Below are 144,179 nucleotides of genomic sequence, written 5' to 3'. Positions count from 1 at the left end.
ACCTGTAATGATTAAGGGCCCATTTAGATCAGGCGTATTGTATACAGAAGTGGAAGAGAGCACCACTAAATTCTACAATCCGTATGCATTGCATACACACACAAATTGCTGTTACAGTGTACTTATGAACCCCAGTGACTGAATTGCGAATTTTCCGGTGAGAAAGAGCACTGGCAAACAGTCTTCGCTACATTAGGATACTTAAACTGGTGTCACTCTGAGCTAGAATTTATGGTCAGCGACCAAGTGTAAGGTCAATGAGTCGGATGCGAGTCATGCAGCTGTGAAATACTTCCCTACATTATAGAAGCGAATATTAAATTTGAACTAATATTGCGAAAATTTGGACTTGGATAGCTCAGAATGAAAATCTTTCTGTTTATTGCAAAGGAAAACAATTGATTTTCTAAAACAGTCTCTGTCATACACAACTTCAAACAGGTCACGTCGACCAAATTGTATGGAAGAACTGACAGCGCCGTATATCGGAATGCAGTAAGATTCCTTGGCTTTTGGTTTGGCAGTATTCGACAGCCATTTCTAGGCACAAGTAAATGAAGAAAAGCAGCGTGTTTTTGTTATAAAATAACGTCTTCATCAATTACTTTAGTTTCAATGTAATCTACGAGTAATTGCTGATGTTTGATATTAACATGAAAAGGTTTCCGTAGATAGGGAAAGAACCTGTTCTTGGGCAACTACTTCTGTAATGACCAAAAGGCATTAAATGATCTTCAAGCACATGTGTTCGAGCAGCGGTATGAAGAAAACGACAGTAATGATGACGGTACTAATCGAACTATCCGGTAACTTCACACTTCAGAGTGCATTTTCTCGAAGTAAGAAATTTGTTGAACTAGTGAAAATTTCAAAATGGATTCACCTCGAGGCTATAATGCCTAGAAGAGTCTTTCTATCCTGATGTCATGAGAATAGTATAATATCCGCGTCAGAAGCTTGCTTCTACTTAACCACTTAATAGACTCGCATTTTTGCCACCGTCACTAATATTGTAAGCTAGGCACATCATCCGTTACAGCACACTCCCGGGGCTCGTAAATGTAGCCACAATGGCCTGGTGGAATGAAGTATCACAGATACGATGCGTGGGTTCAGATATTTACTTTTAAGAGGCACAAACGTATTTACTTTCAAATGATTCAAATGGCTCTGAGCACGATCGGACTTAAAATCTGAGGTCATCAGTACCCTAGAACTTAGAACTACTTAAGCCTAACTAACCTAGGGACATCACACACATCCATGCCCGAGGCAGGATTCGAGCCTGCGACCGTAACAGTCGCTCAGTTCCGGACTGAAGCGCCTAGAACCGATCGGCCACCGCGGCCGGCACGTATTTACTTTACCTCTGAGAACCTCGAGAGAAAGACGTTATAATCCAGAATCCGCGTTAATCATCAAGTTCCTTCATTACCAACTGGGCAGAGCCGGTTTACGTACGGAAATTACACAGGCAAAAGTCATGGTAAATAGAAATACTGTCGTTAGTGAACTTACTTACATTAGAAAATTTTATTTTATTTGATGAACCGGTAGCTTTTAAAGGAATAGGGCTCGAATTTTATCTGTACTTGATTAAACTAGAGTCGTTGAAAAATATGGTGCTGAACTGTGATTCGAATTCGTACCTCCCCATTAAAGGATCTCAATCTCTTGGAACAGTACAATAATTTCTTTCCTTTTCCCAAAACTGCAATCTTCTCTAGGTATCCTCCAATTGTAAGTATGTGGGTCCGAATCGTCATCCAGTACAAAAATATTCATAATTTCATTTCAAGCCCTAACACGTGCACACCAGCCTGCTAGTAAAAATTAACGTGCTTTTTTAATGTCTGTTCATGTGTTGCCAACAATACCAATAGGTGTCGTTACTTCTGCTAGAACACGCACACATCTTACTGTTGGTGAGAAAGCAATTGATACTTAAGCTATATTCGTGGATGATAAAGAAGGACGGTAGGAGTACGGTTTGATTGTCGCTCAGGCACAAATATTTGTATCCTTACATTACATTCAAGCACCTAGCTGCTGGTAAGAAAAACCGATAAGTAACATTCGATGTTACTTAATTAATAATCTGATTACGTGTTGCGTTCGTATCATCATCACAGAACTTCACATTATGCGCTTCATCTTTAAATGAATGCACACCTTGTTACTTCTGAATGAAGCTATATCAGACATCTTTCGTGGTTAGTTAACAGGGATGGAAGGGTCTTGATAGGAATCCCAGTTTATTACAAAATCTGTCGTCTTTATTTTCAAGATTAGATTTGGTTTCTGACATCGTCGAAAATTTCGGTAATTCATGACTCTTCATGGCTAGTTATCAATATGAAACATTTAGATTGAATTGAGTAATACTTGTTCCATAGATAATGAACACGACATTTTGTAATGACTGGAACGTATCATTTTAATGAAAGATTTCTTTACATACCACGAGTCAGATCCTTTACAACAATTTTTCACTCTCTCATTCATATTTCTCTCTCTCTCTCTCTCACTCACTCACTCACTCACACACGCACACACACACACACACACACACACACACACACACACACACACACATTCTTTTTTATTTTTATTTGTTTATCATGCAAGACTATTGGTGAGGCACGAAAACGTCCGTGAGCGAGTTTCTTAGTTTTGAGTACACGTACGAAAGAAATATAAAAACAACTATGAGAGTTACTGATTTATGATGCTTAGTTTGCAGTCAGTTCTGAGTATTATTAGTAACCACACTCCAGTCCCTAAACCTGGTTACAGAAATGCGAATTAGACGCATTATGTATTCCAGGCCATAGCAGCTGCGTCTTTAAGACACCAGCTATGGTCACTTCCCAGTCCGCTGTAGGCTCACATCGGATCGTCTTCTTCCTGCTGGTACTGTAACTGAGATATGGCAACACGGTAAGGTATGTTTGGCAACTCTGTGATCGACGAGTTACTTCCTGATGTGCACGGAATTAAGCCTCAAAGTCCCACTTGATGTTTCCTGTCAATTCCATTGAATAATCTGGTTTATTATCACTTGAGGTGTAGCAAAAGGTTGTAAATTTACGATTTTCAGCCCAGGAAAGCCGTTGCACGTGGAAATCGAACTAATCTCGTCATTTACATAGCTGTTTATGAGATCTAGGCATTATTCGCAATTTAAGAGGACACCAAAACACATACCTCTTCGTTGGCTCTGCAGTTACGTGCTGACCTGTGAAAAAGCGTTGTTCTGGTTCGCGGTCCCAGTCTCGCTGGCAATAACGTTTTTATCCCTTCGGTGAAAGAGCTACAAGCAGTCAGATCAAACATCGATAACGAAATCGCAAGAAAATACTTTCGGCTCATAGTGCAATGGTGAAAAACTTACAATGCTACACTACAGGTAACGCCTCTTTCCGTTGCTGACAAACAGAATTTGGGTTTGTAGGAATACATAAATTTATTTATGAGAAGCCACATTTGCATACCTCTTGAATATGACACAGCCTACTAATTAAACACAGCCCCAATCGAAATCTAAGTGAGTTGTGTTTTACTAATTCGTGCCGATAGAGGCACGCTTGTGTACAGATACTCAGTTTCGTTAAAACAGACTTTCGTCATAAGGTTATCGTGGGTAGTTTTATTTCATTTCTTATAAGGCAGTGAACAATTTTCATAAGGTTTCTTTTAGTATTGTTAAAACAATAGTAAACATGAGAGTAAAGAAATTAATCATCAATGATATATGCGAATTCTCTGATGTTCTTTATAACAGTCTGACAAGCACGTGCAGTTTATTGATTACATGCATGTAGAAAACTTATTCTTAGTTAAAGCTGTCAAAGAAGGTTTGACGAAGAATAAAATGCCACTACCACACGACAGCTAATGTAGAAAATACTTTTCTTGCGTATTTTGGCACGATGCGCCCTCTCCATACATAATAAAAAAGTTTCGATATGCATCTGTTGCCTGGTCGTCTATTAAACCTGAAAAGAACAAAATGTCGCCGAAGTTAGCTCTTTATCCACATGCTACTAATTTGGGTTGAGAAGTGAAGGGAATTATGTTCAAACTTCCATTAGATCGATAACTTCAGCAAACAGCAGAATTGCGTTTTAAAAAATGTAGTAATGATTGTATTCAAACTCATGACATCTTACCTACTGTGCGCGATGCTTACCATTACACTACTAGCTGCACATAGCTCTTGCACCTCCAGATGTCAATAACAATTCCTCTAGAACTTCCGCTTTCCACAGTGCTGTGAGATAATGCATATGGCTGGATCTAGACTTCTGAGGGACAGACAATTACAATTTTTCTTTTGCACTGCACGATGTTTTCAACAAACAGATAGCGCAATAGAGTAGCTCAAGTGGAACGGAACACTACCTATTTAAATTTCTGCATCCTACACTGTTGGCAGTTCTGTGTAGGTGGCTGTTACGTGATTTCATTTCGGCGAGTACAAAATAGAGTCGAATGTATGCACTGGGTAACTGCGGCAGCTAGTTCATGGCGATTCGGTCAACCAAGTAAATTAATGTACTGAACATGCTGCAAACAACTACAGAGAGCCTCTGTGTCAGAATTCCGACGTAGTGTGGCAATCTGAGCAGAGGATTCGGTGGTCTGTTGGATTGATAATAGGTTCATATAGTTATGGTCCGGGTTAGATTCCTGCTTCTGCTGATGATTTTTGATAGGGAGAGACAGATTCTATTCTCTTCTGGCTACGCCAAGTAAAGAAGATGTAATGCCATTGTGGTCTGAAATTGACATTAATCGTGATATTCCTTCTCTACCAAGTAAACGTTAGGTTGTACCACAATAAAGTCAGGAGTGGCGACATGTAGAAACTCTTAACACCAGTAACCTTTATTATACTAGTTGTTTATTTCTAGTGACGAAACAAACGCTATGTAGGGTCATAGGACGCTTATTCCATCTTCTATTTGAGCTTCTGTATGTCGATAAAATTGGTTCTGAACTGGGAGTGCAACTCAGACAGCCCATAACGCGGAATTTGATCCCTTCGTGACAAACAGCTCGACTACCATTTGTTGTTTGTTCAAAACTATAGACTCTTCAACATCTCCACATATTGCGCGTGAATGGGTTCGAATCCTGGCCAGCACATAAGGTTTTCATTATGTATAATCAATCTCTGGGATGAGAACACGTATCTGCTGGTGGATAATAATTTTGATTTTTAATGTATTTTCGTTCGTTGTCAACACTAACGATAGCTGACGTTTTTGACTCTCAGTGAGACACAGAAATATTTGGGATATAACTCTAAGTTCAAGGATGCTGGTGGAGAAAAGTTCGGTAGCTGACGTCTCTTTGGGTGTAGTCAACAACGAAATGTGTGTGGTTCGGTTTCCAGTCAGCACTGAACTCTTCGTCACATTATTTCTAGTTCAAACATGCTCACATTCCGCTGCTGGTGTAACAATCCGATATTTAACGTTAGTTTTCTCTAGCGATAGGTGTCGGTTTGGAGTCCTGGGAAGGAAAAAATTAATGTTTCGTCTCGTCATTTCAGTTACAACATCCAGGTACTGCCGAGAAAATCCGATATGCACAGTTGATTGTGTTTCGATAACAATCTGATTAGGTTCTGGGTTCGAATCCCTGTCCAACACAAAGCTTTACCTCAAGGCATTTCCTGTAGCTTACTTGTGAAGAAGTAATATTTAATATCTCTCGTAGTTCGTTAACAGGGACAATAGATGCTGCGTAGGAATTACTACCTGTTAAAAATGTTAACGTTATGTAATTTAAAGTTGATATTTGCCAACTGCTACTGTCTGAAATCGAGGTGTATCACTATCTGTATGCATAGTCAGGAATGCCGGCCGAAGTGGCCGTACGGTTCTGGGCGCTACAGTCTGGATCCGAGCAACCGCTACGTTCGCAGGTTCGAATCCTGCCTCGGGCATGGATGTGTGTAATATCCTTAAGTTAGTTAGGTTTAATTAGTTCTAAGTTCTAGGCGACTGATGACCTCAGAAGTTAAGTCGCATAGTGATCAGAGCCATTCGAACCATTTGAACCATAGTCAGGAATGACTGTTAGTTTCCGTCAGTCACGAAATCTTTGCTTAGTCTGCATGACCTGGGTTTGAATCCATATGCAGAACGAGACGGTTCGTCGTGTCAGTTGAAGTTATTACATATTCTGAATTAGCTGCTCGTGAATAATTAATTTTTTAATGTCATTTTGTGTTAAGAAATAAGTACGGTATGTTACGTTGAAGAGGAAATCATGAATACGATGAACTTACTACGTGCATTACCTATCTGACGTAATAATGAGAGTGGTAACATTTCAGGTATGTCATTTATTGCAATAAATGTGAGCTTTTAAGCCTTAAGGACAGTCTTATCTGTGATAAGGTGTTCCCTGGTATTTGTAGTATCGTGGAATATCTTTAAATCTTGAGATAATGCGATACAGAGCAGTATTTTCTAGTGGTGACTTGTTGGAACCATTTTCAATAGTCAAACGACTGTACCGAGGAGCGATTAGAGGACCTGCTAGACAGCTGAGTTATGTGGGCTGCATGCGAATCAGGCGAAATGCAATTCGGGTCGTTCGGATACTTTTGAGCATGACTGTACATATACAAAAGGTTAAGCATAAAAATTTTAAAGAAATACTTATTAACTGCCAGTTATGTGGTTAACGGTTTTCGTAAGTTATAGTGATGAGATAAATAAAAGATACCAAAATTTCGTCAAATGAATGGTGCATTTTTTCTATCCGTTATAAACGGTCACAGAGTTCTGCAGTTGTTATGGATAAGGACTGCAGATCGTTTCTAATAGCCCCGAGATATTTTGAGCCACTCATGTAACTTGACATGGTCTTGCCGAAAGCGTAGTCAACTAGCCATACCATATTACTGTTCGTAGGAGTTGTCAGATGCAGCTGAAGTAGGTTGCTACCATTTGCACGAGGCGTTAAGTAGCTCCTGCAGACCACTGGACATTTTTTCAGTAGATAATTAATGACTGAAGAGCTTCGAAGTCGAGGTTCCACACCTATTTTTCTGTCTTTGTGATCCTCCATAAGTTCTCAAACATTGTTCCATCATAAACAGATCGAATTTTCTGTAAACGGTTCAAGACATACAAAAAAGACCGTGTACGAACATGCAACCACGCATAGAAGTTTATATTTAGCTCCTCACAAATGTCCACAGCTGTCCTTATTAGAGCGTCAATAGCTCTTTTATCTATTCCAAGTCATTGTAGAAGTCGTTACGCCCCTCGATTTATTTACAAATTCAGTAATAATGTTATTTTTCTGACTGCCGGTGATGATAAAATTGAGCAAAAATTTACAGATGCAACTTTAGCACTACTTCTTTTTTGATCTTAGAGCTGTAATGATAGTTTTCCGCTCTGTATGTATGTCGACATAATCACAACGTAAACGTTTGTGACGCGAGTGGCGGTGGGTGGTTTGTGACGCGCTGCCTCCTCAGGCTCTTACTATTCAACTCGCGGCTTTAGCCATGAGCTGATGCTTTAACATCATTGAACAAAATTGCTAACTATGCTCAGTGAGGGCGTGGAGAGATCGTTGACACAAACTCAGAGGAAACAAAAATAAAGTAAGCACTTTTATTTAAGAATAAATTATAAATAAACCTGTAAGTTACAACAAATATGCCGCATCATTACAACAAATTTAATTGACAATGGTGTTGCTTTCACAATTAAATGGCGTCTACATCCTTCGAGCCAGCCGGCCGGTGTGGCCGTGCGGTTAAAGGCGCTGCAGTATGGAACCGCGTGACCGCTACGGTCGCAGGTTCGAATCCTGCCTCGGGCATGGAAGTGTGTGATGTCCTTAGGTTAGTTAGGTTTAATTAGTTCTAAGTTCTAGGCGACTGATGACCTCAGAAGTTAAGTCGCATAGTGCTCAGAGCCATCTTTCGAGCCAGCAGCTTTCACGTATACAACGCCAAATAAAAGGCTCAGGAGAAATTTAAAACACACATATAAAATCATTTTAGAACTTAGCACTAACAGATGAAGCAGTCAATAAAGCCGCTAATCAAAAAATTCAGGCCATCTTACCATAATAAAAGAATGTACAGTTAATAAGATTTAGCAGTCAGTAAGTGACCCTATAATGTTTACTAAAAGAACTGCCTGCAAGAGTGCTGGCGCTTTCTAAAGAAAGTTAAATTTCTTTTAACAGGAAAGTGATAACGATATTTTCTTTGGACAGATCTTAAAAAACTAAACTAATTAAAAAGCTGTTAATTCTTACCGTCAGCTAACAATAATTTTCAGAGCCTAACCAATTTAAAGGGTAATTTCCAGCCCAGCTACGCTCATTCAGTAAGCCTTACTCCAAAAGATGATCACGAAGATACAAATTACGTGTCACTGCTCTGAAGGTTGGTTACAGGAAAGTTAACGCTACTAGATTACGTGAGCCAGCAAATCAACGACTTAAAACATTACACTGAACAAGCCACTTAATGTAATACGAAACGGATTTAATGCAGATTTTAAAATGTAGGCAGCTTTCCTAAGCATGCTGGCGTGTATTTAATATACGATATTAAAAGCAAAGTCATGCACCGCGTCCACAGCTCGTGGTCGTGCGGTAGCGTTCTCGCTTCCCACGCCCGGGTTCCCTGGTTCGATTCCCGGTGCGGTCAGGAATTTTCTCTGCCTCGTGATGACTGGGTGTTGTGTGATGTCCTTAGGTTAGTTAGGTTTAAGTAGTTCTAAGTTCTAGGGGACTGATGACCATAGATGGTAAGTCCCATAGTGCTCAGAACCATTTGAACCAATCATGCACCGCAACACCAAGCAAATAAGTGAGTCACTTGTCCCCCTGCAAGCCAAAACTGTTTTCATGCAAACGTAATGCCCACTATGTCATGCGCTGAAGTGTGTCATGTTTATGGAAGGACGCAGAACCCGCGACTAGTGGAGGTAGTGCCTGCCAGCTCCGTCTGATCCGCGCGATCGCACTGTACAAACGGATAATATCAGGTGTACGCTGCGACCACCACGGCCAGTCCGCTCCAAGATTCACTGTGCCAACCGCAAACGACACCCTCTTGTTCGTCGGTTGTAGTGACGCAGCACTGCCAAATCGAAGTCTTCTGCCGAACGGAGTGATCAACTGGACAGCCAAGGAATGCACTGCTAGCCAAGCCCTTTGTAGACGAGACGCTGGCGAATGGGATACAGAGACTCGTCATTCACAGGGAACCATTGAGTGCGAGGTCGCAAGTCAGTCTTTAGTAAACCTCATTTTAAAACGTGTTGTGTTAACAATTATGGCAGGAAAAATGTTAACTGCTAAGGACTCACTATGTGCATCAGGAGGGTGACAGAGCCGGCCACTGTGGCCTAGCGGCTCTAGGCGCTTCAGTCCCGAACCACGCGTCTGCTACGGTCGCAGGTTCGATTCTTGCCTCTGGCAAGGATGTGTGTGATGTCCTTATATTAGTTAGGTTTAAGTAGTACTAAGACTAGGGGACTAATTACCACAGATGTTAAGTTCAAAAAATGGTTCAAATGGCTCTGAGCACTATGGGACTTAAATTCTGAGGTCATCAGTACCCTAGAACTTAGAGCTGCTTAAACCTAAGTAACCTAAGGACATCACACACATCCATGCCCGAGGCAGGATTCGAACCTGCGACCGTAGCGATCCCACAGTTCCAGACTGTAGCGCCTAGAACCGCTCGGCCACTCCGGCCGGCGGCACAATGTATTAATTTGCCAGGAAGTTTCATATCAACGCACACTCCGCTGCAGAGTGAAAATCTCATTCTGGGAACTACACTACAAGCCATTAAAATTGCTACACCAAAAAGAAATGCAGATGATAAACGGGTATTCATTGGACAAATATATTATACTAGAACTCACATGTGATTACATTTTCTCGCAATTTGGGTGCATAGATCCTGAGATATCAGTACCCAGAACAACCGCCTCTGGCCGTAATAACGGCCTTGATACGCCTCGGCATTGAGTCAAACAGATTGGAAGGCGTGTACAGGTACAGCTGCCCATGAAGCTTCAACACGATACCACAGTTCATCAAGAGTAGTGACTGGCGTATTGTGACGAGCCAGTTGCTCGGCCACCATTGACCAAACCTTTTCAGTTGGTGAGAGATCTGGAGAATGTGCTGGCCAGGGTAGCAGTCAAACATTTTCTCTATCCACAATGGCCCGTACAAGACCTGCAACATGTGGTCGTGCATTATCCTGCTGAAATGTGGTGTTTCGCAGGGAGCGTATCAAGGGTAGAGCCATGGGTCGTAACACATCTGAAACGTAACGTCCACTGTTCAAAGTGCCGTCATTGCGAACAAGAGGTGACCGAGACGTGTAACCAATGGCACCCCATACCATCACTCCGGGTGATACGCCAGTAAGACGATGACAGATACACGCTTCCAATGTGCGTTCACCGCGATGTCGCCAAACACAGATGCGACCATCATGATGCCGTAAACAGAACCTAGATTCATCCGAAAAAATGACGTTTTGCCATTCGTGCACCCAGGTTCGTTGTTGAGCACACCATCGCAGGCGCTCCTGTCTGTGATGCAGCGTCAAGGGTAACCGCAGCCATGGTCTCCGAGCTGATAGTCCATGCTGCTGCAAACATCGTCGAACTGTTCGTGCTGATGGTTGTTGTCTTGCAAACGTCCCCATCTATTGACTCAGGGATTGAGACGTGGCTGCACGATCCGTTACAGCCATCCGGATAAGATGCCTGTCATCTCGACTGCTAGTGATACGGGGCCGTTGGGATCCAGCACGGCGTTCCGTATTACCCTCCTGAACCCACCGATTCCGTATTCTGCTAACAGTCATTGTATCTCGACCAACGCGAGCAGCAATGTCGCGATACGATTAACCGCAATCGCGATAGGCTACAAACGACCTTTATTAAAGTCGAAAACGTGATGGCATTTCTCCTCCTTACACGAGGGATCACAACAATGTTTCACCAGGCAACGCCGGTCAGCTGCTCTTTGTATATGAGAAATCGGTTGGAAACTTCCCTCATGTCAGCACGTTGTAGCTGTCGCCACCGGTGTCAACCTTTTGTGAATGCTTTGGAAAGCTACTCATTTGCATATCACAGCATCTTCTTTCTGTCGCTTAAATTTCGCGTCTGTAGCACTTCGTCTTTGTGGTGTAGCAATTTTAATGGCCAGTAGTGTACTTTCATTGTCTTTCCAGAGTATTCCATGTATACACCATGGAGGCCACGGAATGGCCGTTAATGAGTACATGTTGCTCATTTTACGTGACAAATCCGCAGAACTTTTTCTGCTAACTATGTTAACATTGACCTGAAAACTGAACTTTGTTGTGAAAAAAATAAATTTCTGGTAATTTGCAGCAAATCTCTAAGCGGATCTCTGCGGCAGAATACGTTAAGGAAGAAACGTTACGTGGCAAGCGAGACTCACTTTGCGTTAAGAGAGAGCTGGTGGATTGTGATCGCGTTTCGCTCTTTGTTTAGGGAATGATTGAGAGATTGATCTGAGCCGACGCTGTTCACGACTTACTGACCCAGTGATCACAGGGCCACCACACTGGGCGCACAGGCTGTAACGGGTGCGCCGCCGCTGGCCATCGCGTTCTGCCTGGAGTGCCACAAACGCTTCCAGTGGAAGACCATGTTTCCACCTTGGACAGTAGATACAGCATGAGGATTCGTGCCTCTTGGCCGCACTATGTTGAATCTTGTTATTCCCTGGGTAAAGGGCGCATGCCACAAAGATCTGCGTAGAAAAATCAACGAGAGTTGAGCAAAAAGGTATTTTAAGATATTTAATGATATCCGATACGGGACTGGCTGACCAAACAAATCCTCATAGCATGTTGTGAGCGTTAAGATCACTCAAAAGAGGAAGGGCGAGGTGTGTAACAAGGTGAGCATTGTACCCTAAACTTTCATAGACAGTCAGGAGAAGAGAAATAGGGCTAACACGAGTGGCAATGTATATTAAGAGTGACTGTTTGAAAGATGGCTCTAAGTAGCAGAGGTGAAGAGTTTTACTCATTACTGACAGTTGTGACCACTCCACCTCGTGTGGCTGGATATGTCAGCAGTATTGGTAGGTTAAAATACTGGTGGACTGTCCGTGTTGACCAGTTAAGACTTACCAGGAAACTCTTGACTTCCTAATCCTGAGCCAGACACAACTAAACGTTTTCATCGAGATGTAAGTCATTTAGTATGAGCCAGTGTTCACATGTAAGCTTGTTGAATTTCCGTAGACGCAGCCAGTAATAACACAGGATTACGTTGAGACAGTGTCACTGTTCACGACCGCAATGAACATGTTACAGTGAGCAACAACATTCACGTTTTCGATCTGCTATCCTGTAGCAAAAGTCAGTTTTGCCCGCCACAGTTTCATATAACTCACATGCTCCATTTTACACTCAGACAATGGTCTTATCCTCGTATGCTTCTTTAGAAGTTCTCTACAACCCAGCTGAAGCACTAAAAACATTAAAAACAACATATTTTCTTTAATATCTCGGTAAAAAGAAACTACGAGAAAACATCATGTAGCAAAATTTTCGTGCTTTTTGAATTTTGAAAATTCGAAAACATTGTTTACGCTTTCAAGAGTTCCATAAACTGCACGTAAAATGTGTGACAAAATCTATCATAATTGGTATTTTCGGGGGAAAAATCTCGTTATTCCAGATGTACGTATGTATGTTAACCGAGGACCTAGAAACGACGGAGAGGCTCTACCCCCGCCGCAGCCGCAGTGGTCCACAACCCCACGACGCCGGCCGGTGTGGCCGAGCGGTTCTAGGCACTTCAGTCTGGAACCGCGCGAACGCTACGGTCACAGGTTCGAATCCTGCCTCTGTCATGGATATGTGTGGTGTCCTTAGGTTAGTTAGTTTTAAGTAGTTCTAAGTTCAAGGGGACTGATGACCTCAGCGGTTAAGTCCCATAGTGCTCAGAGCCGTTTGAACCATTTTGAGCCCCACGACGACTACCGCAGTCCACTTCACGCCTCCGCCGCCCCACACCGAACCCAGGGTTATTGTGCGGTTCGGCCCCCGGTGGACCCCTCAGGGAGCGTCTCACACCAGACGAGTGTAACCCCTATGTTTGCGTGGTAGAGTAGAGTAATGGTGGTGTACGCGTACGTGGAGAACTTGTTTGCGCAGCAATCGCCGACATAGTGTAACTGAGGCGGAATAAGGGGAACCAGCCCGCATTCGCCGAGGCAGATGGAAAACTGCCTACAAACCATCCACAGACTGGCCGGTTCACCGGATCTCGACACAAATCCGCCAGGCGGAGTCGTGCCGGGGACCAGGTGCTCCTTCCCGCCCGCAAAGCCGTGCGTTAGATCGGATGGCCAACCGGACGAGCTTACTCCAGATGTAGTTCATGATCCGCCATTTCAACATTGTCCAGTAGAAAAAGGCTTCCCGGCGATGTTGGTTGCTGCTGATGTGTTCTCCTTCGGATGGCATCTGACAGCAGATGCTGCGCAATAGCTAAGTTTACACTCCTCTGTTTCTGGTGAAATACTGTTCTCGTGTGTCACCTTTCCTTTTTTCCCACATCTGCGTTATAGCATTTGCTTCAGAAATACTGCCGCCTAATTCAATCTGTGTTTTACAGATTTCTTATATTAGTCACACCAAAGTATATTCTCAGAGCTTACAAACTAAAATGAAATACAGAACAGATATTCCACTCTGCAACGAACCGCACAACGTCACTAAACTTTCTGGCAGATTAAAACCGTACGTCAGACGTGGACTCAACACGTGGAGAGTTGCCTTTCCCACGTTATGTTTGTACCGATTGACATATTCAGGCATGAGTAAATAAATAAAAAATTAGTTCTAGTTATAAAACTGAAAACTGTATTTTCAAAAATTTTGTTTCGTTCGGATTTTACGAGGTTTGCTCCGCGCCACTTTTGTATTTGAAACTTGTGGGAATCTGTTAAAATTTTGTAAGAAGGTAGGCAAATACATGTAATTAATAGTTGTCATGTTATTTTCTGAAATCTTCGTCCGTTACCACGATAGAAGCAACGTGACTCGAAAGACAATCGAAATATTTATACGAAATCAGTCAATGCCGAATCAACCAGAACCTACATCGGTTGTCAAGCTAAGGTGATCTAATGTCAAAATTATGGTAGAGTAAAAGTTAGGAATCAGAATGAAAAATGCTCCTATCATATCACAAAACAGGAGAAAATGTCCTGGGCAGATATGCGTGTGTAGGAAAGGAAATAGCTCTTCGTCTTCTCTGGCAGCTTCAGGAGCATTTAAATCGAAACATCTTCACTTATTTAACACCGTTTCCTCAGGACAGTGACCTCTCTTAAGCCCAACCTCCGTTACAAGTTTGGTGAGGTGTGTAAGAACACACAAATTTATGTGCTTCTAGGGAGAGGGATGCATATACAATAGGAAGCATCCGAGTGTGGGAGAGCATCTGTAATAGGAAACATCCGAATGTGGGGAAGCATGCATCCTAAATTTCATTGACATGTTGCCTCATATTGCATGATATAACAAAGGCCATGTTCGATGACATGATGGAATGTGTCACATTAAACGACATGACATCCTGTATGATACTACTTTACTTGACACGATCAGTTATATGACATGGTAGTAACACCTGCAAGTCAAAAAGCACAAATATGTCAAGATATTTTGACTTAAATATCTCTGAGGCTGCCAGATAAGTCGAAAAGCTAGTTCCGCCCTTTTAAATCTCTAATTCTGCCTTGGGCTACGATAGGATCATTTTTCATTGAGATCATTATTCTTAACAGCATTCCTAATAACCTCAATACTTTGATTTTATGTAAATAAGTTATACAGAACTGCAACCAGTCACTTTTTTGATAATTATGTTTTATTCCATTAATCGGTTTTCGAAACTTTTCAGAATCATCTTCCGATGGTTTCAGGAAATTATATCATTGCTGGTAGTAGCATAATACTGGGTTCTGGCTCTATGCCAGGAAGATGGGTCACACTTTAATGCATCGTCTTGACTATAGCTTATCTGTCGATATGGATGTAAAATTTAGTTTTTACTTACTGCGACAATATAGGCGGCTTTTTTCGGTTAGTGTCCATCTGTATGCCTCCATTTTGATGTCCAGTAGTTATATAAGGACACACACTTCCACACAAATTATATTAATTTACACTTTGACAGCGAGACTTTTCCAGCATCCAGCATGCTCTTTACAACTGTTGCTTGTAACAAAGATCTTGACAGAAAGATATGGCATAGGCCTACTTTGTACAGAGATGTAATTTGTTGTTCTTTACATGTATTAAAGTCGATTTAAGGGCAAGTATTTTAATCAGAATGGCGATAATCCAGCATTATGCTACTACCAGCAATGATCTAACTTCCTGAAACCATCTGAAGATGAACCTGAAAAGGTTCGAAAACCGGTTAATGGAATAAAACATAATTATTCCAAAAAGTGACTGGTTGCAGTTCTGTATATTTTATTTACATTCAATATACAGTTACGGTTCTAAAATATCCGTAATGGATAAGCATAACTTTGATTTTATCCATACAGGATGAGAGGTCGTGGTTGTGAATGCCAATGTTAAAAAGTATATCGGCTCAACCACTTGTTTATAGTGTAAAACACTAAGATTGACGCGTTTCGGAAGTCATGCTTCCGTCATCAGAATAATAAAAAGTAAAAGAATCTGTTAAAAGTCGTTAAAATGGAACATGCACCAGGGACAATAAAATTGATAATAAAATTATTGAGCCTGGTGCATGTTCCATTTTAGCGAGTTTTAATAGGTTCTTTTACTTTTTATTATTCTGATGGTGGAAGCTTGACTTCCGAAACGCGTCAATCTTAGTGTTTTACGCTATAAACAAGTGGTTGAGCCGATATATTTTTTAACATTAACCTCAATACTGTCTTTCTGTGTCATTGTCGTATGTATCACTGATATTGCTAATAATTGTTGTCGTATTTCACGTTAGACGAATTTGTGAAGGGTACTAAGTGAGAGAGGACTTCATTTCCCTAGCGTTACTGGGTAACAGAAATGCATACATGAATAAGTGATTGAAAATGAGTTACTTTTTTGACTTACCGATCACTAGGAATTCATGGTTCTCACGATTCCAGTGCATTTGATTTTCTACTCATTACAATCACCAGTCTTGCTACTGTTAGCTGAGCAGATGCACTCATATAATATGTATGTGAAGCATGAGCTACCACAACGAGTAAAAAAAAGGTTTTGAACGTTAGTCCCTTGAAACCAGACAAAAGACAGCAACCAGTGCTGGGGTAGCTCTTGATATGAACAGATAAGAGCAAATAAACTACTCGCTCATCCTAAGAATGGAGCCGACAGGATCGACCTGCCCAGACGTAAATCAGCTGGCAGTTAAGTTAGGCTGGCGCATGCGACATGAACGGAAGTCATTGGTTAGGCGGACTTCAGCTGGTGAGACGGGCTAATGGTGGCTCGTGCCCCGCCGGGCCGTATTTGATATGGCACGAGGCTCGGTAGTGGAACAGCAGATGGAGGCTCCAGTCGCGTGCGGACCGAGGACCGGTTCCAGCGGAAGTGCGCGAAGCGTGCCAATAGCTGGACGATGTCCGTTCCGTCTCAGCCGACACCTTTTAAGAGGACCCATTTCTTGAGCTGTCCTACGAATGCAGCAAACGTCGTACGCATCTCCGACTAAATTGTGCGCTCGGGAATCACGCATGCTCCGAGGTAGACCTTGTAGTGTCCGAGGGACTGGGATCAGATCTACTTCCTGCGATTGTCAAAACAGTTTATGCCGCTATTCAGCAGTATTAAAAGAGAGATGACAGCTGACAAATTACTTAATCTCACTTCTGCACGAGGGGACAGTCCTGATTTTGCGCTAAGTGACCTAATTAAAACCGAGCGAGGTGGCGCAGTGGTTAGCACACTGGACTCGCATTCGGGAGGACGACGGTTCAATCCCGCGTCCGGCCATCCTGATTTAGATTTTCCGTGATTTCCCTGGATCACTTCAGGCAAATGCCGGGATGGTTCCTTCGAAAGGGCACGGCCGATTTCCTTCCCCATCCTTACCTAATCCGAGCTTGTGCTCCGTCTCCAATGACAGGACGTTAAACACTAATCTCCTCCTCCTCCACCACCTAATTAAATTAAATAACCAACATCATCAAGTATGTCACATTCAAATGGTTCAAATGGCACTGAGCACTATGCGGCTTAACTTCTGAGATCATCAGTCGCCCAGAACTTAGAACTAATTAAACCTAACTAACCTAAGGACATCACACACATCCATGCCCGAGGCAGGATTCGAACCTGCAACCATAGCGGTCGCTCGGTTCCAGACTGCAGCGCCTAGAATTCCGGCCGGCCATTTCACATTCAGTAGTGGATGATAACACGTCTAGACTTACTCCTGTAATAATAAATTTATCTGACCTTTGGAATGTGAAGTGTAACTGTCTCAGCGAGGCTAAAGTGTAGTACATGATTATACGTTTAACGAAGAAGCAGATTATGATGATTTCTCGAAACTATAGCACCTGCTTCCGGGTCTTTGACCTTGTTATATAGTTTTACACCAGATATTTAAATTTCTGGTTAATAATAGGAAGATTTGGTGTATTTAAATAACAACATTAAATAATTGATGAAACTGATAAAGTTGAATACGAATACTCGAGTATTTCATTGTTTGTGTCGTAACCTACAACTTTTATCTGGAAACTGAAACTGGTTATGAAGTCAGCTTTCTGTGTCCTCCTTGATCCATCTGTCATGGGTTATTTTGCAGCCTAGGCTGCAAAATTCTTTAACTTCGTTTACTTCGTAATGCGCTATCCTGATGTTGACTTTCTCGCTGTTCTCATTTCTGCTACTTCTCATTACTTTCGTATTTCTTCGATTTCCGATCATCTCATACTCTGTACTCATTAAACTCTTCATTGCATTCAACAAAACCAGTAGTTCTTCTTCGCTTTCACTGAGGATAGAAATTCATCAGCCGATCTGATCGTTGATATCCTCTTACCTTGAATTTTAATCCAACTCCTGTATTTTTCTTTTATTTCGTCAGTGCTTCTTCGATGTGTAATTGAACAATTGGGACGAAAGACTACACCGTCAGCTTACACCCTTCTTCATCAGAGCACTTCGTTCGTGGTCTTCCGATCATGTTGTTCCCTCTTGGTTCTTGTACATATTGTATATTACTCGTCTTTGCCAATAGCATATCCCTATTTTTCTCAGTATTCCGGACATCTGAAACCATTTTACATTGTCGATCGTATTTTCAGATCTACAAATCTATGAATGTGTCTTGATTTTTCTTCAACCTTGCTTCCATTATCAACCGTAACGTCATAACTGCCTCTCTGTCAGCTTTACCATTCCTAAAACCAAACTGATCGTCATGTAACAGATCCGCAATTTTCTTTTTGTCCTCCTGTATATTATTCTTGTCAGCAACTTGGGTGCATGAGCTGCTAATCTCATAGCGCCGTAATTATCGCTCTTGTCGTTTCTTACTATCTTCGGAATGCTAAGGATGATGTTTTTCCGAAAGTCAACAGGTATATCGACATTCTAATACATATTAAATATGAACGTGAATAATCATTTCTTTACGACATGTTTCTGCCTAACGGCAGAAATTACCTTGAGCATCCGTCTGATCCGAGAAATTATAAAATATCTGATGTTCCTGAACATTACATTTTGCAAGGCATGTTATCTCCATAACACTCCAGGACCTACCAAAATTCGAGAGGGCAGAATCTGGCTACTCATTTCATGTTACTGTTAGGAAGCCAGAAGCCAAATCTCAAAACATTAAGGTACGCGCCACTTTTGTATTAGATACTTCAACTCTCTTACCAAGAGGAAGTATCTTGGAAAGCACGTCACTGACTGACCGGTCCAGGAAACGGCATGAGTAGAAATACCTACTCCGGATAAAAATTCCTTTAAGAACGCCCACCACCGGGTGTGTGATATCCCTTCGTCGTAAGCGCTGCCTTCTAGTGCCGCCTAGCTCCTGTGGCGCACTGTTACGACGACACCACTGATTTCCATATTATCTTAACAGAAGGAAACGTACCGTCTGTGGTGGTGTATCATTTTCTTTACTCATACGTCTACAATGGCAACATTCGGATCACACGTTGGGGATAATTTTGCGAGATGGTTGATCGGTAAGTTCGAAACACGTTATGGGAAGTTGGTGGAATTTATCGCAACAATTACCCCATGACAAACTCGATGCATAATAATGGCTTATATGAGCAGGGAGTTGATTGTCTTGTTTGTGGACTGCCATTCGATACAGAAGTGGGAACTCCATGTAGACACCATTGTCATTTAAAGCAGGAAGCTCCACGGTGCAGGTTGAAGTAACTACTGCCACAGCACAGACCCATCTCCTTTCGCAGTTTGAGCAGTTGTGATGCCCACGACCCAGGTCAGCAAGTGGACAATTTCGGTTTGAAGGGTAATATGATCAGTGTCATTCCTGATACCACTGAAAAGTATATGTTTTGTCAAGGAACTGCGCCAAGAATATTGCTCCCCTTCCTGAAATTGCTTCCCATCACGCACGTGTCCCTTTAGAAATTTGTTGCGACGATACATGACGAGGACGTGCGTATCATGGGAGTCATATACCTCAGTGACGCAAAGCTTGTCGTGAAGATGTTTCCATACGAATTCCTGCATTCGTTGGAGTCTCCATGAAACCAGAATGCCAGACATATAACCATATTCTCCAGTAAACTAAAAGGCACTGCCATAACTGATGGGGGGTGTGACGTCTTGGTGAATAAACTGTCGTTTACCTGGTAATAAATATGCAAGGAGTCGCTTTTTTTTGATACATTCAACCATGAACATGCTTTCGAGACACTGTAGGCTCATCTTTATAGAAACTTTATCTTGTTGACCAAGTGTAGTTAGATACAGTGCTGATGTTTCTGGTGGAAATTACGGAAATTTAGTAATCGGAAACGAAACATTTACGAATCCGAAAGTTTTTATGTTTTAGGCACTTCAGTGCACTGCTTTCTGGTATTCACATCATATTGCTTCTTATAACGTGCATTATTACGCTATGTACACGAATAAACACAGTATGTAGTCACACTTGGTTTTACACTGGCTCACAGGATGTAAACATTCGATGATTTTACAAAGAATACGGATATGACAGATACGACACTATACTACATAACAGTCTTTGGCAAGAGATGCTTTATATTATGATACAAATATTACTAGTACGGGTTTTACATTTCACGAAATGTTGCTAGCTGCCTACAAAAGGTAACACTGAACACTATGGGACTTAATTTATGAGGTCATCAGTCCCCTATAACTTAGAACTACTTAAACCTAACTAACCCAAGGACATCACACACGTCCATGCCCGAGGCAGGATTGGAACCTGCGACCGTAGCGGTCACGCGGTTCCAGACTGTAACGCCTAGAACCGCTTGGCCACCCCGGCCGGCAAAGGGTAAACAGCTAGAGGTGATTATTTAATATCCTGAAAATTCTGGAAGAAAGGTGAATATTTGACAGGAGCTCGGTATCACTAATTTAGGGGAATGTGCCAGGTCTTACAATGAATGTTATAAGGTGAATGTTTGACGGGAGTTCGGCATCAGTAATTTAGCAGAATATTCCAGATTTGACAAGGATACCGGTTTACACCTACTCGCAGCCATTTTCGAGAAATTCCGGAGTGTGTGCCAGTGCACATACTGTCTAGATCCAACCATTCATTTAATCGCGCCAGGACTTCTGAGGAGCTCAATATTACGAAGAAAACTTTTCAGTACAGAAATGTTCACTGAAGTTGGCATCTGTTCTTCTTCGAATGTGTTCACAGCGGATTCAAGGCAAGTCCCTCAGCAATGAGTGAGGAGCACAGGCCATTTTATGATTTAAGTTACATCATCTACCTGGACCAAAATACAGTTTGGAGGGTTCCGATGGCTGCCAGAGAAGGAAATCGTCACAATGATGCGAAAGTTCATTGATGTGGCTGCAGCTGCTGGAGGTGGAACTGGAATATCCCACCAATCAGCAGGACGGGCACAACGAATTGCCACTGTGTCCAGAGTGCCTAGTCCCGCAAAATGGTTCTATCCCAAATCTCTTGACAATGCTGGGGAATGAGCAGTGATATATTGTGCACTACATAAACGTCCACCTGCATTCATGCTTTGATGCTGGTTTAAGGGGTACACTGATGTGAACACCCGAAAAAAGAGCTCTCGCGACGTCTGACTTCAAAAAAGATTTTTTAGACGTTGTTGAGTAATTCAGTTTTCAAAAGAAACACTAGATAACATTACAGAATATCGTGAAATTCATTTGGTTTACTGATGGAATGAGTATTATGGCGCAGCAGATAACGTTGCCTGGTCAAATTTAAGTGGGCTATCATCCTCAATGAAGAACTAGTGGCTGTGGTGATGACCAAAGTTTCAGTGCAGTTCACAAAGTCTGCCTACGAGGGCTATCCACAAAGTACATTACGTTTTGGAATTATAAATAAATAAAGTATTGGAAAATTTTTTTATTATATACAGATGAAAGCCACACTTAAATACTACTTTTATACATAGTTGCCATGTAAATTAAGGCACTTATCGTAGCGATGGACGAGCTTGGAAATTCCTTCGTCGTAAAATTCGGCCGCCTGCTCCTTCAACCACGTGGTTATCTCTTCTTGAAGCTTTGCGTAGTCATCAAAACGCTGCATAGCCAACTACTTCTTCATTGCTGGGAATAAGTGGAAGTCGCTCGGTGCCAGGTCGGGACTGTACGGCGGATGAGGAAACAACTCCCACTTAAATGATTCGAAAACTTCACGAGTGGCATTTGCTGTGTGGACCCGGGCGTTGTCGTGAATCAGCAAGATCTTTGAGCCCAACTTTCCCCTGTGCTTGTTTTGTATTGCTCTTCTAAGTTTGTGCAGAGTTTGGCAATACCTTTGAGAGTTTATTGTAGTGCCTCTTTCCAGGAAATCCACAACAATCACACCTTTTCTGTCCCAAAAAACAGTCGCCATCACCTTCTTTGCCGACATTGTCTGCATGCATTTCTTGGGTTTTTGGGGGGAATTTGTGTGCCCCCACTGCACTGACTGCAATTTTGTCTCGCAGTTCACATGCTTAACCCATGTTTCGTCACCAGTAACGATGCGATCGAGTAATGAGTCGCCATCTTTCTCGTAAGCGTCCAAAAACGTTAACGCTGCAGCCATTCGCTGATTTTTGTGAATCTCTGTCAAGATTTTTGGTATCCATCTTGCACAAAACTTGTGGTAACCAAGCTTTCCGGTAATGATTTCGTGCAACAAACTTCGTGAAATTTGGGGAAAACTCATAGAGAGTTCCGTTATTGTGAAATTACGGTTTTCAGTGACCGCGGCATCGACTTTTTCGACAAGTTCGGCGGTCACTATGCTGGGTCTTCCACTTCGCTCTTCGTCGTGAACGTTAGTTCGGCCATTTCTAAATTTTATGACCCATTGACGCACTCTATCTTCAGTGATTATGTTGTCCCCATACAGTTCACAAAGCTGCCGATAGATTTCTATCGGTGTACAGCTTTTTGAAGTCAGAAACCTTATTACAGCACGCACTTCACACTTCGCGGCATTTTCAATTAACGCTGACATTTAAAACTGTCACAGTAACTCAACGGTGTACAGCACGAACCTCTCACTAGCACGGCAGGATGCCAACTGAGCGGCAGAATGCCATGACACCAAGATGGCCGCAATAGCCCCGCCCCTAACGGACACAAACGAAAACGTAATGTACTTTGTGGATAGCCCTCGTATATTGGTATGTGTGCACCGTAGCGCTCCAGACTCCACATATACCGATTCCACTACAAGTTTGGGAAGCCAAATTTCACCTATCCCAATATGTATACAGACAATTTCATCTACCAGATCAAATGCTGTGATCCGTATGATGTAATTAGGAACAGTCACGAAGAATTCGACGATGTGCATATGAGTCCGATAATCCTTTTTGAATGATAGCACGAGACATAAATGTTATTGGCCAGGTGAAAGACGGGGAGAATGGTTCACAGATTGTGGTGTTTATAGGCCCACATTGAAAATGTATACATACCACATAGATGCGAGTGCCATCCAGAGGCGAGCTAAGGGTATGCATCGTGCAGTCTCAAAAGCTCTCACAAGCGGAGAATACAAGAGGTAACTGCTCGAGACCGTTTGAGCACCAGCTGATGTGCCAGGTAATCATTTGACTGTGAGGCCAAGAGCTACATACTGCTCTGAAGGTGAAAGTAAGGTTGTTTCATCTTAGTGACAATTGGTTCATGTATGGAGATGGCATCGCCACTCTCTTGTATTCACACCATTCATTCAGTGATTGGTATGTGGTTGTGCATTTATGTATTTGTAAATAGTGGATGTGTGAATAAACGAGTGTGGAATAGTTGGATAATCCGATTGTCAGAGTTTTATGTACGTGTGTGTATGCATGCCTGAGCGGATTATGTGTGCATGTACACTCCTGGAAATTGAAATAAGAACACCGTGAATTCATTGTCCCGGGAAGGGGAAACATTATTGACACATTCCTGGGGTCAGATACATCACATGATCACACTGACAGAACCACAGGCACATAGACACAGGCAACAGAGCATGCACAATGTCGGCACTAGTACAGTGTATATCCACCTTTCGCAGCAATGCAGGCTGCTATTCTCCCATGGAGACGATCGTAGAGATGCTGGATGTAGTCCTGTGGAACGGCTTGTCATGCCATTTCCACCTGGCGCCTCAGTTGGACCAGCGTTCGTGCTGGACGTGCAGACCGCGTGAGACGACGCTTCATCCAGTCCCAAACATGCTCAATGGGGGACAGATCCGGAGATCTTGCTGGCCAGGGTAGTTGACTTACACCTTCTAGAGCACGTTGGGTGGCACGGGATACATGCGGAAGTGCATTGTCCTGTTGGAACAGCAAGTTCCCTTGCCGGTCTAGGAATGGTAGAACGATGGGTTCGATGACGGTTTGGATGTACCGTGCACTATTCAGTGTCCCCTCGACGATCACCAGTGGTGTACGGCCAGTGTAGGAGATCGCTCCCCACACCATGATGTCGGGTGTTGGCCCTGTGTGCCTCGGTCGTATGCAGTCCTGATTGTGGCGCTCACCTGCACGGCGCCAAACACGCATACGACCATCATTGGCACCAAGGCAGAAGCGACTCTCATCGCTGAAGACGATACGTCTCCATTCGTCCCTCCATTCACGCCTGTCGCGACACCACTGGAGGCGGGCTGCACGATGTTGGGGCGTGAGCGGAAGACGGCCTAACGGTGTGCGGGACCGTAGCCCAGCTTCATGGAGACGGTTGCGAATGGTCCTCGCCGATACCCCAGGAGCAACAGTGTCCCTAATTTGCTGGGAAGTGGCGGTGCGGTCCCCTACGGCACTGCGTAGGATCCTACGGTCTTGGCGTGCATCCGTGCGTCCCTGCGGTCCGGTCCCAGGTCGACGGGCACGTGCGCCTTCCGCCGACCACTGGCGACAACATCGATGTACTGTGGAGACCTCACGCCCCACGTGTTGAGCAATCCGGCGGTACGTCCACCCGGCCTCCCGCATGCCCACTATACGCCCTCGCTCAAAGTCCGTCAACTGCACATACGGTTCACGTCCACGCTGTCGCGGCATGCTACCAGTGTTAAAGACTGCGATGGAGCTCCGTATGCCACGGCAAACTGGCTGACACTGACGGCGGTGGTGCACAAATGCTGCGCAGCTAGCGCCATTCGACGGCCAACACCGCGGTTCCTGGTGTGTCCGCTGTGCCGTACGTGTGATCATTGCTTGTACAGCCCTCTCGCAGTGTCCGGAGCAAGTATGGTGGGTCTGACACACCGGTGTCAATGTGTTCTTTTTTTCATTTCCAGGAGTGTATATTATGTACACACTATGAGTGGGTGTAAATATTGTATACGTGTATTGCGGTGTAGGTGTTTGTGTGCTTGGTTTTCCTTCATCTGCTGCTACTAGTTCTTGCAATGTAAATAACGAATATAAAATGATTACAATGCAAATATTGTGTTTTGAAAAAAGTGGAAGTACTCTATATAGACACAAACTGGAAATCATGATATTTTATCTAGTGTAATGTACCAGATAGTCTTAAGACATTACAAAACTAAATTTGTGGGCAAAACCAATGTGTGTGTGTAAAAAGAAATGGCTGTGTAAAAACAAATAAAAAAATTATAAACGGTTTCACTTTCTAAATTAATGTACATCAGATAAAAATAACTGTAAATAAAGACACAAAAGAAAATAATTTTTAATCGACAAAAACAAATATTATATAACAAAATGTATTCTAAAGGAAAAGAAATTCTTAATACAAAAGTGTCACATTTTTTCATTATTTCCAAACCATGTCACTTTGGAATTATTGTTAATTTGTTTGTAACAAACATGAAACTCTCCCCATGATGCACAGACCCGAAATAAAGACGATGATGCAAGTGAAGTAATAAATGCTGGTAAGTGGGAGCAATGGATGCAATTTTATTGGTCAAAAAGCAAGGGGGCAGTTTCCTCCCAATTTAATATGCAACGCATGGCCAAGGGTGTTTTACAGGTTTAATATCCCATGACCGGTATTGAGTTACATCATGACCTGTGATATAGCTAGGCCACTTGTCTAACATGCGTGAGTAGGAGTGGATTTCACTTGGAGGACCTTGATCCATACCACAGGAGAGGGGTTGGTGTGACCTCGAATATATGTAGTAGAAGCGTGTAACCTGATGCCGGAAGTCCTTTACAGTGACTCCAAGATATGATCATACTTTCAACCCACAGCATAGACTGGATAATTACTAATAATTACTAACGTTTTCATGTTACACTGCAAGATGATAACATAGTCAATGTGATGCCGGTGTTTGGAGAGTGAATGCATCCATGTTCTCTTATAATGGTTAAGAAAATGGAACTGCCTGTCGGTGGTAAAAAGATCATGCTCAGCGTAGAGACCAATAAGTAGCAGCTTATTTGCATTACAATTTCCAGCTCCTTGGTTACCCATGACGTTTTCCCCTAAAACGTTTTATCTTACCACTTTGCTGTCGAAGTCACCAAACAACAATAGTTTATCTATAGATGGTGTCTTAGAGAACACTACTTAGTTTATGGTTACTCTTACTACAAATACTACGCTATGGCTGCTCGATTCTCCTGCACCCTTTCCACTCCAGATGTGTACCCTGAATTAGCCTCAGTGATGTGTCCAGTTCCTGATAGTCTGATTTCATTTCAGGCGCCAATTCCCACATCCTATCTAGCTTAGTCGTGAATGATGAAAATTCTTTTTCTTTCTTTTCTGTTAGCATTTGAGGTCAGAAGAGTCCTGAACTTCGAAGTTCCAGTAATCATAATCATATAGATCTTTCTTGGCTTTCGTCCGCAGAATAGGCGTGCAGATTCCCAGCCAGGCATGAACATGACTACTAAAGTTCTCAGGAAAGCCATCATCGCACATCTGCCGCCAATGTGCAGGTCCAGATAAGCAGCTTGTAGCCTCACTAAGGCCTCCTACCACCATCTTTTTTTCCATTGCCACTGGACAGTACGAAAAATGGTAGGAAAATTTGTAATCATTTAAGGTGCATTTGAAACTGTGAGGAAGTAAATCATTCACTATGATTATGGAACCATTCGACATAGCACATGGCTATGAGATATGTGGTTTCAGAAACTATAACTGCCCCGAGCTTGCAGTGCGACTTCTGGGAATCATAGTTGTGAATGTTCAAAAAAGTGGTTCAAATGGCTCTGAGTACTATGGGACTTAACATCTGAGGTCATCAGTACCCTAGAACTCAGAACTATTCAAACCTAACTAAGAACATCTCACGCAAAATCTTGCCAGAGGCAGGATTCGAACTTGCGACTGTAGCAGTCGCTCGGTTCTGGACTTAAGTGCTTAGAACTGCTCGGCCACTGCAGCAGGCTTCAGAATGTTCTTCTGCCGTTCACTTCGCCGTTCGACCCTAGGGTCTTGGGGGAAAGAAATGTGAAAACTGATGTGGGAAGAGGTGGGACGTTATTGGACACAGCGTGTCAGGTTCATCTGCTGAGACCTGTGTGGTTCGGGAAGCCCTGCAGTAGCTTCACAAACACTGGCATAACCCTCAACTACAACAGCAGCACAGACTCTAATCTTGCAAAGGTAGCTTCCGCTCAGTGAATGAGTGCACCCAGGTGGCCAACGCAAGCAGCTTGAGGGATGGTCACTGCATTATTGAGGGTGCAGGGCCTAGGGTGTGACCTACTGCTTTCCAGTTGGAGTGCTACTGCTGCTGGTGTGGATCCGAAGACCTTTTGGTCTGTGACAGACAGTGTAGGAACAGGTATCCCAGATGGGACTCGAACCTGTGACTGCAGCTGGTGGCTTCATATCATCCCACAATCTGGTGGTAGTGGTGGACTGCGAATGAATCTGCTGTAAAATCAATAGTTATTTATACCATTGAGTAACACACTTTTTATGCCAACTCGATGTTCTTGGTCATGTACTCGGCAGAATCGGAGAAACCACAATGATGGAGATACGACCTTTTTTTAATAATTTGTATTTATTCATTTATTTTATTTTTGCAACATTATATTCATGTTCACGCACTAGCAATCCAATATACCTCGATCTGCATTACTGGTGGACGGATCTGCTGGGTAGCCCTATGCATGCAATGGATGAAAGCTATGCAAATTAGTCTCCATGTAGGTAGGTATCACAACACTCAATGCCATAGTTACGTCTTTGACCTTCCCAATATTGTCTAACATTCTGCATTAATTGCTCTGCAGAGATTTCACCGCCCTTTAGTATTACCTGTTTTGGGTAATGGGTAAGGTTGGGTTCCCATGCATGGTTCAGAAAGGCTCGTCTGGCCAGTACAGCTGTGGCTGTGTGGTGTTTGATTTAGTAACTATGGTCACCATGGCTAGTAGATTGAAACTTGTTCTATTATGTCGCATGGTGTCCTGTTTGTCGGCAACCGTTTATATTTCAGTTTTAACTGTCTTACCCCTGTGAGTCTTCCCAGCTTATAGCAACTCGCTACGTATATCACGTTGTCATATATATGGTGGAGTTAATCCAATACAGACCTGCTTTTTGGAAACATGGCCTAGGTTCCACGATATCCTTCAGAGAATGCTGATCTCTACATTGCCCGTAAATAACTGCAATCTGCTGACTTTCGCACTCATCAGAATCACTCGAGCTGGGCAGATTGAGTTTCCCCCTCTGGAGTTGTCGTAGCTCTTCCTCTGTTATCGCTGCATGACTGTCTCTCTCCAAACGATGCCACCATTTCGTCACAGGTGAAGAGTTACTGCATAGCCGTGATAAGCATGTTTACAACCCTCTTCCTTGGTGTATAGCAGCTTAAGGATAGTGTACACAATCGTTCACCCTCCCCCTGAGAAGTCTGCTGTCACCAGCCAGCATGGAACTTCTGCTCTTACTACCCCTAAGATCGGCTGTGGAGCACCTCTGAACAGTCATAGGCGTCAAACATGCGCTGTTGTCGGTCTTGTTGGCTACTGTCGCTTACCATGGGCTGCTGATGCGGTTTCTAATATCTGATAAGCACCTAGGTATTTCATCAAAGACTTCAGTCTCTCCCCTTTTGGTGTTCAAGGAACAGACAACATACCCACTGGCCCACCCTATACTGCAGTAAACTTCTCATGCAATGTCTTGGTGTTCGTTATCCGTACTCGCTGCCATACTTCTCCCATTGGTGTCGTGAACTCACTGACGAACTCCCGCCATCCTTGCTTCTTTTGGCCTTATCATGTCAAATGCTGATGGCGTTTTTCTCCCATATACCACCTTGAGTGGAGACAACACTGTAGTAGTGTGGACATTTGAATTGTATGCACACGCTACAGTCGAAATGTATGTGTTCCAATCATTGTGGTGCGAGTTCACGTAGTAACTTAGCATCCTTTCAGTTGTCTGAAGCACCTGTTCTCTCCGTGCATTCCGCTGAGAGAGAAGAGGACTGGCTCTCAGTTTTTTTCACATGTAACAAACAGCGTAATTCCTTCATCAAGTCTGATGTGAAGTTCGAACTCTGATCCATAATAATCGTTTCTGGCACTTCAGACTGCGGTATCAACCTATTGACTAATGCCTAAGTGACTGTAACCAGTCTCTGGTTTGGCATAGGTATCATCTTTACATAATGAGACAAATGATCCATCATCATCAGGACAACATGATTCCCCACTGGAGACTGATTAAATCGTCCCAACACATCAACCTCATTCATCTCATATGGCAGTCACTGTAATGACACTCTTATACAGCTCAAGACTGCATGCTGTCCCACTGCACTATTCTTGCTATGCTGGAGAACGTCTCTTTTTCTTACTTTTCACCAGTATTTCTCTACTACCCTTTGGTACATTGCACTGCATCCTCCGTGACTACAAAGCACATGATCATGCATTTCCATTAGAAATTCTTGATTCAACTTAGCCAGTACCATCATTCATGGACATGAACCTGCTACCTTGCACGACAGACCAACACAATTCCTGCAGTCCAATTGAATTCTATATTGTTTTCAACCATTGTCAGCATTCTGAGTCGCTTTCCATTCAGTAACGTCCTTACTTCCACTACCTTCCTGCATATTGGGTTTGCTTTTCCATATTTCTCTCCTGGATTTGGAACTACTTTGTAGTCACACTTACTGAGTCTTAACACCCATGTTATTATTCTGCTGGATGGGTCCTTCAACCATAATAACCTTTACAGAGCAGCATGATCAGTCACCACTTTAAACTTCACCCTGTAAAGGTAACGCCGGCCGAAGTGGCCGTGCGGTTCTAGGCGCTACAGTCTGGAGCCGTACGACCGCTACGGTCGCCGGTTCGAATCCTGCATGGGGCATGGATGTGTGTGATGTCCTTAGGTTAGTTTACATAGTTCTAAGTTCTAGGCGACTGATGACCTCAGAAGTTAAGTCCCATAGTGCTCAGAGCCATTTGAACCATTTTTTTAAAGGTAAAATCTAGAAACTGTCACTCCTTGTAAGAAGCTAACCATTCCTCTTTCCATAGTGGAAGGATTTCTCTCAGCTCTGTTAAGTTATGCAGTGACAAAAGCAGTGAATGTGTTCGCCACTATTTATCATAAAACATATTTGAGAGCATGTTTGGGTGCATCAAGGACAATGTAAACTATCTAAACACCCTCTGGAAATATGACGTCCACAAAACTTTCGAACCATTTCTCAGTATCTGTGTGAGTGATCGTGTCATCTCAGCAAACCCCGTTATGGACTTCCTATATTACAGTGTTAAGGCATAAATGAACAACTCAGCAAGAAGGAATTATCCGAATTTGACGAAATCTGTACATGTGTTGTACATGACGTACAAACAAACATGATTTCAGTTTCAGAAAAATGGGATGATTTAGTAAAGACGACAAGCAAGTGAATAACATGTTCGTCCACCTTTGGTCCTTATGCGAGCAGTTATTGAACTTGGTATTGTTTGAAAGAATTGTTGGATGCTCTCCTGAGGGATATCGTGCCAAAATCTGCCCACTTGGAGCATAAAAGCTCCAAAATCCCCAGATGGCGGGATGATCCTGCCATAATGCGCCAATCGTTCTCAGTTTATGAGAGATTTAAAGACCTTGTTTGCTATGACGGGATTTGGCAAGCACAAAGACAAGCAGTAGAAATTCTTGAAGCATGTGGTGGGCATTATCTTGCTGAAATGTGCGCCTAGGATGGCTTTCAGTGAAGAGCAATAAAAGTGGACGTAGAATATCCTTGACATACCGCTGTGCCCTAAGGGTGCTGCTGATGACACCCGAATAGGTGCTGCTGTATAAAGAAATGGAACACCAGATCATTGCTCTTATTTGGCAGGCTGTCTGGTGGATGACAGTTACATTGGTATCCCACCACTCTCTGGGACATCTCCAGTGGTGCGTCCTCCTTCGAACTGAGTCCATAGACGTCTCACAGTACTGCATTGAACAGATATTTGAATCTTGTGCTGGAGCAGTTGAATTTAGTGAAACTAAATTTCTAATTTTTGTTGTTTGTAGTTCCTCAAGCTAGAGAGGGTTCTTGATTCACTTTTTATTGAGCACCAGAAATTAATTATATGTGGTGACTTCAATATAAATTTTCTGTATGTTGGTGCCAGAAAAAGGATGTTGAAAGACCTCCTAAATTCATATGATCTGATGCAGACTGTGTTTTCTCCAACTAGGGAAAAGGGGAACAGTAGCACAGCAGTAGACAATATTTTTATTCATTCTTCATTTCTGGATGGGCATTCTGTTAGTAAAAGTGGGAATGGTCTTTCAGACCATGATGCACAAATTTTAACTCTAAAAGGCATTTGTAGGCAAACAAATGTCACATATAATTACAAACTACGTATGGAAGTTAATCCAACAGCAATAGAGCGTTTTTTAAACATTGTCAAGGAACAAGACTGGCAGGGTGTTTATAGTGCCAATAACATAGATAATAAATATAATTCTTTCATTAACACATTTCTCATGATCTTTGAGAGTTACTTTCTATTAGAACATTCTAAACGGGGTACTAGAGGTAATGGGCACCCCGGGTGGCTGACTGGTGGGTTAAGGATATCACGCAGAACATAGTGGGAATTATATGAAAATATTAGAAGAAGTCACAATCAAACTGCAGCAGCCCATTGAAAACAGTATTGAAGGGTGCTTAAAATGTTATGAGGGAGGCAAAGAGTATATGGTATGCAAACAGAATAGATAATTCATAGGACAACATCAAAACCATATGGTCAGTTGTGATGGAAGTGCCTGTTTAGCACCACAAGGTCGACGATATAAAGTCTGTTCGTAGTAAAAATATTTCTGTTACTAATAAATCAGATATATGTACAATATTTAACAATCGTTTTCTGAGTGTTGCTGGTGAAATTAATGAAAATTTAGCTTCTACAGGGGACCATGTAACTTTTTGGGCAAATTCCTTTCCGAGATAGGTATCTGAAATACTCCTCTGTGATACTGACAAGGGGGAGATTGAGTCAATAATGAAATCGCTGAAGACTAAGGACTCTCATGGACATGATGGAGTGCCTAGCAGAATATTAAAGTACTGTGCTGCACATTTTAGCCCTGTATTTAGTCATTTTTGTAATTTTTCTTTTAGGAATGGTCAGTTTCCTGATCGATTAAAGTACTCAGTAGTAGAGCCGCTTCATAAAAAGGGAGAAAGGAATAATTTAGACAATTATAGACGTATTTCTATGCCATCAGTGTTTGTTAAAGTTATTGAAAAGGCTGTGTATGTGAGGATAATTGATCATTTTATATCACACAGTTTGCTATCAAATGTACAGTTGGACTTCAGAAGTCGCTTAACAACTGGAAAAGCTATGTTCTCTTTTCTCTGTGAGGTTCTGAATGGGTTAAACAAAAGGTTTTGAACGTTAGGCGTATTTTTTCATTTAACTAAGGCATTTGATGGTGTTGATCACAAAATATTGCTCCATAAATTGCACCATTACGGAATGTGGGGAGTAGCTCACAACTGGTTCACCTCTTACCAGTCAGCTACCGGTGGCGGACATGGCTGGGATGTGGGGCCTGAGTGGGGTACGGTCAAGTGGGGTGACCCAGGGATCAGTGTTGGGGCCACATTTTTTCCTTATTTGTGTAAATGATGTGCCCTCTAGTATTACGGGTAACTCTAAAATATTTCTGTTTGCTGATGACAATAGCTTGGTAGTAGAGGATGTTGTGTGCAACACTGGCTCGGTTTCATATAGTGTAGTTCATGGCCCAACTTCATGGCTTGTAGAAAATAAACTTACGCTAAATGACAGTAAGACTCAGTTTCTACAGTTTCTAACACAATTCAACAAAACCTGACGTTTTAATTTCACAGAATGGGCATATGATTAGTGAAACTAGACAGTTATAATTTTTAGGTATTCAGATAGACAGTAAACTGTCGTGGAAAGCCCACATTCAGGATTTTGTTCAGAGACTTACTGCTGCCATTTTTACTATTCGAACGGTATCTGAAGTGAGTGATCGTTCGACATGAAAATTAGTGTAGTTTGCTTATTTCCATTCACGAATGTCGTACGGTACTATATTCTAGTTTTAACAAAAACATCCTTCGGTGGATTTCACTCATTTGTCCTTCCTGTCCCCCTTTACTACTACTACTGAATTAATGCTGTTGATGACTCACAGCACCCTTATTTCTATAAGGCTGGTGGCACTATTTCATTGAATGGCCTGCACTCCCATAATTGTAACTTAACATTTGTAGAGATCACACAATTATTAATCGTCAGACCAATCGTCTACTTACATCATAATGGTTTTACATTTGTGTTAACTGTATGAATGTGTGGCGTCTGTTCTTTCAGACATGTCCGAAAGAACAGACACCATGAATTTGTATAACTGATTAACATCGATGGGCAACGAATCCACCTTCGCAATGTCGTTGCACAGTAACGTCTGAGCTCCTGTGAGAGTCTGTAAGTAGTGGGCATGTAGGACACGGACAGGGACCGCCGACAGGTGGTGCTAGATGGGTATGAGGGTTGGCTGAGAGGCGTGCAGAGACAGTCTGTGTAGTTGCGATAAATATTGTGTCTGGGCGGCGCACTGCTTAATGCAACTGCCTCGTAAGCAGGAGATTCCAGGTTCGACTCATTGTCCAGAACACATTTTCAGTCTTCGCCGCTGATTCCGCATAGGTCCTGATACAGCTGACATCAATAATCCCATCCCATGCCTTTCTCTTCCCTCCAACTCCGAATTACATATAATGTACCACAGGTGCAGGTTGCACGTGGAGTCTATTCTGATGTCCGCTTTTTTTGGACATGTCATAAAGGACAGAGACTACACGTTCGTATAACTGATTCGCCTTGATGGGCAACGAATGCATCCTTCTTCAGTTCAGATGCTAGATTACATCTGACCTAGTGCGATAAATCTCTAAGTAACTAGCGTGTGGCGCAGTTGGAATCAAGGTCCTGCTCACATTTTCACTCAGCGCTGCTGATTCCACTTAATTCATAATGCATCAGACAATAATAATCCCTTTCCTTTCCATTCTCCTCCCTCCGCTTCTGATTTTACATGTGATGTATCACAGCTGCGGATTCAGCATATTGTCTGCTCTTTCGGACATGTCCGAAACTACAGAGATCATACATTCATTTAACTGATTCGTCTTGATCGGCAACAAATCCACTTTTTTCATTGTCGATGTAAGATGATGCCTGACGCCCTATGGGAATCTCTAAGTAGCGAGCATGGAGTACATGGACAGGAGCTGCAGATAGGTGGCCCTTGTGGGAATGTGAGTCAGCTCAGAGGCATGCCAAGATTGCGTAGTTTGATAATCACTGTGTCCAGGTGGCGGAGTGGTTAACACAACTACCTGATAAGCAGGAGATCTTGGGTTCCTATAACAGACTGGCAGACATTATCACTCGTCGCAACTGATTCCATATACACTCCTGGAAATGGAAAAAAGAACACATTGACACCGGTGTGTCAGACCCACCATACTTGCTCCGGACACTGCGAGAGGGCTGTACAAGCAATGATCACACGCACGGCACAGCGGACACACCAGGAACCGCGGTGTTGGCCGTCGAATGGCGCTAGCTGCGCAGCATTTGTGCACCGCCGCCGTCAGTGTCAGCCAGTTTGCCGTGGCATATGGAGCTCCATCGCAGTCTTTAACACTGGTAGCATGCCGCGACAGCGTGGATGTGAACCGTATGTGCAGTTGATGGACTTTGAGCGAGGGCGTATAGTGGGCATGCGGGAGGCCGGGTGGACGTACCGCCGAATTGCTCAACACGTGGGGCGTGAGGTCTCCACAGTACATCGATGTTGTCGCCAGTGGTCGGCGGAAGGTGCACGTGCCCGTCGACCTGGGACCGGACCGCAGCGACGCACGGATGCACGCCAAGACCGTAGGATCCTAAGCAGTGCCATAGGGGACCGCACCGCCACTTCCCAGCAAATTAGGGACACTGTTGCTCCTGGGGTATCGGCGAGGACCATTCGCAACCGTCTCCATGAAGCTGGGCTACGGTCCCGCACACCGTTAGGCCGTCTTCCGCTCACGCCCCAACATCGTGCAGCCCGGCTCCAGTGGTGTCGCGACAGGCGTGAATGGAGGGACGAATGGAGACGTGTCGTCTTCAGCGATGAGAGTCGCTTCTGCCTTGGTGCCAATGATGGTCGTATGCGTGTTTGGCACTGTGCAGGTGAGCGCCACAATCAGGACTGCATACGACCGAGGCACACAGGGCCAACACCCGGCATCATGGTGTGGGGAGCGATCTCCTACACTGGCCGTACACCACTGGTGACCGTCGAGGGGACACTGAATAGTGCACGGTACATCCAAACCGTCATCGAACCCATCGTTCTACCATTCCTAGACCGGCAAGGGAACTTGCTGTTCCAACAGGACAATGCACGTCCGCATGTATCCCGTGCCACCCAACGTGCTCTAGAAGGTGTAAGTCAACTACCCTGGCCAGCAAGATCTCCGGATCTGTCCCCCATTGAGCATGTTTGGGACTGGATGAAGCGTCGTCTCACGCGGTCTGCACGTCCAGTACGAACGCTGGTCCAGCTGAGGCGCCAGGTGGAAATGGCATGGCAAGCCGTTCCACAGGACTACATCCAGCATCTCTACGATCGTCTCCATGGGAGAATAGCAGCCTGCATTGCTGCGAAAGGTGGATATACACTGTACTAGTGCCGACATTGTGCATGCTCTGTTGCCTGTGTCTATGTGCCTGTGGTTCTGTCAGTGTGATCATGTGATGTATCTGACCCCAGGAATGTGTCAATAAAGTTTCCCCTTCCTGGGACAATGAATTCACAGTGTTCTTATTTCAATTTCCAGGAGTGTAAGTCCTGACACAGCTGACATCAATGATCACTTCCGTCTCATTTCCTTTCTCCTCCCTCCACTTCCAATTTACATATAATGTATCACAGGTGCAGGTTCCGCGTGGAGTCTATTCTTTCTGACACGTCTGAAGGAACACACACTACACATACATTTAATTGATTCACCTCAGTGGGCAAGAATCCATCTATACGCAAGATTACGTCTGACCTCCTGTAGGGATCTCTAAGTAGCGAGCTTGGAGGATGTGAACGGGGAACATGCATAGATAGCTTTTAATGGGAATGTGGGTCGGCCAAGAGACGTGCATAGATAGTCCGCGTAATCGTAATAAACAATGTCCAGGTGGCGCGGAGGTTAACACAAGTGCCTAGTAAGTAGTTATGACACAATAGATTGCTTTTAACAGTCGACTGGCCAGTCGACTTTTCTTTTCGTTTAGCCAGTTTTTTGAGTCGAATGAAACAGCTGAATGAAACTAGTCTCTGCTACGAAGTCAGCTAAATGAATGTTTTCATTCCTTCACTGGGTTTGAATGAATGCACTCAATGTGAGACAACCGACTGATGAAATAAGTCTATATACGAATGTTTCCATTCACTGACCACGTTTGGGTAGTTTTATTCATTGAGAGAAAACCGATTGACTCAAGTCTGTCTGCTGTGGGTGTTATAACTGTTGTGTTGGCAGAAGAGCCAACACCGTGTTACTAGAGGAGGCCGAAATCCACGCAGGCTGGCGTGAGATCCGAAACATGACAAGGAATTAGAATTTAGAAAGCGGACTTAATTAGTTGATACTTAACTTTAATCCATTAATGATGAATGTCGCCCTTGACGATACATGATTCACAATATTCTCTGTTCAGAATAGTAACTGAATATGGCGCCTTGCTAGGTCGTAGCAACTGATGTAGCTGAAGGCTATGCTAAACTGTCGTCTCAGCAAATCAGAATGTATGTAGACAGTGAACCACCGCTAGTAAAGTTGGCTGTACAACTGGGGCGAGTGCTATGGAGTCTCTCTAGACCTGCCGTAAGGCGGCGCTCGGTCTGCAATCAGTGGCGACACGCGGGTCCGACGTATACTAACGGACCGCGGCCGATTTAAAGGCTATCACATAGCAAGTGTGGTGTCTGGCGGTGACACCACATTCCTCCCCCGCAAATCGGCGGACGGTTGTGGTATAAGGCCTCCGCCCGCCGTGGGGAGGACCCCATGTTGACGTATGCGACGAGGTGGGGAGCCTAACAACAGGCCAGGCTGTGCCACCTGCACCCTGCCATTCGGACCGCGAGGAGCTAGGGAACGCCTGAAAACCTTCTCCACGGTGCACGCCATCATGAGGTGTAGGCGCCGGTAGAGAGACAGGAGGGGTCGAAGGGTCGACCTCCATCGGGCCGGGGCACCCGACGGGTGAAGACGACATATGGTCTGGAGCGGGCAAGAGTTCCATGTCGGAGGACAACTGGTCACGGGAAGCGATCGGCGGCGCGTGACCCAGGGAGGCGCCACACGGCTGCAACGATGCGTCCACTGCGGGCGTCGCCGGCGAAAGAACAGGCGGCAGCGGCGGCGCGTCGCCATGGGGCAAAATGGAAGGCAGCGTCGGTAACACCTGGAGCTGAGGCGAGCCAGTCGATGGGTCCCCGGGGCGCTGACCGGACGGCACCGTCGCTGAAAGCAGACGGCGAGCGGCACATCCCGTGAAACGACAGAGGTGCATCTGATTCAGATGCCGGCGCACCTCACCAGAGGCCCCCAAAACCAGATACACAGCGCGTCCGAGGCAGCGAAGAATGCGCCCTTCGAGCCAACGCCGTGAACCTAGATAGTGGCGGTAATAGACAACGTCGCCTGGGGCAAAGCAGGTGTCTGCCGCTGCACAGGAACCTGATGCGGCGGATGTAGCAAACACATCAAGGTTCGATGATGGCGACTGTGGAGCAACTCGGCCGGCGAGCCACCATCTCGGGGCTGAAAGCGATACGAGACAAAAAGAGCATTAACGCGTCCTCCCGAGAATGCGACTCTTTCAACTTCAACATCTGTGACTTGAAAGATCTGACCAATTGTTTAGCGGCACCGTTTGACTGTGGCGAAAACGGCGCGGACGTCAGATGTTGAATGCCATTGGTCCTGCAGAATGACTGAAATTCTGCGGACGTGAATTGTGGGCCATTGTCGGAAACAGTTGTCTTTAGAAGACCTTCAATGCAAAAGATAGCAGATAACGCTTGGATGGTGGCAGATGATGTCGGAGAAGACATCCGGACAACAAAAGGAAAGTTACTGAATGAATCTATCACAACCAACCATCGAGCATTCCAGGATGGACCAGCATAATCAATGTGTAAGCGTTGCCAAGGGAAAGTGGCTTTTGGCCATGCAAAGAATTTCCGTGGTGGTGCTGATTGTTGTTCGGCACACACCATGCACGAAGAGCACATAGTCGTAATTGCGGCATCGATTCCGAACCAAGTACAGTGCTGACAAGCAAGTTGTTTCGTTCTCACTATACCCCAATGTCCTTGGTGGAGAAGCTTTAAGACAGAGGACTGTAATGAACGTGGTACCACGACCCTGGACTGAACAAAAAGTCTCTCCTTGTGAGCAAAAAATCGGCGAACCATCGGGTACCCGATCCGCGACTTTGACAAGGACCATTCTATAGCAACAAAACGCAGAATGGTAGCAAGGACAGGGTCGGTCGTTGTGGCTGTAGCTACACGACGAAAATCAATCGAAAACGAATCGACCACGTCATCGGTTTCCGAATCAATGAACAAGCAAGCAAGTTCGGAGAAATCGAATGAACTATCCCCAGCAACAGGCAAACCGGACAATGCATCGGCGTTTCCGTGCTAAGCAGTGGACCGATACAAGATATCGTAGCTGTACTACGAGAGGAATATAGACCAGCGAATGAATTTCTGCACTGTACGTGGAGGTACAGGCTTGTTCCGATGAAAAAGCGATGTCAAAGGTTTGTGGTCTGTGACTATGGTAAAGTGACGAACATACAAGAAGTCATGAAACTTTGTAACACCAAATACGAGAGCCAATGCTTCTTTCTCGATCTGTGAATAATTTCTTTGCGCAGACGAGAGCAATTTGGACGCAAAGGCAATAGAGAGATCGTGCAATCCATCTTTGTGCGCAAGCACAGCACCGATCCCGAATTCCGATGCATCTACCATCAACAAAAGGGGCTTCTGGGGCTCGAATGGCGTAAGGCAAGTATTGGAAAGCAACGCCGATTTCAACTGGCGAAAGGCGCGTTCGCATTCCGTCGTCCAGACGAATGGAACACCTTTACGGCGTAAGCGATGAAGCGGAGCTGAAATGGAAGAGGCATGCGGCACATATTTACGATAATAGTTAATTTTTCCCAGCACACTCTGTAGCTGCTTCAAATTCTGCGGCGAAGGCAAGTCTTGTATGGCACGGAGATGCTCGGGACTAGGATGTATGCCTTGAGCATTGAGTACATGGCCCAGGTATGGCAAGTCACGAGCAAAAAACACATTTGTCCTTCCATAATCGAAGACCATTTTGTAGCAAGACCTGAAATAATGTTCTGAGTTTGGCTAAATGTTCTTCTTCCGTCTTTCCGGAGATCACAATATCGTCCATTCAGTTTGCTGCAGTAGGGACCGCCGCACAAACAGTTTGTAGATATTGCTGAAACAATGCAGGGGCGGATGCACATCCGAATGGCAGTCGTTTGGATTGATACAAACCAAGATGCGTGTTAACCGCCAAAACGCGCTGGGATTCTTCGTCCACCGGTATTTGCAAGTGCGCATCTTCTGTGCCCGGGCACAGTTTGTCAAAAAGATCTTCTGGGCAGAGTAAAGGAAAAGTTGCAATCACTAGTTGTGGATTCACTGTTGCCTTGAAGTTCATGCAAAGTCTCCATTTTGCCAAAGATTTTGGCAAAATTACTAAGGGTGATGCCCAGAGAGAAGCCTGCACACGTTCAATTACACCTTGTGATTCCAAATCGTGTAATGTTTTTGCGACTTCATCACGCAATGTGTGGGGAACATTGCGTGCTCTGAAAAATTTCGGTTGCTCGTTTACTTTCAGTTCCAAATGTGCTTTATAGTTCTTAGCGCAACTGAGGTCCGGTGCAAAAATGTCTGCAAATTCTTCACATAGACGAGAAACATTGAAGGTACAGTCTGGTTCACTGATAGGACCTGATTTGCTATAGACAAGCTAAACAACTGAAATGAATCGAAACCAAAGAAGTTCACTGCAGAAGAAGAACGAAGGACGTAAAATGACACAAGTTTTGTTTGTCCTTTGTATGTTGCAAGAAGGCTGCACTGTCCAAACACAGGGACCTCTTGACCTGAATAGCTAGTTAACATTTGCGGCACGCAACGGAGGTGTGCCCAGCAGTTTGTAAGTGTCTTGATTGATCAGTGAAACTGCAGCACCGGTATCGAGCTGGAATGGTATCACTTTGCCGTTAATGTCCAAGTCTACAAGAAGTTTATTGTCCTGCTGATGACAAGAGCGACTGTCTCGTGCAACCTGAACTGACACTGGTACAAAATCACTTGCGACTTGACGGGAGTTCCGGCGACGTCCACGCACACTATTTGTGGGACGAACACAGTCACTGTCAGAGTGGCACTGGGCGGAGTGGAATGAATGACATGAATGTCCATGGGCGAAGTATCGTGAGCCTGATTAACCTTGGTCCGATTACGATTCCGGCGCGAAGCAAAGGGCCTAGAATGGTTTTGAGTTTCCGATCTGAGCTTTTTCTGGCAAACACTCTGAACATGTCCTTTTTTATTACAATAAAAGCAAATAGCTTGGCGGGACAGGCAATTCTCACGCGAATGTTTAGTAGCGCACCGCGGGCAGGATTTGAGCACTGCATTTGCTTGCCGGCGCAGCACACGTGGCTGAGAGCCTGGCGGCAGCGGCGCGGTCGGGCGCGAGGCCTGTCTTCTGCTCCGTGCATCTCGCCCGGCGGGCCGGTTAACCTGACACACGGCTGGCGAAGTTTCAAATGATTCCTGAGCAAAGTCAAGTGTTTCGTGTCGATCCAATATGTCCATCACTTGTTGAAGGGAGGGATTGACTAGTTTCAAAATCTGTTCCCTTATACAAACATCAGAAACGTTCTGCGCAATTGCATCATGTAACATAGTATCTGAATATGAGAGTCCACATTCACACTCAAATGCACAATCCCTAGTAAGGCCTTGCAAGGTTGCAACCCACTCCCGATTAGTCTCACCTGCCGTACGTTTTGTACGAAAGAAAGTATACCGTTCCGCAACTACATTGATGGATTGTTTGAAAAATGCATCTAATGCAGACAAAATTTCTTCGTAGGACAGAGTTGCTACGTCACGTCGGCGAAATAATTTGACTATCAAACGGTAGGTTTGCACACCGATGGACGACAAAAGAAAAGGCTGCCGCTCGTTACCTTGAATTCTGTAGGCGGCGAGATGGAATCAAAATTGGCGTGACAACTCTGTCCAGCTTTCCAGTGCAGCATCGAAAGGTCGGAAGGGCGGTGCAACTGCGTGTTGTGGCTGCGTTAGCGGTGGAGCGACGGCTGCCGCATGGTTTTGCACTGCACGTTGACCCTGGACGAGCTGTCCAAGGGCATCCAGTAAGGCCTGCGACTGCTGATTCTGTAAGCGATAAAATTCGGACAGTACATCTGGAGATTGTGGCGAAGCCATTACACAAGTAAATCAGGGCAGTACAGATAAGAACATCTTTTTGAGACTCGTCACCAATGTTGTGTTGGCAAAAGAGCCAACACCGTGTTACTAGAGGAGGCCAAAATGCACGCGTTTTAGCTCACGCAGGCTGGCGTGAGGAGGGAAGGACGATACTGACGTGAGGTCTGGAACATGACAAGGAATTAGAATTTAGAAAGCGGACTTAATTAGTTGATACTTAACTTTAATCCATTAGTGATGAATGACGCTCTTGACGGTACATGATTCACAATATTGTCTGTTCAGAATAGTAACTGATTATGGCGCCTTTCTAGGTCGTAGCAATTGACGTAGCTGAAGGCTATGCTAAACTGTGTTCTCGGCAAATGAGAGCGTATGTAGACAGTGAACCATCGCTAGAGAAGTCGGCTGTACAACTGGGGCGAGTGCTAGAGAGTCTCTACAGACTAGACCTGCCGTGTGGCGGCGCTCTGTCTGCAATCACTGATAGTGGCGACACGCGGGTCCACCGTATACTAACGGACCGCAGCCGATTTAAAGGCTGCAATTGTGGTGTCTGGCGGTGACACCACAATAACAATATTTTCACTCAGTCTCTGGGTCTGAGTGATTTTTAGTAACAAACTTTTTCACGTTTTTCCGTGGGACCGTTGGAGATGGCGTGAGCACACCACTGCCGAGCCCTGCGCTAGCTGCGACTGACCACTAGCCACCTCCTCAGGCCGGCTGCAGCCCTAGCGCTGGCAGCTGACATGGAGCGTACCAAATTGTAATTTTATTTGTGGACATTATCTCTTTTAAGTAAACCATAACACGATCTGTCAGTGTTCCTTTCTTCTTCATATACCGCTAAGAGAACCCTATGTTTACTCAGTATTGCACTCCCAATGAAGATTTATTAGTTACGGATTAATTCCATCTACAACAATTTAATGCTCATCATTCTATATATCAGTTTTAAACGGTGAAAAGAAGAATTAATCTATCAGTTCATTATGAAACGAAAGGATTTATTGCTTGTTTTCGTGTACATCTGACGGTATGTGCTCCCCAGGTATGTTCTCCCACTGTTTTATTTCACCTAATGAAAGTACTGAAGACTGGTTTCACTCAGAAGGCTAACTGGACATCTCGGTCAGCTAAACCACAAATATTGTGTTGTGTCTAGACAAGACAGCCTAGACACAATGAGAGGAAGCCCAAAGGCACGCGCTAAGCTAAAGCAGGATGGCGTGATGTCTGAAACAGGATACGTAATGAATGCTATAAAGAAAAGTACGTAGCTGCTGGAATACTTAACTTTAATCCTTCCTTGTGGTACATCTGGAGATTGTGGCGATACAAGTGAGACTCTTTAGATACATGCAATGTTACTAATGGCGCCTTGCTAGGTCGTAGCAGTGGACTTAGCTGAAGGCTATTCTATCTGCTCGGCAAAGGAGCGAGGCTTCGTCAGTGTAGTCGCTAGCTACGTCGTCCGTACAACTGGGGCGAGTGCTAGTCCGTATCTCGAGACCTGCCTTGTGGTGGCGCTCGGTCTGCGATCACACAGTGGCGACACGCGGGTCCGACATGTACTAATGGACCGCGGCCGATTTGAAACTACCACCTAGCAAGTGTGGTGTCTGGCGGTGACACCACACATTGCTTTCAGTTGTATGAAAGAATGAATACAAGCTTCAACCGACAGAAAAACTAAAGACCTTTTTCACATTGAAAGGAAATAATGAATAACTCAGTCAGTAGTACGCAAAACTGGACTGTGTCGACTGTTTTCACTCGGCTGCTCCCACAGACTGGTTTCACGTGGAAAAAATGAATGAATAAAAAATCCCACCGACATGTAAAACTACAACCGAATGAATCGATTGTTTTCATTCAGCTGTTCTCGTCACTACTAGTAAGCAGGAGATGCTGGGTTCGAATCGCAGTCCGGCATACGTTTTCACTCATCTCCGCTGATTCCGCGTAAGTCCCGTTGCAGCTGACATCAATGATCCAGTCGCTTCACTTTCCTTTCTTTTCCTTTCTCCTCCTACCACTTCCGATTTACATATAATTTCTTTTAACCTTGTCCATTGCTTAATGTATACGGTTTCCTCTAGAAAACATATTTTCGTTTACAAAACTGGAAAAGTATTCAGTACAATTTAGAATTGCTACATTGCTTCTATCTTCTAGAATGTCACTACTTATTTCTATAGTACTAGGCTTCAACATCCGCCCACAAGAGTAGAGTGATTCCTCGCCAAGCGAAGTCTGCTAGTATTAAACATAGGTCTTAATTTGAGGAGGATATTTATGTGAGTGTACGTTTGGAGCACAGCATCATATTGTAGTGAGACATTGACTGTGGGTAAACTGTGGGACAGAAGAGAGTCGATGCCTTTGAAATGTGGTGCTACAGAAGAATGTTGAAAATTAGATGGGCTGATAAGGTGAGGAACGTGGAGCTTCTCCGTAGAATCGATGAGGAAAGAAACATATGGAAAGCAGTGAAAAGAAGAAAGGAAACTATAATACGTCATCTTTTACGACATCGGGGAATAGCCTCCGTGCTTCTAGAGGGGGCTGTGCAGGGTAAAAACGGCAGAGGAAGACAAAGATTGGAATACATCCAGCAGACAATTGAGAAAGTAGATTGCAGTTGCTACTCTGAGATAAAAAGTTTGGCACAGGTGAGGAATTCATAGTGGACTGCATCAAACCATTGATCAAACTTAGTTCCCCACTAAGCGGATCAGAGTCATACTAGTGCACTCGTACGTCGAGGTGGAATACGTGGCTAACCGCCTTACGGCGTCACATCAGATGCAATAATTATCTAAATTGTGAAACAATGCTTACCATTGCAATTCGAGATTGACAAATCAAGAAAATTTATACTTCAATTACTTTCATGTTCGATCGTAAACACTAATACTATAAGGGTTGGAACATTAATAGTGGCAACTATTTATTTACAGCTCGTACAAAATAGATACTTCTGTTTCTATGCTGTTCATTTTATGAACACAACCTATGACCAATTTAGAGACAGAAGTGGTGACACTTTCTGCAGGACCTGACCATCATTTTGCAGGCCAATGATCAAGTACGTACAATGCAAGGTGTTACTGATTTGTTTGACTGATGGGGCTGCTAAGTGCTACACCACCTACTACACACCCCTGACTTAAACCATCGTGAGTTCAACTGGATTTCTAAACTGATGGAAACACTTCACGGCATTCGCTTCAGAACTGCCACAAATTCGTCGGGCGAAGGACCGCGCCGCTCGAACTGTCAACACAACTGGCACTGGTAAGATTACCCTTCGACTTCCACAATGCTGGTGACAACTTTGAATATCAGTAAAACTTTGAAACACGTATCAATTTTGTACGAGCTGTAAATAAACAGTTGCCACTATTAAAGTTCAAACCCTCGTAGTTAAAATATTAGAGACAGCAGCTAATTCTTCTTTGAGGACATTATATAAAATTATCGAATCATACACATAGTTTTTATAGTTCAGGATAATAACTGCAATTTTCCGATTAAATTTAAAAACTTAAATTGAATAAAATCTACAAAAATATCATCCATAGTGAAGGATAAAAGACTGCTATTGCTAGGCCGTCTTTCGATTATACATTTTATCACTAAACAAAAAAATAACTGGAACTGGACACATTTCAGCTGAGTCCATATCTTTATACTGCCATAAATTCTCTATAATAATATTAGATTATGATAAAGAAATCAATACCTCCTTCATTATCACTTACTATTGGAACCACAATACTATTTACGAACATTATTGTTGTACGTATTATCATACCATAGTTGTATCCCTAGATAGCCACTTATCTTCTCTCTTTTTGAACTAAATCTTTTAAGATTTTAATATTTTAATATCAATATTGCAGGGTTGACACACTGATCTCTACAACATTCATTCTTTTTTTTATGTAACTTACGAATATTCTACGTATACTGAATGGGCTTCGTTTACTGCACGATTTTCTGTCGCCAGTAAACATGGTGACCATTTTACATTTCGTCTTTATTCGTAAATATCTGGAGGACCTTACTTTCATTTTAGCTCACACAGAATTTATCTGTAAGGCCGTAGTACCATTATACAGTATTATAGGAAACATTTCGACTACTTCTAAACAGTACGTAATGATTTTTAAGTTAGAACTTGTCAAAGATTTGTAGCTAGGTTATTTGACAGTAATGTACTGTCCTTGCGAGTGATCGCTTTAATTGTTACTTCTGACCACTGGAGGCTGCATTGTGGCAGTCGGTTTATTCACCACTAACGTCTGCCTAAGGTGAAACACGACCATCGACTTCCAAGCCATTGGGCCTTTCAAGCCGACGCCTCCACAATGTTCCGTCTTTTACCACTGTGTCTGTGGTGAGCCTCGCTGGAGGATAACAATCAGTATCGGCAATCCATTGCCGTGGCAACCAATACAGGCACCTCTGCTTCGACTTCTTTCGACGATTTCATACAATTTCCCACAGAGGGCAGTCTACACACAACGCCGATAAGATCATTCCCTTAGTTTAAAAGATTACGAAAGGATTTGATGTGACTTTTATGAATGTAAAGTTTTCAATCTACTGTTTCTGTAAATTCGAAATACACCATGAAATGTAAATACCTCGCGTAATGAATACTAAATTCGTTGTCAACGATGAAATGCCGTATGCGACAGGCAAGGCTTATGGAATAAGGTCTGGAGCAATGCCGCCGTATTCAGCAGTTGACTTTCGTGTTATTACGGATCTTACTCCGTTTCACCGCCTCTTGCCACCATCATGGATATAAAATTTTATACTTATATTATTCTATCATTCGTTCTAGATTTTTTAGCCAGGTTGCCATGTCTTTGTAGAGGAATGTCTCTGAATATGTGTTACCATTGCACTGCAGTGCTTACAGCTTGAAGATGGTCTGAATTGTAGACGTAAAACGACTGCCAAACAAAATAAACATCTGTTGCTATCGATATTTTTATACTGTATTTTAACAATTGACACCGGTCGCTGTTCACTCTGCATTGAAGGCATACTTCCTAAAATATCTATGGGTAGTGTGAAACGTCCCCTTTGAAAAATTAATGAATTACTGTGCTGATAAACCTCTTACATAATTTGATTTTCAAACAGCTGAGCAGAACTGAACGTACTCAGACATTTCGCTCTTTACCTATTCTGATCAACACTAAACTGACACACAATATTTTTAGCGCAACGCAATCTGACTTTCAATAATCCCTCCAAAATATGGCCCTGACTAACATTAACCTATACCTTTCACAAATCACGTAGCTCACAAAAATCTTCGTTACTCGAACTACTGCAATACAGCGAGCGCCACTAGTGCCAGCTAAATAAAAGATTCAAACTACTGAAGGCACTAACTACTGATAGGCATAGTTAGCAAATGAAAGATTTTGAAAGAGAACAAACAATGTATTTACTTTAATAGTGTTCAAAAGTCATAATATATAGCAGTTCATGACATCCAGTCTTACAAATTTACTGCCTCTGATGGACACACGTCCAGATCATCCGCTCTCTAAACTCTGCCATCTCTCTCCTCACATCCACCACTGCTGGCGGCTCACCACCAACTGCGCAATGCTACGCGCTGTTGACTGTCAACTGCCCAACACTACAATAGCAAATTCGAACAATGCAAACCAGCCACAGACTGCACACAGCACAGTCAGTGATTTTCATACAGAGCGCTACATGGCGTTACCGACATAAAAACCTAAACAGCCTACTTACAAATGGTTTTTTTCAAAAATACTTATATCTCCAACACATTTCGAAAATAATTACGTCTACCACAGTGAAATTTTCATCTCCAGAAACCGACACAGAACATCAAGTAGACAGCAATTAACAAAGCCGCTCCACCTTCAAACTGTTGGCCATATTGGAAATTTAAGCGTAATACGACGAGTATCCATAACTAACGGTTTCACATAGGCAGCCTTAAGAAAACGTCTTAAAACAGGCCAAGGTGGTGATCACTTTGACTGATTCAGAAAAACATCATTCGAGGAAGAACAGCACTAGTTCAAATGTTCTGATGTGTGTGAAATCTTATGGGACTTAACTGCTGAGGTCATCAGTCCCTAAGCTTACACACTACTTAACCTAAATTATCCTAAGGAGAAACACACACACCCATGCCCGAGGGAGGACTCGAACCTCCGCAGGGATTAGCCGCACAGTTCATGACTGCAGCGCCCAAGACCGCTCGGCTAATCCCACGCGGCACAAGCACTAGTGATGCATTGCCTTTCCCTCGATAAAAGTAGGGATTCCTGATTTGTCTTTCCATATATTGATTTGCAAGCCATTTTTCTTCCTTCAGTTGGATGTACAAGTACGCACTGTGTACTCTTGCGCCAGTCCCGCGTACTCTTACCTTACAGCGTGCGGTAAGAACACGGAAAATTAATTTGTAGAAAAACTTCTGTTACTCCTTTAATGATGACTGAATGACAGCAAAAATTTTACGCCATGTTACCAAGATGTCAGACTAGGTGCTTCATATGTAACATACACTGAAGTGACGAAAGTCATGGGATGTCTCCGCCCGGGGTAGTGCTGCAACACGACGTGGCGTGGACTCAACAAAAAGTAGGAACTCACCTGCAGCAATATTGAGCCATATTCACTCTGTAGTCGTTTGTATTTGCGAAAATGTTGCTGGTGTAGAATGTAGTGCACGAACTGACCTCTCGATTACGTACCATTAACGTTCTATGGGATTGATATTGGGTGACCTGGATGGCCAGATCAGTCGCTCGAATTGTCCAGAAAGTTCTTCAAACCAATCGTGAACAATTGTGGCCCGGCGATATAACACTTTATCATCCATAAAAATTCCATCCTTATCTGGGAACATGATGACGATGAATGGCTGAAAATGGTCTCCAAGTAAACGAACGTAACCATTTGCCGTCAATGATCAGTTCACTTGGACCAGAGGACACAGTCTGCCCGTGTAATCACAGCCCACAACATCATGAAGCCACCATCAGCTTGCACAGTGCCTTGTTGACAACTTGGGTCCATGACTTGAGGTCTGCGCCACATTCGAACCCTACCATCAGCTCTTACCAGCTAAAATCTGGCGTCATCTGACCAGAGCACCGGTTTACAGTCGTCCAGCGTCCAAGCGATATGGTCACGAGCCCAGGGGAGGTGCTGCAGGCGATGTCGTGCTGTTAGCAAAGGCACTCGCGTCGGCCATCAGTAACGCAAAATTTCACCGCACTGTCCTAAAGGATACGTTCGTCGTACAGACCACATTGATTTCTGCGATTATTTCACGCAGTGTGGCTTATCTGTTAGCACTAACAACTCTATTAACGCCGCTGCCGTGGGTCGTTACGTGAAAGCTTTCGGCCACTGCGTTGACTGTGGTCAGAGATAATGCCTCACATTTGGTAATCTTGGCACACTTCTCACACTGTGGATCTAGGAATATAGAGTTTCCTAACGATTTTCGAAATGGAATGTCCCACACGTCTATCTCCAAATACCATTCTGTGTTCAAAGTCTATAAATTCCCATCATACGTTAACAATTACGTTGGACACATTTTTACAGGAATCACCTGAGTGCATAAGACAGCTCCACCAATGCACTGCCCTTTTATACCTCGTGTATGAGATACTACCACCATCTGAATATGTGCATATTGTTATCCCATTACTTTTATCATCTCTGGGCGATAGTGCCGTAACTTCTTTCTAAACAATAAATTCATGCTTTTACCCCCATCTACTGTATGAGTGACATGGAGACATGTGCTAGGGATTATATGGGTATATCGGATAACTACTGAGGAGATGCTGAATCGTACTGGCAAAGAAGGAATTGATGGCACTATGTGACTAACAGAAGGGATCGGTTGATAGGAGATATCCAGGGGCATCAGTGAATCTTAGTTTTCGAGATGTTGGGTAAAAACTGTGATCGGAGGCAAAGGTTTTGCTGTCATAAGGAGGCTCAAATGGATGGAGGTTGCTGTAGCTACACAAGGACAAATGGGCTTTCAGAGGATGTACTAGCGTGTAGAGTTGCATAAAACCATTCTTCGAAGTGAAAGCCACAGCAGCAACAACAACAGCAGAAACTGTGGGGGACTGATGGAGAATTCACTGATTCACCTCTGTTTGCACCATGTAACACGTATTCCCAGTGTCACCACTGACACGTAAAGTGACATTTCCAACGAGATACTTGATAGTCCTTGTATTCCACTGCCTCTGGTAACAGCGTTGTTTCTTTGTTTTCTTCGTGAACGAAAATTTTCCATTTCGTAGTGTCACTGAGCACCTTCAGGTTTATTTTCCATATATTCTGCTCTGCACGAACTCCATTCAACTAAGCACGTTGCTATGCCTATGATTTATTGCCACTCCTTATGTATCAGTTGTACACGGAACCTGTGATCGGTATCTTCAGCGAACAGCAACTAGCGTGCCTTTCGTTGGACGCTTCACTGAACCCACCTGGTTGTGGTGGCGGTTAGTCACAACTCTTAGTCGTCTGTGAGGCTTAGTAGGACCTTGGTTTTCAGCGCCTCTTCGACAGTAAGAAAAAGGAACAAAAATAGCGACGGCTAAAGAGCTATTTACAGGCCGGCACGGTAGTACCGCGAGTAATAATCCCTCGTGACCTTGACTGGCGTGCTGCCGCCCCTGGCAACGAGCCACGGCATTATACGAGTATGAATCTCGAACGCCCTCCAGGCAACGTAGCACCGTTCCCTCGGCGGGCAGCTTCACACTTCGCACGCCTCCGACAGGTGCGCTCGTTTCGTTAATAACACGTGAACCGGTTTCGGCCACTGTCTTTGATCTACAGGATTACGTGACTACCATGAGCCGTCCTCACACTTTACCCACTCTGGGTAAAATTGCTGCCACATTTGGAGGTCAACAACATTCTCCTCATTAGCTCATTTCAGGTCCCTTTCCCAACGCCAGATACTTTCGATCGTTTAGGAAAGCTATTTATTCAAATACTGTTGGAATGTAAATGAGAGTGTCACGTTTTTAAACACGCTCTTCGCATCTTCATGCATCAATGACTCAGTGGGGTGACAGCGAGTTGCTACGCTGAGTAACAGCCAGAGTGCGGCTGTGTCCAAAGCAAGTTGGTGGGCACTAATGTAGCGCAAATCTTTCGGTTCATGACACTTCTCGCGCTGCATGTCCATGTCGCTGATGTTTTACTTAAGTACGGCGTAGGGCAAATAAAAGTGGCCCGGACGAATGGACACGGTGGGACATGATGAGCGGACCCCGTGATGGGCAGACCACATGCACACCCACCACGTACCCCACATCGGTACGGAGTCCTATCTGTGTCAGTGTGACTCGAGTTGTGCAAAGGAGACGATGGCACTCACTGTGGAGCGTTGGGTGTTCGTTGTGGAAAGGTACGTGACAGCGAAATCGTGGGAATGTTGCAGTCAGTTGTTTGCTGAGACGTGTAATGGTGTCAAAGTGCTGCAAAGAGTGTCATGCAACGCTTAGTCCAAAAATCCCGCCAGACAGGATCTGTTCTGAAAAGTCAAACAATATTTCCGAAACGTGTCCGCACATCACAAAATGCGGCTACAGTTCACCAGAAACTGCTTCAGAGTCGTACCAAATCAACTCGACGCGTATCGCAACAGACCGACATACCGACATATCACGTCGATCATGGGTACAAATACTCCACCTGGACCTGCACATGCATCCCTACAGAATGTCTGTTGTTCATGCATTAAAGCTAGCAGATGCTCCTCTGCGCCTCCAGTTTTGTGATTGGCAGTTCACTGAGATAACTACGAATAGCTTGAACGTGGATCTGTTCTTCATGTCTGATGAAGCCTGGTTACACCTGAGTGGTTTTGTCAACTCCCAGAATCACAGGTTCTGGGCTGTGGAGAATCCACATAACTTCCACGAAACATCACTACATTCTCAGAAGATTGGGGTTTGGTAGTGCAGTATCTGAAAAAAAAAATTGTTCAAATGGCTCTGAGCACTATGGGATTTAACTTCTGAGGTCATCAGTCCCCTGCCCTAGAACTTAGAACTACTTAAACCTAACTAACCTAAGGACATCACACACATCCATGCCCGAGGCAGGATTCGAACCTGCGACCGTAGCGGTCGCGCGGTTCCAGACTGTAGCGCCTATAGCAGTATCGCTGGTCTCTGTGTACCAGCTCATAATTCATTTCCATATCGTATCTTTATATCATTGAATTAGTCACAAAATCCCGTTTCATTTGACACCTTTTGCGTTCCTGTGCTGAATAAAGTTTGCGCTGCACATGCACAATTAAGTTCAACGCCAGTCGAAAGATTTAACATGTATTGGACTCTGACGTCACGATCGGCCACAAGAAAACTATGTGAAGCCACGCTGCCCCCCCCCCCCCCGCCCCCCCAATGGGAGACAGCAGCTGGCCATCGTCGCCCACTCACTGCTGAACTGCGATCAGGCTAGTGGCACGAATTCTGCTCCCACTTCCTGGGCAAACACGACATAAACACTGCGCTAGTGCCACATAAACACTACACTCAAGCAAAGACTTGGTGGTTTACAGATATTAGGAGAACATGCACGAAAATTTTAATACGTAATGGTATATATCTGCTCGACAAACAGTGCCTTCTTTATATGTCAGAAAGGCATAATTTGTCCTAAACCATCATCAGCAAGACAGCCAGGACTCACTTTTGCATTATCGGAATAACTGTCACTGAATTTTTTCCATACTCTTACTAGAGTAACAAAAAAAGGAGGACTGTAATTTTACCAGCCATTGTAACTGCAAATAACAAACACATTTTCCACTCTTGATCCTGTACCATGTATCTGACACCACCACTTTGGCTGATGTAATGGCTATAAGAATAGGTAGCCACATCATTCCACAATTAACAAATGCTCCGTTAAAACAACGTTCTTTTTATGCACATGCATAATTTACTGATATTCTTGTGACAAACAGTCATCCCGCTGAACGACATTGTATTCTAACTAGAGATAGTCCCTAAAAACGAATATCAGTGGCCGGCCTTGGTGGCCGAGTGGTTCTAGGCTATACAGTCTGGAACCGCGCGACCGCTACGGTCGCAGGTTCGAATCCTGCCTCGGGTATGGATGTGTGTGATGTCCTTAGGTTAGTTAGGTTTAAGTAGTTCTAAGTTCTAGGGGACTGATGACATCAGATGTTAAGTCCCGTAGTTCTCAGAGCCATTTGTACGATTTTGAATATCAGTGTCAGCGTTTATATTATCGATTTCCACAATAAGACTATAAGGATACAGAGCATAGTTTTATAAAGCATTTCAAGTCCTGACTGTCTTTTTTAACTAGAGTATTGAGGTATGCTATTCCATCCTTCCATAACCGAATAATGTGTCGGAAGTTCCATGCGGCTTTTCGCGGATGATGCTGTAGTATACAGAGAAGTTGCAGCATTAGAAAATTGCAGCGAAATGCAGGAAGATCTGGAGCCGATAGGCACTTGGTGCAGAGAGTGGCAACTGACCCTTGACGTAGACAAATGTAATGTATTGCGAATACATAGAAAGAAGGATCCTTTATTGTATGATTATATGATAGCGGAACAAACACTGATAGCACTTACTTCTGTAAAATATCTGGCAGTATGCCTACGGAATGATTTGAAGTGGAATAATCATATAAAATTAATTGTTGGTAAGGCGGGTGCCAGGTTGAGATTCATTGGCAGAGTCCTTAGAAAATGTAGTCCATCAACAAAGGAGGTGGCTTACAAAACACTCGTTTGACCTATACTTGAGTATTGCTCATCAGTGTGGGATCCGTACCAGGTCGGGTTGACAGAGGAGATAGAGAAGGTTCAAAGAAGAGCGGCGCGTTTCGTCACAGGGTTATTTGGTAAGCGTTATAGCGTTACGGAGATGTTTAGCAAACACAAGTGGCAGAGTCTGCAAGAAAGGCGCTCTGCAAAGCGGTGTAGCTTGCTGTCCAGGTTTCGAGAGGGTGCGTTTCTGGACGAGGTATCGAATATATTGCTTCCCCCTACTTATACCTCTAGAGGAGATCATGAATGTAAAATTAGACAGATTGGAGCGCTCACGGAGGCTTTCCGGTAGTCGTTCTTCCCGCGAACCATACGCGACTGGAACAGAAAATGAAGGTAATGACAGTCGCACGTAAAGTGCCCTCCGCCACACACCGTTGGGTGGCTTGCGGAGTATAAATGTAGATATATATAATCCATTAAAAGTACAAACTTCCACAACACGCACATATCCAGCAAAAAATATAGCACTTACGTAGTCTTCTTTTAGTACTTATGAAAAGAAAAGATGCCAAGATCAACAATATCGGAACTAGCGTTACACACCGGTAGACGAAATTGCAGAACGACCTTAGGACTACATAAACAAAAATATTGGTTGTCCATGCCTGCTCGATGAACAACACATCTTTTAGTTATTAGGGAGGTATAATTTGCTATTTATCTTGGCCAGCGAGACAGTAAGGTCCTCTAAAGATGCCTAGTTTTTTTATAATCTCATATGTACTGTTACTATAAATTTCCATATCCTCAACATTAGGAAAAATACATCAGGGAATGTATTGCATCCCATACTGATTTCCTTATGACGAACAGACAACGATCTACCCAGAGATAGAGCACAGTAGAAATTTTCAGCATTCTTGCAATCGATTTCTGGGTAGAATAATAATAACTATAGACATACAGGGCTCAGCTTTATAACCTATTATTGATCCAGATTACATGGAATCTATGCACACCCATACAGGTCAACAGTTTTTGCTTTATTTACCAGGAAGATGCTTGCTTAGAACCCATGTAACCCTATCGCAATATGTGTAAAATTGGGGGAGAAGCATTGGAAATAAATCTTAGCAAAACAATACAACCAACAATGGCAAACGCAAAAAAGTGTCAGCTAAAAGCCATGGTTGAAACGCGAGCTAAACCTGCTGGGCAGATCAAGTAATAAAATTGTGGAAAGGGCCAAGGGTTGAAGTCAGTTTCTGCTTCTAATTGTCATTTATTGTAATTTAGCAGCTCTTTCATGGCTGAAGGCCTCCAACAAGAAATCTTAACAAAAAAATCCAATTAAGATAGCAATAAAATAATTCAAAAACAACATACGCAATGTGCAATACAAATAGCTGAGGGCCACAATTAATTTCCAAAATTTTAGAATATATTACCATACACCTTTAAAGACAGAAGGCCAACAATAAAAAAAATATAAAAAATTTAATTAAGATAGCAATAAAATAATTTAAAATCCAAAAGGCAACATATACAAGGTCTGCCCTCGTTCACTTCGGTTAGACAGGTGGTGAGCCCTACTATACTTGATACGTCGGAATCCATCCAGGGGACAGGCACGGACTGACCGACACAACAACTTGTTTCCCATCAATCAGTACATGAGAACTCAAATCGGCATTGCACATAGCGGACACATGAACGACCGGCGAGCCCAAACGCGCCGTCCGGTAGGACGACCGAGCGACGATCCACCAAGACCGTGGCCCGGCTCAGGTGATGCGTGGCGCTAGCGGTCTGGCGAGCCATGTCGACGCAGACCTCGCTGCTACTCCAACCCGACTGCACTAGTGCCGCATTGCCCATAGCCGACTCATGAACGATCGGCGAGCCCAAACGCGTCGTCCTGTAGGACGACCGACCGACGATCCACCAAGACTGTGGACATTAAATGAATCTGACAATAATTTCACAGGTCAAAGTTCGTCTCCCATAGCACAAATTATCGCCTAAAATTTAGTTTCTGTGTACACCATCCAGTCACCTTCTACAATCCCCCCGCTCTTGATCAAATAAACAACTGTGGTCCTATTCATCCACTGTCTTTGCTACTGATCCACCCACTCACATTTCTTGGATTTAAGCCTGTACAACTCTTGTTCTACTTAAATCTTGATTTCTTCTTTCTTGATGTTCGTTTTCATTGACTTAGAACAGTAAAGCCATCTTCTGTTCTTTTCCTCTTCTAGCATTTGAGGGCCTTTTCTCTTTCAAGAACTTTAAAACCTGACTGTTTCACCGTGTCATCGATTCTGACAACATCCTAGTGCCGCTCTTTGCTAACTTTCAAAATCTGCTTCCCACTCGCTCAATACTTGGAATTTTATGTTCCCACTATGTCATCTCTCCGTTGCTATAAAATACTTCCGTCCCCCCCTCCCCCCCCCCCCCCAAAAAAAAGTCTTCTCCATCCACTAGCTAACTTCCAAGTTTCTACATCGAACTGTCTCTGTCAAGTGTTTCTTTCCGCGATGTTAACTGCAAAGAATTTTTTCACCTATTTAGTCATACAACTTCTTTTTTGCATCAATAGTACATAGAATTTACCCTAAGCGACATAAAACACAACAACAAAAATATTTACAGGAAAAATTTTTAGAATTTGGTGTATAAAATGTCTATAAGGTATGTATTGATTCAATCAGGGTTGAATCATTATCCATAACTGAAAAATACTGCACTAATTTGCAACGAGAAATAGCTTCATGGTAATATCTGAGCCAGAAATGTTGGCTCCACGGTTATTCCACACTTTTGATAATTTTCGAGTCTTGGTTAACCTTTATCATCTGAAAGCTGAATGGAATAGAATGACCGCAAGACTTAGCTGACGTGAAGGACATTAAACAGCAATATTTCTATCATCCTCTTGAAATCCCACACTGCCCACAGTAATTTAATTTCTCCCATACTTCCATTACTATTGAAGTCTAATTGCCATCACGATCCAAACAATTGTAGCTCTCTGCCCGAATGACAGAATCCGGAAAACCCTAACAGGGAAGAGGCTTTTGTGGAGCAAGGCACATGGCATGAAAGCGGTATAAAAAGATAACAGACCTCTGGGATGGGATCATGTCATCTCATACACAATGTGAGACTGGTGTCTTAACATGAGAAGTATACATCACCAGCGTCACGAAGCACATACCGTTTTGTAGCAACAACACTCTCATACAACAACAGCTAATTTCGCACTTCTAGTGGCGAAACACTCAAGAGAATACAATGCAAATCGTCGACAAAGTTACGTTAGGCACATTAACTTAGCACTGAAGACTGTTATAGGATGGGAACTTGGGAAGTGACAGTTTGTTATGTAAACAGTCCTACTTGACTTAACAGCTGTATTCAGTGTAATTTACAGCAATATTAAGGCACTTACTCTAGCGTAGGCAAGCTTTTATGTGCGAGTCTGTCACTAGCTCAAGTACAGATTTAGAAATAGCTCCTAATAAAATTGTCACTGACATTAATAAGTGGTTTAAAGCTAATTCACTGTTATTATACTTTGGGAAGACCCATAATATGCAGTTCAGAACCTATAAGGGATTTCCTTTCAGCATGTGTGTAACGTATGAAGACATGCAGATCGAAGAGGTTGACAGTGTTAAATTTCTGGGATTACAACTCGATAATAAATTCAGTTGGGAAGGGTATACCACAGAGTGGCTTAAGCGTCTAAACGAGTCTGTATTTGCAATGAGAATGATGTCAGATGTAGGAGATATAAACATAAAAACTGGCAGACTTTTCTACTTTCATTCTGTTATGTCATATAGGATCATATTCTGGGGCAATTCATCAAACCGAGCGATAGTTTTTAGGATGGAAAAGCGTGTGATAAGAATCATTTGTGGTGTAAATTCAAGAACACCATGTAGAAACCTGTTCAAGGAACTACGTATTCCAACCATTGCTTCTCAGTGTATTTATTCCGTAATGAATATTGTTGCAAGTAATACATCTCTATTCCAAACCAATAGCGCAATACATAGTATCAATATTAGGAATAAGAACTGTAGTGTCGGTAGCTGGACCGACACCGTGATGTTGATTGCTGAAAAGGAATGCTAAACTAACGCTGTGGCCGATAGTGCACGAACGGCAATAAGCAGACGGGCGTGAAGTCTGGAACATAAAAACTTATGAATGAATAAGAAGAAAAGTATGTAGATGCTTTTTACTTAACTTTTAATAATTCCTTGGAATACATCTCTCTTGATTACTCGTAAGCTATAGGCACTGATACAAATGGCTCCTTGCTAGTTCTTAGCCATTAACTTAGCTGATGGCTATTATGTCTCTCGGCTAATGAGAGAGAAAGGCTTCGTACAACTGGGCGATAGCTAGGTTCGCGTACAACTGGGCGGTAGCTTGGTTCTCGTACAACTGGGGTCGAGTCCACTCTCGTATCACGAGACCTGCCTAGGTGGTGGCGCTAGGTCTGCGATCACAGTGGCGACACGCGGGTCCGACATGTACTACATGGACCGCGGCCGATTTAAGCTACCACCTAGCAAGTGTGGTGTCTGGCGGTGACACCACATTCCTCCCCCGCAAATCGGCGAACGGTCGTGAGATAAGGCTTCCGCCCGCCGTGGGGAGGACCACATGTTGACGTATGCGATGAGGTGGGGAGCCTAACAACAGGCGAGGCTGTGCCACCCGCACCCGGCCATCCGGTCCGAGGGGAGCTAGGAAACGCCTGCAAAACTAGTCCAGGGTGCACGTCAACATGCGGTGTATGCGCCCGTAAAGAAACATGAGGGGCCGAAGTGTCGACCTCCATTGCGTCGGGGTAGCCGACGCGCGATGACGTCATGTGGTCCGGAGCGGGCGGGAGTTCCATGGCGGAGGACAGCTGGTCACGGGAAGCGATCGGCGGCGCGTGACCCTGGGAGGCGCTTGGCGGCTGCAGCGAAGCGTCGAACGCGGGCGCCGGCGGCGGGAGAACAAGCGGCGGCGGCGGCGGCTGCTGCTGCTGCTGCGGTGGCGGCGGCGGCGCGTCGCCATGGGGCAAAATGGAAGGCATCGTCGGTAACACCTGGGGATGAGGCGAGCCAGTAGATGGGTCCCCAGGGCGCTGACCGGACGGCACCGTCGCTGAAAGCAGACGGGGAGCGGCAGAACCCGAGCGACGACAGAGGCGCAGCTGATTGAGATGCCGACGCACCTCACCAGAGGCCCCCAAAACCAAATACATCGCGCGGCCGAGGCAGCGAAGAATGCGCCCTGCGAGCCAACGCCGTGAACCGCGATAGTTGCGATAAAATACCACGTCGCCTGGAGCAAAAGCAGGAGTCTGCCGCTGCACAGGAACCTGATGCGGCGGATGCAGCAAAGACATCAAGGTGCGATGAGGACGACCGTGGAGCAACTCAGCCGGCGAGCGACCATCTCGGGGCTGAGAGCGATACGAAGACAAAAAGAGCAACAATGCGTCCTCCCGAGAATGCGACTCTTTCAATTTCAACATCTGTGACTTGAAAGTCCGGACCAATCGTTCAGCGGCACCGTTGGACTGAGGCGAAAACGGCGCGGATGTCAGATGTTGAATACCATTGGCCTGGCAGAATGACTGAAATTCTGCGGACATGAATTGTGGGCCATTGTCGGAAACAATAGTCTGCGGAAGACCTTCAATGCAAAAGATAGCAGACAACGCTTGGATGGTGGCGGAGGACGTCGTGGAAGACATCCGGACAACAAAAGGAAAATTACTGAAGGCGTCGACCAGAACCAACCATCGAGCATTCCAGAATGGACCAGCAAAATCAATGTGCAAGCGTTGCCAAGGGGAAGTGGCTTTTGGCCACGCAAAAACTTTCCGCGGCGGTGCGGACTGTTGTTCGGCACACGCCGGGCACGAAGAACACATATTCGTAATCGCAGCATCGATTCCGAACCAAGTACAGTGCTGACGAGCAAGTTGTTTCGTTCGCACTATACCCCAATGTCCTTGATGAAGAAGCCGTAAAACAGAGGACTGTAACGAACGTGGGACCACGACTCTGGACTGATCATTATCAGAACGCAACAACAAAACACCACGTCGAACAAAAAGTCTCTCCTTGTGAGCAAAAAATCGGCGAACCAACGGATCCTCGATCCGAGACTTTGACAAAGGCCATTGCGTAGCAACAAAACGTAAAACAGTAGCAAGGACAGGGTCAGCAGCTGTGGCTGTAGCGACACGACGAAAATCAATCGGAAACGATTCGACCACGTCATCGGTTTCCGAATCAATGAACATGCAAGCAAGTTCGGAAGAATCGAATGCTTTATCCTCAGCAACAGGCAAACGGGACAACGCATCGGCGTTTCCGTGCTTAGCAGTGGACCGATACAAGATATCGTAGCGGTACTGCGAGAGGAAAATAGACCAGCGAATGAATTTCTGCGCTGTACGTGGAGGTACAGGCTTGGACGGATGAAAAAGCGATGTCAAAGGTTTGTGGTCTGTGATGATGGTAAAGTGACGACCATACAAGAAATCATGGAACTTAGTAACACCAAACACGAGAGCCAAAGCTTCTTTCTCGATCTGTGAATAATTTCTTTGCGCAGACGAGAGCAATTTGGACGCAAAGGCAATAGGGCGATCATGGGAGCCAACTTTGTGCGCAAGCACAGCACCGATCCCGAAATCAGATGCATCTACCATCAACAAAAGGGGTTTCTGGGGATCGAATGGCGTAAGGCAAGTATTAGAAAGCAACGCCGATTTCAACTGGCGAAAGGCGCGTTCACATTCCGTCGTCCAGACGAACGGAACACCTTTACGGCGTAAGCGATGATGCGGAGCTGAAATGAAAGAGGCAGTGCGCGCATTCACTCACACCTTGTGATTCTACATTGTTCAATGTTCTTGCGACCCCATCACGCAATGCGTGGGGAACATTGCGCGCTCTGAAAAATTTCGGTTGCGCGTTGACCTTCAATTCCAATTGTGCTGCATAGTTTTGAGCGCAACCTAAGCCCGGTGCAAAAATGTCTGCAAATTCGTCACACAGCCGGGAAACACTGTCTGGAGGCACAGTCTGATTCACAGATAGGACCTGATTTACAATAGACATGTTAAACAACTTAAATAAATCTAGACCAAATAAGTTCACCGCAGAAGAAGAACGAAGAACGTAAAATGACACAAGTTTTGGTTGTCCCTTGAATGTTGCAAGAAGGCTGCACTGTCCTAACACAGGAATTGTCTGTCCGGAATATGTAGTTAGCTTAATATTTGCGGCACGCAACGGAGGTGCGCCCAGTTGTTTGTATGTGTCGTGATTGAGCAATGAAACTGCAGCTCCGGTATCGAGCTGGAATGGTATCACTTTGCCTTCAAAGTCTAAGTCCACAAAAAGTTTATTGTCCTGCTGACGACAAGAGCGACTGTTTTGTGCAATTGGAACAGACACTGGTACAGAATCACTTGCTAATAGACGTGATTTCCGGCGACGTCTACGCACAGTTTTTGTGGGACGATCACAGTTTTTGTTAGAGAAAGTGTCACTGGACGAAGTGGAATTAACGACATGAATGTCCATAGGCGAAGGTCCACGAGCCTGAGTGTCCTTGGTTCGATTCCGGCGCAAAGCAAAGGGCCTGGAATGATTGTGATTGTCTGATCTGAGCTTTTTCTGGCAAACACTTTGAACATGTCCTTTCTTATTGCAGAAAAAGCAAATAGCTTGGCGTGACGGGCAATGTTCACGCGAATGTCTAGTAGCACACCGCGGGCATGATTTCACTACATGTGTGTGCTGGCGCGGCACACCTGGCTTAGCGCGCGGCGTCAGCTGTGCGGACGGCCGCGAGGGCAGTTGACCGGGCCGCGTTGCGCGAGCGCGCCCGGCGGGCCGGTTAATGTTACACACAGCTGGCGAAGTTCCAAAAGATTCCTGAGCACAGTCCAGTGTGTCCTGTCTATGCAATATGTCTATCACTTGTTGAAGGGAGGGATTAACTAGTTTCAAAATTTGCTCCCGTATGCGAACATCAGAAACGTTCTGTGCAATTGCATCACGCACCATTGTATCTGAATAAGAAAGACCACAGTCACATTCAAAGGCACAGTCCCTAGTAAGTCCTTGCAATGTTGCTCCCCACTCCCTATTAGTTTGACCGGCCGTACGTTTTGTACGAAAAAAACGTATACCGTTTTGCAACCACATTAACTGTTTCTTTGAAATAGGCATCTAATGCAGACAAAATTTCCTCGTATGACAAAGTTGCTACGTCGCGGCGGGGAAACAATTTCACTATCACACGGTATGTGGACACACCGACACAAGAAAGCAAAAACGGCTGCCGCTCATTACCTTGAATTCTGTAGGCAGCAAGGTGAAAGGCGAACTGACGAGACCACTCTTGCCAGGTCTCGTGGTTCGGGTCGTAGGGCCTAAAAGGCGGTGCAACGGCAGGTTGTGGCTGCGGTAGCGGTGAAGCGGCTGCGGCCGCATCGGTGTGCAGCGCACGTTGACCCTGGACGAGCTGTCCAAGGGCATCCAGTAACGCCTGCGTCTGCTGATTCTGCAAGCGATAAAATTCGGACAGTACATCTGGAGAATGTGGCGAAGCCATGACACAATTAAATGTAAGCAATCAGAAAGAAATGTAAGCAAGCAGAAAAAGGTCACTTTTCCCTCGTCGCCAATAATTGTAGTGTCGGTAGCTGGACCGACACCGTGATGTTGATTGCTGAAAAGGAATGCTAAACTAACGCTGTGGCCGATAGTGCACGAACGGCAATAAGCAGACGGGCGTGAAGTCTGGAACATAAAAACTTATGAATGAATAAGAAGAAAAGTATGTAGATGCTTTTTACTTAACTTTTAATAATTCCTTGGAATACATCTCTCTTGATTACTCGTAAGCTATAGGCACTGATACAAATGGCTCCTTGCTAGTTCTTAGCCATTAACTTAGCTGATGGCTATTATGTCTCTCGGCTAATGAGAGAGAAAGGCTTCGTACAACTGGGCGATAGCTAGGTTCGCGTACAACTGGGCGGTAGCTTGGTTCTCGTACAACTGGGGTCGAGTCCACTCTCGTATCACGAGACCTGCCTAGGTGGTGGCGCTAGGTCTGCGATCACAGTGGCGACACGCGGGTCCGACATGTACTACATGGACCGCGGCCGATTTAAGCTACCACCTAGCAAGTGTGGTGTCTGGCGGTGACACCACAAGAACAATCTACATAAAGACCTAAAATCACTTACCTTGGTCCAAAAAGGGGTCCAATATTCAAGAAAACTCATTTTCAGTAAATTACCAGCAAGCATTAAAAACTTGGTTTCAGATAAAACACGGTTTAAACAGAGTTTGAAAGAGTCTTTGACAGGCAACACCATCTACTCTATAGGTGAATATCTTAACAGTGACTGCTGAGCCAGTTTAAGTAAAAATGTCTGCTAGATTTCAGTTTTAGCAGCACTTGGTGACAACAGTCAAGATTAGGTATTTTGTGTGTGATAAATTTATTAATAGTGCATAACAGTGTTTCATCCTGACAGCGTGTTAATTCTGTAGATATTAGCTGTTCCAGTTTATCGCATTGTATTGACCTGTTTCGACAATCTCCTGACAATTGACCAGGGTACTAAGTATTATATTCAAATATTTTATCATTTTATCTTGTACTTTCTGACATGTTCTACACCCACTAGAACCATCTCATTTTTTGGGTCTGTGGAACGAAAACTGAATCTAATCCAATCTATTTTAATCTATTCATGATACGACGGTGCGTGACGCTCCTTGTCGTTTGATAACCATGCGATGATAATAAACTGTCCACTTTGTTGAAGAGCTGCCAATTGAGGTGGCATATTTGGAATGTATGGGTGATTGTCAAGCAATTTCTCTTTGAGACATGTGAAGAGTTCTCGGTTACTAATAGCAGTGTTCGAATGAGCATTGTGCTTCAAGAGTGTTCGTGAAATTTAAGGAAAACAGTCCAATAATTCAGTGACTGTGTCGTCACTTTCCTCATTTATTGTTAAAATCTTTTTCAAAAGTAGATTATACATTCACATACAGTCCTTATCATATCATGCAAAACTCTCCGCAACTCATTATATTTCATCGTAAACGAAGATTACTAGCCGGTCGCTGTGGCCGAGCGGTTCTAGGCGCTTCAGTCCGGAACCGCTCGGCTGCTACGGTCGCAGGTTCGAATCCTGCATCGGGCCTGGATGTGTGTGATGTACTTAGGTTAGTAAGGTTTAAGTAGTTTTAAGTGTAGGGGACTGATGACCTCAGATGTTAAGTCACTTAGTGCTTAGAGCCATTTGAACCATTTTTGAAGATTATTATGAATTTCACAATTTATTTTTGTTGAGAATTTTCTTCGTCATTCACATAATCCAAATGATTGCTCGTACTACCCAGTTGAAGGAATTCGACAAATTACAACTATGTCGTGAAAGACGCAACGAGGCAGCAAAACTCTCTGGTGGTATTCCGTATGTGTTCTAACCCAAGATACGTACTGGAGCACAGTAAGTGTTTCCAGTGCTGTGAGCAAACGTTTCTTTCTATATTCCCACTGCATCATAATTTCGTTTGCTAAGTGCTACAGAATTTGTCACCTCCGCAGATGTAGCCTGAAGAGCACCAACGGCCTTGCCGCAGTGGTAACATCGGTTCCCGTCAGATCACAGAAGTTAAGAGCTGTCGGGCTGGGCTAGTACTTGGATGGGTGACCATCCCGTCTGCCGAGCGCTGCTGGCAGGCAGGGTGCACTCAGCCCGTGTGAGGCAAAGTGAGCAGCTACTCGACTGTGATTTAGCGGCTCCGATCTCGGAAACTGACGTAACCGCATCCAGTGATGCCTATGAGCTACAGATGAAACGGTTGGACGGTCAGTACTGTTGGGCCTTCATGGCCTGTTTAGGAGAAGTTTAGAGTTTCTATACTGAAGAGCAGGTGACTGGTCGCCTGCATAGCTAGGAGAATGTAATTCACAAAAAAAAAGAGTAAAACTTAGATATTGCTTAAGAGCATAGAGTGGCTGTAGAAGGGTGATGTTTAGAACCATACTGAGGAGACAGCACATACAGTATTAAGGTTCCTCAAAGATCATTCTCTGTGGTGTATGATGTATGATGTCAACATCGTGTTAACAATGTGCACTAACAGGACTATTGATATGTCTGCGTAAGCAGAAGAAACTAACGATCAAAGTCCGAAAACAATTTATTGGACTGTTCAATTAACAAAAACAAATTCTCCAAGTATAACACCGACACAAAACAGTGATCCGTCTTCGAATCAGAACTACATACAAGAATAATATAGAATAAAACTGAAATAATTTCCTACTAGTCTCCGCCAGAGACTTCTCCGATATACCAAGCCTAATCCAGAGATCAGCGAGAAGATCCTAGCCGGGCTGCCGGGGCGGCAGCTATCCACGTCTGCTGGCGGTCGATGATGTGCCGATGTGCGGCCGAGCGCCGGCCTTTATAGCGCTTCGGCGAATGAGTACCTCGGAACTATTTTCCTTCACGTGATTTGAAGTGTGAAAATAGTTCCAGGATCTGCAGCGACCTCTTCCTTATGATTATGTGGGCCGGTAGTGGCCCCTGGTGGCTGCTGGTGTCTTTGCTGTGGTGTTGTAGTAGTTTTTGTTGTTGTTGAGGCCGTTCATAAATATTGCCTGTCGGTTGTGTAGTGCTTCGGTGTGCCTCCGAAGCGGGCAACCCGCGGCTGCAGGCTGTCAGTTTGGTTGCTGATACAGTTCCCCACGGTCGTTTAATGAACAAAGTAAGAGCATATGGACTATCAGACCAATTGTGTGATTGGATTGAAGAGTTCCTAGATAACAGAACGCAGCATTTCATTCTCAATGGAGAGAAGTCTTCCGAAGTAAGAGTGATTTCAGGTGTGCCGCAGGGGAGTGTCGTAGGACCGTTGATATTCACAATATACATAAATGACCTTGTGGATGACATCGGAAGTTCACTGAGGCTTTTTTCGGATGATGCTGTGGTATATCGAGAGGTTGTAACAACGCAAAATTGTACTGAAATGCAGGAGGGTCTGCAGCGAATTGACGCATGGTGCAGGGAATGGCAATTGAATCTCAATGTAGAGAAGTGTAATGTGCTGCGAATACATATAAAGAAAGATCCCTTATCATTTAGCTACAATATAGCAGGTCAGCAACTGGAAGCAGTTAATGCCATAAATTATCTGGGAGTACGTGTTAAGAGTGATTTAAAATGGTATGATCATATGCCTCGTGATGACTGGATGTTTGTGATGTCCTTAGGTTAATTAGCTTTAAGTAGTTCTAAGTTCTAGGGGACTGATGACCATAGATGTTAAGTCCCATAGTGCTCAGAGCCATTTGAACCATTTTTGGTATGATCATATAAAGTTGATCGTTGGTAAAGCAGATTCCACACTGAGACACATTGGCGGAATCCAAAAGAAATCCAATCCGAAAGCAAAGGAAGTAGGTTACAGTACGCTTGTTCACCCGCTGCTTGAATACTGCTCAGTAGTGTGAGATCCGTACCAGATAGGGTTGATAGAAGAGATAGAGAAGATCCAACGGAGAGCAGCGCGCTGCGTTACAGGATCACTTAGTAATCGCGAAAGCGTTACGGAGTTGATAGATAAACTCCAGTGGAAGACTCTGCAGGAGAGACGATCAGTAGCTCGGTACGGGCTTTTGTTGAAGTTTCGAGAACATACCTTCACCGAAGAGTCAAGCAGTGTATTGCTCCCTCCTACGTATATCTCGCGAAGAGACCATGAGGATAAAATCAGAGAGATTAGAGTCCACACAGAGGCATACCGACAATCCTTCTTTCCACGAACAATACGAGACTGGAATAGAAGGGAGAACCGATAGAGGTACTCAAGATACCCTCCGCCACACACCGTCAGGAGGCTTGCGAAGTATGGATGTAGATGTAGATGTAGATGCTCTAAGCGCCGTGATGTCTGGTGGAGAAGGCCACAGCAACTATGAACAAGAATAAGAAGGAAAAAAATATAAAAAAATACATAAAGCGTCATTTTACTTGCACATTTATTCAGTTTATGTCTGTTGCACGTTTACATAGTAAATTGCTTGGTAAGTTGGATAATTCGGTGCTTGAAAGCAAAATGTCTCATTCACAACATACATCTATGTTTTAGGGACACTACAGTTACCACATATGTGCTGAATGGCTTTGATGTACAGTTTTGTATGTACATGTTTCTGTTGCAACCTACTGGTGATGTAGAACGTTGCCCCTGTGTGCCGAAGATGGGTGGCAACTAGGTGCTGGTGATGTGGAGTGTTGTGATGCGGAGTGTTGTGCTCGTGTGCTGCAGATGGGTGGTAACCGGCTGCTGGTGCGGTGGGAGCGGCACGCTTCGGGCGTGCTGGCGAACCTGCGGCGCCTGCTGGCCGCCGAGGCGTTCGTCGACGTCACCCTCTGCTGCCAGGGCCGCCGCCTGCGCGCGCACCGCGTGCTGCTCTCTGCTTGCAGCCCCTACCTGCAGGTCAGCACTCTCTCTCTCTCTCCCGCTTCTACTGTCTACTGTCTAGTCCGTTACTGGACAGTGTCACTGCGTGATTTTGTGTAGCTGACTAGAAAGTAAAAACGATGTGGAACTACCTCCACAACAAATCTTATCATTGAACGTACCACTGTCTGCGCCCTCTCTCTACTGACACATTAAGGAAGAGTGAAAAATTATCGACATTCTGACGACCTGCGCGGTTCCAGAAGTACTCGCATTGCACATTAGAATACTTTATAACCACAAACAAGCCCATTTCCTGATGCGACTTAACTGTACGGTCCTGTACAACTAAGTGCACCATATATCCATCCTCCCGAGCGCTTGTCGCTTGGAATCGTTAAGTTCCTGCACGGCCTTCAGTACGATCCTGCTGAAACCATCGAATCCATATTCACGTGACCAAAGTAAGCAGCACTATCGCAGAATAATTAACTACATTCTCAATGGCGACGGTCCTGTTGCTATGAAATTCTGATACTACTGCCAACATCAAATGCGAGTTCTTAATCCTAAACCCCCTATGTTATCTTTCTTTACATAAAGAATGTAGATGGTGTCACTCCTACATTTTGCGACTTCTACGAAATGCTAATCGTTTACATATCGAGCCATACATTACTCTTGATGACAATATTTGTCTCTTTCATGCCACTGAAAGCTAGCTGTGTATTTGAAATGGTAGATAGCAGGGGTCTGTAAGCGCTTATCATAAAAGACTCTCACATTTATTACTTTTATCATTCTTCTCTTTCATTTTCAATGGGAATGGTAAGATGCTGGGCATACAACACCCAAACACTTCATATTTTTGTTATTATATTTTCATATTTTCGATTTTTAACAAATGTGAGTGTGGTGTCACCGCCAGACACCACACTTGCTAGGTGGTAGCCTTTAAATCGGCCGCGGTCCGTTAGTATACGTCGGACCCGCGTGTCGCCACTATCAGTGATTGCAGACCGAGCGCCGCCACACGGCAGGTCTAGAGAGACTTCCTAGCACTCGCCCCAGTTGTACAGCCGACTTTGCTAGCGATGTTTCACTGACAAATTACGCTCTCAATTTCCGAGACGATAGTTAGCATAGCCTTCAGCTACGTCATTTGCTACGACCTAGCAAGGCGCCATTATCATTTGCTATTTATCTTGTGATGCATGTACCGTCAGACCGATGTTCACCAATTATGGATTAAAGTTAAGTATTCCAGAAGCTACGTACCTATTTTGCTAGTCTCTATTCCTTTAACTGTTCCAGACCTCACGCCAGCCTGCGTGAGCTTAAACGCGTGCCTTTCGGCTTACTCTTATAGTGGCTTGGCTGTCTTGCCAAGTCACAACAGTGAGTCTCCAAATCTAGCAACCATTTAAGAACATGTCCCTGAGGCACTTAAGACTATTAGCAATGATTTAGAAAACAATTCTTTGAATAATAGTTCAACATCAGAAATCTTTAAGAAAATAAAAATTAAAAGTACAGTCCGCCAAAGAGGCAAAGTCATTGGCATCTACTTCCAGTTTTTGAAGATACTTTAATACAGGCATTAGAATTACCACTATTGAAATTTAAAGAAAATTCTTTTAGATTACGAAAGTATTTAAATCAATCTATCTTTTAAATTCTCTAAGACAACAAATTTTGTTAAAGTATTAAATATTCTAAAATGATTAAATCGCCTCAAACCAAAAGATAAACACTGGGATTAACAGATTGACAGCATAGTTAAAAGGGACATGAAATCTAGTGAAGTGTAAAAACCTGGATTATTCGGGACCTTTACGCATCAGGATGTGTGAGAGAAATGTAGAGGGCAAATTTACGCCGGGGTATGCAGTCAAATAGCAGTAGTAGTGACGGGTGTTTATTCAGTCAGTCCCATACAGCACTACAACCGTCGTGATGGACACACTGCGTGCTTGCAAACGTAGCTGATCGTGGAATGCGCTGAAGCCCTTATCGTCCAGGGTCACGAGCGGTAGCGACCGTGTGGCCAGCAGTAAAGGACGAGTTTGGCCTACCTAGGTCCTCCAGGGTCTTGCCAGCCATACACGGCCGCGCTAACTCATGGTCCCCATGTCATGCGCTCGGGTGCAGTAACCCCCAGGATGGTGGGCGGTGACGTCTAGGAGGCCACGACGGTGCACTTGCGTCAACTGGATCGTAGTCAGCTTTGCCTTCTGTTGGCCGAAGTGCCTCAGAGAGCTGATGTTGGCCGCGTATCAGCTCCGCCCATCGGTGAAGATTCCGAAGTCCTGCAACCGCAAAGCCATAGGTTGGCGCTCCTCAGTGAATCAATCAGAAAATCTTTATCTCCAAGGGTGGGTCGTTGTTTGTGTGAAAAAAGTCAGACATTTTCTTTGGTTAAGGAAGGAGACAGAATGATGGCATGACTGAATGCCTTTATGCCCTTATACCTACACTTCTGACATAGTCCTAAAAGGGGGGGGGGGGGGGGACGACGACGACGACGACGACGATGACGAGATGTTTGATTCACATTATTTGTCGTGTCACTTGTTCTTAGCTTGCTCTGCAGAGAACACAGATTCCAGTTAAATGTGCAAGGTGTGAGTTTCTCAGTACCACACAAGTGCTCGAGTTACAAAATGTTACTTAACTCTTGCTTAGATTGTATTCGCTGTTCCATGCGCTCAACTGTCGACCAGTGTTGCAAACGCCTGTCTGCCGAGAGCGTTTTCTAGTAATGTCTAAAATACCGTCTAGTGGCCCACTTGATGAAGCACATCTACATCTACATCTACATTTATACTTCGAAAGCCACCCAACGGTTTGTGGCGGAGGGTACTTCACGTGCCACTGTCATTTCCTCCCTTTCCTGTTCCAGTCTCATATGGTTCTCGGGAAGAACGACTGCCGGAAAGCCTCCGTGCACACTCGAATCTCTCTAATTTTACATTCGTGATCTCCTCGGGAGGTATAAGTAGTGGGAAGCAATATATTCGATACCTCATCCAGAAACGCACCCTCTCGAAACTTGGACAGCAAGCTACAGCGCGATGCAGAGCGCCTCTCTTGCAGAGTCTGCCACTTGAGTTTGCTAAACATCCCCGTAACGCTACCACGCTTACCAAATAACCCTGCGACGAAACGCGCCGCTCTTCTTTGGATCTTCTGTATCTGTCAACCCGACCTGGTACAGATCCCACACTGATGAGCAATACTCAAGTATAGGTCGAACGAGTGTTTTGAAAGACACCTCCTTTGTTGATGGACTACATTTTCTAAGGACTCTCCCAATGAATCTCGACCTGGCACCCGCCTTACAAACAATTAATTTTATATGATCAATCCACTTCAAATCGTTCCGTACGCATACTCGCAGATATTTTACAGAAGTAACTGCTACCAGTGTTTGTTCCGCTATCGTATAATCATACAATAAATGATCCTTCTTTCTATGTATTCGCAATACATTACATTTGTCTATGTTAAGGGTCAGTTGACACTCCCTGCACCAAGTGCTAGGATGACTTCTCCTGCATGGCCACAGTAAGAATAAAACTTCAAAAATTCAGAATTCACATCCCGAACTTTTCTGGGGAAGGCACGCCTACTTCGTTCGAAACACTAGTCCCAGGCCTTCCAAAACGAGTTCTTATTTAAAATTGCTCCTAGCCCTACAAAAAGTACATATCGTGCTAATGGCAACAGCAGCTATAACCATGAGCTGTCCTACATGTATTTCTCCCTTCTCCAACACTAACATGAGCTTGGTTTCTAAATTGGTCTCCAAGACCTTATTACAATACAATGCTTAGTCTAATGTTCATACGACTTAATACAGAGGTTTTACTTCCACCAACTGTTCCCTCAGTTTTTCCAGAAAATCATTCGACTGACAACTGATGCGGCAGTATATCTGTAGGTTGTGCATTACCTAGAAGAAATGCCCAGCAACTGGCTGAAATGCTTATCGACATTATCGTGTGCTGATGATTTTCTTGAAAATCCTAAACATCTCGTAACATGTACTCTATTTAAATTTTCCCTTTCTGTGATTCGATGTATTCGTCTAATAAACAGAGTGCAGCACTGAGGATGGCATGAAGGTAATTTAAATTCTGGGCGCATATTTCCCTTTGTGGCTGTTCCAGCCTATACAACACATTCTGCATCAGTGTCGTGATAGTTTTACTAGTGAGTGTAGCCGGAATGTGGAAATCTCTCCCCACTGTCTCACAAGACGTACCACCAGTAATAAAATTAGAATTTCAGGGAAGTGGTATTCTCAGCCCCTCATGTTTCGCTTTTGCATAGTCATTTGTCAACATAGTTTCTGCCTACCTTCTGGAAGTTAGATCAAGTGGGCGAGATTTCCCTTTCGCAACTTCTATCGTTCGCTTTCCGTAAAGGCATACTCATCTCACATGTCCCCATATCAGAGTGTACCGGTAGGCAGGGACATACAACAGTACTCCCTTGAGTGCACCACATGAGTTCCCCTACTATCCGAAATTATCAATGCCTCCTAGTTCTGCTTTGTATGCATTTTCCTATTACCCCCATTTAATCAGATGTGAGTGAAAGAGGCAACACTGAGATTTTGTGTGAACCCTCGCCATATGACACTCAACCGCTATAATATACATTTACTCCATCCTAGCCACATGAAAAAATAACGCTAAATTACTTTCTGTCACTTCTACTATATGTCTTAATGCTGCTGGGAACTGCTTCTCTCCTGGACAAAATAAAACCATAAACTGCCGTGATGAAGTGAACATCAAACTGAGCGGTCTGTTTACCACATGCTACATTGGTTTCTTCAGTTTGGTCATGCCACTCTGTGCATCTTTTTTCCAGAGCACAGCAGCATCAAGCACATGGCTTGAGCTCAGATCATGCCTCAAAAGGTTGGTTCAGCTCAAAAGCTGAAACATTAGAGGTTACTTATTAAAATTATATGAGAGATACAAATTGCAGATCGCATGCAGGTGCATGCCCTCAGAACAAAAGAAGATGTACCCATTCAGCATGCAGAAGCTGTGCTGGCGTAAGCTGTCGCCAATACAACGGTCGACAAACATGTAGCAAGAAGATCGATAGCAGGCGCCAGAGCAAGTGCTCTTGTCATGAAAGAGGCCAAAGACAAACCACCGAGCGAGGTGGCGCAGTGGTAGCACACTGGACTCGCATTCGGAAGGACGACGGTTCAATCCCGCGTCCGGCCATCCTGATTTAGGTTTTCCGTGATTTCCCTAAATCACTCCAGGCAAATGCCGGGATGGTTCCTCTGAAAGGGCACGGCCGACTTCCTTCCCCATCCTTCCCTAATCCGATGAGACCGATGACCACGCTGTCTGATCTCCTTCCCCAAACCAACCAACCAACCAAAGACAAGCTCGCAAGCAACAGGCCGCAAACGCCCTCTCGACAGCAAGTATTTAGATCGCTGCCGTTGACTGGAAAGACTCAGTCTCAGTCACTCGCGTAATCACTCAGTCACAGGCTGAGCCACTGACGAACCAATGTGCACTCCGGTTTCACATCTGTCTTTCATCGCATAGTGGGACTTGTACTTCTCAAGCAGTGAGGCTAATGTGAATTATTACGGAAGAACTTGTACCATAACACACGTACTCTGTTAAAGAAAGTATCTTGCCGGCCGAAGTGGCCGTGCGGTTAAAGGCGCTGCAGTCTGGAACCGCAAGACCGCTACGGTCGCAGGTTCGAATCCTGCCTCGGGCATGGATGTTTGTGATGTCCTTAGGTTAGTTAGGTTTAACTACACTCCTGGAAATTGAAATAAGAACACCGTGAATTCATTGTCCCAGGAAGGGGAAACTTTATTGACACATTCCTGGGGTCAGATACATCACATGATCTCACTGACAGAACCACAGGCACATAGACACAGGCATCAGAGCATGCACAATGTCGGCACTAGTACAGTGTATATCCACCTTTCGCAGCAATGCAGGCTGCTATTCTCCCATGGAGACGATCGTAGAGATGCTGGATGTAGTCCAGTGGAACGGCTTGCCATGCCATTTCCACCTGGCGCCTCAGTTGGACCAGCGTTCGTGCTGGACGTGCAGACCGCGTGAGACGACGCTTCATCCAGTCCCAAACATGCTCAATGGGGGACAGATCCGGAGATCTTGCTGGCCAGGGTAGTTGACTTACACCTCCTAGAGCACGTTGGGTGGCACGGGATACATGCGGACGTGCATTGTCCTGTTGGAACAGCAAGTTCCCTTGCCGGTCTAGGAATGGTAGAACGATGGGTTCGATGACGGTTTGGATGTACTGTGCACTATTCAGTGTCCCCTCGACGATCACCAGTGGTGTACGGCCAGTGTAGGAGATCGCTCCCCACACCATGATGCCGGGTGTTGGCCCTGTGTGCCTCGGTCGTATGCAGTCCTGATTGTGGCGCTCACCTGCACGGCGCCAAACACGCATACGACCATCATTGACACCAAGGCAGAAGCGACTCTCATCGCTGAAGACGACACGTCTCCATTCGTCCCTCCATTCACGCCTGTCGCGACACCACTGGAGGCGGGCTGCACGATGTTGGGGCGTGAGCGGAAGACGGCCTAACGGTGTGCGGGACCGTAGCCCAGCTTCATGGAGACGGTTGCGAATGGTCCTCGCCGATACCCCAGGAGCAACAGTGTCCCTAATATGCTGGGAAGTGGCGGTGCGGTCCCCTACGGCACTGCGTAGGATCCTACGGTCTTGGCGTGCATCCGTGCGTCGCTGCGGTCCGGTCCCAGGTCGACGGGCACGTGCACCTTCCGCCGACCACTGGCGACAACATCGATGTACTGTGGAGACCTCACGCCCCACGTGTTGAGCAATTCGGCGGTACGTCCACCCGGCCTCCCGCATGCCCACTATACGCCCTCGCTCAAAGTCCGTCAACTGCACATACGGTTCACGTCCACGCTGTCGCGGCATGCTACCAGTGTTAAAGACTGCGATGGAGCTCCGTATGCCACGGCAAACTGGCTGACACTGACGGCGGCGGTGCACAAATGCTGCGCAGCTAGCGCCATTCGACGGCCAACACCGCGGTTCCTGGTGTGTCCGCTGTGCCGTGCGTGTGATCATTGCTTGTACAGCCCTCTCGCAGTGTCCGGAGCAAGTATGGTGGGTCTGACACACCGGTGTCAATGTGTTCTTTTTTCCATTTCCAGGAGTGTAGTTCTAAGTTCTAGGGGACTAATGACCTCAGCAGTTGAGTCCCATAGTGCTCAGAGCCATTTGAACCATTCAATCTATCTTTTAAATGCTCTAAGACAACAAATTTTGTTAAAGTATTAAATATTCTAAAATGATTAAATCGCCTCAAACCAAAAGATAAACACTGGGATTAACAGATTGACAGCATAGTTAAAAGGGACATGAAATCTAGTGAAGTGTAAAAACCTGGATTATTCGGGACCTTTACGCATCAGGGTGTGTGAGAGAAATGTAGAGGGCAAATTTACGCCGGGGTATGCAGTCAAATAGCAGTAGTAGTGACGGGTGTTTATTCAGTCAGTCCCATACAGCACTACAACCGTCGTGATGGACACACTGCGTGCTTGCAAACGTAGCTGATCGTGGAATGCGCTGAAGCCCTTATCGTCCAGGGTCACGAGCGGTAGCGACCGTGTGGCCAGCAGTAAAGGACGAGTTTGGCCTACCTAGGTCCTCCAGGGTCTTGCCAGCCATACACGGCCGCGCTAACTCATGGTCCCCATGTCATGCGCTCGGGTGCAGTAACCCCCAGGATGGTGGGCGGTGACGTCTAGGAGGCCACGACGGTGCACTTGCGTCAGCTGGATCGTAGTCAGCTTTGCCTTCTGTTGGCCGAAGTGCCTCAGGGAGCTGATGTTGGCCGCGTATCAGCTCCGCCCATCGGTGAAGATTCCGAAGTCCTGCAACCGCAAAGCCATAGGTTGGCGCTCCTCAGTGAATCAATCAGAAAATCTTTATCTCCAAGGGTGGGTCGTTGTTTGTGTGAAAAAAGTCAGACATTTTCTTTGGTTAAGGAAGGAGACAGAATGATGGTATGACTGAATGCCTTTATGCCCTTATACCTACACTTCTGACATAGTCCTAAAAGGGGGGGGGGGGGGGGACGACGACGACGATGACGAGATGTTTGATTCACATTATTTGTCGTGTCACTTGTTCTTAGCTTGCTCTGCAGAGAGCACAGATTCCAGTTAAATGTGCAAGATGTGAGTTTCTCAGTACCACACAAGTGCTCGAGTTACAAAATGTTACTTAACTCTTGCTTAGATTGTATTCGCTGTTCCATGCGCTCAACTGTCGACCAGTGTTGCAAACGCCTGTCTGCCGAGAGCGTTTTCTAGTAATGTCTAAAATACCGTCTAGTGGCCCACTTGATGAAGCACATCTACATCTACATTTATACTTCGAAAGCCACCCAACGGTGTGTGGCGGAGGGTACTTCACGTGCCACTGTCATTTCCTCCCTTTCCTGTTCCAGTCGCATATGGTTCTCGGGAAGAACGACTGCCGGAAAGCCTCCGTGCACGCTCGAATCTCTCTAATTTTACATTCGTGATCTCCCCGGGAGGTATAAGTAGTGGGAAGCAATATATTCGATACCTCATCCAGAAACGCACCATCTCGAAACCTGGACAGCAAGCTACACCGCGATGCAGAGCGCCTCTCTTGCAGAGTCTGCCACTTGAGTTTGCTAAACATCTCCGTAACGCTACCACGCTTACCAAATAACTCTGCGACGAAACGCGCCGCTCTTCTTTTGATCTTCTGTATCTGTCAACCCGACCTGGTACAGATCCCACACTGATGAGCGATACTCAAGTATAGGTCGAACGAGTGTTTTGAAAGACACCTCCTTTGTTGATGGACTACATTTTCTAAGGACTCTCCCAATGAATCTTGACCTGGCACCCGCCTTACAAACAATTAATTTTATATGATCAATCCACTTCAAATCGTTCCGTACGCATACTCGCAGATATTTTACAGAAGTAACTGCTACCAGTGTTTGTTCCGCTATCATATAATCATACAATAAATGATCCTTCTTTCTATGTAATCGCAATACATTACATTTGTCTATGTTAAGTCAGTTGCCACTCCCTGCATCAAGTGCTAGGATGACTTCTCCTGCATGGCCACAGTAAGAATAAAACTTCAAAAATTCAGAATTCACATCCCGAACTTTTCTGGGGAAGGCACGCCTACTTCGTTCGAAACACTAGTCAGAGGCCTTCCAAAACGAGTTCTTATTTAAAATTGCTCCTAGCCCTAGAAAAAGTACATATCGTGTTAATGGCAACACCAGCTATAACCATGAGCTGTCCTACATGTATTTCTCCCTTCTCCAACACTAACATGAGCTTGCTTTCTAAATTGGTCTCCAAGACCTAATTACAATACAATGCTTAGTCTAATGTTCATACGACTTAATACAGAGGTTTTACTTCCACCAACTGTTCCCTCAGTTTTTCCAGAAAATCATTCGACTGACAACTGATGCGGCAGTATATCTGTAGGTTGTGCATTACCTAGAAGAAATGCCCAGCAACTGGCTGAAATGCTTATCGACATTATCTTGTGCTGACGATTTTCTTGAAAATCCTAAACATCTCGTAACATGTACTCTATTTAAATTTTCCCTTTCTGTGATTCGATATATTCGTCTAATAAACAGAGTGCAGCACTGAGGATGGCATGAAGGTAATTTAAATTCTGGGCGCATATTTCCCTTTGTGGCTGTTCCAGCCTATACAACACATTCTGCATCAGTGTCCTGATAGTTTTACCAGTGAGTGTAACCGGAATGTGGAAATCTCTCCCCACTGTCTCACAAGACGTACCACCAGTAATAAAATTAGAATTTCAGGGAAGTGGTATTCTCAGCCCCTCATGTTTCGCTTTTGCATAGTCATTTGTCAACATAGTTTCTGCCTACCTTCTGGAAGTTAGATCAAGTGGGCGAGATTTCCCTTTCGCAACTTCTATCGTTCGCTTTCCGTAAAGGCATACTCATCTCACATGTCCCCATATCAGAGTGTACCGGTAGGCAGGGACATACAACAGTACTCCCTTGAGTGCACTACATGAGTTCCCCTACTATCCGAAATTATCAATGCCTCCTAGTTCTGCTTTGTATGCATTTTCCTATTACCCCCATTTAATCAGATGTGAGTGAAAGAGGTAACACTGAGATTTTGTGTGAACCCTCGCCATATGACACTCAACCGCTATAATATACATTTACTCCATCCTAGCCACATGAAAAAATAACGCTAAATTACTTTCTGTCACTTCTACTATATGTCTTAATGCTGCTGGGAACTGCTTCTCTCCTGGACAAAATAAAACCATAAACTGCCGAGATGAAGTGAACATCAAACTGAGCGGTCTGTTTACCACATGCTACATTGGTTTCTTCAGTTTGGTCATGCCACTCTGTGCATCACTTTTCCAGAGCACAGCAGCATCAAGCACATGGCTTGAGCTCAGATCATGCCTCAAAAGGTTGGTTCAGCTCAAAAGCTGAAACATCAGAGGTTACTTATTAAAATTATATGTGAGGTACAAATTACAGATCGCATGCAGGTGCATGCCCTCAGAACAAAAGGAGATGTACCCATTCAGCATGCAGAAGCTGTGCTGGCGTAAGCTGTCGCCAATATAACGGTCGACAAAGATGTAGCAAGAAGATCGATAGCAGGCGCCAGAGCAAGTGCTCTTGTCATGAAAGAGGCCAAAGACAAACTCGCAAGCAACAGGCCGCAAACGCCCTCTCGACAGCAAGTATTTAGATCGCTGCCGTTGACTGGAAAGTCTCAGTCTCAGTCACTCGCGTAATCACTCAGTCACAGGCTGAGCCACTGACGAACCAATGTGCACTCCGGTTTTACATCTGTCTTACATCGCATAGTGGGACTTGTACTTCTCAAGCAGTGAGGCTAATGTGAATTATTACGGAAGAACTTGTACCATAACACACGTACTCTGTTAAAGAAAGTATCTTCTGCTCTCGTAAATGTAGAACCCTCTTAATATATGTGTTGTAGAAAGAGGTTACTAGCCACCAAACAACATCCTCTCTCTTGATTCCTATGGTACAAAACGCAACAGTGGCAACAAGGCCCCTAAAGGAGCTAATGGGTAACTAAGCGTCTGATGATTAAGAGTGAAACGCATATATAGGCGCTTACGCGCTTGAAATAGAAAAAATAACAGAATTTATGAACCTCTGAGCGTTCAAAATAAGGCACTGGTTGATATTTTATGGAAATTCAAAATAAGTCATCGGTGGAGTCTTTATGGAAATTATCTCCCGTCCTTAACCAGTTAATAATAGAACCTGATCCGCACAAAACGTGAATGCCTTTACAGCTTTCTTAAAAATAACTCAGGCTTGACCCAGTTACCAAGGATGGTGATCCACTTTAAAAACTTGGACCAAATAACGGCCACCAACGAAAGCTGCACGCACCACACGCTTGAACTCAGCGTAAGTCTGAGTTACCAGGGCTAAACAGAGAGCAGACGCTTCCACGAATCGCATCCAACACTTAATCACACGCAAACGATATGCTCGCGAAGTATTTCTATCGATGTACATGGAATGCTGGCAGGACCACATCCATCAGTCATGGTACCAAAAACGGGAACTGGCCGTCTCTGAAGACGAAATCCGCGACTGCGAAGGCAGCGGAATGCAGAGGTAGTTCAGATGGATTCAGCACACTTTCCACGGTGAAAAGCCATCAACCAAATTACAGCGGCCACACTTCTGTTCTTGGCCTCGCAGACAGCCATACTAACCACTGGAGTTCGTTTAAGCCCCAAGGTTGCTCGCTGGTGAGACACTGGGACGGCCTTCGCTAGGGAGCGAAACCAGAGACGTTCATTCAGCGGCCTTAATCGATAGGAGTGCACGCACAGCACAGTAGTCACAAAGATAATAATTTAAAATATATGATCATGAGTAGTGCAATTACAGGTATATGCAGTGTTTAATACAAAATACACTGCCATCACAGACAATATAAGAGCTTGATATATCAGCGCTGGTTCGTGCCAGATGTTGTTGGTGCTTTTGTTACGGTCTTCAGTACTAAGACTGGTTTGATGCAGCTCCCCATGCTACTCTGTCCTGTGCAAGCTTCTTCATCTCCCAGTACCTACTGCAACCTACATCCTTCTGTATCTGTTTAGTGTATTCATCTCTTGGTCTCCCTCTACGATTTTTACACTGCACGCTGCCCTCCAAGACTAAATTGGTGATCCCTTGATGCCTCAGAACATGTCCTACCACCCGATCCCTTCTTCTAGTCAAGTCGTACCACAAACTTCTCTTCTCCCCAATCCTATTCAATACCTCTTCATTAGTTATATGATCTACCCATATAATCTTCAGCATTCTTCTGTAGCACCACATTTCGAAAGCTTCTATTCTCTTCTTGTCCAAACTATTCATCGTCCATGTTTCATTTCCATACATGGCTACACTCCATACAAATACTTTCAGAAACGACTTCCTGACACTTAAATCTATACTTGATGTTAACAAATTTCTCTTCTTCTCTCCTTCACTGCTTGCTCAATATACAGATTGAATAACATCGGGGAGAGGCTACAACCCTGTCTCACTCCCTTCCCAACCACTGCTTCCCTTTGATGTCACTCGACTCTTACAACTGCCATCTGGTTTCTGTACAAACTGTAAATAGCATTTCGCTCCCTGTATTTTACCCCTGCCATCTTCAGAATTTGAAAGAGAGTATTCCAGTCAACATTGTCAAAAGCTTTCTCTAAGTCTACAAATGCTAGAAACGTAGGTTTGCCTTTCCTTAATCTAGCTTCTAAGATAAGTCGTAGGGTCAATATTGCCTCACGAGTTCCAATAGTTCTACGGAATCCAAACTGATCTTCCCCGAGATCGGCTTCTACCAGGTTTTTCCATTCCTCTGTAAATAATTCGCGTTAGTATTTTGCAGCCGTGACTTACTAAACTGATAGTTTGGTAATTTTCACATCTGTCAACACCTGCTTTCTTTGGGATTGGACTTCTTCTTGAAGTCTGAGGGTATTTCGCCTATCTCATACATCTTGCTCACCAGAAGATAGAGTGTTGTCAGGACTGGCTCTTCCAAGACCGTCAGTAGTTCTAATGGAATGTTGTCTACTCCCGGGGCCTTGTTTCGACTCAGGACTTTCAGTGCCCTGTCAAACTCTTCCCGCAGTATCGTATCTCCAATTTATCTTCATCTACATCCTCTTCCATTTCCATACTATTGCCCTCAAGTACATCGTTCTTGTATAGACCCTCTATATACTCCTTCCACCTTTCTGCTCTCCCTTCTTTGCTTAGAACTGGGTTTCCATCTGAGCTCTTGATATTCGTACAAGTGGTTCTCTTTTCTCGAAAGGTCTCTTTAATTTTCCTGTAGGCGGTATCTATCTTACTCCTAGTGAGATAAGCATCTACATCCTTACATTTGTTCTCTTTCCATCCCTGCTTAGCCATTTTGCACTTCCTGTCGATCTCATTTTTGAGACGTTTGTATTCCTTTTTGCCTGCTTCATTTACTGCATTTTTATATTTTCTTCTTTCATCAATTAATTTCAATATTTCTTCTGTTACCCAAGATTTTCCACTGCCTTCACTACTTCATCCCTCAAAGCTACCCATCCATCTTCTACTGTATTTCTTTCCCCCATCCCTGTCAGTTGTTCCCTTATGCTCTCCATGAAACTCTGTCCAACCTCTGGTTTAGTCAGTTTATCCAGGTCCCATCTCCTTAAATTCCCACCTTTTTGCAGTTTCTTCAGTTTTAATCTACAGTTCATAACCAATCGATTGTGGTCAGAGTCCACATCTGTCCCTGAAAATGTCTTACAATTTAAAACCTGGTTCCTAAATCTCTGTCTTAGCATTATGTAATCTATCGGAAACCTGTCAGTATCTCCAGGCTTCTTCCATGTATACAACCTTCTTTTATGATTCATGAACCAAGTGTTAATTATGATTAAGTTATTCTCTGAGCAAAATTCTACCAGACGGCTTCCTCTTTCATTTCTTAGCCGCAATCCATATTCACCTACTACATTTCCTTCTCTCCCTTTTCCTACTACCGAATTCCAATCTCTCATGACTATTAAATTTTCGTCTCTCTTCACTATCTGAATCATTTCTTTTATTTCATCTTACATTTCTTCGATTTCTTCCTCATCTGCAGAGCTAGTTGGCATATAAACTTGTACTACTGTAGTAGGCGTGGGCTTCGTGTCTATCTTGGCCACAATAAGGCGTTCACTATGCGGTTGGTAGTAGCTTACCCGCACTCCTATTTTTTTATGCACTATTAAACCAACTCCTGCATTACCCCTATTTGATTTTGTATTTATAACCCTGTATTCGCCTGACCAAATGTCTTTGTTCCTCCTGCCACCGAACTTCACTAATTCCTACTATATCTAATTTTAACCTATCCACTTCCCTTTTTAAATTTTCTAGCCTACCTGCTCGATTAAGGGATCTGATATTCCACTCGCCGATCCGTAGAACGCCAGTTTTCTTTCTCCTGATAACGACGTCCTCCTGAGTAGTCCCCGCCAGGAGATCCGAATGGGGGACTATTTTACCTCTGGAATATTTTACCCAAGAGGACGCCATCATTAACCATACAGTAAAGCTGCATACCCTCGGGAAAAATTACGGCTGTGGTTTCCCCTTGCTTTCAGCCGTTCACAGTACCAGCACAGCAAGGCCGTTTTGGTTAGTGTTACAAGGTCAGATCAGTCAAACATCCAGACTGTTACCACTGCAACTACTGAAAAGGCTGCTGCCCCTCTTCAGGAACCACACGTTTGTCTGGCCTCTCAACAGATACCCCTCCGTTGTTGTTGCACCTACGGTACGGCTGTCTGTATCGCTGAAGCACGCAAACCTCCCCACCGACGTCAAGGTCCATGGTTCTTGGGGGAAGTGCCAGACGTTATACACATTAACAGCGAGTGCCAGACGTTATACTCGCTGTTAATGTGTAAGTCTATTAGAGAATTGGCAATATGCGCAAAACCGGCTCGTTTGATCTAGACCTGACACATTAGGTATTCTGCCACCAAGGCCTTTACCGAGCGAGGTGGCGCAGTGGTTAGACACTGGACTCGCATTCGGGAGGACGACGTTTCAATCCCGCGTCCGGCCATCTTGATTTAGGTTTTCCGTGATTTCCCTAAATCGCTCCACGCAAATGCCGGGATGGTTCCTTTGAAAGGGCACGGCCGACTTCCTTCCCCATCCTTCCCTAATCCGATGAGACCGATGCCTCGCTGTCTGATCTCCTTCCCCAAAACCAACCGAACCCACCAAGGCCTTATAGCTTGTATGAAGTGCACCTATGTCAAGAGGGCGTTATGAAAACCTGAAAATGTGGAAAAATGACGGTCTCATTTCAACAGTTTCCTCACAGTTCTAATATTTCGTAGGAATGTTTTTAAGTTGTATTTTTTTCCTTAATTTCGTTCGATGACGTTATGTTCATGGACATGTAAGGTAATTGTTGTTTTCGTTGTACTATTGTTTTTGAGTATAATTATGGGTAACATCAGTGTACTTTGTACCAGGAGTAAAAATCTGTGAGTGCTGAAATGACGAGGGGTTCGCGGAAGCACTTGAAAGTTGAGTGCGAGTGCGGAATAGATTTGTGGGGAAATAAGTAATTAATGGACAGAGGAATGGTCAAAGGAGAAGGTTTGATTAGCTCATATAGAGTGTACTGAGACTGAGAACACTGCAATTTAGCGGGAGAGATGAGTGGAACTCATTTTTCTAGTAAACGATTGCTTCACAACGTTTTAATAATTTACAAACTTTTGACAAGTAGATATTAATCTGACGATCGACACGGATGAGGAAGACCAAAGAAGAAGAGCTGCAAAAGGAAAAACGTATTTCAGGATCATCTTGAAAAGCACCGGGGTGAAGGAGGAATTGAAAATTCATCGAAAAATCTAGAACCAGAATCCGTCACTTTAATAAAGCGTAACTACGCGACGATTTCTTCGAGCATCAAATTGAACTATTTTCCGTAATATTTAGGATATAAAGTGACTTTAACCCTTTCACACCAGATTTTTGTCTGGGAGGAAAGAAAATTTTTCTTATTGTGACAATGCTCGTAGGTGATCTTTTTAATGACTTTAAATGAAAAATTTATACAAAAATATGTACCCATTTTGAAAACAAATTTTGGACACCTGGCTTTATTTTGTGGAGTAAAATAACCAACTACGAAATGTTCACTGTTGTAATAAACAGTAAAATGATAATTCAGTAACTACCATGTAAAATAACAATAACTATGTTCAACTATGGAATATAGTGAAACAACTACACTCCTGGAAATGGAAAAAAGAACACATTGACACCGGTGTGTCAGAGCCCGCATCTCGTGGTCGTGCGGTAGCGTTCTTGCTTCCCACGCCCGGGTTCCCGGGTTCGATTCCCGGCGGGGTCAGGGATTTTCTCTGCCTCGTGATGGCTGGGTGTTGTGTGCTGTCCTTAGGTTAGTTAGGTTTACGTAGTTCTAAGTTCTAGGGGACTTATGACCACAGCAGTTGAGTCCCATAGTGCTCAGAGCCATTTGAACCATTTGGTGTGTCAGACCCACCATACTTGCTCCGGACACTGCGAGAGGGCTGTACAAGCAATGATCACACGCACGGCACAGCGGACACACCAGGAACCGCGGTGTTGGCCGTCGAATGGCGCTAGCTGCGCAGCATTTGTGCACCGCCGCCGTCGGTGTCAGCCAGTTCGCCGTGGCATACGGAGCTCCATCGCAGTCTTTAACACTGGTAGCATGCCGCGACAGCGTGGACGTGAACCGTATGTGCAGTTGACGGACTTTGAGCGAGGGCGTATAGTGGGCATGCGGGAGGCCGGGTGGACGTACCGCCGAATTGCTCAACACGTGGGGCGTGAGGTCTCCACAGTACATCGATGTTGTCGCCAGTGGTCGGCGGAAGGTGCACGTGCCCGTCGACCTGGGACCGGACCGCAGCGACGCACGGATGCACGCCAAGACCGTAGGATCCTACGCAGTGCCGTAGGGGACCGCACAGCCACTTCCCAGCAAATTAGGGACACTGTCGCTCCTGGGGTATCGGCGAGGACCATTCGCAACCGTCTCCATGAAGCTGGGCTACGGTCCCGCACACCGTTAGGCCGTCTTCCGCTCACGCCCCAACATCGTGCAGCCCGCCTCCAGTGGTGTCGCGACAGGCGTGAATGGAGGGACGAATGGAGACGTGTCGTCTTCAGCGATGAGAGTCGCTTCTGCCTTGGTGCCAATGATGGTCGTATGCGTGTTTGACGCCGTGCAGGTGAGCGCCACAATCAGGACTGCATACGACCGAGGCACACAGGGCCAACACCCGGCATCATGGTGTGGGGAGCAATCTCCTACACTGGCCGTACACCACTGGTGATCGTCGAGGGGACACTGAATAGTGCACGGTACATCCAAACCGTCATCGAACCCATCGTTCTACCATTCCTAGACTGGCAAGGGAACTTGCTGTTCCAACAGGACAATGCACGTCCGCATGTATCCCGTGCCACCCAACGTGCTCTAGAAGGTGTAAGTCAACTACCCTGGCCAGCAAGATCTCCGGATCTGTCCCCCATTGAGCATGTTTGGGACTGGATGATGCGTCGTCTCACGCGGTCTGCACTTCCAGCACGAACGCTGGTCCAACTGAGGCGCCAGGTGGAAATGGCATGGCAAGCCGTTCCACAGGACTACATCCAGCATCTCTACGATCGTCTCCATGGGAGAATAGCAGCCTGCATTGCTGCGAAAGGTGGATATACACTGTACTAGTGCCGACATTGTGCATGCTCTGTTGCCTGTGTCTATGTGCCTGTGGTTCTGTCAGTGTGATCATGTGATGTATCTGGCCCCAGGAATGTGTCAATAAAGTTTCCCCTTCCTTGGACAATGAATTCACGGTGTTCTTATTTCAATTTCCAGGAGTGTATGTTCATTTACTCTGGTCTTCACGAGATGCTGCGCAGTGCTACACTGACTTGCTGATATTTTCATAGTGATGCCCAACAGCTGGCATGAGTAGGTTGAACATTCACAAATGTGTATGAACCGCAGATTTCCACTTGGGAAAATACTTTTGTTGCAGGTAAGACACAGTAAAACCCAGTCACTTCTTGTATGGAACGTATTACGTGCGAAGACTGAGCGATATAGTACCATGTGTTGAACTGTCAGCTGTTTCAAAAGTGGTTTATAGCAGTATAAGTTCCATACCTAGTGACACTTAAAGTTAAAATTAATAGACGAACGACACGCCATGTATACGCACTATTAAATAGACAACCATTGTTATACTCAAATCTCTTCAAACTTTACTAACCCGACATACTCCAGGCTGACATCTTGCACAGTTTTCTCCAAAATTTTACGAAGTGCCCAGCCACGAGTGACAGATTGGGGCGGTAGTGGATCTTTTATTTTCAGTTTAGACGGTAATTTTCTAATTTACCAGACAGCTGTGGCTCATCGATCATCAAGAAACAGCATCGTGAAGATGGCTGCAAAGTACTTCCTACTCTGCAGCGAATCTCCAGGTAAGTCATGTCTGCGATTGAGTGATCACCACGCAGACACTGTTTTCGTTAATATGTCGTGTGAAAAAACAGGTTTTTTTTACAAACTATTAAATTAATGACACAGAAGAACTGTTGGCATTCCGCAGCATATCAATTACATTAGCAGCAAAACTGAAGTTCCGATTGTTTACTGTAATCGGAAACACGTGAACATTAGAGCCTGTGCATGATTTAACATAATGTTATTGAATACAGAAATAGTCTGACGAGATTTAAGGCGACAATTTTCCTTAACAAAACCAGAAATGTAGGTTATAGTACAAAATAGAGCATAAGGCTTCCTACAAGTGAAAGCATCATTGGTTTTAGATTTCGTACAGACTTGTAGTCATTCATTGTACAAAGTGTTTTTCTGTACCAAAATAACTTATCAGTGTTTAGGACTCGCACATCCATATGCAATCGATACTTATTGACTTGGGTTACAACTGCACCAAACAGGACTGAGATACTTGTCCACATATACATTTACAATAGCAGACAGTGATGAACCCTAGAGCAGACCTTCTGGTATATGTATGCGTTTCTGTGTATGCATACACATTTATCTGTTGTTTGGTGAGAGTGAGTGGAATTGCGTGAGTGTTTTGTGACGCTCATCTAAGTCATGCATCAAAAGAAAGGTGAGTTCAGTGATTTATTTCGCCTTCTTAGAAGAATTCCTTCTTAACTCGAATTTGTCACAGCGGCGTGGTAGTTCAGATTAAATTTGGTTGGGAATGTGTTGTCGTGACAACTTGTGTGTTAAGCATTTGTGACTGCGTAGTGAACTCTCGCTATTGGAGCGTTATAGATGGTGTGGGATGACAGCATTGAGTTCCTTTGTAATTATCAGCAACGGTAAGAGGCGCTGACATTTACGTCAGGGAACTGACACTTAATTAAGGTCTTATGAAGCTGGCCTAACCAATCCGGTAGTCGTGCAACTATAATAGCATGGATTAGTCAAATTATAGCAGAGGAATACGTTATAGGCGTTTTACGAGGCGGCCGTGCTCTGACTGCAGTTGTGTACCTAACAGCAGTTGTTTGGATTAATCAGTAATCCTCGAAGATAACCAATGAGCTGATAGTGTATGCTTACTAGAGTTGAAACCAAATAGAAAGGCATAATACTATTTTCTACTGACGGGACCACTGAACACGTTATTTGAGGTAACTTTGTACAAGGACAGGGCAGTGTAAACAACGGAATTGGATATTCAACCAGTGCCCAAAAATATTTCAGTAGAAGCAGTCCTTCAGGAGAAGTAAATATTAATCTAGTGCTCAGTCGAATACTCGGTAAACTGCAGAAAACAGATAAAACATTAGTCAACCATAACAATAGAAATTATAATAGAAAAGACCAAAGATCTGAAATATCAAATAAAAAGCTGAACTTAGAACTAGTTAAAGGCAACTGAATCAGAAATCTACACCATTTCAGGTCATTGCCAAAGTAGAGTTAAAATTGAGGAATGAAATCAAACCCGTGAACCAAGAGGTTAACAAATGGCCTTGAGCACTATGCGACTTAACTTCTGAGGTCATCAGTCGCCTAGAACTTAGAACTAATTAAACCTAACTGATCTAAGGACATCACACACATCCATGCCTGAGGCAGGATTCGAACCTGCGACCATAGCGGTCGCTCGGCTCCAGGCTGTAGCGCCTAGAACCGCACGGCCACTCCGGCCGGCCAAGAGGTTAACAAGGAAAGGTTAGCTTAGGTTAGTGTTTTTTAACGTCCCGTCGACAACGAGGTCATTAGAGACGGAGCGCAAGCTCGGGTAGGGAAGGATGGGGAAGGAAATCGGCCGTGCCCTTTCAAAGGAACCATCCCGGCATTTACCTGAAACTATTTAGGGAAATCACGGAAAACCTAAATCAGGATGGCTGGAGACGCGATTGAACCGTCGTCCTCCCGAATGCGAAATAGAAATAGAGAGTCTGAAAGAACATGCACAGCAAACAGTTGAGAAGAAAATCGCCAGTGTTATTAGAAGGCGAACAAAAAAGATCGCTGAAAACTACAACCTGCATAAAAGGGGCTCTCGAGATGTTACCGAAATAGGTGAAGAAAAGAAAAGAAGGGAGGAGGCTATACAGGAAAGATCTGTCAGTGCTAGAGCGTAAAAACATGGACGAAGACTTGCATGCCGGAGAGATAAATGAGGTCATCCGTTGGGTTCAAGACGAGAACTTCCAGTCGTACTGCGAGAAGACAAACGTCAGGAAATTTAGAATTTCAATGAATGAGGTCCGTAAAGCCTAAGTAGTTTGTAGATGAAGTACGGCGAAAGACACTAGCGAATAACAGGAGGAAAGTAGATACAGACTGTCGCTTAATGAAGAGGGATAGTCGATATTGGGCTTTCAATATCTGAAACCAATCTCATACGTTCGAACACGATGTTCAGAAGTTGATAGGAAAAACTTCGTCACCTAAAATACAAGCAGAAATAGTGAGAGAATTTATGTTGATTCCAGAATATAGCAGCGAAAGGGTTTCATCCCATTGTCAGAAGATGATTAATAAATTGCGCCATACAGACATGTGGGCCAGTAACGAATTAAACATACAGAAAGCTGTCAGAAGCAATACCGGGTGTAACTGGTAGAGGACCGCGGAAAGTTAAAGAAAGAAGGGTAGAGTGGACGGAAGCAAGCTTCAACGGCAATGATCCAACAGAACCACTTACAGATTACACCAATTGATCAACTTGGAAAAAGAATAGCAATGGAAGAGGAGGATACAGCGAAATAATCGAGGAAATAATAACCAAAGAGGGAACTATTGGTGTACAGCATATGGAGAAGAGAGGTGGCGAGATCAAAATACAAATCGAGAGGAAAACATTGTAACATCTATGTGAATCCACAAACACGCGAACTGCCAATCAGTGCCAACTGATAGATGTAGGCAGCATGGACAATGCAACAATTACGACTACTTTAGAGGAAGACGTAAATATGACGTACAGAGAAGAAGAGAGGACATTATTTACAATTATTTGCAGCAGCACAGAGCAATGTGTGAAGTAAAGCGAGCCGAAACAACGTGTGCAGACTGGGTAAGATCACAAGCCTATGAGGAATGATGGTGACTTGAAAGCATGAAAAATGGCCCCAACAGTCACACCGAAGTAACAGGCATGTCTCAGACTGATAGAACTTCAGGCAGAAAGACCGACGGTATCACCGGCCGAAGTGTCATCACTCAAGTCAACAAGGAGTGAAATAGGAGACTGACAGTCCGACAGACGCAGTCATAGACTCTATGATCGGTGGGAAGAAGGGTCGCTGCAAATCCAAGATTCAGAGGCAGGAAGAGAGGACGTGAACAGCAGCCAGCAAGAAACAAATGGAAGGATTGAGCTCTGAGCGCTATGGGACTTAACATCTGAGGTCATCAGTCCCCTAGAACTTAGAACTACTTAAACCTAACTAACCTATGGACATCACACACATCCATGCCCGAGGCAGGATTCCAACCTGCGACCGTAGCGGTCGCGTGGTTCCAGACTGTAGCGCCTAGAACCGCTCCGCCACACCGGCCGGCAAATGGAAGGATTATGGAGAATAAGTATTAGTAACTGGGAGAAAACTGGTACGATCTCACTATGCACTGTTGGCACATCTCCCAGAGGTGAAAGTTCAAGGTTACTGTGTTGGCAGCTCGCGTGAAAGGGTCTTCTCTCTGATGCTTTTGATCTCTGTTGTGCTCGGAGGTCAGTCTGTTCCTTTGTTCTGTGACTGTTATCCTCCTTGAAGCTCAGGCCTCAATGTCTGACTTGGTCAAAGTACTGACGCACTTGTCCTCTTTCGAGGCCAGAGGTCAATGTTCTCCGTGGAAAAAAGGTGTATCATTCTCTATAAGTCAGACACAGTGCCTAGCCTGCTTATATGTCACGTATAATTATTTCCGATCAGTCACTCTTATCGCCATTAGTTATTGGTTAATCAAAGACTTTTCGTAATTTAGAACCCAATTATGGTAATTTATTACACAGAAATAATTATTCTCCTCACCATCTCAACCATCAATGTGACTCCTTAGTTGTGTTATGTTCCCTGTAGGCAGGGTTCGTGACTAACTATCAAACTGACAGTGTTCTCACTCATGTTCTGCCTCTCTGCGCAGTTGACATATGTCAGAACATTTTATGCACTTTTGTTTAATGCAATGTGCAGCAAAGTATTAAGCCACATGACATTTCTGCAAGCACTCCATCGCATAACGGTATTCCTCCATCGGTATGTACAATTTTGTTACAGTTTTCCTGATTTTCCAAAAACTATGTTTCGAGATAGTAAATACGCAGCATGAAATATTTAACACCCCAGCTGCCACTGCCTCCTGCAATCCTCAGTTGCTGGCCACAACATACACTGATACCACAACAGAACATGCATTCCTACTAACCCGCTTCACCAGGTTTGGCCGACTGCAGTAACACATGACAGGAACTAACTAGCTCTTAAAATTACGAAACTTACTATTGGAGCGAACTTTCATAACTTTTCTGATCGAAAGTATCCAGCTAACTAATAATGATATTACCACTATTGGAGCAATCAGCAATCAGATATATAGAATATACTTCGTAATATTCATGTAGATTGTTTCAAGTGTTTTGGCAGGTATTTGTGATTTGTAGTAGCAGTCAGCACTCCAAACACCGCCCATCACGTCTTGAATACAAGAGAAAGCGCCAGTTTGCTTCTTGCAATGAATAAACAGATTTTACGTGGCCTTTAGATATTCATTTGATCGGCATATGTTAACTGTAAGAATAGCCACTATCCCAGTGTAGCAAAGCGATCTTCAGTATACATCGCCTCAATACAACTTCATGGCAGTGTGGAGGTCTGACGTACCAAGCATAGGCTACCGTGAGTATAATGAGGGACGATTACCAAATCATGATGCAACAGTTACAGAAATACAAGTGTTAACGACAATAAGCAATCATAATTTCCAAATGAGGGAGACGAAATGTCCTGTAATCTAGAAGACTTGACTCTACAAACTGACGTTCCAACAATCCACTTGTAGCTACTCTTTAAAGACAGCACCCGAAATACATATCCAGCGCCAAGAAGTACACTGTACCATACCAACTGCTACAGCTTATTATGGAAAATAATCAGGTCGCACGTGGCTCAGCATCGGTACAAGACTAATGAAGAATCACGCAGAAGTGTTGAGGAAACCATTCGAAGCATAACTCCCAGATATGCTTTTGTAGCGTGGCCACCTATTTGTAGGTGAAATTTCTAAGAAGTTGTCTTGGAATGAATACAAGTATTCTGGTATTAAGATTTCATTAACCTTTGCATAAGCCTGTGCATGTACACACAAACGCTTCTCTTCCCTTATATTCGCTCAATGTAGTTTTAATAACATTCTGATTAAATATTCGCTTGTAATTTAATTCTATATGTGAATCATCTCATTCTTTATCCAATCATACAACTTCTGAAGTCATAACAAACTAACTAATCACCTATGCGCTATTCGAGAGTGGAATGAGACTTCGGTTAGACATGACGAAATGTTAGTTACTCTGGTTTCACTTTAATTCGGTTTGCTCCACGGTTTTTTCGGCAGCTACTGCTGTCTTGACAGTCTACTTGATAACCTTAATGCCATCACAAACTGCTCTGTAATAAGCGGAGGCGCTGTTAAATTCTCCTTGCTTACAAACATATGACTGTTGCGTAATGTGTACTGCCAGTGTGGGTAACAAAAGTGTCAGGGTTCTCCACAAACCAAAGCATTCGGGCTACCGTCTTCCTCCCCATTTTTCCAGGAATGGCTAGAACAATAGAGGACTGTATCGAGTTATCAGACGGTATCTTACTGTAGGTATTTGGGAGAAAATACTTCCGTTGTTTAACCCAGTCTGTTTTGATAACTAAGCCATCTCCACTGATCTCGCACTTTCACAGCAGAGATCGAGATTATTTACTAACGCTGGCTGGGAACACATAGGGACATTTGCTACTCCTGCACCGTATCGACGTTACAATACGGTGACTGTCGTCCTGCAAAAGCTGTAGAACAGATGTACATTAGTTCTCGGACTTTGGCATACAAAGTATACTAACAGGCCTACATGGTTGTTAATAACCTCAGCCATTCCAATGGTATAAGAGTGATAGACTATGGCTCGGATGATCATAGATTTACAACGTAAGTCTGCCGACATTTTAAATGGTTCTTTGCTTGATACTATTCCAGTATTTTTTTTTAGCAGACTCGCATCAGCATGGCATCCTATTTACCCTTTGCCCTCATTACGCTCTTGGTCGGCAACCACGGTCTAGGGGTAGCGGGTTAAATTAGCAATCAAAACGTCCTCGGTCCCGGGCTCGAATCCACTACCACTTATGATTTGATTAATAATCAGTATTGGTGGCCGAAGTCTTCTAGTGTAAGTCACCCTCACTCTGCCAAAGGCCTTGTCAAAGAGGGCGGAGGAACGGACACAGGCTCTGGACACTCTCTTGTCCTTGGGATGAGACACGGCCTATAAAGGTGGAAGAACCAACAATGGTCAACCGCATGAGGATGCAGAAGGCAATGGAAGCCATTGCATTTAAGACACAGTAACGTGTATTCACGGGACATGTGGCCTGTAATAGATCAAGCTTCATGATGATCTCTCCATCGGCAAAAGATTCCGGATTAGTCTACCACTTGGATCTCCGGGAGTGAGCTGCCAAGAGGAAGGTGACTATGAGAAAAAGATTAAATAATCAACGAAAGAGTAACTTTCTACAAATCGGGGCGTGGCATGCCAGAAGCTTGAATGTGGTAGGGAAGCCAGAAAATCTGAAAAGGGAAATGCAAAAGCTCAGTCTAGATATAGTAGGGGTCAGTAAAGTGAAAGCTTTGATTGCTAATGAGTATAAGGTAATATCAACAGCAGCAGAAAAAGATACAACCGTAGCCGCACGTTATGAATAGAAAGGTAGGGCAAAGGGTGTGTTACAGTGAACAGTTCAGTGAAGAGGTTGTTGTTGTCACAACTGACAGCAAACCAATACCGATAAAGATATCTGAGGTATACATGCCTATGTCGCAAGCTGATGATGAAGACATAGAGAAAGTATATGAGGATATTGAAAGGATAATGCAGTACATAAAGGGAGATGAAAATCTAACACTCATGGGGGACTAGAGTGCAGTTGTAGGAGAAGAAGAAGAGGTTACAGGAGAATATGGGCTTGGGACAAGGAATGAGAAAGGAGAAAGACCAACTGAGTTCTGTAACAAATTTCTACTTGGTACAGCGAATACTCAGTTCAAGAATCACAAGAGGCGGACGTATACTTCGAAAAGACCGTGTGAGACGGGAAGGTTTCAGTTAGATTACGTCGTAGTTAGACAGAGGTTCCGAAATCAGAGACTGGGTTGTAAGGCGTACTCTGGAGCAGATACAGACTCAGATCACAATGTAGTGGTGATGAAGAGTAAACTGGAGTTCAAGAGGTTAGTCAGGTGGAATCAATACGGAAAGAAGTGGGAAACGGAACTGCTAAGGGATGACGAGATATGTCTGAAGTTCTCTAAGGCTATAGATGCAGCAATAAGGAATAGCTCAGTAGGCAGTACAATTGAAGAGGAATGCACGTCTCCAAAAAGGACAATCACAGAAGATGGAAAGAAAAACGTAGTTGCAAAGATGGTAGCTGCGAAGAGACCATGGGTAACGGATGAAATGCCTCATTTGATCAGTGAAGGAAGGAAGTACAAAACTGTTCAAGAAATTCAGTATTGCAAGCCGCTGAGTAATGAAATAAATAGGAAGTGCAGGTAAGCTAAGACGAAATGGCTGCATGAAAAATGTGAAGAAATCAAAAACAGAAATGATTGTCATAAGGACTGACTCATCATACAGAAAGGTCAAAACAACCTTCGGTGACATTAAAGGCAAGGGGGGTAACATTAAGAGTGAAACTGGAATCCCACTGTTAAATGCAGAGGAAAGAGTGGATAGGTGGAAAGAGAACACTGAAGGTCTCTATGAGGGTGAAGATTTGTCTGATGTGATAGAAGAAGAAACAGGAGTCGATTTAGAAGAGATAGGGGTCGAGTATTAGAATCAGAACATAAGAGAGCTTTGGAAGACTTAATGTCAAGTATGGCAGAAGGGTTACATAACATTTCATCAGAATTTCTAAAATCATTGGGGAAAGTGGCAACAAAACGACTATTCACGTTGGTGTGTAGAAAGTAGCAACTTGGCGACATACCATCTGACTTTCGGAAAAATATCATCCATACAATTCCGAAGACTGCAAGAGCTGACAAGTGCCAGAATCATCCCACAACATCTCATGCATCCAAGTTGCTGACAAGAATAATATGCTGAAGAAAGGAAAAGAAAATGGAGGATGTGCTATATCACGATCAGTTTGGCTTTAGGAAAAGTAAAGGCACCAGAGAGGCAGTTTTGACATTGCGGGTGATAATGGAAGTAAGACTAAAGAAAAATCGAAACACGTTCATGGGATTCGTCAGCCTGGAAAATGCGTTCGACAGTGCTGCAAGATGTTCGAAATTCTGAGAAAAATAGGGGTAAGCTATAGGGAGAGACGTGTAATATACAATATGTACAAAAGCCAAGAGGGAAAAATAGGAGTGGACGACCAAGAAAGAAGAACTAGGATTAGGAAGGGTGTAAGACAGGCATGTAGTCTTTCCTCCCTACTGTTCAATCTGTTCATTGAAGAAAGATTGACGGAAATAAAGAAAGGTTTAGGAGCGGAATTAAAATTCATGGTGAAAGGATATCAATGATACGATTCGCTGATGACATTGCTATGCTGAGTGAAATCGAAGTCTAATTACATGATGTGCTGAATGGAATTCACAATCTATTGAGTACAGAATAGTGACTGAGAGTAAATCAAAGAAAGACGAAAATAATGAGAAGTAGCAGAAACGAAAACAGAGAGAAACTGAACAACAGGATTAATGGTCACGAAGTAGATGCAGTTAAGTTCTCCTACCAAGGCAGCAAAATAACCAATGACGGACAGAGCAAGGAGGACATCAAAAGCAGACTAGCACTGGCAAATAGGGCATTCCTGGCCAAAAGAAGTCTACTAGTATCAAACATAGGCCTTAGATTGAGGACGAAGATTCTGAGAATGTACGTGTGAAGCCCAGCATTGTAAGGTAGTGAAACGTGGACTGTGGGAAGACTGGAACAGAAGAGAATCGAAGCATTTGAGATGTGATGCTACAGGTGAATGTTGATAATTAGGTGGACTGATAAGGTAATGAATGAGGAGGTTCTGCGCAGAAACGGAGACGAAAGGAATATGTGGAAAACAACGAGAAGGGACAGGATGACAGGACATTTGATAAGACATCAGGGAATTACTTCCATGGTAGTAGAGGGAGTTGTAGTGGGCATAAACTGTAGGGGAAGACAGAAATCGGAACACATCCAACAAATAATTGAGGATGTAGTATAACACTATCGTCTGCTACTGCTATACCATAACCTTAAAGTTGGAGGCAGGTCGTGAAATGAAAACTATCTTGTTAAAGTAATTATGGTATAAAGCAACAGAGCAGGGTTACCCTCTGAGAGGAGTTTTGTTATGTTGACTGTGTTGTACCTAACGGAGGTGGCCTATCGGAAGTGAAAGGCAGAATTACGTAAATATTTAAACAGTAACAACCAATATTTTACCTATCTACTTCTGTTCAAAGAATAAGGAAAACTGTCGCCAGCCTAATTAGGCAAGATACTGATTGACATTCTTGTTCAAGAAAATAAGTATGAGTAACTTTAACAGACAAACACAACCTATACTTTGCCACAAGCGAGTGCAATGAACTCTGGCACCTGAATACAGTATGTTCACGTTAAGGTTGGATCTACCAGATCATAACAAACTATTTGCATAAATATAACCTTATAACACTACACACTATTACTTTCAGGGCTTATTCAAACTGAATGGTCTTTATAACATTACTATTAATATTCACTGTAGTATCATAAATTGGGCATAGGTTCAATATTACTTTTCAAACATTTTCCTAGCTGACACAAAATTGTAAATGTAGTTCACTGCAAAATTATGAACTGCTCACAGGTTAAGTCTCTCACAACTAAATACTTTTCTATTTAGAATGAAAGTTAAATGGAATTCGCTAACAGGTTACTTCTCACTGTCTTTTGAATAAATAATTGTTTTCATAAATAGTGGTTTTTCTATTAATCGTTATCTAGCATGAGCACAATAGACAAACTGTTGGCCCTGTTACGCAATTAATATGCACTTTTAATACACAAGAGGAGCCCAATATTGAACAGAATTTGACTGGAATAGGAAGAGTAATTAAATCTTTCTACACTCCTGGAAATGGAAAAAAGAACACATTGACACCGGTGTGTCAGACCCACCATACTTGCTCCGGACACTGCGAGAGGGCTGTACAAGCAATGATCACACGCACGGCACAGCGGACACACCAGGAACCGCGGTGTTGGCCGTCGAATGGCGCTAGCTGCGCAGCATTTGTGCACCGCCGCCGTCAGTGTCAGCCAGTTTGCCGTGGCATACGGAGCTCCATCGCAGTCTTTAACACTGGTAGCATGCCGCGTCAGCGTGGACGTGAACCGTATGTGCAGTTGACGGACTTTGAGCGAGGGCGTATAGTGGTCATGCGGGAGGCCGGGTGGACGTACCGCCGAATTGCTCAACACGTGGGGCGTGAGGTCTCCACAGTACATCGATGTTGTCGCCAGTGGTCGGCGGAAGGTGCACGTGCCCGTCGACCTGGGACCGGACCGCAGCGACGCACGGATGCACGCCAAGACCGTAGGATCCTACGCAGTGCCGTAGGGGACCGCACCGCCACTTCTCAGCAAATTAGGGACACTGTTGCTCCTGGGGTATCGGCGAGGACCATTCGCAATCGTCTCCATGAAGCTGGGCTACGGTCCCGCACACCGTTAGGCCGTCTTCCGCTCACGCCCCAACATCGTGCAGCCCGCCTCCAGTGGTGTCGCGACAGGCGTGAATGGAGGGACGAATGGAGACGTGTCGTCTTCAGCGATGAGAGTCGCTTCTGCCTTGGTGCCAATGATGGTCGTATGCGTGTTTGGCGCCGTGCAGGTGAGCGCCACAATCAGGACTGCATACGACCGAGGCACACAGGGCCAACACCCGGCATCACGGTGTGGGGAGCGATCTCCTACACTGGCTGTACACTACTGGTGATCGTCGAGGGGACACTGAATAGTGCACGGTACATCCAAACCGTCATCGAACCCATCGTTCTACCATTCCTAGACCGGCAAGGGAACTTGCTGTCCCAACAGGACAATGCACGTCCGCATGTATCCCGTGCCACCCAACGTGCTCTAGAAGGTGTAAGTCAACTACCCTGGCCAGCAAGATCTCCGGATCTGTCCCCCATTGAGCATGTTTGGGACTGGATGAAGCGTCGTCTCACGCGGTCTGCACGTCCAGCACGAACGCTGGTCCAACTGAGGCGCCAGGTGGAAATGGCATGGCAAGCCGTTCCACAGGACTACATCCAGCATCTCTACGATCGTCTCCATGGGAGAATAGCAGCCTGCATTGTTGCGAAAGGTGGATATACACTGTACTAGTGCCGACATTGTGCATGCTCTGTTGCCTGTGTCTATGTGCCTGTGGTTCTGTCAGTGTGATCATGTGATGTATCTGACCCCAGGAATGTGTCAATAAAGTTTCCCCTTCCTGGGACAATGAATTCATGGTGTTCTTATTTCGATTTCCAGGAGTGTATAATTAAGTAACTTTGTACATTTGAAATACTTTCAATGGAGGGGCCCCTTAATCTTGACCACTGTAACAGAGCATACTAAACACACTTTCAATACACTAAAGAAACAAGCCCTTAACAAGTATGAATATATAACCTTCAACAGTATTTGTTCTTAACTCTTACTGCAGTAGAACACAACTTGATGTGGTTATAAGACAATAGCTCACCTTTGGTTAATTTTCAACAGACTGCACTGTGATCACTTACTAAGCAAAACTTTGTAAGACTCAGTTTTGAGAACTTTCACTTTAGAAGTTGGTAACAAAATTTTAATAAGCAGTTTTAATAGAAAAATTATTTTCAGCAAGGATTATTCACTATATTACTCAGGTCTGCTAAAACTTTGAGCTTTAATGTTCTTTCAATAAGGGCACTCGGTAATCACTTTAGCATGGGAAGGACCCTAAATGGTTGTGTGACTAGGGATAAGAATTCAAGGTAGTTATAAGAGTTCAAGTTAACTTATGTTTGTGCACAACTAAACATCCAATGAGCTGATCCTTCACTGCACATTACAATAGTATTCCATTACAGTAATTGCGCAATGTGGTGGCGATCGGATGTTGGTAGGTGGATTTGCAGGTAGAATTGCTGGACTCTGTCATTTCTTGGTGGCGACGATAGATACCAATACCAGAACAGTTCCAGTTCTTTACCATCCATCCGAGGCATTGGGACGTGCAGGAAGAGCCTCTCTCATAACCAGCACAATACACAACTTTTACATGAGCAGTTGGTAGTTTGGTAGCTCATCCCCGATTGACTCTCAATTCCACCTTTTCTACCTAGGTCAACCACAATTTGCGCGCACTACATAGTTCCATTCCCTGGGGGAACCACAACACCTTTAACATACACAATAACTAGGTATCCTATGTGAACCAAACAACCAAACAAATTAAATAAAACAGAATATTAGCACATACTAATAGTATTTTTGAGACTACACTTCATTACAGTATCGAATTAATCATACACTAATTACAGAAGTTCAGCGATGGAATGTTGAACAAAACAGAAAGCTAAATGAATCAACAAAGAGTATGTAGTATGTAAGCTATGATGTTACACATGCCCCATGTTTCGTTGGAGTTTTCCGTCAGGGATACTTCAAGGAAACATCCACAACACCTAATTGGTGTTGGCTACAAAAAAAATTTATACCATCCAACTTCAGCTGGGAAAAAAATTAGAAATATTACAGACATAAAGTACATACACAAAAAAATTACATACATTTCTTCCAAAACATTTCCAAAATAAGACATTTACGTACACTTCCATTACTACTGAAAAGAAGTCATATTTATATAATTTTATGAAACAAGTAATTCATCATTAAACAAGATATCTTTAAACATGTTCATTTCATACACATACAGTTCAAATAATAGACAAACAGTACACAAAATAATCTCCATATCAGTAGAATGGGTACATCCTTCAAATAAAATAAAAAAAATAGTACACATATACAACAGTTCAGAACATAATAACATAACAAAGCATAAATTTGTCTTTCAATATTTTCAAAGAAAGCAAATATTTACAGACACACAAGCATACTCATGATCACAGTACATTTTACAAGGTTCAGCAATTAATGAAATGTTAAAAAATCCAGTTTTCATCCACATATGTACAAATATTCACACAAAACAGCTATGAGACCCTTTTCGAAATGACTCCTTAAATTCAAAAGTAAGTTTTCAAGGTTTTTTCAAAATTATTGACTTTAAAGCTACTCCTCTTTTATAGCAGTTCAAAAATGTTTGTTGTGCATAAACACACTAACAAGTTCAGAACCTATCTTTAATTATCAATGCTGTGTTTTGAAACATGACAGTCCAAAACTTTAAATTATTCCAGAAAACTTAGTCTATAACACATTGGTCAAAAAACCTAACTTACTTCACTGCTTGCCTCAGCACTAGCACTCCATGATACTCATTCTGCCCATTATCGGTTTGGCAGTCTTTGTATGTAAACATTTAGGCACAAAAACACAATGTGGGTTAAGAATATTAAAAGAACAATTTTTTAAGTTGACACACTGCCCCATTCTCTAGGTTTGGCAGTTTGTGACCACTTATCAACTCCTTGCCCCACATTAGCAAGTCCTGTGGTTATTGCTCACCTAGCATTTTAGGTAGTTCTCTGCTTCACAACTGCATGGCATTTTTGTTAGTTTGGTTTGTCGCCAAATAACACATTTTTGAGCAGTTTATTGCCATCATCTCCAGATGTTTTCATCATTTCATCACATCTTTGGTACAAATTGCATTAATGGTATAAAACGTAAAGCATGCAACTTTGAAGCAGTGATTAGACACTGGTAATAATAAACCTTTCTTTACAGTATGACAACATCAGGTAACATACACATCATTAATCAGGAAAATTTTAAATGACATTTTTGGTATAATGACAATGTTCAGGACCACATGTAAATACTTTTCTTCCATGCAGTGCACAAAAATACAGCTTAGTGAATTGAGCAAGCTGCCTCTTGCGTACTATTACTGCATCATGAAGCATCTGTTAACAGGTGCCATAACTGATCTTAACAATGGTATTCTGCAGTGAAAATATGAGAAGATGTTGATTTGAAGGGAAGAGTGCACACAATAACTTAGCTTTTCTTCTGCTTCGGCAATTTCAATCTAGTCTTAAAATAATGTGTATCACTGAAGAATGTAGCAATGCCAAAATTCTGAAGACCAGAAGTTTCTTGGTTTTTGAGTTTTGAATTTTTAATATGATTCCTAATGGTATTTTAGAAGAAAACCAACTGCTGATACCAATATCGCAGTTCTCATTTTCCATATTTTTAGCAACGTTCACAAGAACTAGCTGAACAGTTTTGTGTATTCATTTTATGAGAAAAATTATTAATTTAATTTCATTATTTTCTTGCTAATACTTTAATTAATTATTGGTACATCAATGTGATAATGAAATAGGCGAACTACATTTTTAAGCATATTAATGCACTGAAGTATGCAAGTACCTCAGGACTACTTCCTACAGAATTTTCATTAAGATTGGTTGTTATTCAGGATGAAAAAATAGGTACCGAAATTAGAAAATCAAACTTAAGTGGCAATGGATTTAATATTTAATTAAAAAATTAATACTAGCACGAGATAACCACTCACTAAAATTAACAGCGCCGTATCTTTTCCCTTCCAGCTTCTGTAAGGCTTCTCCTTCCACTAATTTTAAGACCAAGATATCCCTTTTATTGCATTTTTCTTCTCCACACAGCATTCTGCGAACTGCTCTGTTCAAAAATGGCTCTGAGCACTATGGGACTCAACTGCTGTGGTCATTAGTCCCCTAGAACTTAGAACTACTTAAACCTAACTAACCTAAGGACATCACACACATCCATGCCCGAGGCAGGATTCGAACCTGCGACCGTAGCAGTCGCACGGATCCGGACTGCGCGCCTAGAACCGCGAGACCACCGCGGCCGGCAACTGCTCTGTCAATCGTTAAACCTAGATAAGCAAATCTTCTTCAGGGCGGGTGATAAGGGAGTGCTGGTAGCACTGTTTTCTTCACTTTTCAAACTGCCCATACTGAACTGAGAAACAGCTTCTACTAGAACTGTAGGGTGTAAAAAAATTATGTAGGCCTATAATAATTATGTGTTATTTATTATTGTTCAAAGCTGAGATCCGACAGAAAAATACGTAAAGACTTATTATAGTTTAAGCGAACATTTTAGAGACTTTGACACGTTAAGCCACAATTTTCGGAAGCGGCAGCATTCACGAACAAGGAGGCCGAAGGCCAGCGGAGTTCGCACAGCAGTTGTCAGCAGTTCGATAGATCAACGACCGAGCAGATGGGCAATGCTTCCAGGGAGAATAACGACGAGAGAATTTCGCACATGAGGAGCTGTCATCATACTGAACTCACGTGCGTGACGTATCTGGCGATGCAGAGGAGGACGACAGTGCAGTGCAGTGCACGACCAGGCCAGCACAGAGGTAAAACTACGAAAGCCCGTGCGTGTGTCGATATTGTTCATGTTTCTGCCCAACGTGAGAAGCATAGATCAACGACCGAAAAGTCACTCCCTGAAAGATGGAAAGACAAATCAGGAACCTCCACTTTCATCGAGGGAAAGGCAGTGCATCACTAGTGCTTGTGCCACGCGGGATTAGCCGAGCGGTCTCAGGCGCTGCAGTCATGGACTGTGCGGCTGGTCCCGGTGGAGGTTCGAGTCCTCCCTCGGGCATGGGTGTGTGTGTTTGTCGTTAGGATAATTTACGTTAAGTTGTGTATAAGCTTAGGGACTGATGATCTTAGAAGTTAAGTCCCATAAGATTTCACACACATTTGAACATTTGAGTCCTTTGAGGGGAGAAAGAAGAGACGAAGAAACGTCTCCTGGACGTCGTAGTTCGCTGTACCCACTTAGCTGCTACGCTGCTCGACAGAAGAAGATGTCGGTACCACGCCAAAAGATCAACACAGAAGATGCCATCCCATATTTAACCAGAAAGAGGTTCGTGTGCTACGTAGCCAGGTGGCTCATGAGGACGAAGGGAGTGGTAATGGAACCACCACTGTTTCATTCACATCTCAAACACTGAGCCAGGGAAAGAACCCTTTCCACCGCCCACAAATGGTCGCTTTCGCTCCCACCATCCCTGACAAAATAACATTTGCTCCTCTCTGTCGCTGACGCTCAATTTCTTGTGTCACTAAGCCTCGACCAGCTGCAGAAACCAAATTATCTGTTTTTCGTTTTTTTTTTTTTTTTTTTTTGTTCGTCGGGACATTTAGGCCAAATGATACTGTATGAACTTCCGTTCACATTTTGCCATGAGTGCATTTTGCAGAAGATCGTCAGGTGCACGTTTCTGATATACAGCTACTACGTTGACTACTTTGGCAGATTTCTGTGTGCCATGGCCCCTCATGGAGTCTGTTGTGGACTGGCAAGACAGCCAATCCACAGTGACTTGTAGCCGAAAGGTACGCGTTTAAGCTCACGCAGGCTGGCGTGAGGTCTGGAACAGTTAAAGGAGTTATACTAGCAAGAAAAGTACGTAGCTGCTGGAATACTTAACTTTAATCCATAATTGGTGAACATCGGTCTGACTGTACATGCATCACAAGATAAATAGCAAATGATAATGGCGCATTGCTAGGTCGTAGCAAATGACGTAGCTGAAGGCTATGCTAAATATCGTCTCGGCAAATGAGAGCGCAATTTGTCAGTGAACCATCGCTAGCAAAGTCGGCTGTACAACTGGGGCGAGTGCTAGGAAGTCTCTCTAGACCTGCCGTGTGGCGGCGCTCGGTATGCAATCACTGACAGTGGCGACACGCGGGTCCGACGCATACTAACGGACCGCGGCCGATTTAAAGGCTACCACCTAGCAAGTGTGGTGTCTGGCGGTGACACCACACAGTCCTTATTTCAAATATTGCTTAGACGTATTTGTGATTCGAATGCAGCAACTCTTTTTGGAATTTAAGAGTAAACGCTACAAAGATGTTAAATAGCCATTATAATTATTTTGAAAAAAGCTGAAGCTTTAGAGTGGAGTTTCGCTTTAACTGCCTACATTGTCAACTGGAGTTATTGTTTACCAATTTTACATTTGTGTGTTAACAGAATTAGGTATTTTCCCATCCAATACACCCCGAAACAGCATCAAGCCGCTACTAGCATAGCGGAGTGTGATGTACAGCATGCCTCTAGCGTGCTATTCTGAACACTTATTAACAGATGACAAGGACCCGAAAGTTTTCCAAACAGCACTCAGCGAAGAATAAAATGGGGTCCTTTTAGCACTGTTGCACGCTGTCTACGTCGACAGTCAATGGTATGGCTTGTAAGTTCCACGTATTAGCAATAAAAATCATGATTTCCTAATGTTGGCAAGTTTTTTAGAAGGAAGTTTTAACATGATGATGTAAACATATTAGTAACCGACCTACCTAGGTATTATCTGTCTCTGTATGAAATTTGGATGTGTGGTATCTCATTTTAATCGAAATCCTTTGCGTGTATGTGTAATTATACAACACCTATCGCTAAATCTAACATAGGACCTGTAATGCAGCGTGAACTGCATCGATTATCCAAAACACATACTTATCTTCTGTGTCCGAAGTTTCAAGTAAACTAATGTGCACGTGGGTGACATCTTTGAAACCATCCATTTTTCTGGAAGTACATCAACATATGACCACTCTCCTTTACTAAACACACACATCCTGTATCTGTATTTGGTATCTACATGTTTTGTATATTTTTTCAGTGTCTCACAGATTTTCCGATATTTCATATTTTCCTAATTTTCTATCCTTTTTCATATTTTGTGTTTAAATGTAGTCATACACAAATTGAGCCTCGTGCAGCGCTCAGCCTAAGGGCTCCAACTTCTGGACCCAGATCATGATGTGTAGAATTCCTGCTAAATACTACCCAGTACTAGAATGAGATTTTCACTCTGCAGCGGAGTGTACGCTGATATGAAACCTCCTGGCAGATTAAAACTGTGTGCCCGACCGAGACTCGAACTCGGGACCTTTGCCTTTCGCGGGCAAGTGCTCTACCATCTGAGCTACCGAATCACGACTCACGCCCGGTCCTCACAGCTTTACTTCTGCCAGTATCTCGTCTCTTACCTTCCCCCAGGCTGTGGCTAAGCCATGTCTCCGCAGTATCCTTTCTTTCAGGAGTGCTAGTTCTGCAGATTCGCAGGAGAGCTTCTGTAAAGTTTGGAAGGTACGAGACGAGATACTGGCAGAAGTAAAGCTGTGAGGGCCGGGAGTGAGTCGTGCTTTGGTAGCTCAGATGGTGGAGCACTTGCCCGCGAAAGGCAAAGGTCCCGAGTTCGAGTCTCGGTCGGGCACACAGTTTTAAGCTGTCAGGAAGTTTCACTACCCAGTACTGTTAGTTAACTCCCCCTTCTGACTGACTAATAACAGTGCACGCAACTTGATGGTAGAAAGAGACTGAAACGGCCAAGTCTACGGCACAGTAATAGCACATACCATTTACCTGCAAAAGTTTCACAGGATGCTACATCGACCCACACGTGACTCTTGCGTCTGTTTAGCATTCCGTCTCAGGTGAAACAGCCTTCATCGGTAGAAAGTAGATACCCAGGGAAACAATGATCGAGTGTAAGCAGCTGCGAGAAACATTGGATGAATAAAACACGACCTCTACAGTCAGAAGGAGTCAAATTACGGACTTCCTCTGGATGGTAGGGCTATAGCCGCATTTCCCGTTACACTCGCCTCACAGTACTCTGTGAGACACTCTTTTCACATGCAACGGATCAAGTGTTGATGGGAAACGCCTAATACACTTCAGCAAGCACTGCATCTTCTACATAGGGAGTCTGTGTAGTTCATTATCCACTTCGGTCGCTATACTGTGGTACCAACTGCCCTGTTTCTCTTAATTGTTGTAGCAATGTTGGAAGAAAGGGTGAGCCAGATGTCTTCTACATGATATTTGGTCCTGCATAAGTCTTTTCGTTTCTTTGTTGAATCCATCTGCTTGCCCATAATCGAAAATCACGTCTGCAAGCTCGACAATGGGTAGAACTCCACTTGTTTATGGCTGATCTACGTTATTACTTAAACTTGTAGACACAGACTGCAGTACACTACGGCACAGACATTGTAAACCAGGACTGCTTATGTCAGTGCTCAGTACGCCATCAGCATTGGTTTAGTTGAGTTATGATCCCATCCCCTACACCTAAGTGCTTGTTGGGATTGCCTACGCAGCTTCTAACTTTCGATGCTATTTTTCAGGTTCAGCATTCCTTACATCAAGCTGATGCAGTTACCCTTCTCCATCACACCTGGAAGGTTGCATATCATCAGAGAACGGTACATACACCCAATGGTAGAGAATGTTTTTTGTTAAAGTGAGACACCAAAACTTGACATTCTACTTGGAGACAGATAAATTCTAGATAGGTCAGTTCTTAATACAATCATATCGTGGTCTTAATACATCCTTCAGTGGAACAGGTCACCATATCTTAGTATTACTGTTAGACCGTAGAACTGACAGTTAATACCACCGTTTTTCCATGGGGATAATTTTCTGCTGAGTTAAGAAGACACCATTTCATCCATTGCAATGTGGTGTTGGTAAAACATTCAGGTCTCTACAGTCTATGCATAGGTGAAACGTGAGCTGAGAGGGGGTAAATTCTGTGGATGGAATTCTTGGATGTAGAGCCTGTCGTGAAAAATGCTAGGACATATATGCCCATTGGTGTGTAGTTCTGATATTCTTTGGTTGGCCTTCACACTCTGCACTGTAATCCAGCAACCCTACCAACGTTGGAGAGTAGCGCATTGCAGCTGTAGATATTGATATTAGCCTGTTCCGAAACGTCTCCTCTTAAACCCATACAACAGTTGTGTGTATTCTGAGATAAACTCAATGTGAGACACTGCACGTCCACATTGTTTACTCGTGGAGTGATACCAAGATTCATATGTCAACTCGAAGTATATATCGCTTATTATCATTACACTTCCTTCCAGAAAGCGACTTTATTATACAGATCCATGTCACCCAGCAACAAGTGTACCTTTCGATTGTAGGGATAGTAATCCAGCGACAATATGGTACATTCAAATACGTTAGTAGTGACTCGACGTTTTATGGGAATGCTGTGCATGGAAAATATCTAATTTCCACTACCGCCTCTAACATAATAACAATAATTCGTTGCATACATCCATATGTTATATTACAGTGATTTATAGATACACTTAGAGAGAAGCTGTATACACAGAGAGTAATCATGAATTATAACAGAAATTAGGGAGCTTAAATATAACTACTACATGTAAGAGGGAATTTGTACCAAATGTGTTTCCTTTAATATAAGGATGATGAAGCATACTAAGCATTACATCAAATAACATGTTATATTGGTCGAATAATCCATGTAAGCACGTTCTCTCAAGTAATATTATGTAGCAATATAAGAGGGAGGTGACAGCACATAAGGGAGTGCAAGCGTGGATTAGGGATTCATCAGAAAACTTCACCAGTCAGTCAAGGATTCTTGTGTGGGATCACAATCATCGACAATGTTGATCGTCGGTTGGAGCTTTTGCAGTGTGAATCATTTTATTGTAGAAGATTGTGCATTATGTGGCTTCGTGGAAGAAGAAGGTTGCAGCAGCCGAATGTTGTATTGTATTGTAGAGAATGAATGTTGGCCACTGGAACCTGGCTGCCAGTAAATATGAGTGCTGCACGTGGAGACCTACTACTATTCTATTAGGCTATTGGTGATAAACACTTGTGGCTCTAAAATACCTAGAAGTAAGCAGCTTTACAGATTAGTATGTAATGACCACATAGGACAAATATATTACCATGCATCTGTGGGAAATGCGGTATTGTATTAAACCCCGATTTATAACTAAAATGTCTGACTCTAGACACAAAGAAACAGTAATAAATTTAAAGAAAGTAACAGACACAAATCCTATGAACTTTTTAAAACTAAGATCTTCTGATCCATATTCTAGCACACATGTCAGCAACGCTTTGGCTGGGGATCATTAATAAGCACATATCAGTTTTATGTGTGTGCCAAGGTTGCATAATTAAAATACGCTTGTTCTACATCTTACATGGAACTGTAGTCACTGTAAAGTAATGTAGGTATGGTGCAGAAGTATCAGTTGACCCCCATAGGTGCCTGATTATCTCAGTGATCAGTCTCAATGAACACCGACAAAGCGGAAGGTTGGTGGAGGAAGGTTGGTTATCTTAATAAACAAGCATGAAGGGCTTAGGAGATGGAAATAGTCTCTCTCAACCACCTACCATGTGATGGCATCAGATTTTTGGTGTAGTCCACGCAAGCATTGTCCGTGGCCACTTCTCAGCATCCTATAAAGTGCTGACCATCCTTAAACTCTGAGGGAGAAAGGCGAAATAATCTGATGAGCGCTTTGGTTAATCTCGGCAATTTTCGTACTGATGCTGGTGGCATAAATTACACCGAAAGTCTTATGTTCTATGTTGTTGTTGTTGTGGTCTTCAGTCCTGAGACTGGTTTGATGCAGCTCTCCATGCTACTCTATCCTGTGCAAGCTTCTTCATCTCCCAGTACCTACTGCAACCTACATCCTTCTGAATCTGCTTAGTTTATTCATCTCTTGGTCTCCCTCTACGATTTTTACCCTCCATGCTGCCCTCCAATGCTAAATTTGTGATCCCTTGATGCCTCAAAACATGTCCTACCAACCGATCCCTTCTTCTGGTCAAGTTGTCCCACAAACTTCTCTTCTCCCCAATCCTATTCAGTACCTCCTCATTAGTTACGTGATCTACCCAACTTATCTTCAGCATTCTTCTGTAGCACCACATTTCAAAAGCTTCTATTCTCTTCTTGTCCAAACTAGTTATCGTCCATGTTTGACTTCCATACATGGCTACACTCCATACAAATACTTTCAGAAACGACTTCCTGACACTTAAATCTATACTCGATGTTAACAAATTTCTCTTCTTCAGAAACGATTTCCTTGCCATTGCCAGTCTACATTTTATATCCTCTCTACTTCGACCATCATCAGTTATTTTACTCCCTAAATAGCAAAACTCCTTTACTACTTTAAGTGTCTCATTTCCTAATCTAATTTCCTCAGCATCACCCGATTTAATTTGACTACATTCCATTATCCTCGTTTTGCTTTTGTTGATGTTCATCTTATATCCTCCTTTCAAGACACTGTCCATTCCGTTCAACTGCTCTTCCAAGTCCTTTGCTGTCTCTGACAGAATTACAATGTCATCGGCGAACCTCAAAGTTTTTACTTCTTCTCCATGAATTTTAATACCTACTCCGAATTTTTCTTTTGTTTCCTTTACTGCTTGCTCAATATACAGATTGAATAACATCGGGGAGAGGCTACAACCCTGTCTCACTCCTTTCCCAACCACTGCTTCCCTTTCATGCCCCTCGACTCTTATAACTGCCATCTGATTTCTGTACAAATTGTAAATAGCCTTTCGCTCCCTGTATTTTATACCTGCCACCTTCAGAATTTGAAAGAGAGTATTCCAGTTAACATTGTCAAAAGCTTTCTCTAAGTCTACAAATGCTAGAAACGTAGGTTTGCCTTTTCTTAATCTTTCACCTAAGATAAGTCGTAACGTTAGTATTGCCTCACGTATTCCAACATTCTACGGAATCCAAACTGATCTTCCCCGAGGTCCGCTTCTACCAGTTTTTCCATTCGTCTGTAAAGAATTCGCGTTAGCATTTTGCAGCTGTGACTTATTAAATTGATTGTTCGGTAATTTTCACATCTGTCAACACCTGCTTTCTTTGGGATTGGAATTATTATATTCTTCTTGAAGTCTGAGGGTATTTTGCCTGTCTCATACATCTTGCTCACCAGATGGTAGAGTTTTGTCAGGACTGGCTCTCCCAAGGCCATCAGTAGTTCTAATGGAATGTTGTCTATTCCCGGGGCCTTGTTTCGACTCAGGTCTTTCAGTGCTCTGTCAAACTCTTCACGCAGTATCTTATCTCCCATTTCGTCTTCATCTACATTCTCTTCCATTTCCATAATATTGTCCTCAAGTACATCGCCCTTGTATAAACCCTCTATATACTCCTTCCACGTTTCTGCCTTCCCTTCTTTGCTTAGAACTGGGTTGCCATCTGAGCTCTTGATATTCATACAAGTGGTTCTCTTCTCTCCAAAGGTCTCTTTAATTTTCCTGTAGGCACTATCTATCTTACCCCTACTGAGACAAGCCTCTACATCCTTACATTTGTCCTTTAGCCATCCCTGCTTAGCCATTTTGCACTTCCTGTCGATCTCATTTTTGAGGCGTTTGTATTCCTTTTTGCCTGCTCCATTTACTGCATTTTTATATTTTCTCCTTTCATCAATTAAATTCAATATTTCTTCTGTTACCCAAGGATTTCTATTAGCCCTCGCCTTTTTACCTACTTGATCGCCTGCTGCCTTCACTACTTCATCTCTCAGAGCTACCCATTCTTCTTCTACTGTATTTCTTTCCCCCATTCCTGTCAATTGTTCCCTTAAGCTCTCCCTGAAACCCTCTACAACCTCTGGTTCTTTCAGTTTATCCAGGTCCCATCTCCTTAGATTCCCACCTTTTTGCAGTTTCTTCAGTTTTAATCTACAGTTCATAACCAATAGATTGTGGTCAGAGTCCACATCTGCCCCTGGAAATGTCTTACAATTTAAAACCTGGTTCCTAAATCTCTGTCTTACCATTATATAATCTATCTGATACCTTTTAGTATCTCCAGGATTCTTCCAGGTATACAACCTTCTTTTATGATTCTTGAACCAAGTGTTAGCTATGATTAAGTTATGCTCTGTGCAAAATTCTACAAGGCGGCTTCCTCTTTCATTTCTTCCCCCCAATCCATATTCACCTACTATGTTTCCTTCTCTCCCTTTTCCTACTGACGAATTCCAGTCACCCATGACTATTACGTTTTCGTCTCCCTTCACTACCTGAATAATTTCTTTTATCTCGTCATACATTTCATCTATTTCTTCATCATCTGCAGAGCTAGTTGGCATATAAACTTGTACTACTGTAGTAGGCATGGGCTTTGTGTCTATCTTGGCTACAATAATGCGTTCACTATGCTGTTTGTAGTAGCTAATCCGCACTCCTATTTTTTTATTCATTATTAAACTTACTCCTGCATTACCCCTATTTGATTTTGTATTTATAACCCTGTAATCACCTGACCAAAAGTCTTGTTTCTCCTGCCACCGAACTTCACTAATTCCCACTATATCTAACTTTAACCTATCCATTTCCCTTTTTAAATTTTCTAACCTACCTGCCCGATTAAGGGATCTGACATTCCACGCTCCGATCCGTAGAACGCCAGTTTTCTTTCTCCTGATAACGACGTCCTCTTGAGTAGTCCCCGCCCGGAGATCCGAATGGGGGACTATTTTACCTCTGGAATATTTTACCCAAGAGGACGCCATCATCATTTAATCATACAGTAAAGCTGCATGTCCTCGGGAAAAATTACGGCTGTAGTTTCCCCTTGCTTTCAGCCGTTCGCAGTACCAGCACAGCAAGGCCGTTTTGGTTAATGTTACAAGGCCAGATCAGTCAATCATCCAGACAGTTGCCCCTGCAACTACTCAAAAGGCTGCTGCCCCTCTTCAGGAACCACATGTTTGTCTGGCCTCTCAACAGATACCCATCCGTTGTGGTTGCACCTACGGTACGGCCATCTGTATCGCTGAGGCACGCAAGCCTCCCCACCAACGGCAAGGTCCATGGTTCATGGGGGGGTTATGTTCTATAGCCAGAAAAATTGAGCTGCGTCTACACTTAAGGCAGCGGCGTTTTGTGGCGACATTACAGTGATCAAACCGACTGTCCACAACAGCGGTACTTACTGAAAAACATCTGGGACTAACTGTCCAAGTGTGGATCTAAAATAACAAAGACTATGCAGATGTGCAATGGCTGTATAGTAGAATATTCGCTAGTGTACGATAATTCAACGGGAATCTGATTCTCTTCTCGAATAATGAATAGGAGAAAATTAATAATTAGTGTGTTTCCACCTCAGTAGATGTATGGCTGGGTAATGGATTAGATGATCTAGATGTGAACTTTAACTATAAGCTAAAAATTATGCTGAACGTGATCAAAACTACAATGAACAAATTGAAATATGGAGCAGTTATCTGTATATAAATGTAAATGCAAAAATTAATTATGTTTTACTGCGAGAATATTTGTTTCCTGATACACTATCTTTCTAAAAATCCTGTTGATGGTGATTTAAATGCTTTTTATGTATGTTGCTGTTGCAAAGTAGCTACAATTCTATAGTTGGAATGCCAGCTCATGGAGTCAAGCCTTCTAGGTATGCAGCACACTTTGTTTCCCTGATTTCGAAATGAAGTTTGCTAACTGCCATTAGTACTTTTATTTCTTCAGCTATTACGTAACAATTATGCAACTATTCAATATTGTACTCATGGCACAGGCACTGATACCTCAAACCACCACACAGCCATAATATCTGGGTAACTACATCAGCAAGCATACGTTAAAGTAGTAGAGGGGCGCTGTACAATGAAGATCGTACTGCTGTTCTGGAGCATTGGCTACTCTTCCTCTTAATACATTATGAATAAAAGAATATTGAATAATCACGTAACATAATTATAATCACAACAGGAAATAAACTGAGCTTTCTGTTGCATCCAAGAGATTATGAACCATGTTTGATTGCGCTTAATGCAGCTGCACATTGCAGGTAGCTGTTGAAAGACTTGCTAAAATGCACACGACTGCTGTTACGAGGGATATGCTGCATTTCTGATCTCTACACTAGTCGTAGCGTTAATAATAGTTATGTGAATACTTTTGGCCTGACTGCAGGTTTCACATCATTAAAAGTTAGACGAATTCGCTGCACTGATGAGTTTCATAGTTTCACGAGAATCTACTGCTGTCAACTCCCTGCAGTCAGCTGTATATGGTTGGAAGGGTAAGCTGGAATGTATGACCTCTCATTATATTGGTGTGTATCATGGCTTATAATCAAGGACCACAAGACCACTTTCCTAACCAAGTGGTTACAGTGATGTGTGTGCATGTGGCATGGCTGTAGACAAATTCCTTAATATCACCACTATTTACAAGTGCACAGCATCATCATGGTGTCGCATTTGTCTTAGGAGAGCTGATAGTGTTTCTTTCAACACACAGCAAAGCAGCATGTTAGTTCATATCTAGTTGATGTTAAGTTTTAATTTCAAAGGGTATAGTAGGTCGTTGAAACCTGGTTTAGCGGATAGAGCCAATCAGATTATGGTTGTAGAGGGGGCCATAATTACTGTTAGTTGCACAAAACACACAACTTTATTTTCCTAAGAACGACTTAATTACACACTGCCTTAAAAGAATCAAATTAAAAGAATACGGCTGAAGGCCTAGTTAAGAGAACTTGCAATACCTCCTGGGCTGAAGGCCCAAAACCACACCAAAAACAAGAACAGCTGAAAGCCTGAACACAAGTTACAAAAATTACCTTAGAGAATACACATGACTGAAGGCCTTAATTAAAAAAAAGAAATACTCAGCTGAAGGCAACACACTGATCATTAAACAACTTAGGACTTAAGGCCTGGATAACCAGAATTTCAGATAGAACAAATTTTCAAAATTTAGTTTTTAAAAAGATCTATCTTCAAATTTTAAGTCGGTTGAAGGCCTTATTATAAAATTAAAAAAAACTAAATTAATAGGTGGCTGAAGGCCTCGCACAGTACATCAAACTAAAATGAAATCACAATCTAAAACCAACAGAACAGTGGTTCTCAGAAGTGTTTCAAGGGTCAGCCTGAGGAGGCAGGTCTAACGTAAGGTGAGGTGAGACAGGCAGCCAAGAGTAAGATTAAATAATCGGGTGGCAACCCGGCCCAGGGATGGGTGAAAGACCGACCAACAACCTAATCAATTCCCTTCCGCCCGACCAACGGTATGACAACGGAAAATATCAACTGATGACGAAGATACCAACCGCACTACGTCTTCAAAATTGGCATCTAAAAACAGCCAAGGCTCAATAACCACTCTTAAGAAAAAAATATGAACAAACAACTAAAAGGCTGTTGAACTACAAGCCATGCCGGACAGTATCTACATGGCGAGGAAAACACACTGCCGGAAAACTACACTAATGACCAGGGCAGGTAACTGGGGCATTAACAGCCACAAAGCAGAAAATACCGCTGCAGTACTTCACAGATAAGTAACAACCAATTTAATGGTTAAAGACCATACAGGAAGACGGCTGCAAAATTTCGCCAACACACCGTACGTTGCTGCTAGTCAGAATGGCCCTAGAAGCAACAACCGGCAATGAACAAAGAGATGCTATAGCAGTTGAGGTTTCGTAACAGGTTAACTGGTCACTCAATTTCAGTGTCCAGGTTCAGTAGGCAACGAACTTTGTAGCTCTCGCAGCTAGTGCCTCACAATCCAACTGCGCGTGCACCCCGCCAGCAGTCCTGGCCTCACCTAACGCCGTGGAGACTTCCTCGCTGCTCTGTCCCAACTGACCAACTCCATGCAGCATGCAGACAGCATTAACATAGCTGCTCAGTCAAAACCACACAAGCTACACACAGTTCCACGAAAACACTTCCACAAACAACTCGAGTGATACTGAAACCAGTGATTGTGGAACAACAAGGACAAATCACAAGTTAACACACAATGAGAACCCCGAAGCGGTTAACGACAAAATACATGTCGTCCAATAAGAGACCAACCGAACAACCAACCGAGGTCATACTCACTCAAGTCATGTGTGTCAGGAACGGTTGGGCGGGTCATGGCTGTTCGGACCTAACTGCTGCTCCGTCAAACTGAACTCCCGACACAGTGCTCTTATCGATAAGCGCTGCTGCTGCCATTCACGGGCAAGCAAGCCAGCAACTTAGTGACGCCAGTAAATCGAATAAGAAACGAGACAGCAGTACCGCCAAGGCAAGTTGTCAAGCAATGATGGCACAAACACGAGCCGCACATGGATCAGTCATCAGCTGTTCAAATGTGTAAATTGTTTAAATTATATTCGGTGGTAACTGTTAAAAATTTAAAGTTACATATTGGCGTTCTGAAAAAGTGGATTGTTCTTCTATAGAAAATCAGCAAAATTGTAATAAAACTGTTGATAGTGATGGAAGAAGATAGTGACACAATGGGGTGCTTGCAGAAATGGTATCGTGCAGTTATGTAGTGTTGAATCGCACGTGTCGTCTGTGTGTGTTTCGAAATCGCGCCAGCCATCTGAGGCAATCGAGCCGTCAAATATTTCGTGCGCCAGCCACCAGAGGCGCTGCGTTTTATATATGTGTGTTTTGCTTTTGTATCTTCCATGAAAGCAGTTCAGTTCGTACATAGTTACGAAAGAACACTAAAGTTTTTGTTCCGTGCTTGTGAAGTTATTTTTAACTGTAAGTTCCGAATGAGTCAACAAGCCATGTATTCTTTGCTGTCTCCTGTGGCAGTGATCAATAAAGCTAACAAACTGCCTACTGGCTTCTGTCTAGGGTTCTGTCTAATTGATGAACGTCGGCCGAAGAACCCGAGACAGAAGCCAGTAGGCAGTTTGTCAACAAGTGGCCACGAAAGCCCCAACAATTTTGTAATAAAGCTAACATTAATATTGTTTGAAAGGGTTTTTGTGCAACGTGGTTCTGTCAGTGAAGTGAACGTCAGTTCTAACAGTTGAACGACAGTGTGCCCAGGGGTTTTTACACACAACTTTCAGAGTCAAGACCCTATCATGTAGTTACAAGGGGAAACAAGACAATGGACATTTTAATTAATGGAATGGCGATAACTGTTTCCATGGAAAGGGTTAAATTGGCTTACATCTTCCAAGAAGTAGCAATACCAGAGCTTGCAAGATTATTGCATCACCCAACAGTTGGCGCACCACCGTCTTCACAGTCGCTAGCGCAGATTACAACAGCAGCGGACCTAACAACATGTGCAGTCGTGGACAAAACGAGCGAGAATCATCGCCTTTTCGTTATGCTGATCTGCATAGCTTTAAAGTCTGTTACACAGCGTAACAGGCAAGACGACGAAATGCTGCCAACATACTACGCACAGGCGTGAAATTGAAAACCTATCCGAACTTTGTCAGGCTGTTTTCAGTCACGTGTAAGACTATATTAACTCTGATTAACGTGTTAAAAACAACACGGAAATATAAGATATAAATGAAAGAAGGAACACTAATTAGTATGAACTGTACTAATAAAATGAACTTCAGCTTATCGAGATAACTGTTTTAGTAAGAAAAAGTACCCCAGATCGTTACGAATTAGCAAAACATTATGCGCATTCTGCCGCGAAACGGTCTGTGTTAACGTTCAGACCAGTCATTCTGGATTACCAATGCTGACCTACCATGAAAGTGTGCTAATTTTGCAATGCGTGACGATTCATAACGAAATTCAGTTAAAAGTCATTCAGTGCCGCACTAAAGTCCATCCAGTTATTGACAGAAGCGGAAAAAGTACGCAGTAACAAGTACGAAATTCTACAAGAGTTTCATACTGACATACACAGGGCGCCGGTACAGAATAAATGTAGCAATAAAACGTATTGGGGGAGGGAGAATTTCTTAGAATTGCTTTACTGATAGACTATCCGCATCCATGGAGATTAGAACCGAAAACAAACCAGACTTCCCTTGCAGTCGCAAACGCATTTCACTACGCTTGCAGACAACCCAAGCAAACAGCCCTCTATTATTACCCCAGACATGAATAAGCCGGCAATTTCGCATTGAAAATGGCAAACTGATCTGCAGTTTCTGTTGCATAGAGCTGTCTCGACTCAAAAACATGAATTTCCTACCTTTATGTCACCGCTTATGTGACAACCATTCGGGATGATTATCTAAATAACAAAACACTGTTATTAGCGAGTAAATTTAGTAGGACAATTCTGCGCCACCCCAGGAAATAAACGGCGACATAGCTGCCAAACGTATTCTACAATGTTTCGAATTCTCCATTAGACTCGCCACAGCCAGAAAATGTTCATTAGCCGAAGTGTTTCTTAAGCTAACTAGCAATGGGAATGTTTGCACTTCTAAAACGCGGTGGCATTAATACTGGGATCTGAATTACCATGTGTATAGGGAAATGGATTTTATTTGCGTTCTTGTAAACGTGATTTGGATAGAAAGCCAAGCGATGATTAATATGCTGATGTATCGACTGCAATTAGAACATTTCGAATAAAGAGTAGGGGGAATTATTTATGCGGCCCTCATCTTCAGTAATAGTCGCAGCTATTTTCGTTGTTAGGATTCGTCACCTAAATCGGTAAAAATGGAACCCTACTAGTCTCACTTTCTTGACCATCTATCTGTCTACCAAACCCTTAAAACCCGTTTACCTCTAGTACAGGTAGGCATAATAATCGGAAATGTATCGCACTTCCTGCGGTACACGGTCGCTTAGTTGTGTAAAAAAGTGAGCTTCTATGTCAACTGAATCTAAAGATTCGGCCGTTTATGTAAAGAAAATTTACGCGAAAGGTCAAAAAATGGCTGTAAGAACTATGCGACCAAACTGCTTAGGTCATTAGTCCCCTGGACCTAGAACTACTTAAACCTATCTAACCTAAGGAAATCACACACATCCTGCCCGAGGTAGGATTCCAAACCGCGTCTGAAGCAGCCGCGAGATTCGTGACTGAAGCGCCTAGAACCGCTCGGCCATCGAACCCGGTGAAATCCTTTTCACCTCATGTATAATTATAATATATACTGTCTAGTGAGGATAAACTGTATTCGCCAGCAACTTAGATCGTTTGATCACGGAACATTTACGAAGCTACATCCAAATTGTGCTCGAAGTCGTCTTATAAACACCCTAGGAAAGTCGTATGCGATATCCTCTTCTGAAGACGCTGGCAGATACTGCAGTATCATAACAAGTAGTTAAGAATAATTTTTATTTGTCCATACTGTATCAATTTAACGCATCTAGGTGTTGGTCTATGGCTGAAAATAATGAACAAAAGATAAATGTCTGTGACTGAAAATAATGGATAAAAAATAAATAAATAGCAAACAACTCCGATGTTCAAATCAAATGTAACGCACATCTCGCAGTTACAACATAATTTCGTTGCTACATGTACATGACTACATATAAAGCGTGCCGGAATAAGGACCACTTAAATCTTTTCTTACGAGCCCTGAATTACATTATTACTATGGTCATTTCTTGCTGTGTAAGTTCCCGAGGAAATAATGTTTTGACATTCAGAACAGATGTTGGTGATTGAAATGTCGTGAAAAGATCTCGCGGCAACGGGAAACGCTTTTGTTTTCATGAATGTCACCACAACTCGCTTATCAAATTTGGGACTCTCTCTTCCCTTTTTCGTGACATTACAAATAGTGCTACCATTCCTTGGACGTTTTTGGCGTGCACCGTCAATCACGTCTGTGGCTCAAATGGCTCTGAGCACTATGCGACTTAACTTCTGAAGTCATCAGTCGCCTAGAACTTAGAACTAACCTAAGGACATCACACACATCCATGCCCGAGGCAGGATTCGAACCTGCGACCGTAGCGGTCACGCGGTTCCAGACTGAAGCGCCTTTAACCGCACGGCCACACCGGCCGGCAATCACGTCTGTCAAGAATCCCATACCGCGCAGGAATACTATAGCAGTGGACGGACAAACGTAGTGTAGGCAGGCGCCAGGTTGAGATTCATAGGAAGAATTCTAAGAAAATGTGACTCATCGACGAAAGAAGTAGCTTACAAAACGCTTGTTCGTCCGATTCTTGAGTATTGCTCATCAGTATGGGACCCTTACCAGGTTGGATTAATAGAAGAGATAGACATGATCCAGCGAAAAGCAGCGCGATTCGTCATGGGGACATTTAGTCAGCGCGAGAGCGTTACGGAGATGCTGAACAAGCTCCAGTGGCGGACACTTCAAGAAAGGCGTTACGCAATACGGAGAGGTTTATTATCGAAATTACGAGAGTGCACATTCCGGGAAGAGATGGGCAACATATTACTACCGCCCACATATATCTCGCGTAATGATCACAACGAAAAGATCCGAGAAATTAGAGCAAATACGGAGACTTACAAGCAGTCGTTCTTCCCACGCACAATTCGTGAATGGAACAGGGAAGGGGGGATCAGATAGTGGTACAATAAGTACCCTCCGCCACACACCGTAAGGTGGCTCGCGGAGTATAGATGTAGATGTAGATGTAGATGTAGATGTTTTCAGTACACCTGTTGCGTATTCTAAGTGTGTGGCCAGTAAAACGCAGTCTTTCGTTTGCCTTCCCCACAAACGTCAAAGGGTCAATGTGGACGCTGGCCGTGTGGCATCGCCCGCTCTGCCTGTGAGTGGACATGTAGCTGCTCCTTCAGCAAGGTCCGAGCAGGCACACGGGGGGAGGGGTTTATTAGTGATTGGGAGCTACAACGTTAGGCGGGTGATGGAGCCCCTTAGGGAAATAGCGGAAAGGTCGGGGAAGAGGGCCAGTATTCACTCTGTCTGCTTGCCGGGGGATCTCATCCGAGATGTGGAGCAGGCCTTGCCCGCGGCGATAGAGAGCACTGGGTGCACCCGACTGCAAATTGTTGCTCATGTCGGCACCAATGACTCCTGCCGTCTGGGTTCGGAGGTCATCCTCAGTTCATACAGGCGGTTGGCGGAGTTGGCGAAGGCGGAAAGCCTCGCTCGCGGGGTGGAACCTGAGCTAACTATTTGTAGTATCGTTCCCAGAACCGATACCGGTCCTCTGATTTGTAGCCGAGTGGAAGGCTTAAACCAGAGGCTCACGATTCTGCGGAGATCTGGGGTGCAAATTTCTCGACCTCCGCTATCGGGTGGAGAAATGTAGGGGTCCCCCTGAATAGGTCAGGCGTGCACTACACGCAGAAAGCGGCTACAAGGGTAGCGGAGTACGTGTGTAGTGCACATGTGGGTTTTTTAGGTTAGAGAATTCCCTCCCTAGGCCCGACAAGACGCCTGCTGAGACGTGGTAAGGTAGGAGTAGGCAAAATGCAACAGGGAATAACAATATTAATCTGCTAATAGTAAACTGCAAGAGCGTCTATAGAAAGGTCCCAGAACTGCTCTCATTAATAAACGGTCACAGTGCCCACATAGTACTAGGGACACAAAGTTGGCTGTAACCAGATGTAAACCGTAATGAAATTCTAAACTCAGATTGGAATGTGAAGGCTGGACAGTGAAGGGGGAGGCGTGTTTATAGCGATAAGAAGTGCAATAGTATCGAAGGAAATTGACGGAGATCCGAAATGTCAAATAATTTTGGTGAAGGGCATGGTTAAAGCAGGCTCAGACATGGTAATTGGATGTCTCTATAGGCCCCCTGGCTCAGCAGCTGTTGTGGCTGAGAACCTGAAGGATAATTTGGAAAATATTTCGAGTAGATTTCCCCACCATGTTATAGTTATGGGTGGAGATTTTAATTTGCCAGATATAGACTGGGAGACTCAAACATTCATAGCGGGTGGCAGGTACAAAGAATCCAGTGACATTTTTTAAGTGTTTTATCTGAAAACTACCTTGAGCAGTTAAACAGAGAACCGACTCGTGGCGATAACATATTAGACCTTCTGGTGATAAACAGACCCGAACTATTTGAAACAGTTAACGCAGAACACGGAATAAGCGATCATAAAGCGGTTACTGAATCGATGATTTCAGCCGTAAATAGAAATATTTCAAAAGGTAGGAAGAATTTTCTGTTTAGCAAAAGTGACAAAAAGCAGATTTCAGAGTACCTGATGGCTCAACACAAAAGTTTTGTCTCAAGTACAGGTAGTGTTGAGGATCAGTAGACAAAGTTCAAAACCATCGTACAATATGTGTTAGATGAGTATGTGTCAAGCACGATCGTAAGAGATGGAAAAGAGCCACCGTGGTACAACAACCGAGTTAGAAAACTGCTGCGGAAGCAAAGGGAGCTTCACAGCATACATAAACATAGCCAAAGCCTTGCAGACAAACAAAAATTATGCGAAGCGAAATGTAGTGTGAGGAGGGCAATGCGAGAGGCGTTCAATGAATTCGAAAGTAAAGTTCTATGTACTGACTTGGCAGAAAATCCTAAGAAAATTTGGTCTTATGACAAAGTGGTAGGTGGATCAAAACAAAATATCCAGACACTCTGTGTCCAAAATGGTATTGAATCAGAGGATGACAAACTGAAGGCCGAAATACTAAATGTCTTTTTCCAAAGCTGTTTCACAGAGGAAGATTGCACTGTAGTTCCTTCTCTAGATTGTCACACAGATGACAAAATGGTAGATATCGAAGTAGACGACAGAGGGATAGAGAAACAATTAAAATCGCTCAAAAGAGGAAAGGCCGCTGGACCTGATGGGATACCAGTTCGATTTTACACAGTGTACGCGAAGGAACTTGCCGCCCTTCTTGCAGCGGTGTACCGTAGGTCTCTAGAAGAGCGTAGCGTTCCAAAGGATTGGAAAAGGGCACAGGTCGTCCCCAAGAAGGGACGTCGAACAGATGAGCAGAATTATAGACCTGTATCTCTAATGTCGATCAGTTGTAGAATTTTGGAACACGTATTATGTTCGAGTATAATGACTTTCTGGAGACTAGAAATCTACTCTGTAGGAATCAACATGGATTTCGAAAAAGACGATCGTGTGAAACCCAGCTCGCGCTATTCGTCCACGAGACTCAGAGGGCCATAGACACGGGTTCCCAGGTAGATACCGTGTTTCTTGACTTCCACAAGGCGTTCGATACAGTTCCCCACAGTCGTTTAATGAACAAAGTAAGAGCATATGGACTATCAGACCAATTGTGTGATTGGATTGAAGAGTTCCTAGATAACAGAGCGCAGCATGTCATTCTCAATGGAGAGAAGTATTCCGAAGTAAGAGTGATTTCAGGTGTGCCGCAGGGGAGTGTCGTAGGACCGTTGCTATTCACATTATACATAAATGACCTTGTGGATGACATCGGAAGTTCACTGAGGCTTTTTGCGGATGATGCTGTGGTATATCGAGAGGTTGTAACAATGGAAAATTGTACTGAAATGCAGAAGGATCTGCAGCGAATTGACGCATGGTGCAGGGAATTGACAATTGAATCTCAATGTAGACAAGTGTAATGTGCTGCGAATACATAGAAAGAAAGATCCCTTATCATTTAGCTACAATATACCAGGTCAGCAACTGGAAGCAGTTAATTCCACAAATTATCTGGGCGTACGCATTAGGAGTGATTTAAAATGGAATAATCATATAAAGTTGATCTCCGAAAAACAGATGCCAGACTGAGATTCATTGGAAGAATCCTAAGGAAATGCAATCTGAAAACGAAGGAGGTAGGTTACAGTACTCTTGTTCGCCCACTGCTTGAATGCTGCTCAGCAGTGTGGGATCCATACCAGATAGGGTTGATAGAAGAGATAGTGAAGATCCAACGCGCAGCGCGCTTCGTTACAGGATCATTTAGTAATCGCGAAAGCGTTACGGAAATGATAGATAAACTCCAGTGGAAGACTCTGCAGGAGAGACGATCAGTAGCTCGGTACGGATTTTGTTGAAGTTTCGAGAACATACCTTCACCGAATATATAGCTCCCTCCTACGTATATCTCACGAAGAGATCATGAGGATAAAATCAGAGAGATTAGAGCCCACACAGAGGCATACCGACAATCCTTATTTCCACGAACAATACGAGACTAGAATACAAGGGAGAACCGATAGAGGTACTCAAGGTACCCTCCGCCACACACTGTCAGGTGGCTTGCGGAGTATGGATGTAGATGTAGATGTAGATATGTTTGCGATCTGTCCAATTTAAGTTTTACTGGGTACTGAGATGAATTGACAGTATTTCGACTCGTGTTTTGTCATGTAACCCAAAGTTAATTATTGTTACTGGTCGCAGCTTTCGTGTTTAATGTATTCCTCATTCAACAGAGTACTCTCCTCGTACACCACTCCTAACTGTTTCAAAGTATTAAATTGTTACTGATGTTACCAAGTTCCAGTGGTCATCTAAACTTGCCGTTTTGAAACAAATGAAAATATTATAGCGAAATATTGCAACTAAGAAGTGGACTATCCAAATAAACAAACATTTCCGGTTCAAGTCGTTCGAGGAGGTTTACTACACAGTAACGTAAATTAGGAGCAAAGTTCCTTAGCAGATTGTTACCAGGAAAACCAGCCCTCATAATGCAAACTGCCACTACAAGAACGAAAGTTTCCAAACATATCAATGACTAGTTTAGGAAAGTGGACGCATTCTGTCTATTTATTCGCAACGCACGCCACTTACGAGGGGACCCGCCAAGTGTCTTACCCTGAACTTGCTGAAACTTCGCTCAGTGAAAGAGGGGAAAGAGGGGACAAAATAAGCGAACACGTGTCTCGGCTTATCTGCATACACTCGATCGCTTCCGAGAAAACGATGGTCAAAGTTTTCAATGCGCTGTTGCTATAGTGTAGATAACTTTTATTGTGTAAGGATTCTATTGAAGCGGTGGCTCAGTGGCTACCGTCGCGACTATAGAACTATGCGCTGCGAGTTCGAAACCCGGTTGCTCCTTTTTTTCCCCCTCACTCTCTGAATTATCTACGAATGTTTATTCCAATTTATGTTGAAAAAATGTTGTCGTTATTCGTCAGTTAATTTACTGTGTAATGAAAAAAATTAAAAAAAAAAATAAACGAATGAGAAAATGATGTGAAATATTTGGGAATGTCCTTGCAACCTTACAGTTCGTAAGGAGTTTCAAAAATATATCACATTACTTTCTCGTTCGTTTATTGTTTTTTGTAATTCATTAACTACACAGAAAGTTAATTGACGAATAACGACAACATTATTTCAACATAAATTGAAAAAAAACATTCGTAGATAATTCTGATAGAGAGGGAAAAAATAAAAAAACAATATGATCTCAAACTTGGGAATCAAAGTTAAGAAGGAACGACGGTAGCCACTGAGCCACCGCTTCAATTGCATTCTCGGGCGCTAAAGATATCTACACTGTAGCAACAGCGCGTTGATAACTTTGAGCGTCGTTTCCTCGGAAACGGTCGAATGTGTGCAGATATGCCTAAACATGTTCGCCTATTTTCTCCTCTTCTTCACTCAGCAAAGTTTCCAGACAATTGGCGTACGGCAACTGGCGAGTTCCCCTTGTTAGTCGGGTCGCTTCTTACGACCGTCGAGAACTATGTATGCCTCAGAGTAAACTACGCTCGGCGAGCGAGGATAAACACGTTTTCCTTCTACAGCTAAAATTCACGGAGTGTTCTTCGGGTTGCCTCAGATATTTCAGAAATGTTTCTAGCGTTAGGCCTGCCGTATATGCAAACGCATATGCAAACGAAAGACTCCGTTTTATTGGCCGCACACTAAGAATACGCAACAGGTCTACTGAAAACACTGCCTACGCTACGTTTGTCGACAAGAGCGAACCAGTCCCTTCTGAGAAAAATTACAGATTCAAAGTTGCTCAAATATGTAATGACACGGGTACGGGTTTGCGATCTCTCGATTATGCCATCGATTTCCGTGTTATACATAATTGGCCGCAGTGGTTAGCACACTGGACTCGCATTCGGGAGGACGACGGTTCAATCCCGTCTCCGGCCATCCTGATTTAGGTTTTCCGTGATTTTCCTAAATCGTTTCAGGCAAATGCCGGGATGGTTCCTTTGAAAGGGCAAGGCCGATTTCCTTCCCAATCCTTCACTAACCCGAGCTTGCGCTCCGTCTCTAATGACCTCGTTGTCGACGGGACGTTAAACACTAACCACCACCACCACATAATTGGCCATTGCGTTGTGGCTGCAGTCTTGGAGGAGGCAGACTGTTTCCTACTAGAGCTGTTTTCGCGGCAGATATTAACGTCCACTAATCATTCAGTCAACGCTAAATGGCCCATCTGGCTGAGGCAGGCAAGGGCGCTATAATAGCAATCTATACAGAGTGATTTTCAAATGGCTATATAGCAAGAAATATGGGTCTTCAGAAGTCGACGGTAACCAGGTGGATTAGACGAAAGGAAGAGGGAGGTAACCTGAATGGAAGACCTCACGGCAGTCGCCGCAAAACAACAGCAGCTCAGGATCGTCAGATACACAGTTTCAGTGAGAACCACCCATTTGTCAACGCACGGCAAATTCAGCAGACTTTGGGTCTCAATGGTTCAAATGGTTCTCAGCACTATGGGACATAACATCTGAGGTCATCAGTCCCCTGGACTTAGAACTACTTAAACCTAACTAACCTAAGCACATCACACACATCCATGCCCGAGGCAGGATTCGAACCTGCGGCCGTAACGGTCGCGCGGTTCCAGACTGAAGCGCCTTGAACCGCTTGGCCACACCGGCTGGCGTGGGAATGAGTGCCCACACTTTCAGCGGATTTGCTTTCTGAATCGGCTTCACTCCTTTGAGAATCGTAAAGAATCGATATGCTAGGAAGAGGATGCTCTTGGCCCTTCGTAAAGAAAAATTACTTGTAATGTAAAATACAGTAGTGAAAGTAGTACAAGGCACTTTTCATTGGTTCCTACAATTCATACGTCTTTTTTTCGCTTCTTTCTTAGGCCTCCAATTTCCTGAATTCTTTTCCGAAACTTTATCTCAAATTTTCTAGCTAACTTTTTGTTGCACTTTGATCAACAGATGAAATATCATGAACCAATAAAATACTGCTGTAATTTCCCTTCTTCTTATTATCTTCCGTCACTAAATTATACTTTGTCTGCTAATGCACTCTACTTAATTGTCTTTCTCCGCCTACTGGGTTCACCTATTTATCCAGTGGATTCTTAATTCGTCTTTTCAGTGGATATGCTGAAACTTTAGCTTGACAGTAGCTACTTTCAGCAATGCTTCCACTTTCTCCCTCATCCATCTTGACTAACAAAAGAATAATTTTTTTGTGCTTGGTAGTAATGCTTCTATCCTCATAATAAACAATTTCGGCTCGCAGGCACCCACTAACTCAGACCAGTGAACTTTCTTGCTGTCTTGCATCTTCAGACGTGTATGTTTGAAATTAAGTTTTCTGCTCTTGCTAGTCCCTTCACTTTTGCCTCTCTGGCTACACCTTGTCCTTATTGCTTCTCCTTCTCCCTACTGCTTCTCTTCGTATTCTTTCTTCTCTTCTTCCTTTCCGTTATTTTTCTTCCTGATTCCTCTTTGCTAACATCACCTAAAAGCATGTCCTTCTCTTCTGTCGATGTCAGTTTATCCCGTGGAATCCTCTTCATCTCTGTCCACTTGAATCTGCTTCCTGTATTCAATCATTGGTCTCTCTAGACAATTTTTACCCCACACCTTCCCTCCATTACGAAACTGACGATGGCTTCAGATGTGTCCTGTCAACCGATTAGTTCTTTTAGTAAAGTTGTACCATAAATCACATTCTTCTCTATCACCACATTTATAAGGCTTCTTTATTAATAGACATCATCTGAAGGCCATGATCTGTACTTCAATTATTTATTTGCGAAACCGGTATTCGTCAGCATTACGCATCGTCAGAGACAATTATGTGTCTCTATAGGTTGCAAGTGCTACTCGCAGATTATGTTGACAAGGATGAGGAATCCGTGCAGGGCGACATCAAGCAAGTAAGAAAACATACGAGTCAGTTATCAGTTCTGTAGGATTTTCAGGTTATTGCGCATCCAGAAAGCACACAGCCATGTAGATACTCAGAACCCAATCACAACCAAGTTTGTGTTAATATAATAGGACATGAAATCCGTCCTGTCTCATAGTACACAGTTTGTCTTGTGTGCTAGTCAGATCCTACCCAGAGACAATCCTGATCACGTTCTGCCATCGTCATTTATTTTTCTGCCCAAATAACAAAACTGATCAACTACTTTCTATTTATCACTTTCTAATGTAATTGCGTCGGCACCGCGAGATTTACTTGACTTACATTCCATTATCCTTGTTTTATTTTTTATTGAACTTCAGCTTATAAAGCCTTTTGAATCAATTCAACTTCTCTTCCAAGTCCTTAGCCGTCCCTTGCAGAGTTACTATGTGCTCTTGGTCCCATATTCACTATTATGAATCACAACCCTATTATGAAAGGGTACTCACAGGCCCAAAAATACTCCCAGCTCTTATTATAGACATACCCGTGCCAGTTATGAGTTCCGTTCTGTGACGACGTTTTTCGTCTTTCTATGTGTTAATTCGACAGTAATTTTTGTTTCGTGAATTCTCTTTGTTTTTGGTGCAAAGTTATTACGTATTCACTTACAATTTTTGATAACACAAACAAGCGAATGAACGTAACGGAATGTGTGTTGGGAGCTAAGCTACCAGACAGTGCCGTGAAGTCCAATACGAAACCAATGCGACAGCAAACTAATGTTGTCAGTATTCAAGAACCAACTCTAATCTAAAACCGGCGTTGGACTTTACAAGTACTCACTCGATGATTCTTTAAGAGGTCTCAAAGACATGCACCATGGCTGTGATCCAGCTGTCAATTTTAAATATTAATCAGTAAATACATTACGTGTGAATATGTGTGTGCTGTATGTACGCCTTGTGATAGTAATTATAATTACTATCAATAATATAATATAATTATAATCTCCTGAATCATAATCCGAGATCTGAGATTATTCTCCATTGTTTTTCCGTTTCACAGATTAAACTGTCGAGCACAATGACTGCAATCTGTTTTAATCCCACCACCTATCTCCTTTCTTCCTATTCTTATTGCTTATTCTTTGGTCTCTTACATACTGAATATTATTTCTCTTTCGCTATGGCATTTACCAATATTTGTGAGTATTTGAGACATTGTACATCAAATTACGTATACTCTGATTTTGATAAATGCTAAATTCTGTGAAAGCATCATCTTGATTTTTTTCGTGAAGTGTTGATTGCATTATGAAGCCCAACGTTGGACTACCTTTTAGGCACTTTTAGCTTCTCTAAAACCTAACTTATCTCCAAGAAACAACTCGTAAATTGTCTTCTCATTATTCTTTGTCTCCTTGATACCATAGTAAAAGAAGATATAGAGATACCAGCTGCTAAACTTCCACTATGGAAGATAAACGTATTTATTTCCATTCGAATTTTTTTTGTGTATAAATGACTGCGTTTATTGCAGAAGTGTTCGTGGTCAAAGAAACAGTGCGGAAGTGAGTGAGATGTGGCTGTGCCCATTGATTTATAGTTTCTAACCCATGATCACATGTTAGACTTTCTGATGTGTAATACATCTGTTCCTGCATTAAGTGCCTGAATACGACACCTTGTGGCTTTGAGATGAATTACAAGTGCAACATACACACGCATCGATATAAAAATAATGAAAGAGTAACAAATGATTTTTACCTTTCACTGCGAGAAATTCATCTGCGCATTTTTCTGGGTGTTTGGATGTTGACTATTGTGTCACTTGTTGCTTCTCTTGGATGCTGACGCAGCCAGGGTGTGTTGTGTTACAGCGCATACTGCTAGAGCACCCATGTGGCGCGGGCGAGTCGGTGACGGTGATCCTGCACGACGTCAGCCATGAGGATATGCGCCGCCTGCTGGACCTCATGTACACCGGAAGCACCGAAGTTCCGGGCCACGACCTGTCGCGCTTTCTGTGTACCGCTAAGGCGCTCGACGTCAGTCTGCTACGATCAGCTTCACTACAGATTTGTGAAGTCGCCACCTCACCTGCAGAACCCGACAGAGAACCCACTCCCGCCACCACACCCGCAGTTCCGCCGTCACTACCGAAAACGACGTCAGGCTCTGTAATGGCGTCTCCGAAGGAGTCCTCCCTGGCACACAGCCAGTGGCCACTGATGGCCCCACAACTTCGTGGCACTGACCATGCGGTCCACTGGCCGATGCTGCCGCTGGCGTGTCGGAGCCCTCTGATGCCACCGTCCCCGCCGCCCACAATGGCCCAAAGCTCCATCCAGGCTGCTGGCGAGCTGGCGTTGCGGGAGCAGCTGTTGCGAGAGCGCCATGTCTGCACCCCGCCGCCCAATATTACCTTCGTCAGCAGCAAGTCGCCGGGGACCGCGAGCATGAGCCGACATGTCCAACCAAAGCAGGTGTGCTCCTTCATCCGAACTTCACACTTTCACTATCAATGCTAATCCCATGGGTACAAAAAGTGTTGGGATCATTGCAGCTACTGAAAACAGCTCGCTAATGCACAAGACTCGTTTATTCTTTATCGTGCTATTTTAACACCCCCAGTTTCCAGAATGCTGTCAACAATTAGCTTCCATATTTCCCTATCAAGATGAGCCATACTTTTCATGACATGTTGTGATCCTGCTCTCATTGGGGTGTCCATCTTTATTTACATGTGTATCTACCAGGTATACCGGTATGAAATGAGCGTTTTTTTGTGAAAATTAAACACTAATTTTGAATTGAAAAGTAAAAACATTTTATTCAAAGTACTGACCATTGGTTTCTATACATTTTGACCACCTTTCTGGCAATTTATGGACACCATGCCAATAGAAATATTCGTCTTTTGAAGCAAACCAATCAAATACCCAATTTTCGACTTCTTCGTAGGAATGCAACTGCTCCTCAGACAATGCGTGTCCCGTTGATGAAAACAAATGGTAGTCGGAAGGGGCCAAGTCTAGTGAATACGGTGGATGGGGTAGCAGCTCCCAGCCAAGTGTTTTGATTGTATCCTGAACCAGTTTTGCATTGTGTGCAGGTGCATTGTCGTGTAAAAAAATTATTTTGCCATGTCTACTGGCCCATTCTGATCAATACATAGTTCAAATTGATCATTTGTTGTCTGTAGCGATTAGTATTCACAGGTTCACTGGGTTTTAGAAGCTCATGATATACCGCACCTTTCTGATCCCACCAAACACAGAGAATTGTCTTCTTGCCGAATCGATCTGGTATTGCAGTCGATGTTGATGGTTGTCCCGGATTAACCCATGATTTTTCCCGTTTAGGATTCTTAAAATAAATCCACTTTTCATCGCCAGCAACAATTCGATGCAAAACTGACTTTCATTCATGTCTTTGAAGCAAAATTTGTCAAACGGTTTTTCGGTTTTCAAGCTGTCTTTCATTCAATTCATGTGGCACCAATTTTCCACACATTTGGATCTTTCCCACAGCTTTCAAATGCTCAGAAATTGTTTGTTGTGCAACATTTAGCAATGCTGCCAGTTGCTTCTGACTCAAAGTATCATCTCCATACAATATTGCTTGCAATTCGGCGTCTTCGAACTTTTTTGGTGGTCTTCCACGATGTTCATTTCTTACATCAAAATCATTATTTCTGAACCGTTGAAACCATCTTTTGGATGTTGTTTCTGATAGAGCATGATCACCATATCACTCGAGAAGCATTCGATGCGACTCTGCAGCATTTTTTAAAAATGAAAACAAAAATTAATGCTTTCCGCTAAACATCACTTTCTGGTACAAAATTCGGCATTGTTAACGCGATGAAAATATATTATGTTGTTTGTTCCGTGACTTGATGTACACTAAATATCTTTGACAGAAGTCATATCAAACAAACAAACAAAAAATTAAGGCTCGTACTCAACAAATGTTCCCTATCGACACATTTGTATCTTAACGCTCATTTCATACCGGTACACTGGTAATATCTGCAAAGAGCTGCGAAAGTGATGACAGATAGTACTTCAAACTACACCAGTTATTATTGCTTCTTCTGAATCTATTCAAGAATGGAGTGTGACAACAATGATTATTTAAAAACATTTGTGCACATAGTATAGTCTACTCTTGTCTTCACGATGCCTATCGTAGCAATACATGTGTGGCTAGTATATTTCCACCTTCATCATTTAAGGTTCAAAAATGGTTCAAATGGCTCTGAGCACTATGGAACTTCTGAGGTCATCAGTCCCCTAGAACTTAGACCTACTTAAACCTAACTAAGGACACCACACACATCCATGCCCGAGGCAGGATTCGAACCTGCAACCAAGACAGTCACGCGGTTCCAGACTGTAGCGCCTAGAACCGCTCGGCCACACAGTCCGGCCATCATTTAAGGCTGCATCTTGAGACTCTGTAAGTAGGCTTTGTCAGAATAGTTTGCATCAATCTTGAAGCATCTGTCACTGCACGTTCTTCAGCATCTCTGTGACGCTGTCCCGTGAGTCAATCTAACCTGAGATCATTCTCACTGCCCTTCTCAGAGTGCACTCAAAATCCCCTGCTGGTTCTATTTAGAATGAGTCGTACATGGAGTTTTTGTAAGCAGCTGCATGTGACCCTGTTTACTGTCTAGCAAAGTGAAGGAACTGTACTCCCTTCGACCAAATAAAACCTTTGACAGACGAAGCAAAGGGGTCATAGAAAGCAGACTATCATAGGGAAACGGGTATTTCTGTCTAATATAAATTTGCTATTATCAAACATTTATCTTCATGTGAGGAAGATATTTCTGAGAATTTTGGTCTGGACCACAGCATTGTATGGAAGTAAATTATGGAATGCAGGAACACCGAAAAGAAGTGACTCAAAGCGTTTGATATGTGGTGCTACAAACAGATGCTGAGAATTAGTCTGACGTTAGAAATTGTGCATAACCGGCAATGAAAGAAATGTGTGGAAAATACTGAAAAGAAGAATAAATGATAGGATTATAGGGCAAGTGTAATAATGTGTACAGAAAATAATATTTTGGGATGAAGAGTCTGACACAGGAGGGGAAGTTATGGCTCGTCACATCAGACCATTCGGAAGACTGATGACCCAACGAAACTGTCAAATAATTCGAAACTGCTGCAAATGGTCGTTTTGGAGGGCTCCCCAGAGTCCTGACCAGAGATTCCAAAGAGAAGTATTAATGACAGGGCTAGGCACACTATGCAGGACAGACAGAACTCTGCACCTTAAATTTTTGGTTTGGAGGATGAGTCTACCAATTATATCGAAACTGAATCAGCGAGATTTACTTCACCTGTCGGCAATTCTGCTGTGTCCTGTGCCAAGGGGAGTAAAATGCAGAACAGTCAGCGTCTATTAATTGTTAACAGTACAATTGTGCAGCGAATAATGATACACCTTGGAGAAATGCCAACAGTGGATAGCTAAGAACATTAGATGTACTTGGTGTTGACGCCCGCAGGTCTCATCCAGCATGTTGAAAATGCTATTCTGGCAACCACTGAGGGAACAATGTAAAGTCAACTGCGCATTTTGGCGAATGTTGGAACAAACAATACCTGTCAAAAGTCATACCCAGATTACTCCAATGACTGGCGGGGAAGGCTGAGGTGGCTGATGGTATGGAGCCTTTACTAGAGCAGAGAAAAATTAGATATGCATGATGACATCGTTGGTGACATCATGCAACATTGCAAATTACTGACGTCACTCCTCACGCCACCCCATGACATAATAGGCCAACTGCTGCATGTAAAAAATGGGGAGAAATTCGAAAATTCAAGATGGCAAGCTTAGTCAGTTCTCCTGAGTATAAAATCTAAAATGGCGAACACAGTTATTTAATCCTGTTGGATTTTCCCTAGCAGTATGATATCAGAATTTGAGGTGGCGATCCAAGATTGCAGACTCTGGGACAACAGTGCAGCTGGCGTGGTTTTCCGGTCATTTGTGCTAAGAATAGATTCCAAGATTGTCATCCGAGATGTTCGCCTGTCCTAGTGGGTTTTCCCAGGCCCTATGACAACAAAATGTGATCTGTTGATAATAATGCAGCATGTGTGGTTGCCAGGTCACATGCGCTGACTATAGAATCCCTGATGGCTGATAAAGATGGCCACATGTTCTGTTGGGTTTTCCCCAGAACTATGATGTCAGAATCAAAGATTGCCAATCTGGGGAAAATGGATGAGTCTGCATGGTTGCCAGATCGATTGTACTAAGTATACAGTCAGGGACGGTGTACCTGGAGAAATTTGAGCAGCCTCTATTGTTGTTAGATTTCATGTGTACTTAGTATAAAATTAAGGCCTTGTGTAAAAGTGATGGGAAATTTAAAAAAAAAAAATACAATTCTAGTAATTTTAAAATATGTGGTGTGAAACAGTTTCCATGTCCAAACAGTTTCTCTCACCCAAGTTGATATCCCATTTGTTCCGTTTGAACAGTTGAAACTCAACAATTTATAATCACAAGAGCTGCCCTTCCCTAAGTTTATAACTGTGTTCTGTTAAAGCATTTATGATGGGATACGGGGGGAACAGTGGTGACTTCATTTTGAAAATGCAACAGAGCCTCTTCGGTGGCCATGAAGATTGCAATATCAACATTACATCTGGATACCAGAGATTCATCAGCTGATTGTGAACTGTCATAGAACGGACCATTCCACTGTGCCTAGTATGCTGCTGCTGAGCACCAGGTCGGTAGAGGTCACCATTAGCCATGAATAATGCCACTAGTGTACTCAAGAGAATTGCATGTCAACAGATCAGCTGTTCCTGCAGAACACCCCACAGCACCACAGATCATCGGAACAGAGTCTCAATTTAGAGTCCAAGAGCTCATCGGCCTTAAATTAAAAAATTGCGAGAATTTCTATATCCAGCATAATACTTGTGACTTCCACCGCTGACATGTTTTTTCGGCAGTTAAAATGATGCGGAGACTTGAAAATGCAAGAAGATCCCGTATGCCTCTGCCCACACTGAAAAATGCAACAGCCAACTCTTACATCAAACCGCCACAACACTTTACTATTTCGAGTGTACTTGGGAATAATTCGAAAATCACACAAGCACATTCATTCTAGTGAGAATTTGAGCAGTAGCATTGGAACCTAAAGGTATATGAATGCTGTTTTTAAAATATATTAGTAAGAGATGGATTTGTGGGAGGTTTGGCAGCTACTAAACAAGCAGGTCTCATGAACATCCAACCCCCACCTCAGTCAAAAACGAATGAATCTGTAAGCACCATGCGTGTATCAACCACTCTTGAGAGCTAAACAAGTTTATATGAAATGACTAGTCGGTTTGCAACCGTCAGAAAAGGTGGAGACAGATGTGATGAATAATACACACATCAAAAAAGTTTTCGTCAATTCGGTTCCGAGAGTTGCGGAAACTGTACAGAAAATTGGAATAGAGATCAACATAAACATCTTTTCTGCCCTTTTTACTGGTCTTGGAAACCACACATTGCATGTTGTACCACCATACAGCGAGATCTTCAGACGTGGCTGTCCAGATTGCTGTATGCACCGGTACCTCTGATACCCAGTAGCACGTACTCTTCCAATGATGCATGCTTGTCTTCGTCGTGGCATACTATCCACAACTTCATCAAGGCACTGACTGTTGGTCCAGATTGTCCCACTCCTCAACAGCGATTCTGCGTAGATCCCTCAGAGTGGTTGGTGGGTCACGTCGTCCATAAACAGTCTTTTCCAATCTGTCCCAGGCAGGTTCGATAGGGTTCATGTCTGGAGAACATGCTGCCCACACTAGTCGAAATTCATAACCTAACATCAAACCTTTCGTCACAGGAATGTACACCTCATTCAAGAGGAAAAATAAAGCATGATTCAAATGTCTCTCAGCACTATGGGACTTAACATCTGAGGTCATCAGTCCCCTAGAACTTAGAACTACTTAAACCTAACTAACCTAAGGACATCACACACATCCATGCCCGAGGCAGGATTCGAACCTGCGACCGTAGCGGTCGCGCGTTTCCAGACTGTAGCTCCTAGAACCGCTCGGCCACTCCGGCCGGCAATGAAGTATGTATTACGACAAATTACACCTGATGATGGACCCACAGGGTCCGAAATGCATCGTGTACTTAATAAAAGTCGAAAAGTTGTGACTGAAGGCGTTTTTTAATTCATACCTCCAGTATTCGTGATATTTTTTTATGCGCTCAGACACGGAGTGCGATACGAGAAAATTTTTAGCAATCGCCTTAGCTTTTGCCGTGGCTGCGGAGACTTAGGATACATTATTAGCTGGATAAGGGGGTTCCGAGCGAAATTTTGATATCATATTGATTTGCAAATTAATTGAAATGATTAATCAACTACCTCCACAACCCTCCCTACCGCCCAGTGCCATCATGTGTTTTCTTCAACCGGTACATGGAGCATCGCGTCCTCAGACCTACCCCCCATCCGTGCTGGCGTGTGTTTCGAATTTTGTCGCGAATTTCAAAAATGGAGGGAATTTCTTTGTCCTAGAGCTGCGGTGATGTTCCGCCCCCACCTTCTACCTTCTCCCACAGAGATTGTGTGTTCTTCTTTTTTTTCTTCTCTCATGTCACCAGAATTGGTGGGAGAGGTCCAGTCTATGCTCAGCTGTCGCTGTGGAAGCATCATAATGTGTTCGATCACTGAGATAAATGTAAAGGACAGAGTGGCTTTCAATAGCTGTAATACATATGCTCGAAGTTTACTAACACAGAGGATGGAAGACTATGATAATGGAAGAGTGTAAGACTAAGAAGCAGAAGAATTCAGTTCAGCAGATAGTGACAATACAGAGGGATGGAACCAATATGCACGTCGCAACCAATTCAAGTGCATGCACATCTGCAAACTGCTGAGGTATTCGACATGAAGCAATCACTTTTACAAAACGGAAGAGGCGAGCAGTTGATGCTAATTCGCTTCAGTGGAAGCATATTCGTGTGTGTGGTACACGCCATTGAAGAGCTTCAGCTGCTTATCCCTATCCGCTTCCCCCTCCACCAACCCTTCCTCTCATCCCATCATCAGTCACTCGTCATCCTCACTGCTGTGCGGAATATGTCCTACCTAAGAGCTGTTGATAACTGACCAGAAGGAGTTAACAGCTTTGTTGCCTGTAAGCATGCAGCCCAGGATTGTGCCTATAGCGTCCAACATGCTTATTGGAAAGGAGTTGTATTGGAAGAATGCCTGAAGAAGAAGAGGCCTACTGTCCAGCAGGTAAGGGCTATACAGCAGCATGGCATGAAGATGCAATCTCCAAGTCAGCCAGACCAATGGTGTCGTTGTAACTGCTTCCCATATACTTCCAACTACCCACTTTCAACTACTTTTCAAGCTCACCCGACTACATACTTTCCCCATTTGAATTACATTAATTAACTTTTACGTATACATTTACATACAGAAAACAACTCATGCCTTAATATTGTTAGGTACAGTTTTAATAATGTACAACTTAATTTTTAACTTATAACTTAAATCCACATCTCAGTCATCTGTTTCTTACTTCAGCCAGTAATTTGACAATACAGAGAAGGTATGATCTCGAATTCCAGTATATATCTCATTTCTTCCTGTAAACAATTAGTTCTGTTCGTTCTGGAAATTCTCCTAGACGCCACCATTCAGGTGTTTTAACTTTTTCTCATATTTCCTGCATGACACTGTTGTTATAACATTCAACATCTTCCTGGGTGTGGTCTGCCAGTTCTTCTGTAAAACACTCTTGTGAAATTTCGGCATAGATCGTGAACTTTACAACTTTTTCAAACGAAGTGCTATTAAATGTTGTTATTTCGTGGATTTAAGCGATGCAAACTGTTGTTCTGTTGCTCAGTGTGTGCCATCAAACCCATCCCGTTTCGGTATAATGTATCCATACTTTTCAAGTGGATCCAAGCAGGAATGGAGTTTGATAAACAGATTTTTCAAGTGTTCTTGAACATAGTAAACATACAGGAATCCGGTGTTTTCGGCCAGGATTCCAATGTATAGCCACTTAGCAATGCTCTTTACAGTAAATGTTATTATCTTGTTCTCCCCAGACGTTGCCAGATTTCTCCATACACTGTGTTTGAAGTCATACGTAAACCTAGCCTGCTCATCCGCGTTCGCGTCTCCTTTTCCATTTGCACCTAATATTCTTCATTTATGGCAGTGTCTTCTCCGTATACTCTAGTTTTCTTTTCTTCACTTCGATGTCCTCTTTTTCCAGTTTCCTTTCCCGTGGAAATAAGACATTAATTCTACTTAAAAGACTAATTTATTTAATGGGGAATTGTTTAAGTCTGTGTGATACTTTTACTCTTACCTTAGGACGTGAGGAATGACATTGCTCGTGTCAACCAGTCCCAATTCTGTAACATCTATATGAGAAAGTATTGTGCAGAACAATATTCTGGACTGAGAAAACGAAAGTTTTTCCTGCTGTAAGATAACACTTCTGTATAGTACTTACATCGTATTTATTGGAGTCGGAGGTAAGAATCTGGGCGTATTTTATAGGTAGGCAATTAAAACTGCGTACAGACAGATGATAAGCTTTTCCCGCTCTGGAGTATCTGGAAGACTTACTTCTACACCTGTCATTTTTCGGATATTCATTACCTGAAGAGCCAAAGAAACTGGTACACCTAATATCGTGTAGGGCCCCCGCAAGCACGCAGAAGTGTCGCAACACGATGTGGTATGGAGTCAACTAATGTGTGAAGTAGTGCTGGAGGGAACGGGCACCAGAATCCAGCAGGGCTGCCGATAAATCCGTAAGAGTATCAGGGCGAGGAGATGTCTTCACGTTGCTAGGCATCCCAAAGATGCTAATTAATGTTCACATGTCTGGAGTCTGGTTGCCAGCATCAGTGTTTCAAGTCAGAAGAGTGTTTCTCGAGCCACTCTGGAGAAATTCTGATCATGTGGGGTGTCGCACTGTCCGGCTGGAACTGCCCAAATCTGTCGGAATGCAGAATGAACATGAATGGATGCAGGTGATCGGGCAGGATGCTTACGTACGTGTTACCTGTAAGAGTTGTATCTAGACGTATCAAGGGTCCCATATCAATCCAACTGTACACGCCCCACACCATTACAGAATCTCCACCACCTTGAACAGTTTCCTGCTGACATGAAAGGTACATGGATTCATGAGGTTGTCGCCGTTGACATCCACAATTTTAAACGTGACTCGTCCGACCAGGTAACATGTTTCCAGTCAGAATGAGATTTTCACTCTGCAGCGGAGTGTGCGCTGATATGAAACTTCCTGGCAGATTAAAACTGTGTGCCCGACCGAGTTCCAGTCTCGGTCGGGCACACAGTTTTAATCTGCCAGGAAGTTTCATGTTTCCAGTCATCAACAGTCCAATGTCGGTATTGATGGGCCCAGGCTAGGCGTAAAGCTTGAAACGTCCCCTTTGAACATTTATACATGACTGTGTTTAAACTGACACACAATATTTTTAGCGCAACGCAATCTGACTTTCAATAATACCTACAAAAGAATGGACCTGACTAACATTAACCTATACCTTTCTCAAATCACTTACCTCACAAAAATCTTCATTACTCGAGCTACTGCAATACAGCGAGCGCCACTACTGCCAGCTAAATAAAAGATTCAAACTACTGAAGGCACTAACTACTGATAGGCATAGTTAGCAAATGAAAGGTTTTGATAGAGAACAAACAATGTATTTACCTCAATAGTGTTCAAAAGTCATAATGTATATAGCAGTTGATGACATCCAGTCTTACAAATATCAAAACTCCGCCATCTCTCTCCCCACATCCACCACTGCTGGCGGCTCACCTCCAACTGCGCAACGCTATGCGCTGTTCACATCCAGCTGCCCAACACTACAATGGCAGACAACAATGCAAACTAGCCACAGACTGCACACAGCACAGCCAGTGATTTTCATACAGAGCGCTACGTAACGTTGCCAATAAGAAAACATAAACAGCCTACTTACAAGCTTTGTTTCGTGCAGTCATCAATTGTAAACGAGTGGGTCTTCGACTCCGAAAGTCCCTACCGATGACGTTTCGTTGAATGGTTCGCACGCTGAAGCTTGTTGAAGGCCCAACCTTCAAATCTGCAACAATTGGCGGAAGGGTTGCACCTCTGTCACGTTTGACGTTGTATCGGATTCCTGTTATTCACGATGCCCTATTGAAATGGCCGTCCAGGGAGATCCGTACTTCATCTCTGCCTCGGAGATGCTGTGTCCCATCGCTCGTGCGTTTAAACTCACTTAAATCTCGATAACCTGCCACTGTAGCACCGGTAACCGATCTAACGACTGTGCCAGGCACTTGTTGTCTTATATAGACGTAGCCGACCGCATCGCTGTATTCTGCCTGTTTACATATCTCTGCATCTGAAAACGCATGCATACACCACTTTTATTTGGTGCTTGGGTGTATAACTGCTGCACACAAAATACAGAACATTATTAAACACAACACTTCTTCTGTACGTTATCGGTGACGCCACATGGAAGCAAGTGGCACAGAATGAAGTGGAGTACATTGTAAATATTGGTCGTTGGTGTCTAATACACACAAAAACTCCGGTATAGGGTCGAATACACGATCCATTCTGTATCTGTGTAAAGTAGCTTCCAACCTGGTAATGCCATGCTGCTTGGATAAGGAAGACCAAAATTTTCTCGTATTCGCATGTCTGAACACTTTAAAAAATGTATAATGTGGTTACCAATATCTTTGTGCATTCCCAGACGTTTGATTTTACATATAAATTTATTATATATCTTTACTCTACAGTTGGAGCTTCACCACGTTATACAGTCAGTTACAAATGTCTTATCGTTGTCCACAATCACATTGCTGTTTCCCTGGCGATCTCCTTTCATGCAGTAGCCGCGGGTTGATATTAAGTAGTCGCACATCTCCATTTTATTAAAATACTTTCCAAGTCTTGCGTTATGTCCAAATCCAAAAGGTGATAGTCATCTGCATGAAGCTGTTGGAATATTCCAGGCAGCTTTTTCATTAGAGCGTCCGTTCTAACGTCAGCTAATACTACTTCGTATTGTATAACCACAGCATTTGTATATTTGCTCTAAATGGTTTCCAGGGCATCCTTGCCATCTTTTTCCCGTATCCCTCTTGCTGTTACACGCTCGTTCCCGTGCAGGAGAAAATGCAACTCCACCTTGACCACCCTACCCCTCACCGCATAATCCTGCTATCACGGTCGCGTACAGCGCTGCTCTATCCCGTCCGTCTATAGCACAGTAGGAGCCCTTTCAGAAATCGTGTCCAGGTACTGTGTTAAGTGTACATATATTGGGCTGTACCATCCCGTCCCAGGCCGCCCGAGCTAGCCACGCGGGCTAACGCGCTGCATCCCGAGAGGGAAGGCGTGCCTGTCCTCGACACGAATCCACTTACTGTTGAGGTCCGGTGTCCCGGTCAGCCTGTGGATGGTTTTTAAGGCGATTTTCTATCTGTCTCGGAGAATGCGGGCTGGTTCTCCTTAAACCGCCCCAGTTGCACTATGTCGGCGATTGCTGCACCAACACTGTCTTCACATACTCGCACACTGTACTTACTCTACCATGCATTATTTGGGGTTACACTCGTCTGGTATGAGACGTCAACTGGGAGCAGAACCGCACTATAACCCTGGTTCGGTGTGGGGCGGCGGGTAGGTGGGTGGACTGCTGTGGCCTGTTGTGCGGTTGTGGACCACTAAGGGCTACGGCAGGACGGAGTCTCTTCGTCTTTTCTAGGTCCCCGGTTTAATACACAATACACACACCCCGTCCAAGCAAACGTGTCCAAGTACAGCGCTGTACTGCCCATTTCGGCTAATTTACCGGCTCTATCCCATGGATAAGAATGGTATTCGTGAGAAGCTGTATCCTTTCCTGCGAAGGGCGCCTTGCACAAAAAACAGCACAACTGGGCTATGTGTTATGTAGAGTGTATGACCAGAAATCACGTTACCGAAAGTGGCGCCATCTTTAGAAAATAAAAGGAGGCCAGAGAGTTGTCGTATTTAAATGTATCAACTTGGAGAAGTGCTAAACGTCCCTCGGCCATTAGGGAGAAAGACAAGACCAACAGACAAAAGCTTCTGTTTGTGGTTATTACAGCACAACATGGATAATCCGGCTGCTGACATTGGCAGCCTAAATTACGTGGAAAATCGTACACTACCTAGCAAGAAAAACGTAAATGTGCTTACGCCTATTAAGGAACCATTTTATGGTAACATGATGGTGGTTAAAATCTGTGATCGAGTGGACTGTTACGAACAATTAGAAAGAGGATTATCCGTGTAGGAGATGTGTGGCTCATTTAACTATTATCTGCATGGAAATTTCTCCAATTCAATCACTGCGAGATTTGGCGTCAAGGTGAAACTGCCTTTTCTCCTACACGGGAACGACAGTGTGACAGCAAGAGGAATACGGGAAAAAATCGGCAAGGACGCCCGGAAAGAATTTCGAGGAAGTATCAAAATCCTGTGTTTATACCACGTCAAGTGGAATTAGCTGATGTTAAAAAGTATGTTCTAATGGAATAGCTGCATGGACTATTGCAACAGCAAAGTGTAGACGATTATTACCTTTTGGATTTGGACATAACGCGAGACATTGCCGGAATTCTTAACAAAATGGAGATGTGCGTCTAGTCAATATCAAACCACGACTTCATCATCGCAGGGGATCGCCAAGAAAAGAGCAATGTGATTTTGGACAATGATAAGACATTTGGAAGAGACTGTCTAAAGTGGTTAAGTCTAACTGTAGAGTAAAGATATATAACAAACTTTTACGCAGACCACAAGTCTGGGAGTGAACAAACATATTGGTAACCACATTATAGATTTTATAAAGTTTCCAGACTTGGGACTACTTGAAACTTCTATGTCTTCCTGAACTAAGCACCATAGCATTACCTGGTTGGAGGCTACAATGTATATCTACGGAATGGATCATGTATTCGACCCTGTGCACTGTTGTTTACGTGTATTACACACCAACAAACAATATTTACAATGTGCTCCACTTTATTCTGTATCATTTTCTTCCATGTGGCGTCACGTAACAGATAACGTACAGAAGAAGTGTGGTGTTTAATAACGTTCTGCACTTTGTGTACTGGGGTTGTAAGAATACCCGAAATTTGACAGGCGTACACGTAAGTCTTCCTCATACTCCAGACCGAGAAAAGCTAATCAGCTATGTTCTGTCTGCATACAGTTTGAATTATCTACCTATAAACTACTTGGAGACTCTGACTGCAATAAACACGATACAAGTATTATACAGACGTGTTATGTTCAACCAGGAGAAACATATTTCTCTCAGTCTAGAACATTCTTCTGCAAAATACGGTGTGATATTGATATTGCATAATTGGGATTGGTTGACACGAGCAATGTTATTCCTCAAGTCCTAAGAAAAAGAGTAAATGTATCACACATACTTAAACCATTCCCCATTAAAGAAGTTACGCTTTTAAGCACAGTTAATGTGTTATGTCTATGGAAAAGGAAACCGGAAATGGAGGACATCGAAGTAAACAAAAGAAAACTAGAGTATAAGGAGAAGACAACTGCTATAAACGAAGACTATAAGCTGTAATTGGAAAAGGAAGGATATAATGTGGATGTGCAGGCCAGGTTTACATATGACTTCAAACACAATGTATGTAGAAGTCTAGCAACGACTGTGGAATACAAGATAACAGCATTTTCTTTAAAGACCAGTGTAAGTGGCCATGTATTTGAGTCTTGACTGAAAACGGCGGAGTGGAGCATGTTTACTGTGTTAAAGTACACTTGAAAAATCTGTTTATCAAATTTCATTCCTCCTTAGATACGCTTAAAAAGGATGGAAGCATTATGTAGAAATGTGGTGGACTCGATGTCATACACTCATTAACAGGACAACCGTTTGCAGAGCTTAAAACCAACTGAATAACAACATTTAATGGCAGTTCGTTTGCAAAAGTTGTAAGCTTAAAGTTCTGTACGGAAATTCCACGATAATGTTCTACAGAAGAACTGTTAGCTTACACCCAGGAAGACGTGGAGTGTTTCAACAAAAAATACTGTCATGCAGGATATAAGAGAAAAAGTTAAAACCCCTAACTGCTGTCATCTAAGAGAACTGCCAGAAGGAACACAACTAATTGTTAAAGCCATAAAAGAGGTAGCTTACAGAAAAAATGAGATGTATACTGGAATTCGAGATCATGTCTTCTCTGTATTTGTCAAATTACTGGCTGGAGAAAGAAACATGATTCAGATGTGGATTTAAGATAAGCTAAATATTAATTTGAACATTATTAAAACTATACCTAACAAAATGAAGGAATGATATGTATGCTGTATGTAAATGTATATGCCAAAGTTAATAAACATGTGGTACTAAAATATTTGCTTGTTTTATTCGCTATTCTGTTGAAAATCCTAAGACATTTCCTATATACAACGATCAGATGGGGAAAGTGTGTACTCGAGTGATCTTGAGAAGTGTTTGAAACTAGGTAGTATTCATACCTATAACACTTTATGCTAAGTCGACACCTAATTATATAGTAATTGGACCTCTGAGCAGTTTGAGGTTTTATATATCCGCTCTTCTCCTTGTTATGCTGCTCCCCCTTCTCGGCAATAGCTGTTTTCCCTTCAGTTAAGTCGTTTGTTTTCTTTTCAGTGCCCCCTTCTTAATAACAGCTATTTCCCTTTCAATTAAGTCGTTTACTTTCTTTTCCGTTGAATTAACCCGATCATTTAGGTTATCGCTCAGCCTGAGAAGGGTATGACAGTTTATCTCTGGTTCCTTGCGTATGCCTCCAACTTTAAGTTCGAGATTTTGAATTTTCGCGTCCATGTACAAGCGAATGTTTTGCCTATGCACAGCCATCCTATCAGACTGAGCTCTCAGCATTCATGTGACTTTATCTCTAGTGATGTGTATACTAATGTACTCATCTAGATCTATGGTTATATACAGGGTGATTATAATTAAAGTTACACTTTCAAAACGCTGTAGAGCAAACATCACTGGTCAGAATGACGTCAAATTGCAACGGAATGTTATCGAAGAAGGGGGAAAATGTATGGTAGCAGAAACATAAATGTGAAAGTTGATCAATAGATGGCACCGTATGTGCCAGAATACGTATATGAAAACACCTGTTAATCCCACGATCCATTGAAGTTGGTATAAACACGCAAGGTACACGGCTTTTCCTCCTTTCGCGTCTTCGACGTTCGCCATGACTGTCTCAATGCAGGACCACGCTCTGCTAGTAAAGCGGTATTTCAAGACTGATGTCTGCGTACACGTCGCTCTGCAGAAGTTCCGGACACTGAAGGGTTTTAAAAACGGCGTTGGTCCGATGACTGCTGTGGGTCTGGAGAAGATTGTTCAGAAATGCAAAAAGACGATTTCTTTTGGTGTCCAACCTGGTAGAGGGAGGAAACGAATTGATTCTACATCAGTGGATGCAGTGGCCACAGCAATGCTGGAGGAGACGGGTATTGGCGTGCAAACGTGTAGTGCACGGAGAACTGACCGAACTTTGGACATACCCGTGAGCCCGGTGCATAAAATCCTTCGAAACAGCCTTCTTTGCTATCCATTCAAAATTACCCATGTAAACGAGTGGCTTTCTGTTGACCTGCCAGCAAGAAAGATTTTTGCTTTAGAATTTCTTGTTCGCATGGAAGTGGACAATGATTGGCAGTGGTTGAGTTTGTGGACAGACGAAGCCCACTTCCATCTGACAGGATATGTCAATACACAGAATTGTCGACCATGGGCAACGGAAAATCCACACGCAAATCAACCAGTACCACTTCATGCTGAAAAGGTCACTGTGAGGTGCGGGTTTACGGCATCATTTATCGTAGGGCCATATTGTTTCGACGAGACAGATGCTTCCGGTCCTGTTACCTGTAGTGTCACTGGTAAGAGCTAAGAGCGTCTCTTGTGCAACCACATCATTCCAACTCTCCAACAATGTGGATGGGATCATTTTTATGCAAGATGGCGAACCTCCGCACATTGCAAATCCAGTTCAGCAGCTGCTGGAGCGCCATTTCGGAAGTGCTAGA

The 144,179-nt window shown here is 43.5% G+C and overlaps 1 protein-coding gene across 1 annotated transcript; it reads left to right on the top strand.

The window, feature by feature from the left end:
* The first annotated feature begins 67,075 nt into the window (after positions 1–67,075).
* On the top strand, positions 67,076–128,519 carry LOC124805496 (protein tramtrack, beta isoform-like). The gene is made up of 2 exons (XM_047266059.1): positions 67,076–67,246; positions 127,869–128,519. The coding sequence occupies exons 1-2, from the start codon at positions 67,076–67,078 to the stop codon at positions 128,517–128,519; spliced, it is 822 nt and encodes a 273-aa protein (XP_047122015.1).
* Positions 128,520–144,179: the final 15,660 nt, after the last annotated feature.

Source organism: Schistocerca piceifrons, chromosome 7, assembly GCF_021461385.2.
Source record: "Schistocerca piceifrons isolate TAMUIC-IGC-003096 chromosome 7, iqSchPice1.1, whole genome shotgun sequence".
Classification (NCBI taxonomy): domain Eukaryota; kingdom Metazoa; phylum Arthropoda; class Insecta; order Orthoptera; family Acrididae; genus Schistocerca; species Schistocerca piceifrons.
This window is presented reverse-complemented; position numbering and strand designations above follow the sequence as displayed.

Coding starts and splice junctions, on each gene's coding strand:
- LOC124805496 (XM_047266059.1), top strand. CDS start 67,076: ATGGGTGGTAACCGGCTGCTGGTGCGGTGGGAGCGGCACGCTTCGGGC. Junction 67,247..127,868: donor CTTGCAGCCCCTACCTGCAG/GTCAGCACTCTC, acceptor GTTGTGTTACAG/CGCATACTGCTAGAGCACCC.